This window comes from Hemicordylus capensis, chromosome 7 (assembly GCF_027244095.1).
Source record: "Hemicordylus capensis ecotype Gifberg chromosome 7, rHemCap1.1.pri, whole genome shotgun sequence".
Classification (NCBI taxonomy): Eukaryota; Metazoa; Chordata; class Lepidosauria; order Squamata; family Cordylidae; genus Hemicordylus; species Hemicordylus capensis.
Genome location: NC_069663.1, coordinates 22,049,030 through 22,190,752, shown reverse-complemented (window position 1 = coordinate 22,190,752; position 141,723 = coordinate 22,049,030). Strand labels below are relative to the sequence as shown.

Genomic DNA, 141,723 nt, shown 5'->3' with positions numbered 1-141,723 from the left:
TGATGGGAGTTGTAGGCCAACATCTGCAGGAGGGCCAGCGCCGAGCAGCCCTGAGGGAGCCTCGCAGATTGCAAGGCGGCCATCTTGCTCCACCACCCCTGCAATTCGAGCACTGCCTTTGTTAGAACGTGTTCGACCGAATTTCCCAAGGCAGTGTGTAACATGCCAGGTTGCACAGAGCTCTTCCTCAGACTGGGAGCTCTCCTCCTCCTCCTCCTTTTTTTTAGAGGGGCAAAATTGATGTATTTATACAGAGGCGAGGTGTTAGCTTTCCCTAGAGAATCTTCCAGCCCTTTGATGGAATGAAGACAATCCTTACAGGTGCTAATTAGGTGAGAAGCTTTGCTAGGTAAGGTGTCAGCCACTTGGGTCACAGCAAGGCATGCTGGGATGCAACCTATAAATATCTCCATCGCAGTCCAGCGCCAGAGTTGAAATGTGCTTGATGCAGTGTGGTCTAATAGTTAGATTAGGACTGGGAGGCCCACATTCAAATCTCTACCCAAGCGCCGGAGCTTCCTGGGTGACTTTGGGCCAGTCACTTTGCCTAGCCTACCTCGCAGGGTTGTTGTGACGAGAAAGGGGGCAAAGAGCCATGAATGCCACTCTGAGCTTAGGATCATAGGAAGCTGCCTTTTACTGAGTCAGACCATTGGCCCATCAAGCTCAGTGTTGTCAACACTGACTGGCAGCGGCTCTCCAAGGGTTCCAGGCAGGAGTCTTTCCCAGCCCTACCGGGAGATGCTGCCAGGGATTGAACCTGGGGCTGTCTTCATGGAAGCAGATGCTCTATCACTGAGCTACGGGCCCATCCCCTAAGGCAGGCCTGCTCAACTTCGGCCCCCCGAGCTGCTTTTTGGACTACAGCTCCCATCATCCCCATCCACAGTGGCCAATAGCTAGGGATTATAGGAGCTGTAGGCCAACATCTGCAGGAGGGCCAAAGCTGAGCAGGCCTGCCTTAAGGGGAATATCTTACAGCAGACAGCGCTCACAGGTAGTCACCCACCCAAATGCAAACCCAGGAAGCCCCTGCTTAGCAAAGGAGACCATTTGGGCTCGCTACCCCAAGACCAGCTCTCCGCCTCCTCCTCCTCGGCTCGGGCAGAGTCCTTAAGCCAGACCTGCTCAATTTAGGCCCCCCCCCCAGCTGTTTCTGAACTACAACTCCCATCATCCCCAGCCACATGGGGGAGTAGCCAGGGATTATGGGAATTGTAGGCCTACATCTGCCGGAGGGCTGAAGTTGAGCGGCCCTGCCTTAGACCCTTTGAGTGTCTGGAGCCGGGGGTGAAGCGAGTTTGGGTCTGTTGTGACTGTGTGTTCCCCTGCGGCCGGCTTACCCGCCCCGGTAGCTGAGCGGTGGTGCTGAGCTCAACTGGGTGGGCCCCGTCTGCCTTTGGGCGTCACAGCTAATGCCGAGGACTTGGGCGTCACTCTGGGAGCTGGTTTTCCATTCCCTCAGCTCGCTCTCGCTCTCGCTCTCTCATCCTCACACCCCTCGCTTCGCCAGACCGGCCTGTCCCAGCCCCACCGACAACACCAGCTGCTGGAAATGTTCAGCTCCAGCTCCCGGCAATCTTCCTCACAGCACCCCCCTTGGCCCCACACCCTCTATAGGGCCTGGAGTGTCTCCAGGAAGCTGCAGCCATCTCTAGGCGATTGAAGATTGTCGTGGCTTGATTTTCTGGAGAATCCTGGGGAAACAGTAGAGGGGGGAAAACCCTCCAGGAATAGCTTCAGGCAGAGTTGGCAGCCTTGGGACATAGGAAGCTGCCTTGTACTGAGTCCGGCCTTTGGTCCGTCTAGCTCAATATTGCCTACCCAGACTGGCAGCGGCTTCTCCAAGGCTGCAGGCAGGAGTCTCTCTCAGCCCTATCTGGAGATGCTGCCAGGGAGGGAACTTCTGAACCTTCTGAATCCAGGGAGGCACTTGGAACCTTCTGCATGTACACACACATGCAAGTGCTCTTCCTAGAGCGGCCCCATCTCCCAGGCCTGCTCAACTTCGGCCCTCCTGCAGACGTTGGCCTACAACTCCCATAGTCCCTGGCTATTGGCCACTGTGGCTGGGGGTGATGGGAGTTGTAGTCCAAGCACAATACCACCTTAAATGGTGCAGTGGGGAAGTGCTTGACTAACAAGCAGAAGGTTGCCAGTTCGAATCCCCGCTGGTACTGTATCGGGCAGCAGTGATATAGGAAGATGCTGAAAGGCATCATATCATACTGCGCAGGAGGAGGCAATGGTAAACCCCTCCTGTATTCTACCAAAGAAAACCACAGGGCTCTGTGGGCTCCAGGAGTCAAAATCGACTTGACGGCACACTTTACCTTTATCTTTAGTCCAAACACAGCTGGGTGGGGGCAAAGTTGAGCAGGCCTGCCTTAAGGGGAATATCTTGCAGTGCTCACACATGTAGTCTCCCATTCAAATGCAAACCAGGGCAGACCCTGCTTAACAAAGGGGACGGCCCTTCAGCAGCCCTGTGTGGCAGGGGGTTGTCAAAACCTGGGTGCCCAGATATTGTTGGACTACAGTCAGTCCGTCAGGTTATGTCGGCCAAAGGACTACAATTCCCATCATCCCCAGCCACACCTGCCAACAAATACACACAGAACTTTGCAGCACCCTTTCTGTTCGATTGGTAGGTGGCGATTTAAAAAAAAAACATCACCCCCATGTTCTTTCTGAAAAACGAGTTGGGCTGGCTTCTCTTTTTCCTTTGCCATGCAATCCCCAATATCTGCAAAAGAGCCCACCCGATGCTCCTGGAATCCGAAAAGTCATGCTCGGAAGTCCAGCCTTCCTCTTTCTGCGTGCCTTCAATGAATGACTCAGCCCCTCGCCCTGGCCCTAGATCACAGCCGCGATACGCTGCTGAGGGGGCAGGCCTGCTCTCAGTTCCTCCAGCGGCTTCTCCCCGCTCCACAGATTCATCCGTCAAGTCAGGGCTGCTCATTTCCCGCACATAACCGGCCTCCCCACATCCAAGGCCTGACTCAGCGTCTAACCACCAGACCCCCTTCCAACCAGATGTTTTATAGCAACCTTCCCGAGACCAGGGTGGGCCTAGGAGAGACGGTAGCGTCATTGGCCCGGGTGTCTACGTCTAGTTCGTCTAGAAGACCAAGGGATTGAGCAAGACGCCCGGCTCAGAAAATATCGCCCCCCTCCCCAGGCCAAGGGTGAATAATTCCCACCTCGTAAGTGTCTGGTAATGGTGGGGCGATGGAACGGGGATGTGGCAGGCTTAAGATACAGAGCCAAAGACTCAAGCCGCTCTTGCTTACAGGGCCTGGCACGGATCCGGCATGCGTTCAACAAACTTCTGGCAACACCCTGCTTTCATTAGATGACCTTCCAAATATGTATGTATCAACGCCAACTATGGACAGAGGAAACTGACATATACTGAGTCAGACCCTTGGTCCAGCTAGCTTGGTACTGCAGCGGGTCTCCAAGCTTTTGATTAATTGATTAAGTGCCGTCATAAGAACAGCCCTGCTGGATCAGGCCCAAGGCCCATCTAGTCCAGCATCCTGTTTCGCAGAGTGGCCCACCAGATGCTGCTGGAAGCCTACAGGCAGGAGTTGAGGGCATGCCCTCTCTCCTGCTGTTGCTCCCCTGCAACTGGGACTCAGAGGCATCCTGCCTTTGAGGCTGGAGGTGGCCCACAGCCCTCCGACTAGTAGCCGTTGATAGACCTCTACTCCGTAAAGTGATCCAAACCCCTCTTGAAGCCATCCAGGTTGTTGGCTGTCACCACATCTTGTGGCAGCGAATTCCACAAGTGGATAATGCGTTGTGTGAAAAAGTACCTCCGTTTGCTGGTCCTACATTTCCTGGCAACCAATGTCATGGGATGACCCCTGTTTCTAGTGTGATGTGAGAGGGAGAGGAATTTCTCTCTCTCTCCACTTTCTCCACACCAGGCATGATTTTATAGACCTCTATCATGTCTTCACTACAGCCCTGCAAAGCAGGCTAATGTTTTTCATTTCCCTGTCGGGAAGGTGGCTGAGGCTACAAGACAGTGGCTGTCTTGCCTCCAGTTAACCAGGCTCACAGCTCATCTTTTCACAGTCGCTCTCCGACAAACACTGGGAAAGTTACAACTTTTAGGCAAGCGGTTGTGAAGGGTCTGTGGGCTGAGCCTCATGGCCATTTTTTTCCTGCTCTGAAAATAAACTTTTTTTTTTTAGGGGGGATGAGGCCTATGCATTTTGCAACCTTTTCCTCTCCCCTGGTGCCCAGGAGCTGTTAGCTCAGAGGAGAGGCTACACAGAGGATTGCTGTGCAGATTATGTGACATATTACATTTGATAAGCAGCATACAAATACTGTTATTAGTTGCTTGCTGCTTTGGTGTTTTTTTTAAAAAATGGTTTTTATTCTTTCAATTTTTTTTTAATGTAAACTGCTTTGGGTGCCTTTGTCAAGGCAGAAAGGTAGTATAAAATGCAATAGATAGATAGATAGATAGATAGATAGATAGATAGATAGATAGATAGATAGATAGATTTATGGAGTTTTATTGCATTTTAATTTTTGTAAACCACCCTGGGATAGGTTTTATGAAAGGCAGTATGGAAACGGAACGAGAAATAAATAAAAAACATGATATGCAACCAGACAGAAAATGCGCAGTTCAGAAAAGAAGAAGGAAAGTGCAGTTCTAAAAGCATTTGTGCAATTCAAAAATTCAAGTCATGCAAAAAGTGTATTACGTTAGATGATGTAAAAGGTGGCTGATATAACAGTGAGTCAAGTGAGTCATCCAGGCTCCTCCAGAGGCCAACCCTGATCAAATGTACCCATTTCCTTTCCCCCTGAGGGACATAGGAAGCTGCTTTCTACTGAGTCAGAACCTCGGTCCATCTAGCTCAGTATTGTCTACAGCAGGGCTGCTCAACTTCGGCCCTCCTGCAGATGTTCCCCTACAACTCCCATAATCCCTGGCTATTGGCCACTGTGGCTGGGGATTATGGGAGTTGTAGTCCAAAAAGAACTGCGGGGGGGGGGGGGAGTTGAGCAGGCCTGGTCTACACAAACTGGCAGCGGCTTCTCCAAGGTTGCAGACAGGAATCTCTCCCAGCCCTATCTTGGAGATGCTGCCAGGGAGGGAACTTGGGACCTTCTGCTCTTCCCAGAGTGGTCCCGTCCCTGGCGGGGAATATTTTACATTGTAGAGTAAATGTGTAGACCAGGAGCTACACCACCAGGAGCTGCGTTGGTGGCAAATGGAGCCCGGTGGTCAGCCGAGGTTCATGGGGGTTCCTCCTGCAGCTCACAATCACTCACCCCAAGAGGGAAGACGCTGAGGGGGAGAGCTGGTCTGGTGGGAGCAAGCATGACTTGTCCCCTTAGCTAAGCAGGGTCTGCCCTGGTTGCATCTGAATGGGAGACTCTATGAATGGGGATGGGGCAGCTCTAGGAAGAGCAGAAGGTCCCAAGTCCTCTCCCTGGCTTCTCCAAGATAGGGCTGAGCAGGGGTGTAACTATAATAGGGCAAGGGGAGACAGTCATCTGGGGGCCCCCAGAGGCAAGTCACATGACTGACTCCCCCAGCCACGCACCCGGCCGGGCTTCCTTCAGTTGTATTCATCCTCCGAAATTGATGTGAGTGTTAAGACCTGGAGCTCCCAGAACAGCAGGTCTTTCTCTAGTACCATTCAATGACTTGCATCGTCCACAATGGATCCCTGCCTGCAATCTTGGAGAAGCCGCTGCCAGTCTGTGAAGACAATACTGTGCTAGCTAAACCAATGGTCTGACTCAGTATATGGCAGCTTCCTATGTTCCTGTGCAGGGATCACATGCCTATTCACACAGGAACATAGGAAGCGGCCTTATACTCAAGGTAATGTGTGCCATCGGGTCAGCTGGAATTCCTGAGGACCGGTGTGTGCAGATTTTGTCCAAGATGGCTGCTGTTGTCTCACTGCATTTCAACACTTGGAACAGGCCATCGCTTATTCAGCTCTTCCTTTGACAGAAGCTGAACTTTCACTCTTCCAAGGAGTTACTCTCTCTCTTTGGCTCCCTTTCCTCATGTTCCCCTGGGGCCCAGAATCATCGCAGTGGCTTCTGCTAGGAGGCTGGGTGTGAGTGAGTCAATGAAGCATCTGAAATGGTTTCAGGCAGGGAGAGGCATTTATTTATTACTCATTTTTTAATTCATCATATTTATATACCGCCTGGCATGTGTATCTCTAGGCAGTGGACACAACTTAAAACAACAACTCGACAACAGAGTAAAAACAAGCCAAAGCAGTTCACAGAATAAAACAGTTCAAGCCGTTTCAGGGGATGAAAACAAACGGTTTACAATTAATTTCACTTAAAAGCCTGAGAGGACAGGTGTGTCTTGAGGGTCTTCCTAAAAGCAAATGGAGCTGGAGGGGCTCTTATTTTGACAAGGAGCTAGAACAAAACTCCGGGGCAGCCACAGAGAAGACCCTGTCCCGAGTCGCCACGAAACGAGCCGGTGGCAACCGTAGTGGCACTCTGTTTAGTACCCTGGACCCAAGCTCTTGTGGGCTTTATAGGTAATAAGCATCTGGCACCATCTTGGTTTCCTCATCACATCCCAGAAGAACTGGTGACTGGCCCCTCCATGTGGCCCCACATCTCATAGGCCTCCCCCTGGTGATGTATCTTAGCACCTTTCTTGTGCCTCCAAGCCACACCCTTTGGGGTAAAAGGCATGGGATTATTCCCTAAAGCAGGGTTCTCGAATTCGGGTCCTCAGATGTGGTTGGACTACAGCCGCCATCATGTCTGCAATCACAATCACCAGAGGGGGACGATGGGAGTGGGAGTCCAATGTCTGGAGGCCCATGTTTGAGACCCCCTGCCTTAGGGACAAAATATGCACCGAGGGCATCAGAAATGGGTCCCTCTTGGACACCCACCCCTAAGCAATTCTTGCAGGTGTGGTTCTCGCTTTTGGGGATAGAGTAGTAGAACATCAGTAGTAGAACATCAGCTTTGCATGCAGAAGTCTCCAGTTTCAATCCCTGGCTGCATCTCCAGTTAGGGCTGGGAAAGACTCTTGCAAGAAAACTTGGAGAAGAGGTTGCTGCCAGTCAGTGTAGACAGCACTGAGCTAGTTGGACCAATGGCCAGACTCAGCAGACGGCAGCATCCTATTTTCTCTGTCCACACAAGAGCAAACAGGCAAAAGTGAAGAGATATCTTTGCACTGGCATGGCATTGCAGTAGACCAGTATAACACAAGAACATGGTCATTTTTAAAAAGGAGAAACCTCATGCAACTTAAATGGATTAATATCCGCAATTGCTGAAACAGACCTGTGGAGTTCAACTGAGGTAATCAAATTCCATCTCACCCCCCAAATAGAGATGAGACACTCATGTTTCTAGGCAGTCACAAACCTAGAGAAACATTTGTTTAGAGCCAACCACCATGGTGTAGTGGTTAGAGTGCTGGACTAGGAGTGGGGAGACCCGAGTTCCAATCCCCATTCAGCCCTGAGACTGGCTGGGTGACTCTGGGTCAGTCACTTCTCTCTCCGCCTAACCTACTTCACAGGGTTGTTGTGAGGAGAAACCTAAGTATGTAGTACACCGCTCTGGGCTCCTTGGAGGAAGAGCGGGATATAAAATGTGTAAAAACAAAACAAAACTCAGAGCAGTATGACACAAAAATGAAAGTAAAAGTAAAAATTGCCTGCTGGTCAATTTCACCTCAGCTACCAAGCCAGTGTACTGCCTTAAGTGGCACAGCGGTGAAATGTTTGACTAACAAGAAGAAGGTTGCTGGTTCAAATCCCTGCTGCTACTATATTGGGCAGCAGCAATATAGGAAGATGCTGAAAGGCATATTCTCATATTGCGCGGGAGGTGGCAATGGTAACCCCCTCCTGTATTCTACCAGAAGAAAACCACTATGCTCCGTGGGTGTCAGGAGTCGAAATCAACTTGAGGGCACACTTTACCAAGCCGGCTAACAAAAGCAACAGGTTTGGTGTTTTAAATGTATCCCTTGCTCTAGGCATGGACTCATCCTGAAATATATATATATATTTTAAATTAGTCACATCCTGAAATAATTTTCTCTCATGCAGTTTTTCCCTTTAATGACTTGGCTGCAATCGTATGCGCACTTTCCTGGGTGTAAGCCCCATTGTACTTAGTGGGACTTTCTTCCAAGTAGACATGCCCCTGAATATATCAGTTGCAGGGAAGGAATAGCAGGAGTGGGCACGCTCTCCTCTCTTGCCTGTGGGCGTCTCAGCGGCATCTGGAGGGCTAGTGTGAGATGAGAAACAGGATGCTAGACAAGATGGGCCTCGGGCCTGATCCAGCAAGCCTCGTCTCATTTTCTTATGCATCTATGCTCCTGTTTAGAGTACATTTTCCTCCTTTTCAAAAAATTGTCCTGATGTTTCCGTGTCTCTTGCAGATGCTCCAGTCATTGGTTAAAATGGGAAACCACAACAAAATGTTTCTAACTGGGTTTCTTGTCAGAACATAAACACAGGTGAAGCCATTATACCACCATCCAGATTTCCACCAAGTAGCCTCAAGGGTTTCTCCAGAGACACACTTTAAAGTGTTGAGTCTTGACTTTGGGCCATTTAAATCTCCACGCAATCTTCCCGATCTCCTGATCTCTCAGGGAAGGGAAGGAACGAAGTTGGGAAATGCCTGCTTTGACGTGGCTACAGGGACCATTTTTCGCCATTTCAGGCAGGAAGAAAAAACGACGCTTTTAGAAGTAACGATTCAAAGAAATAAATTTGTGGATACCTACAAGGAGAGTGCTGTGCAAGAAACGGAGCAGGGGTGGGTGGGGAAGTTTACCAATCTCGGCACAACGGCAGGAAAAGGAAATCTGGTAATTTGGGGATAACAGGAAAAGGAGTTGCCAGTAACTGGTGAAACCTAGTAATTAATGGGATAATCATCTAATTCCAAGCTTACCAGATGAGGGTAGGTATGGCAGTTAAGGGTTGTGCTGGCATGGTCCCATGAGAGCCAGCCCCCCTGTAAGTCACCAGCAGTGGTCCCTCTATATTTTTCTCATCTCTTTGCGGAATGAGTTTTGTTCTGGGCGGCAGTATCGAGGCACTGTGTGCGCACCTGCATTCAGAGTGGGGCCTTCCTGATTCAACCTGAGCGGGACCTAAAATTAACTGAGCGGACATCAGAAAACTTGGGAGTGCGCGCACATGCGCATGCCTTAGAGAGAACAGTGGTCACTACCCACATGGGCAGCCACACCTCCACAACTTACATTATGGCCATCCACATTTTTTTCCTCTTCCCACAATACTTTGCCTTTCATACTCATGAAGGGGTGGGGGGAAGTACTCATCAAAATCTTCTGATTCTCCATAACTCGGGAGGAGAGCTGGTCTTGCGGTGGCAAGCATGACTTGTCCCCTTTGTTAAGGAGGGTCTGCCCTGGTTTGCTTTTGAATGGGAGACTACATGTATGAACACTAAGATATTCCCCTTAGGGGATGGGGCTGCTCTGGGAAGAGCATCTAGGTTCTAAGTTCCCTCCCTGACATCTCCAGATAGGGCTGAGAGAGATTCCTGCCTGCAAACGTGGAGAAGCCACTGCCAGTCTGTGTAGACAATACTGATCTAGATGGATCAATGGTCTGACTCAGTATATAGCAGCTCCCTATGTTCTTATGGCCAGTCACGACAGAAACATTAGCAAGGGCCTCTATGTCATCTGAAAGCCCAGCGGCATTGTCTGCAGGAAACAGCAAAGATGGAATATATATCATTGCCTGGAAATACCCTCTTCTCAGTTCTCCTCACCTGAAATAGGAGTGTAATACCACTAGCAGCTATTGAACTACAACTCCCATCATCCCCGTTGGCTGAGGATGATGGGAGTTGTAGTCCAACAGCAGCTGGGGGGCTGAAGTTAAGCAGCCCTGCCTTACAGAACCGTTAGCATTCTAACCAGATAATGCATGTCCAGCAATTTGTTTCGAACGCACAAATGCCAACAGTATTGCTGTCGTTGGATACCAAAATTCTCTCCCGCGCCCTCCAGAAATGGTCAAGACAAATAGCAGGTAGTAAAAAATACATTTTATTTAATACCATTTCTATAAAATCTCATTATTCAAATCTTTTGTAAAAAAAAAAAATTAAATAGCCCTTTTTCATTATTAAAATACAGCAAATAAATAACTTCAGCTCCTTTCATCCTCCTGCAGCAAGGGACTCCCATGGCCCCAAGGGTCAATACTGTGACAAAGGCAGAGAGGTGGCCGGGGTTGAATTCTGAGCCTCTCTTTTCTCTGCCACATGGTCAAATGTCCTTTCCAGGTGAAAAGCAAGGCAGAATGTTCCAGCTTCTGTCACAAGATTGTAAACTCTGGTTTTGCACCCCTCCCCTCCACTAAAGTGCCAAAAATGTTTTAGGCACTGTACATACATTTTTTTAAAAAAAGACACAGGCCCTACCGGCAGGCTTACAGATCTAACAGCGTGATACAAAAGAAAAGAACGGGATGGTGAGTGAACAAGGAAGCAATTTAAATTTTCAAGTACTCCCAAGGATTCCTTTAAGACCTTCAAATTTATTGCATAAAAAAACAGATGGTAAAACCTGTAAAAACGTTGTTAGAAATGTTGGTAAAAGCATAATAAAAACAGACGTTTCGGTGTCAAACGCCATCCTCAGCGATGTTCCTACTTCTTCGGTGGATCACCTGCTTATAATGTTCACAGTTTTAATTACACACACAGTAATTAAAACTGTGAACCATATAAGCAGGTGATCCACTGAAGAAGTAGGAACATCACTGAGGCTGGCGTTTGACGCCGAAACGTCTGTTTTTATTATGCTTTTACCAACGTTTCTAAGAACGGTTTTACAAGTTTTATCATCTGTGTTTTTACACAGAACATTTGAAGGTCTTAAAGAAATACTTGGGAGTTCTTTTAAATATGCGTATTGCATCACCGGCTTACCAATTTATACAAATTTTCAAGTATCCAACATACAAGATACAACTACTTTGTTCAGCCAAAAAATAAAAAATCGTTAAACATGTGCAAGTTTTGTAGGTGCCGAGGTCTGATCTCCAATTCTAGAACAGCGAGGGTCTTCCTCACCCCCACCCGTGAGATGTAGCTGGCTCTAAAACTTGAATAGTACAGCAACCACAAGAAAAAGCCACTGGGTCCAGCTGTGTTCAGCAGCTCCCTCTCTTGACTTGGAGCTGCAGGAGCATTTCAGTGCAATGAGATCAGTTCTTGGGCAGCACGGCCCTCCGTGGCTGTGTCCCAGCTGCCCCACCCCAGAGGTGGCTGCATTTCAAGATGAGAAGGCAGACGTGCTGGTGTTTGGAGAAAACCCAATGCTAATAAATAAGCTGAGGTCAGAAATGGTACCCCAGGGCTGGAAAGTTACCAGCAGGAGAGGGAAAGAAAAGGCAGCAGACCCGAATGGGGAGGGCTACCAAATAGCCCCTTCTGGAGGGCTCATCTCAAACCCGGAGTTGGTTTCCGGAAAGCTAGCAGTGGGTCTTATTGGACAACACAAGGATCCTCCCTGAGAATGAGACACCTCGGGGCTTTTGTGCTACCATCCAGCTCTACCCTGGGTCAGAGTCTCAACTTCCACTCTGTCGATGGACCACTTTGTGCGATACGACACACTCTCGAGTAGGAACTCTCAGTTCTCTTTCACGAGCAAGCCCTCCAAGGCTGCTCTCTGCTCCTCAGACTCCTGGGTCCCGATCCCCAGCCCTCACTGGTCCGACTGCCGACATCCGGTTGGGTCCAGGTCTCAGGATTCCCCACCTCAGCTCACACCTGGACGCTGTAGAAATCGACTCTTTTCCGGCAGCACCTCCGGACCCACACCCAATAAAGCACGATCATGGACGTCCAGTAGCCCACATAGATGGCTGAGCCAGTGAGTAGATACCAGATCTCCATTTGTTTGTTATCAGCCATCCAGTCAGCTTGGGCCTCTTGGCAGATGGTATAGATCAGGCCTCCCAAGAGAAGCAGGCCCCAGACGGAGACAGGTAACAGGGGCATGTAGTTCCCCACCATCTTCTTCCGGCCCGACGTCCCCCAGCTGCTCTTGTTCATGGTTATGATGGCAAAATACTTGGCTGGCAGCAGGCCGCCCATGTAGAGGACGGCGTAGAGGGACATGAAGATCATGATGGGGTTCCCCCGCAGCCAGCAGGCATACAGGGCCTTCACACAGGCCACCAGCTGGACACAAAGCAGCACCCACAGCACGTCCCACAGATTCCCCCCGTAGAAGAGCCGCAGGACGGTGGCCGTGACGAAGAAGGGGAAGATGCCGGAGACCACCGACTCGTAGGTCATCCACAGGTGGTGGCGGTGCCACCAGAGGGCGTTGTAGAGCCACTCGCGGAAGTAGGATTTGGTCCAACGGGTTTGCTGGGCCAGCCATCGCAGGAACAAGGAGGGGGTCTCCGAGTAGCAGCGCGAGCGGGCTGTGTACCTGGGACAGGGAGGAGACAGTCTAAGAATACCGGATCTGCTTAGCCTTCCAGGATGGTTGGAGAGGGAGGAGAGGTGGTCTTGCGGTAAAGGTCAAGGGTGCCGCTGAGTCGGTGTCAACTCTTGGTGACCACAGAGCCCTGTGGCGATGTGGTCTTTGGTAGAATGCAAGGAGGGGTTTTATTTATTGATTTGATTTATATACCGCCCCTCCAAAAATGGCTCGGTTTACCGTTGCCATCTCCTGATAGCAAGCTTGAAATGTCCCCTTTGCTAAGCAGGGTCTGCCCTGGTTTGCATTTGAAAGGGAGTCTATATGTGAGCACTGTGAGATAGTCCCCTCAGGAGAGGGAGCTGCTCTGGGAAGAGCATCTAGGTTACAAGTTCCCTCTCCGGCTTCTCCAAGATAGGGCTGAGAGAGACTCCTGCCTGCAACCTTGGAGAAGCCGATGCCAGTCTGTGAAGACACTACTGAGCTAGATAGACCAGTGGTCTGACTCAGTATATGGCAGCTTCCTATGCTCCCCTTAGGGGATGGGGCCGCTCTAGGAAGGGCATTTGCATGCAGAAGGTTCCAGGTTCCCTCCCTGGCATCTCCAAAATGGTCTATCTAGCTCAGTATTGTCTACCCAGACTGGCAGCGGCTTCTCCAAGGCTGCAGCCAGGAGTCTCTCTCAGCCCTATCTTGGAGTCGCCAGGGTGGGAACTTGGAACCTCAGATACTCTTTTCAGAGCAGCCCCATCAGGAGGAATATCTGATAGTAATCACACATGTAGTTTCCCATAAATATGCAAACAGCGTGGACCCTGCTTAGCAAAGGGGACAAGTCATGGTTGCTACCACTAGGGGTGTGCATGGAACCGGCTGGTCTGGTTCAAGTCCGAACTGGACCCGAACCGGACCGGTACGAACCGCACCGGTTTGGTACGGCAGCCCCTCAAACCCCGCCCCCCGGTTCGGTCCAAAGACTCATTCTCCCCTCATTCTGCTCTGCGACCCTTCCAGAGCACCCAGGCACCCAAAACGTCCTTACTTGGTGGCATAGCCAATGCTCAGCATCCGATTGGTGAGGTGCCGGTCGTCCCCAAAAGTACAGTGGGTGCCCAGAAACTTCTGATTATACCAGGACTCCAGGAACTGCTGCAGGAGGTCATTCCGATACAAGCCTGCAGGGGGCAGCAATGAGACGGTGTCAGAGGAAAAATTCCATGCTTTGGGAAAACATCACAACCCTAGGATCACTCTCGTTAGGTCCAGGCAGGGTTGAACAGCTTCTGTGCTTCACACCTCGGGGGCACAACAGCATTTCTGCCCCTCAACGCTGCCTCCTGCACAGGGCTCCTGTGTGGCTACGACTCAAGCATCTCACTCCAGAGATGGCTGCATTGGTTTTAGGTTAGAAGGGCAGAAACACACTACCAATATTGATATGCCACTTCTCAGGAAAGTTGCCAAAGTGGTTCCCATAGAAAAATACATCATAAGTGAAGAAGATGGTTAACAACCTCTGCTAACTGGGCAAAGAGGCACCTTTTTAACATGGTGATTCTCTTGTATTTAGCAGGGGGAGAGCAACTGGCCCTATCCACCCCCAGCACAATACCACCAGTGACTGTTGCTGGTGTCTATCTTGTGTTTCTTTTTAGATTGTGAGCCCTTTGGGGACAGGGAACCATCCTGTTGATTTATGTATTATTTCGCTATGTAAACTGCTTTGGAAACTTTTGTTGAAAAGTGGTTTATAAATATTTGTTGTTGTAGATGGTTCCCTGTCCCCAAAAGGCTCACAATCATTTTTTCTTTTTTAAAAAGTGCCTAATGATCCAATGCGAGAACTTTTTGTAGGGCCGGGAGATGACGTGATGCAGGAGAAAAGAAAGAAGGAAACCACTAGGCAACGGCTGCACAACTTCGACCCGTCGGCTGCTGTTGAACTACTATTTATTTATGACATTTCTATCCCAAGACTTTGGGCGGTGTACATCAACCAACTAACCAACCCACCATTTACAACAATCAGCTTAAAACCATATTAAAACAAATGTAAAAGCACTTTTAAAACATGTATTTAAGAACCATTTAAAAACCTTGGAAGGCCAGGCCAAACAAATAAGTTTTCAGGGGTCTCTTAAAGGCCAACAGCGAGCCCAAACTATGAATTTCTGCCAGGAGTGCATTGCACAGCCCAGGAGCAGCTGCAGAGAAGGCCCAGTTCTGAGTCGCCACCAGACATACCGGTGGTAACCAGAGACGGATCTCTCCAGATGGCCTCAATGTGCAATGGGGAACATACAGAAGGTGGCGCTCTCTAAGGTTAACCTGGATATAAGCCATTCAGGACTCTAAAAAGGTAATGAACCAGAACTTTGTATTTTGACCAGAAACGTATCAGCAGCCAGTCAAACACCCATCATCACTGACTATTGGCCGCTGTGGTTGGGATGATGGGAGTTGTAGTCCAACAACAGCTGAGAGCCTAAAGCTAAGCAGCTCCACACTAGACCTTGTATCTCCTTGACCAAACACTTCAGCTATATTGGCTTCGTCTAGAATCAATGCTGAAGGCCCTCTGCTTTTATCAGTTCGACCCAACGGTTCTTTTTGCCCGTTGCACTTCAGACACCAGCAATTCCAGCTAAAACCCCGCAAGCTTAGCCACTGATCTCGGGGAGTCCTGAGCTGCAGGATGCTACAGAAGATCTGGTTTCAGTGGTGCAACATAAAGAAGGCCCCCAATTCAATCCCTGCCATCTCCAGGGAGAGTTGGAAATAACCCAGGGCAGCCAGTCCTTAGCAGTGTTCTCTATAACGGGGATTCCCAGAGGGTGGTGAATACAACTCCCATCATCCACTGCTGCAGTTCCATTTGGCAGGGGATGATGGGATTTGTAGTCAACAGCATCTGGGAATCCCAGTTACAAGGAACACTGGTCTTTAGCTAGATGAACCGAGGGTCTGACTCAGCGGACGGCAGCTTCAACGTTCAAATGGACCAGCTCTATAACGGGGCGTTAGCTACTCCACAGCCCCAGAACTTTCAATCGAACGATTAAAATGTCGCCCCCCTATTTGGAGTAAGGAGATGATTTAGGTCTGAGTTACCCAGGGGGCCGCTGATGCAGGAGACGCAGTCGAAGTAGGACTGGCAAGCCCGTTCGATGTTGAAGGCCATCCAGTAGCGGAGGCTGCTCATGAAGCTGATGTAGGAGTCGGAAAGGTTCAGGATCCTCACGTCCCCCCCGACAGCCCCGTAACGCTCGTTCGACTCCAGCACTTTCACCAGCTCCACCGTCGCCTGTGGCTCCAGCTTGGTGTCCGAGTCACAAACCTGGGAAAGGAGAAGAAATTTAGATTTTAGACACCCCAAGGACATCTAAGCCACCTAATGGCCCAGCGGGGAAATGACCTGACTAGCAAGCCAGAGAGGTTGCTGGTTCGAATCCCCGCTGGTCTGTTTCCCAGGCTATGGGAACATAGGAAACTCGATGGTCTATCTAGCTCAGTATTGTCTTCACAGACTGGCAGTGGCTTCTCCAAGGTTGCAGGCAGGAGTCTCTCTCAGCCCTATCTTGGAGATGCTGCCAAGGAGGGAACTTGAAACCTTCTGCTCTTCCCAGAGTGGCTCCATCCCTTGAGGGGAATATCTTGCAGTGCTCACACATCAAGGCTCCCATTCATATGCAACCAGGGCAGACCCTGCTTAGCTAAGGGGACAAGTCATGCTTGCTACCACCAGACCAGCTCTCCTCTCTATAGGGAAACACTTATATTGGGCAGCAGCGATATAGGCTTGGATCCTGAGTCTTTATTAGAAACTGACCTAGTGAATGCCAAAAAATTAGTACGTCAACGTCTAAATGATATGGAGCTCCAGAACAAGTTGGCTTGTCTGCCGGCATTTTACAATCAGTTTAAGGCCAGGGTGAGTTTCTTTCCGGCTTCATATTCGTCCACCATAAGTGTCAGAAAGTTCCGCTGGGATTTTCCAAGAGCACATTTTAATGCCTTCCCTTCAGCTATATTAACGGGGAGATTTCAACATCTACCCCTGGAGTTTCGCTTGTGCCCTTGTGGCTCAGGTGAACTTGAATCAATTGCTCATGTTTTATTACACTGTAGATTCTATAGTAATATTAGAGAGCGTTTGATTCTGCGGCTTCTTTCTAGGTTTCAAAGTCAATCGGATGAGTTGCTGGTGACGCTTTTACTCGAAGAGAATGCACTCCGCGTCTCTCATGTTGTAGCACAATTTTGTTTCCTTGCAATTAGAATTCGTAGTTCATTGATTGGTGTGTTAAAGTTAATGAATGAGTTAATGTTGAATGCTGAAATAAGGTTAATTGTTTGTGCTGTTGTTTTGGCCATCGGCCGCAAATAAATAAATAAATAAATAAATATCCGTTATACAGTGCTGGACTGAATAGGCACCATCCCGAAAGGCTGGTCCTTAATCAGGTGTTGGAGATGGAGTTCCAGTGTATCGACCTTTTGCACCAACTATCCTAATGACCACTAGGGGCACACTGGGAGTAGAGATAGTGCGAAAGGGTCTCCCTAGCTGTTCTACCTGTCTCTGCTCGATGACCCCTGATATGACTCCTCAGGTATTTCCTGTGAGTCCGAATCCCTTCCTTACCTTGTAGAGAGCAGATGGAAACATCTCTCCCTCTCCCTCCCTCCCTATTCATTATATAGTTCTTTAGATTAAGGATTAGATCTTTCCTATCCAAAGGTGTACTTCACTAATAAATCTGCTTAGTGTTTTGATTCTACAAGAATCTCCATGCGTCCTCTCTAAACAGCTGCCACAACTAAACTCTGCATTCTGCTCTGTAACTGGAGCAGCTAGCTTCTTTAGTGCTCTGCGAATTAACTGGGGGATAAAAAAAAAAATCACAACCCACAACCCCTAGGACATACCCAAGAACCCATTGCAATGAGACACCCTTTCCCTGAAGGCAGAACATCTGAAAACCATCATGCCTTTAAAAATACCGAGAGAGATGCAAGAAGTGGACAGATTGATCAGTAGAGAGTTGGAAAGGGTTAGGCGGAGAAAAAGAAGGGAAGCCAACAGCAGCTGGTGGAAAGAGAGCTGGAAGAGACCTGGGCAAGGTCTAGTGACTAGCATGTTGTAAAGTCCAACCAACGGATAAGAGTTAGTTACCTGGACGTAATCCACCGAGTTCCCCAGGGCCTTGAAAGCTGTATACATGACTTCTCGCTTCCCACCCCATTTCTGCATGATGCAGACGCATCTCTTAGTTCGTATCAGCTCTTCCACGGCCAACTGTCCGGGGTCCTCCATGTCGATTTCACTGTAGCCAAACGGCTCGTCCCCAGCCTGATAGCCGCTATCCCCCTCGTCCACGTCAAACTGAGGCTGGTGGTGGTAGTTGTTCTCCCAGACAAAGGTGCCCACGTCCTCCCCAGCAAAGACCTCCTGGAACATCTCCATCATGTAGCGGTCCTCGGGGCTGTTGCCATCGATCACCATGATAATCCGGAGCTTCTCCAGGGGATACAAGGTCGCCTTGACCGACTGAAGGCACTCCCGCAAGTAGGCCGGGTCCTCCTGGTATGCGGAGATGGTGAGGGCCACCGTCTTGGTGTAGCTGCAAGTCAACGAGTCCCTCCTCATCCTCTTGTGCTCCAGGAAGGCAAAGAAACTCTGGATGACGAGATGGCCAGTGAGGAAGGCTCCATAGAGGCCGAAAGCCATGATGTGATACCGGTCAGCGGCCAACTGCACCCCTGTGATGTAGGCCCAAGCCAGGACCGACAGTATGAGCACGGCAAAGCCAATGGTGAGGACCCGGCGTCCGGTCGAGACGAAGGCCTTGGGGGCTTTGGCAACATCCATCCCTGGAAGGAAAGACCAAGGAGCTTGGGTTATTTAGGAAGAGAGGAAGCTCAGCTGCCTTATACCGAGTCAGACCCTTGGTCCATCTAGCTCAGTATTGTCTACCTAAACTGGCAGCGGCTTCTCCAAGGTTGCAGGTTGGAGTCTCTCTCAGCCCTATCTTGGAGAATACCAGGGAGGGAACCTTCTGCATGCAAGCAGGAAGATGCTCTTCCCAGAGTGGCTTCATCCCTTAAGGGGAATCTCTTACAGTGCTCACAGATGTAGTCTCCCATTCAAATGCAAATCAGGGTGGACCCTGCTTAGAAAGGAGACCATGCTTGTTCCCACAAGACCAGCTCTCCTGGTCTTAAATAACAACAAATATTTATACACCGCTTTTCAACAACAACAACAAAAAGTTTCCAAAGCAATTTACATAGAGAAACAATAAATAAAAGATAGATATCTTTATTTCGGTCATTGACCAGCAATAATAAACAGAGAACAACTGCAAACAATAATCAATATGGCGAATTCTTTGCAAAGTTTACAAACTACGTAACAGAACTTGGCCACATTCCAAGAAACTGAGTCTTTAAAAGTTGACAGCAAATAATCTAAATAAAACTCATCAGTGTGGCCAGGAAATTCCATTAAAAAAGAAGAAATAAAATTCATTCGAATATCCTTGTAAAATGTACAATAGAGTAATACATGTGCAGTTGTTTCTATACCTCCCGAACCACAAAGACATAAGTGGGCCAAATATGGTAATTTCTTAAACTTCCCCTCTAAAACTGCAGTGGGAATTGCATTTAGCCGAGCCAGATCATAGCTCTTCTGATAGAGAAATAATAAATAAAAATAAGATGTAATCAATAAGAATAAATAAATTTCTAATGGTATGAATTTAATCAATAGGGTTATATGCATGGATTTTGCACTTGCTACCGAAATGCAGAAGAGTGCAGAATATGGTTCTGGGCACAGAATTGATTTGACAACCAGCCACAATTTTCTAGCTCATAAATTAGGTCTTCACTAGCAGCCTTTGTACTTAGGGGGTGAAGATAGGCCTGAAAGCACAGCAGCCCTGCTTGCTGAAGTTCCAAACAGAAGATAAGGGCCACGCTAGACAATATGCAGGCCTCAATTATGCAATAGGCATCTCGTCTAGCTTAGTCCAAGGATCTCTAGCGCTGCAGAGCCAAGGATTCAGTGCTTCCACCAACCAGCAAAGCTAGGGGAGATCAGGCAAAGCAAAAGAAGTGAATTCAGTTTTTCTCAAGTTGCACGATTTATACGGGCCACATAATGCAGCTCTGCTGGGTGAGAAATTTGAATGCATCTCCTGCTGTTGGAGTGCTTTGAAAATCGTTCTGTATTGAAAAGAAAAGCAGAACCTTCAACAACAACCAAACTGAAACCACTCTTAAAGTAAGTTGCATCATCATAGAACGAGAGAGAGTTAAACTATTAAGCACTGGGTACAGCTCAACACCCACCTAATGGTGCAGCAGGGAAGTAACTTGCCTAGGGAGCAAGAGGTTGCCAGTTTGAATCCCTGCTGGTCTGTTTCTCAGACTATTGGAAACTCTTCCAATAGTTCTGCAGCAAAACGTGCAGTCGCTATTCTGCTCAAAAATGATTTTCACGCCAATTAACATAATATGCAAATTAGGCACCCAGATCTGGAAAGCCAGAATATGGCAACCTTAATTAGGGATGTGTATCGAGTGGGATTTGTGTTCCGCTCCGAGCTCGGAACACAAATGCCTGGAATGTTCGGTCATGCCGGTTCTTCCGACGGAACAAGCATAGAACATTCAGAGTGTTCCGAACAAACGTCATTTTGGGGATGTGTTTCCCCCTTGCTGACTGGTTTCGCCACTGGTTTCCGATTGGCTTGTGACCTCCTTGCTTCTTGGTTGACTTGTTATCAGACAAATCAACTTGATTTGTACAACAAGCCAACCAAGAAGCAAGGAGATTGCAAACTACTCCGACTCAGAACGGGGGTCACCTAGATAAATATTCCAGAGCTCAGCCTCGCTTCAGAGTAAAGTCCAGCAAAGGTAGCATGCTACACAACTCTTCAATCCACCCTCAGGGAGAGGGCGATGGAGACCAGGCCCCTCTCGGTCCCACAATCAAAATATTTGTACTTCTCTCTGGACACCTCCAAACCAACCTCCTGGCAGAGACTCAAAGCAAAGCTGTTAAATATATTAACAGGGCCAAGAAAGAGGCGTTGTCAAACATTACAGCAATTGGCACCAATTGGTCATTGAATCAATAAATGACAGAAGTGCTCTCGGTGTGGTACATATCCCGCACCCCTTACCATCCCAGTTTCAACCACTGGAAAGGGAGCTCTGACTAATGCCCTGCTTGCTTCTTGAAGCAGAATCAGGGTCTCTTCCCTCCTCTTTTCGCCATTAAGTCCTCAGTCAAACTGATGAAGTTCAGATAAGCGGGGAGGGCACTTTTCGGCAAGAAAATGGCACGGCAGGAGAGGGTCCCAATATGGACTGTCTGCCCTGTGGCAGATTTGGCTTCAGATGTTGTAGCACTTTCCTGCATTAAGCAAGGGGCTGGATGAGATGATCTCCAAGGTCCCTTCCAACTTTAAAATTCTATTTAAAAATAAATAAATGAGTGAGGAATCTCAAGATGCGATCGGCCTTTGGGAGAACCTCCCCTCCCCAAGTTTATGCACTCTATTGCAAAATGGTTGAAAAGCAGTATTTAGGGCAGCACACTGGAAGTGGAGTCCTGAGCACTGGCTCAGAACCAACACATGCTCACACTCAGAACTGGCTTGGAACCACACTCAGAACTGGCTTGGAACCACACTCAGAACTGGCTTGGAACCAACACAGGCAGCCTAAATGTACCCAGCCAGTCATATGTACTCGTCCTTGGACACATCAGAAGGAGAAAGAGTTGCCGAGGTACATTGCAGGAAGATTACAGTGCGGAAGAACTTCACGCCAATCACTTTTGGAATGGTGTTGCTGGTTCACCGCACTGGGCAAGAGCACAAGCTGTGAGCCAAGAAGTTCCATTCTTGACTCTGCCACAAGCTCAGCAGGTGGTCTTGGCAAGGCTACTCTGCTAAGTGAGCAAAGAGACACCTTTTAAAGTGGTGATTCTCTTCTATTTAGCAGGGGGAGAGCAACTGGCCCTGTTCATTCCAAGCACAGCATGCCTCTAGTGACTGCTGCTGGTATCTGCCTTAAGATTCTTTTTAGATTGTGAGCCCTTTGGGGACAGGGGGACTTATTTTTCTGTGTAAACCGCTTTGAGAACTTTGGTTGAAGAGCAGTAGATAAAATATTCGTAATAGTAGTAATCATTGTCATTGTTATCGTCATCATTGTCGTCTTTCAGCCTCCCATCTGCAATGCAGGGTTAATAATATGGCCTACCTTTCAGGGCTGTTGTAAGACTTGCTGAGGCTGGAGAGAGACCATAGATTTCCTGCCAGAGGACTAAAGATCATCTGAAAGCAGCAGTCACTGCTCTGGTGTGTGCACTTGTCCGGCTTTTGCCACTGATAAACAGGTTGGGCGGGTTTCTGTATCATTTTAGAAACCTGCAACACCTGTTTGACCAGAAATAGCAAAGGGACCAAAGAAATGCGTGCACACGATGAGAGGTGCAGTCTCTCTCCATCCACCATTTTGAACACTCTAAAGCACTATAGAACTGATAACGTATATATTCACCTAATACCCCTGAATTAAAAGGCAGTTTTAAAATATTAACAAACAATCATTTGCTGGGCCCTGTGGAACAATCAGGCTCACAGGGATGCTAGCCTGCTGCACAGATCAAAACCGACCAACCTTCAGGATCACTGTAGTTCCTTGCCTTGGGTCCTCACATGCTGTTAGACTACAACTCCTATCATCCAGTGTGGCTTGGGATGCTGGGAGCTGTAGTCCATACGCATCTGGAGGCTACAACTCCCATTATCCATTTGCAACAGGGAAAAGTGGGCAGCTGGTGACTACAATTCCCATAGTCCAGTGCCTCCGGGAATTGTGGGAGTTACAGTTCCCCATCACCCATCCCACCCAGAAGAGTGGGAGTCACAGCCCAACTACATCTTCTGTCATCCAGTGCACATAGGAAGCTGCCATATACTGAGTCAGACCACTGATCCATCTTGCTCAGTACTGTCTACACAGACTGGCAGCAGCTTCTCCAAGGTTACAGGCAGGAATCTCTCTCAGCCCTATCTTGGAGATGCTGCCAGAGAGGGAACTTGGAACCTTCTGCTCTTCCCAGAGCGGCTCCATCCCATAAGCCCCTTCTCCCCTAATCTCTTCCAGTGCTCACACTTCTAGTCTCCCTTTCATATGCAACCAGGGCTGACCCTGCTTAGCTAAGGGGACAAGTCATGCTTGCTCCCGCAAGACCAGATCTCCTCCCAATTCCTGCACCCAGGAATTGTGGGAGTTGCAGTCCAGCAACACCATGAGAGGACACCTCCCATCATCCACTGCAACTGGGGATGATGGGGGAGTTGCAACCCAATAACTTTGGGTGACTACAACTCCCATCGTCCACTGCAGCAGGGGTTGATGGGCACTGTATTCCAACAGCATCTAGAGACCCAAGGCTGAGGATCCCTGCTGTGGAAGGTCGCCAGATGGCCTAGGGGTGCCAACTTCGTTCCCCGGCAACAACTCCTACCACCATCCAGTGCACATAAGAAGCTTCCATATACCGAGTCAGACCACTGGTGCATCTAACTCAGTATTGTATGCACAGACTGGCAGCGGCTTCTCCAAGGGTTGCAGGAAGGAGTCTGTCTTTCAGCCCAATCTTGGAGGTGCCGCCAGGGAGGGAACTTGGAACCTAGATACTCTTCCCTGAGCGGCTCCAGGGCGCAGAGAGGCTGCAAGCGGAGAACAACTCAGATCTGTGCCAGCCTAAACAGGCTTCTAAACCGACCGTGCCTGCCTGCCGCCTCCTCCTCGCATTAACCACTAGACCCTCCTTCCCCTCTAAGCCAGCACTCAAGAACCGTCGCATTCTGAGTCCTGCGAACGATCCCTCCAAGGAGTGGAGCTTTGTGCGCTCCCCCCCGCATACACACGCGCGCTCTTTTACTCCGGATCCCGCAAGAGCACCCCAACGCTCAGCCCCCGCCCCCGCCCCCGGCACCAGCAACCCCCTCCGTCCCCGCTGTAACCCTTAGGCCACACTGCCCTCTTCCCAGGGAAGGCAAGAAGCGCGCTGGCCGGCGGCGATGATGCCCTGACGGCACCTCCAGGTCCTAAAACCCGAGTCCGCCTTTCCTCACCTGCGGCACTGGGGCTGGCCGAGGATGCGCGTCTGGTTGCGGAGGAGCTCAGCCGCTCGCGAAGCCGGCGGCCAACTTTTGAGTATTGGATTGCGGGCTGGGGAAGCTTTTGACTATCAAGGAGGGGGCGGAGGAAGGGCTGGGGGGTGGACCCCTCCTGCGTCAGGCAGGGCGGCACCCTCGGAAGACTCATGATCAGTCACCCCTCGGCAATGCCCTCCAAAGGCACTAGGGCTAACCCCACACTTCCCCCTTTGCTCGCTCAACCCATCGCATTTTCTTCCCTATTGCCTCCACGGCGTGGACCTCCACACACTCCAGTCTAAAGGCTCCCTTGCAGCCGGCTTCCCGGGGAAGGAAAAAGAAAAAGAAAAAGAGGACTCCCGAGCACGTGCAGAGCGCACTCCGCCCTGGACACGCGGAAGGCAACTGCAGCCAGCCCGCCTGTAGGAGACGAGACAACGCTTCCCAGGATGTCTCCTACAAGCGATCTCGCCCCCTTTTCCTCCTCACACGCCTTCATGTAACTCGCCCAGAACGTCTGAAAGGGCATCTGGGGTTAGGGGCCAGGTTGGAAGATTAAAGGAGTGGGCTTCCAGAGAGGCTTAACCCCTTGGCCCCTTGCTGCTTATCGTATGTCTCCGAATGCAAGCCTATTCTGAATTTAAGACGAGCCTGATCTCCTACATCAAAGAACCTAGTCTTGGATTCGGTCTACAGTCTAAACAAAATGAGGCGAGGTCGTGGTCCCTCAACCAACCCCCGCCCCCCAATCCTTCAGTTCACACGAACGATCTATTCGGGATCACCCTTTGAAAGGGACCAGCAACCAGCTCCCTTTTACAAGTCTCGGAAGTAAGTCCGACTCCCACCGAGTTCACGGGGCTGATTTCCCCCAAGTACTAGCATGCATGCACATAGGTCTGCAGTTTGGCATACATTATTATGGGATTCCCCCCCCCGCCGCCGCTTTTGGCAGAAAAAGCCCGAAAAGTGCCCCCCTAGGAAAATGACTCTCGTGTTGGGCGGGGAATCATGCAGATGTGATGTTGCAATCAGGACTGCTCTGCCGAGCTTTAGAAGAAAGAGGGTCGGGGAAAGTCCAGACCATGGGATAAGGGATTATTCGAGTGATTGTGGGAGAGGAGGAAAATTTGGCATATTTGGGCTATGGAGTAAGGCAGGCGGGGGGGGGGGGAATCAGCTGCAGATGTGGGTCTGGAATTGGGGGGGGCAAAAGCTCTTCAAAGGGGGAGTCTGAAGCAGGGTGGGGGCACCCTCCCCCTCCCCCCTACGGGAGAAAAACAATTCCCTACATACAGGAGTATGCTTGTCTCCTGCTTAGATTTCCTTATTTCCACTTTTTAAAAATACAGATTTCCAGATTCATCCAGGAGGAGGAGAAAATGCCCCATTTGGAATTACTACGGCAACATTTAGCCCTGCCTTGAACCCCTGGAGGTGGCTGGACTACAATACCCATCATCCCCGACCCCAGCCCCAATGGCCCCCAATTTAGAGCACAATCCTGCCCACATTTAGCAGCAACTCCAACAGGGCTTACTCCCTTGCAAATGTGACTCACATCCCAAGATTATGCATGTTTACTCAGAGGCAAGTTCCACTGTCTTCCATGGGGCTTACTTACTCTCTGGTATGTGTGCATAGGATTGCCTCCTTTGTTGGTTAGACCAGGGGATCCTTCCCAACCTGTGAGCGTCCAGATGTGGCTGAACTACATTCCCATCACCCCAAGCTACAATTTTTTTGTGGCAGGGGACGATGGGAATTGTAGTTCATCAAATTCTGGAGAACCACAGGGTGGGAATGCCTGCTTTAAATAATGATGCTCACCCCTATTGCAGTGGGCACTGTAATTTATTTTATTTATTTTTTATATTTTATATCCCGCTCTCCCTCCAAGGAGCCCAGAGCAGTGTACTAGATACTTGAGTTTCTCCTCACAACAACCCTGTGAAGTAGGTTAGGCTGAGAGAGAAGTGACTGGCCCAGAGTCCCCCAGCAAGTCTCATGGCTGAATGGGGATTTGAACTCGGGGCTCCCCGGTCCTAGTCCAGCACTCTAACCACTACACCACGCTGTAGGAGAAGAAGAGGCATCCCTGCCTGTCCAAGAGAAAAGTGAAAGGCTATTCTATAGTACTTACCAGCCCAGCAGCTTTTTAAGATCAGTTAAAACTCAGTCCGACATGGTGTATTTATAATTGTGTAATAGCCCAATTAAAAATGCCATCAAAACTCAAGATTAACAGCCTGCTTCCTCATTAACGACCACACAAAATGTCCTAACATTCCAACCCTTCTAATCTCTGGCTCCTGAAATGATCTGGTTCAAATCTGAATGGATGGTGTCCAAAGGAAGTGAATCCTGATTAAATCTCATTCAGATTTATGGGACCTAAATTAGTCACAACTATAACATGCCTCTACTGATTCAGGAGCATTTAGTCAGGATTCACTTTCTTGGAGGACAACCCTATTATGTTTCCTAAAGGAAGTCTTCATGAATAACATCAGCATGATCAACTTCACTTATGCCTACAGACATAAGGAAAGTGTCTGGATCAGACAAAGGATTTTAAGTCACTATTTTGCATTGGCTAGACAGATCCTTTTGGGAAGTCCACAAGTGGGGAGTGAAAGCAAGAACCCTCTGCCATTGTTGCCACCCAGTGGTAAACTGCCTTGGAACATGGAGGTTCCATAGAGCTAAAATCTATATAGCTATTTTGAAAAGAGCTAAAAATGTTATGATCCTTATTAATACATCACAGGAGCAACTCTGGATGAGAGGGAGGTACTGACAGACTTGGAGTAACCTTCAGATACACTGGTTTCACAGAAATGTGAAGAAAAAATCCTAAGGGGACCAACCCCCCATGTAACTCAATGGAGTGGATTGTCCGTGGACTCAGAGGGCACTTAACAGACAACCAGATGGGCAAATGGACAACCAAATAGAACTTTGTGGCAAGAAGTGGCAGGCGGGAAAGGAGGACTTGAGCAAAAAGAGCAGGAAATTTCTCAGCTTGAAGAATACTCCCTCAAGACACTCACAGCTTCTTCTACGTCTGAGGGAGGAAAAGGTCTAAAACTTTCACCATGCTCTAGACGCTACGGAGCTAGATGGATGGTCAGTCTGCACTGACTGGCAGCAGCTTTCTGAGGTTTCAGGCAGGGGTTAATTTTCCCAGCTCTCCCTGAAGATGCCAGAGAGTAAAGCTGGGACCTTGTGTGTGCAGATATGAAGAAGCTCTTCCCCTGAACTACGGCCCCATCCTCCAAGGAGAGTATCCTACCACACTCCCTTCCAAATGCAAACCAAGGTGGACCCTGCTTAGCAAAGGGGACACCTTCATGCTCACTACCAAAAAACCAGCTCTTCTCTCCAGGACTTCAGGCAGGGATTTTTCTCAGCCCTACCTGGAGATGCCTGGGACAGACGGACCCCAAGGCCTGCAGCGTGCTAAGCAGATGCCTCTGCCACAGAATACCCATGGTACAGTCATCTGTACCAGACAGCAAGAAGAATGTTATGACTGGTGTCTGTATGGACTCAAAATCAGTTTTACATTGGACATTCAGACGCCGGGATTTTTATTTTTTTAAAAGTGGATTTAGGCTGCTAGATCATAACTCTAATGCAATACAGTAGCGCTTACTTCTGAGTAAGTGGCATGCGATTCCACTAAAAGTATCATATGCAAAAGTGTCCTTGGACCCCCCCCCTCCGCCCCCCATCAGCTTCTACATAAAAGCAAACAGGGTAATCCTACATCCCCAAACCCAGAAGAAGAAGAAAAACCACCTCTCAATGACCCAGGAACTGAGAGTTTCTATTTTGGTGACATTTAATTCCTATGCATCTCTAGCTAAATGCTCTTTCATTTTCCTTTTTCAGATATCTGGTCCCACTCTGGTTTAGATCATCCGCCCCGGACTGACACGTGGAATCTCGATCCAGATGCTGGGGGATTACTCATTTCAGAAGCCTGCAACATCTCTTCTCAAGCCACAACCCCTTCAGCAAAGGGCAAATTCCCCCCTCGGCCAGGACCCAATTTTCAGCTTCCAGTTCAAAGGGCTTTACCCTGAAATGGGTGGGTCTCATCCTTGCAAAGCGATTACAAAAGGCCAGAGACCAGGCATGGCTAGGAACTTAACTGCCCACGCTTTCCTTCTTATCTCCACTGCTGTCCTGAGTCTTTCCTCCCCATAAAACACTTTCTTTCAAGCTCAGGATTACCACATTTTGGGTTTTTGTGTTTTTTTAAAGTCTTTTAAGGAATATGCCATTACGAAAAATAGACCTTGAGACTAGGCCGGCTGTTCAGAAGTGCCCAGCTGGTGATAACGGTATTTGGCCAAGTCGAAATCATCACCATTATGTCAATGCTGCTCAATAAAAAACATGACGTACTGGTCATCTTCCCCATCTTTTTCTTCCAGCAGCTCCTCTTAAAGGCTGCATCTTCTTGCTTTATTTCAAGGATCTGAGCAAAGTAAAGTTGTGCCGTCGAGTCGGTGTCGACTCCTGGCGCCCACAGAGCCCTGTGGTTTGTCTTTGGTAGAATACAGGAGGGGTTGACCATTGCCATCTCCCGCGCCGTATGAGATGATGCTTTTCAGCATTTTCCTAGATCGTTGCTGCCCGATGTAGGTGTTTCCCAGAGTCTGGGAAACATACATGTAAACCACTTTCCCAGAGTCTGGGAAACATACCAGCGGGGATTCGAACTGCCAACCTCTGGCTTGCTAGTCAAGTCATTTCCCCTTTGGGGATAGGGAGCCATCTTATTTATTTATTATTATTTCTCCATGTAAACCACTTTGGAAACTTTTGTTGAAAAGTGGTATATAAATATTTGTTGTTGTTATGGAAACTTTCCCAAATAGGGGTTCTGTTCAACATGGACGCCTGATAGTCTGCCCCACAGCCCAGAGCAGACCCATTCAACGTTGGCATCTAGGAACATAGGACGCTGCCATATACTGAGTCAGACCATAGGTCCATCTAGCTTAGTATTGTCTTCACAGACTGGCAGCGGCTTCTCCAAGGTTGCAGGCAGGAGTCTCTCTCAGCCCTATCTTGGAGATGCTGCCAGGGAGGGAACTTGGAACCTAGATGCTCTTCCCAGAGCGGCTCCATCCGCTGAGGGGAATCTCTTGCAGTGCTCACACTTCTAGTCTCCCATTCATGTGCAACCAGGGCAGACCCTGCTTAGCTAAGGGGACAAGCCATGCTTGCTTCCACAAGACCTGCTCTCCTCCCGATAATATGTTTCCAAACTCGGGCCAGATGGCATGAGGATAACCAAGAACCAAAACCAAACAGGCAAGCAGAAAAGAGTTCCTTCTGTCCACGGTAAAGTCCCTCTGCCCTTGTAGGAAAAGAGCAGAAGCAGGATCAATGATCACTCACCCACAATGGGTCTCCATTTGCCAGGGACTGTGAGGCGTGGGGGTTGGATAGGATTTGGCACACCCGAGCCATTTCTGCCCCCCAAGCAATTGTCAGTGGCGCTGCTCTGCTTTGGATGCAGGCCAGGACTCCTTTCCTTATCTTTCCTGCTGTCAATCCAGTGACTGGGAAAGACGAGGGGGAGGAGGAGAGCCCGGGGTGCAGAGAATTCCTGCCACTGTGTGTGTGTGGCCACAGGATCAAGCAGGCACGTTTCTTTCCCTCCACCCAGCCTGCCTGTTGACTGTGTATGGGTGGGCTGGTCGAGGGTCAGCCTTTTTGGAGAGCTGGTCTTGTGGTAGCAAAGCATGACTAGTCCCCTTTGCTATGCAAGGTCCACCCTGGTTTGCATTTGAATGGGAGACTAGAAGTGTGAGCGCTGTAGGATATTCCCCTCAGGGGATGGAGCCGCTCTGGGAAGAGCAGAAGGTTCCCAGTTCCTTCCCTGGCAGCATCTCCAAGATAGGGCTGAGAGAGACTCCTGCCTGCAACCTTGAAGAAGCCGTTGCCAGTCTGTGTAGAAAATACTGAGCTAGATAGACCGATGGTCTGACTCAGTATATGGCAGCTTCCTATGTTCCTGTTGTTGGGCAGCAGCCAGAGGGCCAGGGTCACTAGAGGGACCCCCAATTGAGGCCCTAGACCAGGAGTTCCCAACCTTTGGCATGGCAGATGTGGCTGAACTACAACTCCCATCACCCACAGCCACAATAAATCATAACTGAGGATGATTCATTCATTCATTCATTCAATTTCTATACTGCCCTTCCAAAAATGGCTCAGGGTGGTTTACACAGAGGAATAACAAACCAGTAAGATGGAACCCTGTCCCCAAAGGGCTCACCATCTAAAAAGAAACACAAGATAGACGGTGCTGGCCACAAACCCTCGCATATGGTCACAGGGTTCTGGGCAATGCCAGAACCCAGAAGGGTCAGCTCAGTTCCTGGCTGAGTGTCTTGAAGGTTCAAGCCCTGAACCTGATGGGCTGATGGCCATCACTTCCTATGGGTTCTGAGCAAAACCAGAGGCTTCCGGGTACAGATTCTAATCCAAACAGCTGCCAACGCAGAGGAAAGGAAAGATTGTGCCATCGACTCAGTGTCGACTCCTGGCAACCACAGAGCTCTGTGATTTTCTTTTGGTAGAATACAGGAGTGGTTGACCATTGCCTCCTCCCATGCTGTATGAGATGAAGCCTTTCAGCACCTTCCTATATTGCTGCTGCCCAATATAGGGGTTTCTGGGAAACACACCGGCGGGGATTCGAACCAACAACCTCCTGCTCTCTAGGCAGGTTGCTTCTCCGCTGCGCCATGAGGTGCAATGCAGAGACAGGCTCCTAAATCTCCCTCTCAGTCTCTCTTCATTCTTACCCCTCCATCACTTTTGGAGACTTCTGTCTCCAAATCACCGCCAGAGATGCCCCTAGGTAATTTTGGATCCTGGACCTAAAATCCTTTGGAGCTGCCCCACCCCGCAAGTTAAGCATTATCTCCCCGCCCCCCCCACACACACCCCGTGACACATGCAGTATTTTTAACACAGGGGTTCTTGAGGGAACAAAGAGCAACTAGCAAGAATGTAAGTGGGGCGGAGCCACCACTGAGTGGACAGGTTCGAAGAACCTGGGCCACCGCCCCCAGGGGCCACACCTGGCACCCCAGACATGCCCCCTGCCTCTGATGTCAGATGTGGAGGGTGCGATTGAGCTTCCCAACGGGGCCGCGCGATTGAGCTTCCCAATGGGGCCGCGCGGCCCCGTTTGGGAGTTTAGCCACGCCCCTGCATCTGACATCAGACATGGGGGGCGTGGCTAACCACTCCCTGTCTCTGACATCAGATGCAGGGGGAGGGGGGCTGTGGCGGCGGCAGAACCCGCACCACTGCTGGCCTCCCTCCGCGGTGGAAAGAAAGAATATAAAACAGGTATATTCACGTAAATATGCGGGAGCAGAAACATCTCAACACGCAACTTAACATATCCCCACCCCACATATTTCTTTCCTCGCTTGTGCTGGACTAGGAGTGGGGAGACCCGAGTTCCAATCTCCACTCAGCCATGAGACTTGCTGGGTGACTCTGGGCCAGTCACTTCTCTCTCAGCCTAACCTACTTCACAGGGTTGTTGTGAAAGAGAAACTTCAGTATGTAGTACACCGCTCTGGGCTCCTTGGAGGAAGAGTGGGATGTAAATGTAATAATAATAATAATAATAATAATAATAATAATAATAATAATAATAAATCAGTTCTCATGCCCGACTGGGCAATCGGCATGGCGACCACACACCCTCAGGTCAGACTAAAGAGGATTTGGCGGGGGGAGGGGTGTCCCAGGGTGTGTGGAGGCCCTGGACCTCAGCCCAGAAGTCCAGGGGTAAGAGCACCTCTGATCACAGCCACCTCTCCAGCCTGCAGGGTCTCTTCCCTCTACCCAAAGCCACAGCTTCACCCCACCTGTGGCTGTGCGCTCCCGCCCGCCCTTTGCAAACACTGCTCCGGGGCTCCCTTCTCTGTGCCAAGTTGAACTCGGATGTCCCTCCGTCATTTCTTCATCTCCCAGTGCCATGGAATGAGTGACAGCTATGTGTTTGGGGCTGGAAGCGGGCACACCCAGTTCCGCGCATCGGTGGCTCACCTCTCCAGGCAAATGCCATCGTGTTCCCATGACCAAGGTATGCGGGCTGCACCGAGCTAACCCCCTCCCCACCCATGCTCAGCTCTTGAGTATCTGCCACCCAGCCCAAATTCTGCGGCAGAGACCTCTCCATCTGGAATGCCAAGGGAATACCCCTCACTGCCCGTTCAAACACGGGAACAGATGGCCCTGCCTCTCTCAGATGAAACCTCCTGGTGAGGACTCCTCTGTTCTTGCTGTACTCACTGCAAAAGCGCGTTCGTCAGAGGCAGGGCGTGTTCGTTAAGTGACCACCATATATATTTAATAAACCCTCAAGAATGCTTAATGCACTGGAGATTTGCCGCTCCGTCCTCGGCATGTTGACTGAAGTATGCGTGCCGAGAACGGTAGCCCCCAGTATCTTTCTTTCTCATCTTTCTTCCACCCCGAGATAAGTAAACATGGTTAAAAGCTTAAACACATGATATGGCGGTGCCTTCTATTGAATTGCTCCAAAGAGTGACTACTCTGACCGGCAGCAGCAATCTAGGGAAGGAAGCTTTTCCAATCCTTCCTGGAGATGCCAGAGATGGAAGCAAAGAGGGTAATCTACCACTACCACGGTTTGAACTATGGTCCAAATTTAGAACACATGAAGCTGGCGTTTACTGAGCCAGTCGAGTGCCATCTACTCTGACTGGCAGCAGCTTCCCGGGTTTCAACCAGGGGCCTTTCCCAACCCTACTTGCAAGTGTCAGGGATGGAACCAGGGCAGGCGGGCTTCTGCAGGCAAAGCACATGGGATGGGGCCATTAACAGGCAGCGCTGCGAAATATCTGCCTGTATCCCTGGAGAGACGCTGCCAGTCAAAGCAGACAATTCTGACTTAGATGGACCAATGGTCTGACTCCGTATAAAGCAGCTATCTGTGTCTGCTGCTACTGAAGTATGACTTTATCCCCAGTGGGACTTGGGAGTACAGTACGTCCTGTTGGAACACAGAACATAGGAAGCTGCATTACACCTCTGTTCCTTCTTGATCAGTATTGTCTACACTGACTGGCAGCGGCTCTCCAAGGTTTCAGGCGGGAGTCTTTCTCAGCCCTATTTGAAGATGCTGCCAGGGATTGAACCCGGGACCTTCTGCATGCAAGGCAGATGCTCTGCCACTAAGCTACACAGTGTCCTCTCCACAAAGGCAAATTAGGATGGTATTTACCAGAGACAGGTTCCAGAAAAGTAGGGGCTGTCCTTAGCAAAGAAAGGTAATTGGAGCATGTACAGAAGGCTTTTTGACAAACGATGCTGCAGTCGGTTTGGGTGCCGAAATCCCATTTCTGTAAAGCAGACACAAAGAACTACAGGGACGCCATGTACATTCCATTTCCAAAATACCTTTCTGTTCTGAATGGTACTCCGTCGGCATTCATGAAGTGCTTGGCCTGAGGCCATGGCACTGTCAAAGCGACCTAGACGCTTTCCAGATTACCTGCTACAACTGCGGTAAAATGCTTCACGGGGACAGGATCGAATTGAAAATGATCCCCAGAAACTACGATGGGAAAATACAGCTACTTTTTTTGCAATGGACCTACAATGTTAGAGCACTAAAGCGCAGCGATACAACCCGAAAGAAGGCATCTGAAATGTGAACGGCACCCTGCCGTCAGTGCAGGGACTTTGGAGTCACCACACAGGAAGTGCAGAAGAACATTTAGCAGATACGTTGTGACACTGTGGTAGGGGTTAATCTGGAAAGCACCCTACAGACCAAGTTCGTGAGAGTGCTGGTGCTGCCTGAAAACATGAGTGGACAGCTGGTCTTGCGGAAGCAAGAACGAATGGTCCCCTTTGCTAAGCAGGGTCCACCCTGGTTTGCATTTGGATGGGAGACTACATGTGAGTACTGTAAAATATTCCTCTTAGGGCAGGCCTGCTCAACTCTAGCCCTCCAGCTGTTTTTGGATTAGAACTCCCATAATCCCCAGCCACAGTAGCCGATAGCCAGGGATTCTGGGAATTGTAGGCCAACATCTGCAGGAGGGCCAAAGTTAAGCAGCCCTATCCCTGAAGGCAGCCGTTCCCAACCTGGATTCCTCCAGATGTTGCTGAGCTACAACCCCCATCACTCCCAGCCGCAACAAATCGTAGCTGGGAAGGATGGGAGTTGTAGTTCAGCAACATCTGGAGGAACTCAGGTTGGTAACCATTGCCTTAGGGCAGGGATTCTCAACGTGTGGGTCCCCAGATGTAATTGGACTTCAACTCCCATAATTCCCAGCCAAAGGTCACTGGAGCTGGGAATTATGGGAGTTGAAGTCCAATTACATCTGGGGACCCACACGTTGAGAAACCCTGCCTTAGGGGATGAGGCCACACTGGGAAGAGCACCTGTATGCTTGCGTGCAGAAGGTTCCAGGTTCTCTCCCTGGCAGCATCTCCAAGATAGGGCCGAGAGAGACTCCTGCCTGCAACCTTGGAGAAGGCGCTGCCAGTCTGTATAGACCAGGCCTGCTCAACGTCGGCCCTCCTGCAGATGTTGGCCTACAACTCCCACAGTTCCTGGCTATTGGCTGCTGCGGCTGGGAATTATGGGAGTTGAAGTCCAAAAACAGAACACGGGGGGGGGGGCAAAGTTGAGCAGGCCTAGTGTAGACAATACTGAGCTAGATGGACCAATGGTCCAACTCAGTATAAGGCAGCTTCCTGTATTCTCTGTCAGAGGCCACAAATGCACAATATTTGGATGAGAGCATCAGCAGAAGCAACGCATGCTCCCCCAGGGTGGTAAAAATATAACAACATGAAATATAATTGGATTTTGTTGCCTTTTACTGTCTTGGAATCTGCCACCTGAGGCAGACCACTTCACTCTGCCCGATAATCGAGCCGCCCCATCAGAAATGGCTCATTGAAAAGATCAGCAGTAACAGGCAAGTATCTACTACACTCACACACTCACTATACAGACTCACTCTCACTAGTGCAACATTTCTAAAATGCATCTATTTAGATCCTGCTTGCTTCTATGGTAACACATGAGGGGGGTTTCTGGGCAGTCGGCTGTCCAAGCACTGACCAGGCCTAAATCTGCTTAGCAAGTTGTATCATGTGTCTCTAGACCACACTCTGGGACTTCCTTGGAATGCCCCCTATGAACTGTAGTTCCCAGCAGCAGTCATGACAGAGAGCTATTCAAAAATTCAAAACAAAGCAAGAAGAAAAAAACACTCAGGGCCAAGAGAGGACTTAGAGCTCAGTGAGGGACAAGCACCACATTCAATAAAGGAAAATAAAGGAAGGAATTTGATTCAGACAGAGAAGGCTACGTGGTTGGGTAGTTTAGATGTGCAGTTCAAAACAATTGACAAGAATTTCATTGAGGGAAAGGCTTTGGATACTAAAGAGTTACTGGTATGGACCCGCAACAAAATTTTGCAGTGTGTCTCTGGTGTGCATGTGTGTGGTGAACATTTTAGGCATGTTTCTTCCTCATAAGCAGAAGGGCTTGCAATCCTCTTGAGGGAGTATTCTTCAAGCTGAGAAATTCCCCACTCTTTTTCTGCACGCCCTCCTTCACTCACCAAGTTCCATTAGCTCCGCCCTCCTGTTTGTCTGTTAACTGCCTTCTGAGTCCACAAACATTCCACTCCATTGAGTTATATTGGCATCCTTTGGGTGGTTTTTTTTTAAAAAAGACATTGCATGCTGGTTACCCCGAGTTTGCTGCCACTTCCCTCTCAGCTTCAGGTGCTCCTGTTATGCATCCATAAGGATAATAACATTTCCAGTACTTTCAGAAACAGAAGATCCCAGATGCATCTTCAAAGTGGCTGGGTTAATCTGAATGCCAACCGCACCTGTACAGAACCCCAGGCTACATTCAGAACCAAAGATCATCATCTGTGGTGGGCGGGGATTATGCTCAATTCATAATACACCTGAGCATTACAAGATGGACAGATACTCTTGAATGCTACATCTTTCATCTCACCTTGACGGAGAAGTGCCCACCGTAGACTACACTGCTTCCCAGAATGCCCTCTGCTTCCAGTGCCAAAGACCTCCCTTACATTTCTTCTTAACCTGGTCTAACCCTCTTCCCCAACAAGGGAAACTCACCTTTCATTGCTGTATATTCTGCCCATCTATCCATGTTCAGCTGGGATCTGCCTCTTTTCACCACCATTCCTGGCCACCTCCCTTTCCTCCATTCAGCCATTGGAGCTGCACTTCCCCACCCTTACCCCACCCCTGGGGACCCTCTCCCAAATACCACTGGGCTGGCTCTTTGTCATCCTATCCCAGAGATGGGTTTGAATCACACAATTTCCTCCTGCCTCAGACAAGCTCTCCCAGACCTCAAGCAGCCACCAACAATGCAATGCCAGACCAATTATTTTTCAGCACTTCTAAACAAGGAAGCACCACAGCTTCTCTGAAGAGCTTCGTGTCTTCCGAAAGCCATATAAGTCCTCACTCAGCATCCACACACACACTCCTCCCTTATTCTCCTTGCGAATCACTCCCTCTGAGTCCATCCCAAGCACAACATCCTGTTTGAATTTGTGGTCCCTTCGCTGTGGGTTCCCTTTTCGATGGGTGGGAATTATGTCTCGGTGCCAGCCCATGGAAAATGTCATCTTGTTCATGCACAAACCCAAACAAATGTACCAATACTCCGCTCGGGAGATCTCTGGGCTAAATAATCTCTCCTTGCAGGTGCATGGATCTTAGCTTTGACCACAGAGGGGGAAGAATCTACTTACAGGATCCACTTTGGTTTTTAAGTAGAACCGCCCCCCCAGGTCCATCAACCAGAGCCAGGTACAAAATACTGGCCCAGGGAGGTAGACATCCTCTTGGAATTAAGGCCCAGGTGCCTCTACACACGTGCTCAATCCAGGAATTTGTTAGCAGTACCAGAACTGAGCTCACAATCCTTTCCTACCTGAATCCACTCCGGGTTTTCTCCCAAGCTTTCTTCATTTCAGCTACTTGATTGAGAGAGGAAAACAAAACAGCTTGGGGTGGTTGCTCATCTTAAACAAATGGGAGTCAAACATCTTTGCTCAACAATTGCAGACTGCTTTGAGATCTGCCAGTAGATTATCACCAACCTTTTGCTAGCCTCATCCCATCATACTCTCTATGTATTGGGCACTCTCTCTGCCTTTTGCTCCTTAGATGGTCAGTTCCCATCCTGCTTCTGGCAGAGTTCCTGTCCCTCTTAACAAGCAGAAATTCACCTGGTGAAGCTTTCCCCATTCCTGCTGCTGCAACAATGGGTGGAGCGCTTCACCTGATAAATTTCCTCCAAGTCTGCTGTTCTTAAAGGCAACAGGAGCCCTTCAAGAAATCTAGTAGGACACCCTGCGTCTAACGGGAAGGAAATCAACAGGCCTAGCCAACTTCCAGAGCTCTCTCTGCAGCAGTTAGACTGAGGGTGTGTGTGGGAAATGCGGTAACATGTCATGGCATGTACCTATTCAGACCAGGTGAGTCAACACAGGAGCCACACTTGCCGTATGTGTGGTTTTTCTCAACCTGAATTGCTGTGGCTTTGAGCATTTCCGTTAACAGACGTCTAATCCCCTAGCATTCTCAGGATCACATTGCACAACTCCCCTGCCTTTTCCCTGAGGTAGTTTCTACGAAATTGTAACAGATCATTTCTGCTCTAGGAGAGTCTCCTAAGGTTGGGACTCTCAAACTCTCAAACCTAACCATATGCCTATCTTCCTCCATGTACACCACTCTGGGCTCTTGGAAGAGTGGGAAATAAGTTCTTTAAAATAAAATAAAATTAAAAAAAAACCCTCTAGGAATTGACATCAATTTCCAAGGAACTTTGAAATCAACCTTGGAGTGCTTTAAACAGCTTGGGATTGTGGGGGGAAATGGGGGAGAGTGGAGAAGCTCTGGGGATAGCTTGAGTCAGAGCTGGTAACACAAAGCTCTTCTGAGCTAAATAGTCTGACTCAGGGTAAGACTAGGATTATCAGCTCCGACTGAAGCGATCCCTGGAGATTTCCCCCTTTCATACCTTTCCCCCAACATCATACCATTAACATCTCCAGAATTGTTTTCAAGAGTCATCTGGGAGTTATTTGCACATGGCTTCATGCTGTGGGGTAAACGCTGAGCGAAGCCACTTCGAATTGCACTCGCAGCATGCAGGGAAGCAAGCCCTCCCCTCTGCTCTCGGGTTTTGGTGCCAGTTCACATGGCATGCCTCTGTGTTTTCCTTCTTGCCAATGGGGAAGGAGTGGAGAGAGAGAGAGAGAGCGATTACTAAAGAGCTATATCTGCATTTCTAAAGAGAGTATCCTTCTTATCATGCTAATGATTCTACATCAGTATCTTTCACTATTTGCTCTGGGCGTTTTCTGAACAAGTCGCTTAAAACCAGTGTTTTAAAAACCCGGAAATACATCGAGATAAGCTAGAATTGGCAGGGCAAAGCCCGATTTGTGTGTGGAGTGGGTCCACAGATCTCAAAGGGACTTTGGGGTAAGTTTGGCTGGTGTGTGAATGCACATACTCTCTTCTGAAGGAGATTCGGGGTAGAAGCCCTGTTTGCAAAGACCCCTAGAAATTAAATCCGATTCCCGGAGACTCCAAGCCAGTGCCGGAGATGGTCTTCCATGGAGCTATATTCCGCTCACTTGTGGATGTTGCACAGTGAGTTTGGCTAAGTCTGCGGCGCAAAATCGGTTGCACCATTTCCTTGGTTTGCATTTGGATGGAAGTATCTACATGTGACCACTTTGCCGGGGGATGGGGTCATAGCTTCGTGGAAGAGCATCTGCTGGCCAGCAGATGCCAGACTTCTGTGCAGAAGTCCAGGGCCTCCACACCCCCTGGGGTCCCCCAAATCCTCTTTAGTCTGTCCCGGGTGGTATGATTTCCACGCCGCTGGTAATATCTTCACGCTATTAAGAGTGTCTCCTGCCGACTTCTGCATATGGAATCTCAATTTAAAGCATCAGAGCACCATAGGTTCTCAGACTTGGGTTGTTGGACTACAGCCTCCATCATCCCCAGCCCCAGTGGTTGAGGTCCACTGGGATGGGGGATGATGGGTGTTATAGTCCAAGTCCAACAACATCTGCGGACCCAAGTTTGAGGTCCCCTGCACTGTGTTATTCCCACCCCCTGGTCATTTATTTAATTTTATTTATATTTTATGTATGTATGTATGTATGTATCACATGTATATGCCACTCTTCCTCCAAGGAGCCCAGAGTGGTGTGCATAGGCTCCTTGGAGGAAGAGCAGCAGGTGGCTAGGTTTATCCTCACAACAACCCTGTGAGGCAGGTTAGGCCAATTGTGGCTGTGGTCTGTGCTGGGCGACCGGGCGTGACCTCTGCTTTACAGGCGGAGTGGGGAGAGAAATATGTGGGATGGGGATAAGTTGCCTGTTGAAATGTTTCTGCTAATGCAATTTTGCATAAATATACCTGTTTTATATTCTCAGCTTCTTGTGAGTTCAGTCGCTGTTTGTGCCCTCAAGATATGATATTATATCTTGTGCCCTTAACATATGAACTGGTCTTGTGGTAGCTAGCATGACTTGTCCCCTTAGCTAAGCAGGGTCCACCCTGGTTGCATATGAATGGGAGACCAGAAGTGTGAGCACTGAAAGAGATTCCCCTCAGGGGATGGAGCCACTCTGGGAAGAGAAGAAGGTTCCAAGTTCCCCCCCTGGCAGCATCTCCAAGATAGGGCTGAGAAAGACTCCTGCCTGCAAGCTTGGAGAAGCCGCTGCCAGTCTGTGTGGACAATACTGAGCTAGATAGACCAATGGTCTGACTCAGTATATGGCAGGTTCTATGTTCCTAAGAACCAACATGCTAAAAATACTGTGTGTGTGTTTGTGTGTGTAGGGGGATGATGCTTAATTTGCAGCAAGTGGCGGCGTGTGTGTGTGTGTGTGTGTGTCCAAAGGCCTTTAGGTCCAGGCTGGCTCCAAAATTACCAAGGTGCACCTCTACAACTGGCATGCAGAAGGTCCCAGATCCACTTCCTGGCATCTCCAGGTTGGACTTAGAAAGACTCCAGATTGAAACCTCGGAGAAGCTGCTGCCAGTCTGTGCAGACAATACTGAGCTGGGCGGACCGATAGTCTGATTCAGTAGGCAGCAGCTTCCTATGTTCCTACCAGGTCTGGAAAGTGTCAGTATTTTTGGAAAATGTTGATGTGTTTGTTTGTTTATATTCATTCATTTATTCATTCATTGGCAATTATATTGACGAGGATTATAAAATCCCTTCTGTGACGTATAGCAGCTTTTGGGAAGGGGATTTGGATTGGAACTGTGGAATGACAAGGTGGGATGAGAGTTGGAGCCCCCATCCCCAGGACCAGGCTACAGCCTGATCAAAATTAGGGGTCCCCCGTGGCTGCTTTTGGAAGAAAAGGAGAGATGTTAGCAGTTCTGAATCACACAGCGTTCTACGTCACCGCTCTGGTTTGCTGTGCCACGTTTTGTTTATGTTTGCTGTGGTTTCTGGGTGTCAGCTGCTGATTGGGAAATGTCCCAATGACAGGGTGATGAATGGGTTGCAACTGCCGAAATGTTCAGAGAGAGGCTAGGGGGGCTGGTTTGTCCGAATTCTTTCATGTATTTTCTATTCACCTGGCGGATAAATATAGAACGGAGGCCAGATGGACAAGACACCAGTCCTTGATCGGAACTGGGGTTGGCCTTCTGGAGGTGTGGCAGATGTGGCTTCTGGGCCACCTTGTAAGGGCTCCAAAATACTTACTGTCTTTGCTAAAGGCCATCGAGGGCTGGTGTCGGAGGTCTGCATCATTGGACAATGGCTGAAGCTGCGGGCTGGGGCGTCCCTTCCATGAGGCAAGGTGAAGCAGTCACCTCTGGCAGTGGATGATTGGGGTACCAGCGAGGTAGCGAGAAGCCACTCTGCCCCCCTGCTTTTAAAAAGGAGGATGGACACAAAGGGACCCACACATTTGGTACCTTGACTCAGGTGCTTAGAGGCCTTTAGTGGCCCCTGGGTGCAGGGTCCTCTGAAGGGCCGCTGTGGAGCCCTGAGACCACTGCTGTGCCCATACCCTGTGTGATGTGGTTGCTGCACGACTCTCTTGGGACCCACGTTGGTAGGGAAAGGCACATACAGGACAGGTTGCCGGGAGCCTTAAGAAACCTGGAGCTGGCTCTGGGCCTGTCCATTGCCATTTTTTTAAAAAAATCTTTATTCCAGGGGTTCCCAACATTGGGTCCCCAGATGTTGTTGGACTACAACTCCCCTTGTCCCCAGTCATAAGAACGTAAGAACAACCCTGCTGGATCAGGCCCAAGGCCCATCTAGTCCAGGATCCTGTTTCACACAGTGGCCCACCAGATGCCATTGGAAACCTACAGCAGGAGTTGAGGGCATGCCCTCTCTCCTGATGTTACTCCCCTGCAACTTGTACTCAGAGGCAACCTTCATTTGAGGCTGGAGGTGGCCTATAGCCCTCTGACTATTAGCCGTTGATAGACCTCTCCTCCATGAAGTTAACCAAACCCCTCTTAAAGCCATCCAGGTTGTTGGCTGTAAGAGGGGCTTGGATAACTTCATGGAGGAGTGGTCTATCAACAGCTACTAGTCGGAGGGCTATAGGCCACCTCCAGCCTCAAATGAAGGTTGCCTCTGAGTACAAGTTGCAGGGGAGTAACAGCAAGAGAGAGGGCATGCCCTCAACTCCTGCTGTAGGCTTCCAATGGCATCTGGTGGGCCACTGTGTGAAACAGGATGCTGAACTAGATGGGCCTTGGGCCCGATCCAGCAGGGCTGTTCTTATGTTCTTATGACTGGGGATGAGGGGAGTTGGCCCTGAGAGTCGTTGGCCTTGGGAGTTGTAGTCCATTTATACCAGGGTTTCCCCCCAATCTTGGGTCCCCAATTCTCATCCTCCTCTGCCACAATGGTGAAAGGGTGATTGGAGTTTTAGTCCGCCAACATCTGGGAACCCCTCCTTTATTCCACTGCATGAAAGACAGGCATTACTCCAGGGGTTCCCAACATTGGGTCACCAGATCTTGGTGGACCACAACTCCCAAGGTCAGTTCAGTCCCAAGGTCATTTGAACTGGGGATGTGGGCGTTGTAGGCCACCAACATCTGGGGACCCAACATTGGGAACCCCTGCTTTATTCTAGTAAATGCAAGGTAGGCTTTCCAGACACTGCGAACTATCTTCTTTATCACCCTCTTTTTATTGCTCTGATTTACTCAAACCTGCGGTTATTGGATATCGTTCGGCTTGGACGAGACATGTCGTCATTGTGAGTCCTGCTTCTCAGTTGTGCAATGTGCCTCTCATTTGGTGGTGTAACTCTCTCATTGACAGGAAAGCTAAGCTTTGACAACTCGGCTGGCCTTCATCCCAGACTGCCTTGGCATGTTTTTTTTCTGATTTAATTTGCTTTATTGATTTGTATCTTCTACCATACTCTTCATTCGGAGTTCAGTGTGGTGTCTATGTCCTCCCCACCTTTTAATATATCCATTTGCGGGAGAGCAATGGAAGCCAATGGAAGCAATGTACTTGCTTCTGTGCCTCTCTGCTTCCTGTGAACAGTGAATAATTACAGTATGTCTCCCAGTGCTCTGAGAGCAAGGAAAGATTGCCCCATAAAGCAAGGGTTAGGCAATTATGGCCCTAGTGGCCCACCTATTGCCCAGTAATAGCTCCCAGTCCCAAGGATGCCTGCCTTCTTGTGCACTTGGACCACCGAATTTTAGAGCTGGAAGCAGATGTTGTTGCCTACAACTCCCAGAATCCCCAGCTGCAACGGCTTTTGCTTCGGGAGTCTGGGAGTTGTAGTCAACAACATCTGGGAATCCCTGTTAGAGGGAACACTGGTGGGACGGTGGAATCTTCTAGTTCTACGACGGGAGGAGAGCTGGTCTTGTGGTAGCAAGCATGAATGGCCCACTCTGCTGAGTAGGGTCTGCCCTGGTTTGCATTGGAATGGGAGACTTCATGTATTTATTTATTTATATATCCCATGAGACTCATACATGAGGACTGTAAGATATTTCTCTTAGGGGATGGGGAGGGCATTCTGGGAAAAGCATCTGTATGCTTGTATGCAGAAGGTTCCAAGTTCCTTTCTGGGCATCTCCAGGATAGGACTGAGAGAGACTCTTGCCTGCAGCCTTGGAGAAGCCGCTGCCAGTCTGTGTAGACAATGCTGAACTAGCTGTAGTGTCCATGTGCATGCATTAACGTCCATGTGCACCTAAAGTGTCCATGTGCATGCACTGACATGGGTGTGTGCAAGAGGCAAGAGGCATTTGCTCTCTCACTCTGAGATGCGGCTTCTAGAGCCCTTAGTTCTTCAAAATCTAAACTTTCGTATGGTGTCCATCAGGACTCCATATTGTCTCCGATGTTGTTTACCCTCTACATAAAACCACTGGGAGAGATCATCAGGAGATTTGATGCAGGGTGCTATCAATATGCTGATGACATCCAAATCTATTTCTCCATGTCAACATCATCAGTAGAAAGCATAACCTCCCTAAATGCCTGCCTAGGGGCCTGGAGGCGGTAATGGGCTGGATGAGGGATAACAAACTGAGAGTGAATCCAGATAAGATGGAGGTCCTTATCGTGCGAGGTCAGAAGAACTCAGGAGACAATTTTGATCTGCCAGTTCTGGATGGGGTCACACTTCCCTGGAAGGAACAGCTACACAGTCTGGGGATGCTTCTGGATCCAAATCTCTCCCTGGTGTCCCAGGTTGAGGTGGTGGCCAGAGGTGCTTTTTATCAGCTTTGGCTGATATGCTGGCTATGTCCATTTCTTGAGATGAACCACTTCAGAACGGTGGTACATATGCTGGTAACCTCCAGGCTGGATTACTGCAATGTGCTCTATGTGGGGCTGCCTTTGTATGTAGTCTGGAAACTGAAACTGCAGTTGGCCGAGAATGCGGCAGCCAGGTTGGTCTCTGGGTCATCTAGGAGAGACCATATTACTCCTGTGTTGAAAGAACTACACAGGCTTCCGATACGTTTCCGCCAAAATGCAAGGTTCTGGTTATTACCTACAAAGCCCTAAACAGCTTAGGCCCTGGGTATTTAAGAGAACGTCTTCTTCACCATGAGCCTTACTGCCTGTTAAGATCATCTGGAGAGGTTCACCTGTGGCTGCCACCAGCAGATCTGGGGGCTATTCGGGAATGGGCCTTCTCTGTTGCTGCCCCTGGCCTTTCAAATGTGCTTCCTGTAGAAATAAGAACCTCCCCATCTCTGGCAACTTTTTAAAAGGCACTGAAGACACATTTATTCACCCAGGCTTTTAATTAGATTTATAGTATTAATTTTTTTAATGTTGGGTTTTAAATGATTTTAAGGTTAATGATTTTAATGTTTTTTTTGATTGATTGACTGATTGATTAAGTGCCGTCAAATCGGTGTCGACTCTTAGCGACCACATAGATAGATTCTCTCCAGGGTGATCTGTCTTCAGCTTGGCTTTTAAGGTCTCTCAGTGGTGCGTTCATTGCTGTCGTCATTGAGTCCATCCACCTTGCTGCTGGCTGTTCTCTTCTTCTCTTTCCTTCAACTTTTCCCAGCATTATGGACTTCTCAAGGGAGCTGGGTCTTCACATAATGTGTCCGAAGTATGATAGTTTGAGCCTGATTGATTTTAATGTTTACATGATTGTAATTGTAAACCATCCAGAGATGCAAGTTTTGGGTGGTACAGAAATACATTAAATAAATAAATAAATAAATAATATCAAGAGTATGTTATAGGTATTGCATTTTTAAATAATATATTTTCATCATATACATATACATATACATATACATATACATATACATATACATATACATATACATACATACTTAGCCCCCTTGTCCGACTTCAGGGCGGGTGACATCTATGCTGGAAGAGCTGGATCATATAACCCCTCGCCCTGGTGACCACTGTGAAGCAAATGCAGACCCACACAGCAGACCCTCTTCCTCCAGCCCCCTTTCCTCCATCTCCTCAACAAGAGGTCCAGTCGCATAGCCCTACTAAGGGGGCCTCAAGCCAGAAGAAGCACCAACCACATTGCAGGGTCTGTGCACTGCTTCACCTTTGTACCCTGATCCTCCCCTTGAGAATAACAGTGTGTTGAGCACTCCCGGCAGTTTACCTGAGCCACTGGACTCCCCTGCTGTCCTCCAAGGACTGGAACCAGGACAGATGGCTTCTGTGATGGAAGTGCTGGACCACCTGAGAGCAGTGTTCCCTCTAACAGGGATTCCCAGATGTTGTGGACTACAACTCCCATAATCCCCAAGCAAAAGCCACTGTGGCTGGGAATTCTGGGAATTGTAGTCCACAACATCTGGGGATCCCTGTTAGAAGGAACACTGGTCAGAAGTGTGGGTGCTTGAAGGTGCCCCCTCTCTCCATCTTAGCAAGAGCCCCAGTCCCCCAAAATGTCCGTTGGAGATCTCCTGATATATATTTGAGTTTGTCAGTGTTTTGTTTTGGTAGATGTGAACCCAGTCATGGGTCTTTTTCTGGCTCTGGGAAATTGTAGTTGAACATCTGGGGGCTCAAATGCCATCATCCTTGGCCACATTGGCCACAATGACAGGGGTTGGTGGGTAATCCAACCATGTTTGAGGAGCCAGGGACCTATTTTTGAGGCGCTCAGATTAACGATGGAGACAATAGCTTCAAACATGTGAAGAGTGCATATTTCTCACTACTAAGACCGTGGGCCCAATTAAAAGCATGCAAAAAGAAAAGTACTATTGAAGAGCATCTAGTCACATTTCAAGCACTAATTCAAGAAATCTAAAGATGAGTAGACATTCGCTACTAGCAAAGGTTAGGGTGCAGGGCTTTCATGCCTGAATTCTAGACAGGCTGAATTCTGGCATGTCTCTTTTGAGGAAGGAGGCACATAATTTCCAGAGTGTGGCTGAACAGCTGCCCTGCTTGTGAACTTCCCCTGGTGTCTGACTGGGCACTGCTGAAAGTCAGAATTGATGAGCTAGATGGTCTGAATCAGCCTGGCGTTAAGATTTGGCTGATACACAGTACCCTTGGCGATTGTGTGGCATTCACTGTTTCCACAAGAGTAACTGTATATATTTAGATTGCATTGCGCCTGTGAGGATGAACCTCTGTCACGTGATGCGTGGAAAGTTTGGTTGCTTAGGGAACGAAACAGCTTGCAGTCCACCTTCTGTGAGGGAAGGGAAAGTTGTCTGTTTGGGTGGGGTCAAATATATAGATAGAGGATGGCTCTGAGCTTAGAATAGCTCCCAGGATGTAGGGAAACCAAAGGGCAGAAGGGAGCCAGGGACTGAGTGAAGGTGCTGAGATGGGACTGAGAAAGAGAACCCTGGAGGAAAGGTGGGTCAGTGGGGAATGATGTTTAAGGGAGGGGAAACAGAGGAATGGCAAGAAGGGACTAATTGGAGAGGATAGCTGGTCTGGAGGGGAGAGCTGGTCTTGTGGTAGCAAGCATGACTTGTCCCCTTAGCTAAGCAGGGTCTGCCCTGGTTGCATATGAATGGGAGACTAGAAGTGTGAGCACTGTAAGATATTCCCCTTAGGGGATGGAGCTGCTCTGGGAAGAGCAGAAGGCTTCAAGTTCCCTCCCTGGCAGCATCTCCAAGATAAGGCCGAGAGAGATTCCTGCCTGCAACCTTGGAGAAGCTGGTGCCCGTCTGGATAGACAATACTGAGCTAGATGGACCTATGGTCTGACTCCATATATGGCAGCTTCCTATGTTCCTATGACTGCAGCTTTGCAGGGTTTGATAAAGTGGAATGGGTTCAGAAGTGGAGGACAAATATACGACAAATACAAATAGATGATGGATATTTATATACCGCTTTTCAACAGAAGTTTCCAAAACGGTCTACATAGAAATAAATAAATAAATAAATGGCTCCCTTTTCCCAAAGGGCTCACAATATAAGAAAAGAAACTTAAGCTAGACTCCAGCAACAGCCACTGGAGGGATGCTGTGCGGGGGATGGATAGGGCCAGTTGCTCTCCCCCTGCTCAGTAAAAAGAATCGCCACTTTTAAAAGGTGCCTTTTTGCTCAGTTAGCACGGGAAGGGGTCTGAAAGCCAAGTCCTATGAGGATCAGATGAAAGTGCCATGAAAGCTTAGTCTGGAGAAGGAGATGAAGTGCTGTTACACCAGAGGAGGAATGGACTTGTTCTCTGTTGCTTCTGAGAGCAGGGCTAGAACCAGGTTTGAATAACAAGGAAGCCAATTCAAGTTTGTCATCAGGAGGGACTTTCCAACTGGAAGAGCCTTTTGGCAGTGGAGCAGTCTGTCTTGTGCAGGCGTGGATTCTTCTTTACTGGAAGTTTTGAAACAGAAGCTGGGTGGCCAAACATCAGGGATGTTGTAGCAGTTCCTTGCACTGAGCAAGGACCAGAACACCTCCAGGTGTCCCCTCGAGCAGGGATTCCCAGAAGTTGTTGACTACAACTCCCAGAATCCTCCACTGCAATGGCGATTGCTTGGAGATTCTGGGAGTTGTAGTCAACAACATCTGGGAATCCCTGTTAGAGGGAACACTGGTACTTTCCAGTCCAAACCTTCAACGAATAGGAGGAGCTAAGCCACCTAATGGCACAGTGGAGAAATGACTTGATTAGCAAGCTAGAGGTTGCCGGTTTGAATCCCCGCTGGTGTGTTTCCCAGACTATGGGGAGAAACACCTATATTGGGCAGCAGTGATATAGGAAGATGCTGAAAGGCATCATATCACACTGCGCGGGAGATGGCAATGGTCAACCTCTCCTGTATTCTACCAAAGACAACCACAGGGCTTGGTGGTAGCCAGGAGTCCAGGGGCAGAGCCATCATTGGGCGAATGGGTTCAAAGAACCTGGGCTGCTGCCAATCAGGGGGCAACACAGTGGGGCTGATCTCCCTCCCCAATGGAGCTGTGAGGCCCTGTTTGGGAGGGAGATCGACCTGTGCTGCGTTGGCAGCGTGGCCGGAATGGCTCTCCCTACCTTAAAGGAAGGAGATCACGCCCCTGCATCTGATGTCAGCCATGGGGGCGTGACTAGCCGGGCCCCTGAGATTGACGTCAAATGTGGGGACAGGGCACAGGCGGCGGCCGAACACGGCCAGCCAGCAGCATCGCCCTGTGGCTGCCGGAGTCGCCACCAACTCGACAGCACACTTAACCTTTACATGCTCTGCAGGGAGGAAGAGAAGAGTGCCAGAGAGGCTGTTCAAGAGACAAGATTGCTAAAGGAAGGGGAGCACAAATGGCCCATGGCTTGAGCAGATGTTGGCGCTGAGGAGGTCCTGGGCAGCAGAGCTGAAGAATGGAGGAACCAGGGAAAACATAAGTGGGTGGAAACGGCCCGTGTGACTTAGAAGGGACTGCACATGTTTGGCAGGAGGGAAGTGGGGGCATAGGGTTACTAGATCCAGGGTCAGGGCTTTTTGGGGAAATCCTGCCAGTTGAGGCTTCTGCTGACACTGGTTGGACCCAGACACCCAAACTGGGAACTACAAGGGCCAGGAAGTGGGACAAAGGAGCTAAATTTCACATCGTGAGTTGAACTAACCCAGCCACCAGCTCTTTTAAGAACATAAGAACAGCCCGGCTGGATTAGGTCCAAGGCCCATCTAGTCCAGCATCCTGTTTCACACAGTGGCCCACCAGATGCCACTGGGATCCTACAGTTTGGGTTGCCATGTCCTGCCCTGGAATTTAAGGTTGCCCCCGGATTTTGGCTCCACCACCCGGCTGCTAAATTCCACCCGGGTTTACCCGGATTTCAAATGTGCTGCCTGGATTGCCCAGATTTTACTCTGGATCTGATCACATTGGAGGTCAAAGGAGGAGGGGAAACTATACAAATCTGTCAAATACACAAACCAAATGCAAGTTAGTTGCCACATAATTCATAATATGCAAATTAGGCCACCCCCAATTTGGGGAGCTTGCATATGGCAACCCTACCCACTGGCAGGAGTTGAGGGCACCCCTCTCTTCTGCTGTTACTCCCCTGCAACTGGTACTCTTTGGCTAGACCGCAGGGGCGTAGCTAGGGGAGAGGGGCCCCATGTTCTCCCCTCTCTACGGGGGGGGGGGCCCTCAGAGTGAGGGAGATAATGAAGAAAATAGGGAGGGGTGGGGCGGAGGGGTGGCCCTTAGGATCTGGGGGCCGCATGTGCTTTGAACCCATCTGCTCAAATATATAGCTACCTTCACAACAACAGCAACACACTCTCTCTCTCTCTCTCTCTCTCTCTCTCTCTCTCTCTCTCACACACACACACACACACACACACACACACACACACACACACCTATATCTATATAACATTTTTCAAAATGTTTCCAGAGCGGTTTACATAGAGAAATAACAAATAAATAAAGAAGATGGATCCCTGTCCCCAAAGGGCTCACAATCTTGAAAGTAACACAAGAGAGACACCAGCAAAAGTCACTGGAGGTCCTGTGCTGGGGGTGGAGAGGGCCAGTTACTCTCCCCTGCTAAATAAAGAGAATCACCATGTGAAAAAGGCGCCTCTTTGCCCAGTTATCAAGGGCAGGGCTGCAGGCATCTAGGCTGCTTCTGTTTCCACAGCAGTGGCAATCTTCTGTTTTGCAATTGCTCCCATTGACAGATTACCTGTGTAAACAGGGAATGAGTTCATGTCCCACCTTTCAGGTGCTTGAGCTGGATGTCTTCTATCCCATGAGTCACGAAGGTGATGTGAAGGACACACACTGCATTAAGAGGTGCTCTAAGCAGCAGTCTGTCTTTAGAGCAGGGATTCTCAATGCTGGGTTCCCAGATGTTATTGGACTTCAACTCCCATAATCCCCAGCCCCAGTGGCCTTTGGCTAGGAATTATGGGAACTGAAGTCCAATAACATCTGGAGACCCAACTTTGAGAATCTCTGCTTTAGAGGGACAGGAAGGGCATCACTGTAGGATCCCGTGCCTGTCTAAACCTCCCCCCAGGATGTTGCTGCCAGATCTTCCAGTGGTAATGGGATTAGGCAAGGGGCGAATTGCATTCTGAAAACTGTGGGAAGTCACTCAAGAGGCAGCTTTGCAGGGAGGAAACTATTTATTTACTTTTAATTGAACTTTATATTTATATCCCACTCTTCCTCCAAAGAGCCCAGGCTCAATACGTGGTTATTTTTATCCTCACAACAACCCTGTGAAGCAGGTTAATCTGAGAGATACATGACTGGCCCAGAGTCACCCAGTGAGCTTTAGGGCTGAATGGGGATTTCTTCCCAGTCCTAGTCCAACACTCTAACCACTAGGCAATGCTGGCTCTATAACAATGTAATAAATAATAATAATACTATTGGAGGTTGGAGGGCTAAAGGCCACCTCCAGCCTCAAAGGCAGGATGCCTCCGAGTACCAGTTGCAGGGGAGTAACAGCAGGAGAGAGGGCATGCCCTCAACTCCTGCCTGTGGCTTCCAGCGGCATCTGGTGGGCCACTGTGCGAAACGGGATGCTGGACTAGATGGGCCTCCTTGGGCCTGATCCAGCAGGGCATGTTCTTATGTTCTAATAATATAATATAATACATATTATTATTGCATCTACTGTCAGAAGGAGAGCTGGTCTAGGAGGAGGAGAGCTGGTCTTGTGGTAGCAAGGATGAATGCTCCCCATTGCTAAGCAGGGTCGACCCTGGTTCGCATTTGAATGGAAGGCAACATGTGTGAGCACTGTAAGAGATTCCGCTTAGGGGATGGGTTCAGTCTAGGAAGAGCATCTGGGTCTCTTGATTCCACAATTCCCCATCTGGCATCCTCAAGATAGGGTTGAGAGAGACTCCTGCCTGCAGCCTTGGTAAAGCTGCTGCCAGTCTGGGTAGACAATACTGAGCTAGATGGACCAAGGGTCTGGCTCGGTATATGGCAGCTTCCTATGTTCCTATATTCCATAGTCATTGCATGTATTATTAATTATATGCATGTTAATAATGAATATTAAATTTCCCATTGTTCTGCCAAGATCACTTGATTCTTTCCATCACACGGTACTGCAGGGGTAGGCAACCTTAGCTTTCCAGTTGTTATTGAAATACAGTTCCCATCACCTTCAGCTACAATTTATTGTGGCTGGGAATGATGGGAGTTAGGAACATAGGAAGCTGCCATATACTGAGTCAGACCCTTGGTCCATCTAGCTCAGTATTATCTGCACAGGCTGGCAGTGGCTTCTCCAAGATTACAGGCAGGAGTCTCTCTCAGTCCTGTCTGTATATGCCAGGGAGGGAACTTGGAACCTTCTGCATGCAGGCATGAAGATGTTCTTCCCAGAGCGGCTCCAGCTCCTGGGGTGCATATCCAACAATGCTCGCACATGCCTCTCATTCAAATGCAAACCAGGGTGGACCCTGCTTAGTTACAGGACCATTCATGATTGCTTCACAAGGCCAGTTCTCCTCCCTGCTATTGTATCTGAGGCAAAAATACTGAAAAGGCAGGTAGAATACCTGATGCTCAGCATTTCTGGCCGCAGGTGCACCTAGGTAATTTTGGAGCCTGGACCTAGAGGCCCACTCCCCTGCAAATTAAGCATCATCATGCTCGGCCAGACTAAAGAGGATTTGAAAGGATATTTAGAGGCCGTGACGTGTCTATACCGACAAAGATTAGAATAGTTCAGACCATGGTTTTTCCTGTGACACTCTATGGATGCGAAAGCTGGACTTTGAAGATGCAAGATAGAAAAAGCATTGATGCTTTTGAACTTTGGTGCTGGAGAACCAAGGATACCATGGACAGCCAGGGGAAAAAAACAACAAATGGATCCTAGAACAAATCAATCCAGAATTTTCACTTGAGGCACAAATGACCAGGCTGAAACTATCAGACTTTGGACACATTATGTGAAGACCCAGCTCCCTTGATAAGTCCATAATGCTGGGGAAAGTTGAAGGAAAGAGAAGAAGAGGATGACCAGCAGCAAGGTGGATGGACTCGATTATGACAGCAATGAATGTACCAGTGAGAGACCTTCAAGGCCAAGTTGAAGACAGACCATCCTGGAGAGAATCCATCCATGTGGTCGCTAAGAGTCAACACTGACTTGACGGCACTTAATCAATCAATCAATCAATCAATCGGCTGTGGAGGCTCTGGACTTCAGCCCCGAAGTCCAGGGATAAGAGCGCCTCTGGCTGCAGTGGGATTTCTTTTGGAGTTGGACCTCATAATTCCTGGATGTTGCAAGGGAAACCCGAATTAACCTTTGAGCTGCTTGCTGCACAGTTTGGGGACTTGAAAGCAGGAGGGGAGCAGCCAGGAGGAGGATCCTGGTTTGCTTATCTCAGTCTAGGAGCAGCGGTGCCGAGAAATCGCAAAGGAACGAGGAAAACATGATATCCTAGCCCCAGGAAAGTGAATCAAGGGCCTCCGTCCCTGGCACAGGGCCCACTCACTCCCCCTTAACCCTACATCTGCCGCCCTGATACGTGCTCAGCCCAGGAGGCAGGTGTTTCCTGGCAAGGGATGGAATGCGGGCGCACCTCTGCACTTCACGGGCAGCACAAGGAGACCAGAGCGGAAAGGAACCCACCAGAAAGGAGACCAGAGCAGACAGCCTTCCCTATGGCCAGTTTTACAAGTCGCAGGAAGCTGCCTTCTACTGAGTCAGACCCTTGGCCCATCGAGCTCTGTATTGTCAACCCAGACTGGCAGCAGCTTCTCCAGGGTTGCAGATAGGAATCTCTCCCAGCCCTATCTTGGAGATGCTGCCAGGGAGGGAACGAGGATCCAGAGCAACCCCATCCCCGGAGGGGAAGATCTGATAGTGCTCACACATGCTGTCTCCCATTCCAATGCAAGCCAGGGCAGACCCTGCTTAGCAAAGGGGAGAATCCATGCTTGCTACCCCCAGACCAGCTCTCCCGGTCTTGTGGAATTCTCCTGGAATTCATGCTCGCTCTCAAGAGCAGTCGGGCCGGACACTGCGTCTGAAGGACTGCCCAGTCGTTGGGCAATGTTGGAAATACGAGGATTGAGTGGCACCATGATTCAGCAGCACAGGGCCGAGGGGCACAGGGGTGAGATCAGAGCTGGTTTCCTGGCAGTCCTTCTGCTCACTGACCCGCCCTGGCCTTCAACAGATCACTCCTATCTAAGGGGCTTTGGAGTTGTTTGCTGTCCCCGGATCTGTCCTCTGTTTTAGGAGGTCAGGGGAATTATGCGAAACAATAGCGGCACAGTTTTCTTGGAAGGATTCCTGGGGGTTTTGGAGTTTCGGTTCCATAGAACCCAAAAAGTTCAAGGATGCATTCAAATTCATCTTCCAGGGTGGCCGGCTGCTGTGTTTAAGGATGCTAGTTTCCTCTCCACATGTGCTGCTGCAAGTTTTTAGCTTGCAGTTCTGCCCCTCTCACAGTATTGGGTCCCCGTAATAAAGTTGGCATGAAATAACAACCTACTTGTCTCTATTTCTAAAGGAGCAGGAAGGTTTTCATACCTGGATTTTAGTTTACATCTCCTACAGACTGGAGGTGTGCACATATCGTCCAAATTTACCCCAAAGTCCTCCCCCAGCATAACTCAATGGGGCGGAATGTTTGTGGACCTGGAGGGCAGTTAACAGACAACCAGGTAGGTGGAGCTAGTGGTACTCAGTGGCAAGAAGTGGGGGAAGGAGGCGTTGAATAAAAAGGATGGGAAGATTCTCAGCATCAAGAATATTTGCTCAAGATAGTCACAACCCCTTCTGCTTCTGAAAGGGAAATGTGTCTAAAACTTTCACCATGCTGAGGCTTAGGTAACTCATGCCCACCAGGAATATACTGCAACGTTTACTTGCAGGTCCATGCTTGTGCTAGTTTATTAACTGTATTTGTAAGCCTCTTTCTGATATCTGTCCACAAGGGGGTGCACAAGATAAAAATTTACAAAAATATAGAGTTAATCCAGCAGTGTTAAAACGAACACGAATAAAAAGGCACCAAATAAAAGCAACAGTGGAATAGACACAACTACTTCCCAAATGCCTGGTGCGATGAGTATGCTTTTGTCAATTTCCAGAAAGAAAGAAAAAATGCTGGGAAGACACATGGACTTGGCACAGAAGCACATTGCACTGCCTGGGGCTTCGACTAAAAAGGCCCCGCATTTGAAAGATAACCATTCTAATTTATGAGAAGGTGGAACCTAGAGCAGGGCCTCGGTGGCAGAACCTAAACCACAGGGGGATCTTGCATTGTTTTTACCATGTTGTTAACCACCCTGGGGTCTTAGGATGTAGGGTGGAATAGAAATAAATAATAAAATAAATGGGTCAAGTCAAATAGCTCTGGGGGGTCTAATTTGGCCCAAGTCCTGCGAATGGCTCATGCCCATGCAAAACCCCTTTAATTTTTCTTTAGCATGGAAATGCATCCTGACCATCTGCGTTGGGACCAGAAAATGTTAGGAGCGCCGAGTATCAGTGCCATTTTGTGACTCCACAAGGTGGTAGGAAAGCCAATAGAACGGCACACACTATCAAACTATCGTGGGGTTCCTTAGGGACACCAAGCATCCTTGAAGACCATTTATAAGTAAGCCAAAGGCCAAGGTGACACAAAACTTCAGGAAGCGTTTAAAACAAACCTGGAGAGGACTTTGAGTTTTATTTATACATCAGTGGCTTTCACACAGTGTTCCGAGGAGTCCTGGAATCCCACAACTGGCAAATATGTGGCTCTGCTAATAAAATATTCTGGTACATGGTTGGATTATAGAGGCAGGGCCAGAGGCAGAGACTGGAGTGACAGAGACAGTGTGGTATAGTGGTTAGAGTGCTGGACTAGGACTTTGTAAGTTATAGCTAGCACTTTGTATTTGGTCCGGAAACCTATTGGCAGCCAGTGTAGCTCCATCAGTAAAGGAACATGGTCTCTCCGAGGTTTCCCTCTCCCGCTTTCGCTTGGATGGATCTATTGGGGCCCTGGCTCCATGTTATATGTGAATTAGGCCCATGTGTGCAGTAGGGCAGGGAGGTGCAAGGTAATCTTCCCTGCATATTTCAGCTGGCCTAGTTACTGACCTGGGTGGGAGTGTGCAGTGGGCTCCCACATGATCTGCCCTACTCTGTGCAACACGGAATAGGGCTGATCGCTCTGAGGCTGGGATTTGTTATCCTGGACTCCGAGTATCCCACAGTGCACCAGGCACGGTGCCCTGGTGGATTCCCCAAAGGAAAGGCACTCTAGGCTCTGATCTCTGTGGTAGTGTGAGCTTCAAGTAGCCTGTGATGACACTCGATCCCGGCTCATTTGCACCCTTAACCTCGGCTAAGAGCTGGATTTTGGCTCTGGCTTTAATGCTGTGGCACTGCCAGGATCTGTGTAGATCCTGGCAGTTCTTACAGGCAGCCAGGCCTGGGCTGGCTGCTCATGAGAACTGCCTCAGTGTCTATGGAAGAATCCCCAACAAGATGTTGATGCGCTGCAACTCCCGTCATGGACCTTTGCCATTGTGGCTGGGGATGATGGGAGTTGTAGTCCGAAACCTGAGGATCCAAGCCGTGTCCCCTCTCACAGGGATTTCCTGCAATGGCTTTTGCTGGGGGATTCTGGGAGTTGTAGTCAATCACATCTGGGAATCCCTGTTAGAGGGAGCCCTGGACCCATGTCTGAGAAAGCTCAGCCTTATGCCCCACAACCACTCCACAATATGCTGGGCTTCAGCTTTTCATCAGAACCTGAGGCATTCCTCAGTATATGTGGAAATCGATTGATTGATTAATTAATTAACCAGTCAATCCCTCAATTCAGACTTGGGACCCCGAAGTATCAGGAGAGCCGTTTTGTGTTAGCAGGGAAGCTACTACGAGGCAGAGCTTGGAAAACTCTGGCTTCACAGAATATCTCAGGCCTGCCCTGGCCTCCTGTTGTCATGGAAACCTGGTGGGCATCTACTGCAGAAGGCCCTCCAGTCCCCCCCCCCCACCCCGCCCACCCCAAGGCTGGGATCCTGCTTCTTTTGAAGCACTCAGGAATTCTGACTCTCCGATGCTCCCTCCTGCCCTGCCCTGGGGCTATGCATAGAGGTTAGAAAGGTTGTGTGCTGGTAAGGTCAGAGTGCCATCTAATGGCCATTCGAGGCAATGCAGTTCGTCTTCTCCCCTCCCCAACTGTCGCGGAAAGGACATGCAAGTACAAGTTAGTGCTCTCCCTGCACTAACCCTAACAGTGCTTCACACCAGTTGTGTGAAGCACCTCATTGTGTGGAAGCAAGGGAGGGGGGGAAACCTGGGTAGAAGTGATTGTGTGGACGCAAAGTAAGATGAAAACTCAGGTAGGAGCAAGGCAGGAGGAAAAGCTACACAGGATTTTCTCTTCCCTTGCTTCCAGACCATCACTTCTACCCAGCTTTTCCTCTAACCTTGCTTCCGCACAACTGAAAATTGGGAGTTCCCAAACCCGGGCAGAACAGTTCCCAAACCCGGGCAGAACACCGTTTTTGATTGTGTGCATGACCTCATTTATTCACCCATTTATGCATTTTAAAACTAGACTTGTGATTCTAAATGGTTCACCGTTTCAATTTCTGCTTTGTTTTATCTTGCTGTAAGCTGCCCAGAGAAGGAAGTTTGGGGTGGTGTACAAATATAATAAAATCCTCATCCTCATCCTGGCATCTCAAAGGGTGGGAAGGGAAGACCCCGCCCCCTCTGAAACCCGGAAGAGCAACACTACAATAGATGAACTGATTCAGTCAACATACTCCCACACGACAATTTATTGCCTCTTCATTGCCAACGGGCACAGGAATTTCCACAGGCTGTGTTGCTGGTTATCCACTCCCTCCCAGATGTTGTGCTCTCAGTTAGACTGCCAATCCTAATCCACAAGAAACTCAATCCTACTTTGCGCTGATGTGACCGCAGAAGTTAAAACACACACACACACACACACACACACACACAAACCACCGGGAAGGAGCTCTGGTGAGAGACCCCTTGCTGGAAGGGGTCAGGGAGGAGGCTGGTGGGATTCAGGGCTCTGAGCAATGCCTTGTGGGAGCTTGTGTGCATCTCTGCTGAGTAGAAACAATTGCTCTCCCCTTTTTCGATGTAAGCAAGCCATGACTTTGAAAGGAGTCCAGTTAGCAGGGAATTGTGAGTGTGTGTGTGTGTGTGTGTAGGAAGGAAAAGCTTGAGACGCCATAGCATCACTGTGCAGGGTGATCCCGGATGGGACTGTGGAGTTCCTTGATGTTCAGCCGCAACGGGTTTAGGGGTCAACCACATCCCCTCCAGCTGCAACGGCTGCTGCGATTCAGATTCAGCCCAGGCCGGGTGGGAGGAAATGTGTCACCCGGCCCTGAAACACGCCTCTCTGAGATTTCAGAGATGGAAACAGAGGCATGCTTCTCTTAGCAAGGACCGCATTCCGTTCTGCCCCCTCATAAGGGCAGCCTGGTGGATCAGGCCCAAGGACTACCTAGTCCAGCATCGTCTTTCACACAGGGGCCCACCAGATGCCTCTGGGGGGCCCGCAGGCAAGAGGTGAGGGCATACCTCATCGCCTGCAACTGGTATCGAGAGACATCTTGCCTCTGAGGCTGGAGGTGCCCTCTGTGTTGTATGCTGCCTTCATTGATTCGGCAAGATGCATGTCCTTAGTAAAAGATTAGAGCCTGCTCCCCTCCCATGAAGAGCCTAAGACATTAAGCAAAAGAATATAAATGCAATAATATACATTCCAACTCCCTCCCCACCAAAACCCCCCCCACCAAAACTGAAAAGAAGCAGCAGTTTTTATAAAAATTTAACCAGAGGAGCCTTAATTAATAACAATAAGCTTATTATTGTTATTATAAGGAGCTTAATAATAATAATAATAATAATAATAATAATAATAATAATAATAATAAATAAATAAAGCATTCAGACTGCAGCACTAAAATAGCCCTGTCCCCCCGCCATTCATTGTAAAAGCCAAGATGGTGATTTGTTCTTTTCATAAAGGTGTAGTACAAGCATTTCCAGCCTTGGGTCCCCAGCTGCTGTTGGACTACAACTCCCATCATCCTTTGGCCGTTGAGGCAGGGGATGTTGGGAGTTGTAGTCCAACTGCAGCTGGGGAGTGAAGCCTGCGAACACCTGAAACAGATAGAAGAAGGAGAGCTGGTCTTGTGGTATGGTAGCAACCATGACTAGCCCCCTGTGCTAAGCAGGGTCTGCCTTGGTTTGCATTTGGATGGTTGACGACATGTGAGTGCTGGAAGGTATTCCTCTGGGGAGATGCGGCCACCGCTCAGTGGAAGAGCCTCTTCATGCTTGCGTGTTGAAGATCCCAGTTTCCATCTCCAGTTAGAGCTGGGAAAGATTCCTGCCTGTAACCTTGGAGAGCTGCAGTGCTGCTGCCAGTCAGTGTGCAGACAGTGCTGAGCTAGACGGACCAATGTTCTGACTCAGTCTAGGGCAGCTTCCTATCTTCCTACGCAAGTCTGCCCTAGAGGCATAGTAGTTGCAAAACCTGGCCAGATGTGGCGTATACATATTTGTAGTAGAAGTAACTGCAATACAAACCATCAGACCTAAATAATTGCCAGATGGTGTGCGTTGCAAGACACGGCAGTGTGCCATGGGCCATTAAATTAAATTATTAAGGGCTCTTCCTCCTTCTCTGACCCCCAAAATACCCATTCACAGAAAAGGCTGCCTGCTGAGTCTGTGATTCTCTGTCCTGAGCGTGGCCTCCTTCCCATCAGCCTCCACTGGGAGGGGAGCGTTAAGCTGTATCTCTGTCAGAGGATCACTCCTGCTGTAGTCTCCCATCCAAATGCAAACCAAAGCAGGCCCTGCTTAGCAAAGGGGACCATTCATGCTTGCTACCGCCAGACAGGTCTCCTCTCTGGCCCTGCAAACAGTGAAGAAGCAGCTTCCTGGAAAATGTGGGGAAAAGACGAAGAAGTGTTTCTCTGCTCTATTTCCTTTGGAACCGGCACAGCCTTTCCCAAGCTGTTTTGGGTTTAAGAAAGAAAACACACACACACACACACACACACACACAGAGGAAAGCATCACACAAATCTGCAAAACACATAGTTTGGACCTCAGAAGAGACACACCCAGTAGAGTTACTCAGGAAGCCGCAGAACGGAGTAGCTTCCACCGATGGCAAGGTGCTTGTTGTACACAGTAGAAAATCTACACTGTTTCAGGCGTAAGAACAGATTCCATTTTAATTTTAAGGACAGGGCTTCAGTTTTAACTTGGGGCAGGGGGAGCCTACCGCAGTGTGTGTGGTGTAGTGTAGGGAGGGTCCGAGTGGATGATGACATTAAACCGGTCATGAATTGTTGGGATTGAACTAACCATTAGAGTCCTGGACTAGGAGCGGGGAGACCCGAGTTCAAATCCCCATTCGGCCATGAAACTAGCTGGGTGACTCTGGGCCAGTCACTTCTCTCTCAGCCTAACCTACTTCACAGGGTTGTTGTGAGGAGAAACTTAAGTATGTAGTACACCGCTCTGGGCTCCTTGGAGGAAGAGCAGGATAGAAAATGTAAAATGAATACATAAAATAAACAATCATATTCACGTGAATAGAAGATGACCTTGAATTTAAGACAACCCCCTTTAATAAAATAGAGGTTAAATATATGTTATACTGTACCTGTATTTATCCAAAAGGAACAGCACTCTGAATTTAAGATGACCTCCCAATTTATTGGTGCAGCAGGGAAGCAACTTGCCTAGGGAGCAAGAAGCTGTCAGTTCCAATCCCTGCCGGTATGTCCCCCAGACTATGGGATACACCTATATTGGGCAGTAGCAATATAGGAAGGTGCTGAAAGGCATAATCTCATACTGCGTGGGAGATGGCAATGGTCAACCCCTCCTGTATTCTACCAAAGACCACCACAGGGCTCTGTGGTCGCCAGGAGTCAAAGCCAACTCGATGGCACAATCTTTCCTTTCCTTTTCCCCATTTCTAACATCAAAGAACTCGGAAAATCCTAGTCTTGGATTCAGGTAAATACAGTAGGATGTGGACCAGAATTGTTCCTTCTATGTCCAAATGCAGGGGTCCCCAGAAGTGGTTGGACTATGACTCCCATCATCCCCAGCCACCATGGCAGGGGATGATGGGAGCTGTAGTCCTACAACACGTGGGGACTCACGTTGGAGGACCGCATCAGAAACGAGAGGTTTGCAAAAAGCCAATGCCCTAAAACGTACGGCCATCAGAGACGGATTTGTGAGGAAGAGGATGTGGTGGTCCTTTAGAGGTTTTGGGAGTGTTGGTAGCAAAGTGGGAATGGCTGGGCTTGCTTCCCTTCCCTTCCCTCTGCCTTCTCAGCACAAAACTCTCTAATTATGGCCTGTGCCAGTAATAATGGCACGGAGACAGTGGTTCTTACCGCATGGGGGAAAAAAACAACTTTTGTGGAGCGGGAGAGCCAAGAAGAAGCAGGTACTTGGGAAGAGGGGCGCTCTAGGGCTCTGGCTGGCAACTAGGTTTATGGGATGGCCACGTTGAGGAGGGGATGGTGGGAGATGCGACCCACTCCAGCCCAAATGGCAGGTCCCATGGCCAGGCCACATTGGGGGCTCCCTCTGCACACGTCTCTGAGCTTGCAAATGGGAGGGCAGCCGTGCTCCTCGGGGGGGGGGATAGAATTTGGGGTTCTAGTTGTGGGGCTCTTTCCTTTGTTAATGGGGTTTTCCCCAGAGAATAAATCTCAAGGGGAGGGGGGTGCAGAGACAAAAATCTGGGAGGGGGGAAGGAAAAGAAACCTTTGGTATTATTTTTAAATACATGAACGTATTATTTTTCCATGCTGCCCCAATTCTGACAGGGCTGCTCTCACGGTTATTATCAGGATAGGAGAAGCCTCTTAACCTGGAGGTGGGAACTGGTTCATCTGTCAAGCAGGAAAGGAAAAAGAGGTTTTTTTGGGGGGGGGGGGGGGATGACGCAGCACCAGAAAACCAGGGGGGAAAGGAGGGAAGGAAACCTCAGAAGTGCTGAATCAGTAGACAATATCTTTATTCTGTAAGGCCTGATGCGTTTCGAACTTGTTCTCTTCTTCAGAGGCAGCTGTGAAAGCATATACAGTCACATGCATGAATAATCGTGACTAAAGCGGGCATAGCGACCAAAACCACAAAACCTCCCTATACAAAGGGTTAAATCATCCATGCATCATCCTATTGCTTGTCAAAAAATGCGGACAAACTTTTCTTATACAAATAAACCATTAGTAAATTTCAAACCATACGCTACTAACGCTAAAAGATATTTCCAGCTTAAATCAGTAGTATACAACACGGGCACAACAGACTTTAAAAAAACACCATCAAATGGCACACCAGCCTTTCTAGAATAAAAAAGATGAAAAGGGGACGCTAAAATTAATTACCAGTTGGAAATCTTTTACTTATATACATTCTGATTCTCTTTACTGAAAATTATATGGCCAGCATAGCCATTATTATTATTATATTTATTTATTTATTTACATTTATATCCCGCTATCCCGCTCTTCCTCCAAGGAGCCCAGAGCGGTGTACTACATACTTGGGTTTCTCCTCACAACAACCCTGTGAAGTAGGTTAGGCTGAGAGAGAAGTGACTGGCCCAGAGTCACCCAGCAAGTCTCATGGCTGAAGGGGGATTGGAACTCGGGTCTCCCCGGTCCTATTCTAGCACTCTAACCACTACACCACGCTGGCTCTCTACTACTACTACTACTACTACTACAGGGGTGTAGTGAGGGAAGAGGGAGCCTGTGTTCGCCCTTCTCCCCGGTGTCCCCTTGGAGTGAGGGTGATCATGAAAAAAAATAGGGCGGGGTGAAGCTGGGGGGCTCTCAGGAGCTGGGGGGCTGGGTTCTTTGAACCCATCCGCTCAATTATAGCTACGCTCCTGTTCATACTGCTTCTCCCCAACCTCATTCGCAAACATATTTGATGTTCTGGGTTAGAAAAATATTGATCTGGAAAGGGTGGGCAGCATTACCCATCTCCCCCCCACCCCGATTCCCTTGTGAAAATTCATCTGTCTGGGCCTAGGAATGTCAGTCCAGTGGCCAATGGCTCATTGTTTATCTCGGAGCTTTGTCTGGAAATAATATCCCCCGTTTCAGCAAATGGTTGAAATGTTGATTTTGGTCTGGTTTTGTATTTATTTTCTTAATGATTTATTTTCCCCACTTTAAAAAAACCAACAACCCCTGATTCTGACATTTAAGCTTGGCATCCTCCTCTTCATTCCCGGGGGAGCTGGTATTGCTCTGCTTGTGGACTGAGGTCACAAGTCCTCCCAGCTTGTGGTTTCTCTGATTGCTTTGTTTTGTGACTTGAGGTTGGGCAAGGAACCCAAGAGTCCTGGCAGACGGCCCCTGCTGTACCCACTAGGAAGCGCTCTCTTGGAGCTGGGAACAGGCGCTTGAGAATGACATGAGTGTTCGGGCTGGTGTTCTGAGCTTTCCCAGACAGCAGGGTTTATTGTGAGGTTTCACTGCAAGTTCAAAGTTGCCCCTCTAAACCCAAGTAAAAAGTGGATTTTTTTTTTACCCTGGATATAAACTCTAATGCACACTGAAAATTCCAAATTGTCTGTAGAGTGCACCTCAACAGCTCGCAGGGACTTCGGGGTAAATCTGGCCGATATATTTTATATTTTATTTTTATTTTTTACATTTTATATCCCGCTCTTCCTCCAAGGAGCCCAGAGCGGTGTACTACATACTTAAGTTTCTCTTTCACAACAACCCTGTGAAGTAGGTTAGGCTGAGAGAGAAGTGACTGGCCCAGAGTCACCCAGAAAGTCTCATGGCTGAATGGGGATTTGAACTCGGGTCTCCCCGCTCCTAGTCCAGCACTCTAACCACTACACCACGAATGTGCACCCTCCATTCCGGAGGAGATGCGAACTAAAAGCTGGGTATGAAAAACTTCTCTGCTTTAAAAGATGTTTGTGTCTGTTTTAAAGTGTGTTTGTTTGAAGCCGGGGCACATACAAAGTCACAGCAATAGCTTCTGTGATTACGAAAATATAAAGTGATTTCCTCCTGCTAACTGAGCAAAAGGGCACCTTTGAAAGTGGTGCTCCTCTTATATTTAGAAGGGGAGAGCAACTGACCCTGTCCAACCCCAGCACAACATCCCTCCAGTGGTAGTTACTGGTGTCTACCTTATTCAGTTATCCCATCTCAACCACGGCTTTACCAACCACGGTTTTGAGTAATTGTGACAAGTTTTGCCAACCGTGGCCTGAGTATCCATGTTTGGTGAAAGTATTTTTTAGTGATTTTGGAGGGGTTCCAGCAATTGTGTGGGGTTCAAAGGTTCGATCTGCTCATCCCTCTTGGTGACCCTTGCTGGCCTTGCCAAAGCAAAATGTCCCTTGTCCCTTGCCAACGTAAAATGCCCTTGAGTGATTTTTGAGGGGTTCAAAAATATCCAGAAATTCAATCTGCTCATTCATCTTGGTGCCTTTTGGCAACATTACAGGATTTTTTGGGGTGATTTTTAGCTTTAAAAAAAAAAAACCCCTTTATTTTTAGGTCTTTTTGCGGTCCCCTAACCCCCTGTTTAATGCCTCGCCAACTGCGAACTTGCCAACGGCGAGGTTTTGCCAGAACGGAACAGAATGGTTGCTGAGGGATGACTGTCTTTCATTTTAGATCGTGAGCCCGTTTGAGACAGGGAAGCATCTTTTAAATTCATTTATTCTCCTATATAAACTCTTCCCATCACTTTTGGTTGAAAAGTGGTATACATGTATTTGTTGGAGTAGTCACCATAGGAGCCATTCACATGACCTACTGGGCGGGTGGGCAGGGGAAAGGCTTCGCAAACATTGCCTCCTCCGTGAGATGAAAATTGCAAAGCCCCAGCAGGGTTCGGTCCAGGGATCGGACCGAACTAGGGAAGGGGGTTGGTTTGACCCCGAACAGTTCAATCGAACCTGTTCGCACATCCCTAATCTCCAGCACAGCATCCCTCCAGTGGCTGCTGGTGGTGTCTACCTTATGTTTCTTCCTAGATTGTGAGCCCTTTAGGGACAGGGATCCATCTCTTTCTTTCTTTCTTTCTTTCTTTCTTTCTTTCTTTCTTTCTTATATATTTTCTATGTCATTTTTATTATATGTTTTTTGTAAACCGCCTTGGGATTGTTTTTAATGAAAGGCGGTATATAAATTTAACAATACATACATACATTCATACAGTACATACATACATACATACATACACCCCTTTGAGAGCTTTTTTGGGAAAATGGTATATAAATATTCATAGTAGTAGTAGTAGTTGTTGTCGTCATCGTCTTTCTAATTCTTTCACCCACGTATGTTGTGAATCATGGTGCAAATCTTGTGGCTAGACCATTAATTTTATTATCCCGCTGTTATCCCATCAGGCAGCCTTTGCGCCAGAAACCGACAGTGACCCCTACTCGCCTCCTCTTCTGGGTTCAATTAGCTGGTCTGGGAGGCCAATCTTGGCTTTCCAATGCCAGAGTGTCATCTGTTTGAGGTGGACTGCGGATAAGGTCAGAGAGAGCAGCGCTGTCATTTTTCGGGGCCAGGGGTGAAGGGGTTAAGTCTGCCCCGAGCCGGGCCCCGGTGCCAGATCTCTGTAGGCAGCCAAAGAAAACCGTATTGTGCAATGGTCTGTGGGCAAGGGATGCTCCCGTTAGCCACATGTCCGGAGACTCCAAGAATGCACACACCCAACCTGTGAGTCTCTCTCTTCTCGGCTACAGCCGCCCATCATGATCTGGAAAGCTCGGAGCGAGGACAGAGTTTCCTGAGCAGCCTGGGAGCCGGGGGTGCAGGGACTTAGGAGACGAGGAAAGGAGCAGACAAGATCCAGGGAGAGAGGGGTGGAAAGGTAAGACAAAGCTGCCTCTTAACTGTGCATCTTTGGTGGGGCGGTTGGTAGGATGCGAGACCTGTTTGAAATGTTTAAAAACCAGGGTACTTAGGTACCTAGATGGTGTTGGACTACAACTCCCATCATCCCCAGCCACAATGGCCTTTGTGGTTGTGGATGATAGGAGTTGTAGTCTGACACCATCTGGGGACCCAACTGTGAGCAGTGCGGTTATTGACGATCATTGCCTTTTTATCTTGTCATAAGAACATAAGAGCAGCCCTGCTGGATCAGGCCCAAGGCCCATCTAGTCCAGCATCCTGTTTCACACAGTGGCCCACCAGATGCCGCTGGAAGCCACAGGCAGGAGTTGAGGGCATGCCCTCTCTCCTGCTGTTACTCCCCTGCAACTGGTACTCAGAGGCATCCTGCCTTTGAGGCCAGAGGTGGCTTATAGTCCTCCGTCCTTCTATCTAGGATCTCAGAGCAACGCCCCCCCACTTTTACATTCACAACAACCCTGTGAGGTAGGCTAGGCTGAGAGCTTTCTGACTGAGGCTTTGAATCAGGTTTCCCTGGTCTTAGGTTGACATGCGAACCACGAAACTAGATGGCTGCCGCTTAGAACTCACGAGCTCCGTCCACGATCAGTAAAAAGGCAATGATGGCAGCAATTTGCCTGTAATTTTTGAGAAGGCAGAATAAACACAGGGTTCTTTGTAGACCTCTAATACGCAGCTGCTGCCATTTCTTTCCAAGTACCCACTTTGAAAATGGAAACTTCTGTGTAGGAAAGAAGAGGCTATAATGGCCACTGGGCATAAGTGACCTGTTTTCTAGCTCTGTTATGTGATCAGATCTCTGTTATGGGATTTTAAAATGAAAGGCAGTATAAAAAAATCTAATAAAAACAAAATAGAATCATTAAAAAGAATAATGCATCTAAATTTCCATGATTATATTCTGTAACAATAAGCCCCTGGTGTGCCCTCCAGATTTGTTGTTCACATTTATATCCTGCATTTCCTCCACGGAGCCCAAAGCAGTGTGCATGGTTACATTTGTCTGCACAACAGCCCTGTGAGGTAGGTTAGGCCGACAGATAAGTGACTGGCCCCGAGTCACCCAGTGAGTTCCATGGCTGAACGGGGATTTGAACTCAGGTCTCCCCAGTCCTTGTTCAAAGTTCTAACCACTGCACCATGCTGGAATTAGTTCTTAAAGGTAAAGTGTGCCGTCAAGTTGACTTTGACTCCTGGCGCCCACAGAGCGCTGTGGTTGTCTTTGGTAGAATACAGGAGGGGTTGACCATTGCCATCTCCCGCACAGTAGGGGATGATGCTTTTCAGCATATTCTGATATTGCTGCTGCCCGATATAGGTGCTTCCCATAGTCTGGGAAACATACCAGCGGGGATTCAAACCGTTAACCTTCTGCTTGTTAGTCAAACATTTCTTATTTATCCCAGAGCTGAGAAGAACCTGAAGTGAACCTGTTGACATGTCTGCAGACCAAAATAATGTGTGAGTCACCCCAAATCACACACACGCACACACACATTTGCACATGCACACACACACACACGCACACAATTTCTGTGGGGTATCTGAGCTGAAGGTTTGTAACAGAAGGTTTTCACTTGTTTAAAAAAGCTTGGGAATCTCTGCTTTGAAGTGCTATAGAAGTACTGTTTTCTCTGGAGTGATTTGTTCAATCTATTTTTTTTTTAATGGAAAATCTGGACGACATCTTTGCCAACTGTTTCATCTTGGCATTTTCCATCTTGCCTTCTTGTCTGTTTTTAGTTCTGCTTTGCGGTGATTTCCCAAATCTTAAAAATGCAGTTTCAGCACCATTGTGCCCATTGGGGCCTGGCAAAGTGCTAAGGGACGTCCTTCTCCTCGGCCTTTAGTTCACCATTTCCTCCTCGCCCCTTTCCTTTAAAGCGGCCTCTACTTTTTGGCTGCTTGGCTGCTCCCGGCTCACCTCTGAATCATTCCTGAACCAGCCCTTTAATTAGCCATTTCCTATTTGGAGGAGAGATTTTTAAATGATGATTAGAGCAATATTATCATGGCGATTAAAAAAGGTAACGAAATGAGATACTGTTCTGGATTCAGAGAGGAAACCAATAATTAAAACTGGCCAGAAGAGGAGACAACTGACAAAGGTTGGGTATTATATGGATTTTGCCTGTGGGGATGGACATTCCAGGATTAGAATGAGGGTTGTATCTATTTCCAAAAGAGCTGGAAATGTTATGATCCTTATGAATGCACCACTGGAGTACATGCAGGAAAGAGGTAGGTACCAGCAGACTCGCAGACCTCATGGGAGGCGCTTCCCAGCAATCGTGTGCAGCACCTCGCTATTTCAATTGTTTGATTTTTAATCGTTTTAACTATTTACATTTTATTATTATTATCTACATTTATATCCCGCTCTTCCTCCAAGGAGCCCAGAGTGCTGTGCATGGTTGCGTTTACCCTCACGACAACCCTGTTGAGGTAGGTGAGGCTGAGAGAGAAGTGACTGGCCCAGAGTCACCCAGCAAGTCTCATGGCTGAATGGGGATTTGAACTCAGGTCTCCCCAGTCCTAGTCCAGCACTTTCACCACTACACCACGCTGGCTCTTTTAAAATGGTTTTTTTTTTAAAAAAAGGTTGTAATGTTTTAAGCTTTTTATTTGTTGTTTGTATTGTTTTGTTGACAAATATGTCAACTTCAATCAATCAATCAGTCATTCAATCAATCCGGTCCTCTGGAGCTCCCAGCTCTGTGGTGCAGCACAGATCATCTGGGACAGCACAGATCATCTGAGAGCACGGTCCACTCTTCCAGTACTCTTCTTCATACATTTCATGGGAGAGAATATGGCAAAAGAGCATATCCAAGACGGATAATTTAAAACCTCTTTCAAAGCACTTTGGTTCCAAGAACTTGGAGTCCTAGAAAGGGCGTGAACAAGAAATCCTCAGCAAGTTCACAAAAATATCACTTCCAGCGGTCTTTGCAATGGAAGCAAAATGGGCTCCAGTGTTCTAGTACCACACCCAGCCTTCTCTGCACTGGAGACACAGACAGATGCAAGGCAGATGTGCAGCACTTCTGCAGAGTGGGGACATGCCATGCTAAAGGTACTGGGTGTTGCTTTACTCCCATCTAGTGGCTGAATGTTGTATAGCGATGAGTGGCTCCTGTATTATTCTGTTTCTTCTTCGAGGCTCCATTGAAACTAGAGGACACAAGCAAATGGCTGTGCTGGCAAGATATCTAATCTATAGCAAAGGAAGTTTGGAATTTTGTTAACTGCACCTCAAACGTCTGTTCTCCACATGAGAGCATAGCTTCTCTTTGGGGAACTACAACAATTCCTTTATAACAATGCCACTGAGGAAAGCCCACTTGGCTATAGTAGAAAAGGAAGGATATTCCTTATATAGATGATTTGCAATTGTTGCCAACGCCCCATAAGACACCGAATTCATATTTCCATCTGATTCAAGGACAATGTATGTGTACTCCTGTAAAATGCAAGATTGTGCTTGGAACTTGCACAAAAGCTGTGAATATCCTGCACTTCATTGCCATATGGAAGTGGTGCTGATTCTGTGAAAGATACCATTCTAACTTTCCCAGTTTTGTTATCTCGTTTCTGTTTCAGGTTCTGATGCATTAAACGTCTGAGGAGCTGCATATGGGCCATTTCACACTTTCTCTTTGGAGCAATATTTCCCTTCTTTCCACAAGTCACATTTTTAAAAAAATGTCCATTCTTTCCAACAGGTCATCCTTCAAAATGGCTGCCAACACCACCTCTCAAGAAAACCTTGATGGAGGCCATGAGGACTACCTAGCCTTTGATGACTATGCAGATCTCCACAACTCAATGCACATCCTCTCCATGGTGGTCTACAGCATTGCCTTTGCGCTGGGGGTAGTGGGCAACGGCCTGGTCATCTTTGTCACTGGCTTCCGCATGAAAAGGACGGTCAACACCATTTGGTTCCTCAACTTGGCTGCCGCTGATTTCGTCTTCACTTTCTTCTTGCCACTGAACGTGGCCTACATCGCCCTAGGCTTCCATTGGCCCTTTGGGAAGGCCCTGTGCAAGCTCAGCACCACAGTCGCCTCCATCAACATGTATGCCAGTGTCTTCCTGCTCACCGTCATCAGCATGGACCGTTGCGTCTCGGTGGCATGTCCAGTCTGGGGCCAGAACTACCGCTCTCCCCGGCTGGCTTCTCTGGTGGCGCTGGGCATCTGGGTTGCTGCCCTGGTGCTCAGCTCCCCAGCCCTCGCATTCCGGGACACCAGAAACTTCGAAGAAAATGTCACTCGCTGCTATAACAATTACGCCTTGTCTGATGACTTCCAGTCAGAGGAAGTGGCTCAGCTGGAAGCTTATCGCCACCAGACCATGGTGCTGACCCGTTTTGTGGTTGGGTTCCTGGTACCCTTTACCATCATCCTCTTCTGTTATGGCATTATCACCGCCAGGCTGAGGGGGAACCGGCTGACCCATTCCAGAAGGCCCTTCAAGATCATGGTGGCGGTGGTCTTGGCCTTCTTTGTCTGCTGGTTCCCTTATCATGTCTTCTCCTTCCTAGAGATGTCAGTCACCACGGTCTCCCCCTGGCTGGAGACAGTTCTAGTCATGGGGATACCTTTGGCGACAGGCCTGGCCTATCTCAACAGCTGCCTGAACCCCTTCTTGTATGTCTTTGTGGGGCAGGACTTCAGGGAGAAGCTGCGGATGTCTGTGCTTGCAGCTTTTGAGAATGCTTTCAGTGAGACTTCTGCCCAGGCTTTTTCCAAGAGCAAATCCAGTGCAGAGATGGAGTGCCATCTCGTCTAGAGTGGGGTGGGCATGAGGTTGCTCAGAAGGGGTTGCCAGAAATTTGGGCTTGCTTGCTTCTCCCTCCCTTCCCGTCCAGCCAGTACTCCAGATCTGATTGGCTGGCTGAGTGGGGTCCTGGCCGCGCCATTTTAAATCTCCCTGCCTTCGAGTGTTTAGGGTTGCTCCCCCCGCAATAGTTATTTCTCTTCAGTTTCTTCTCCTATAAAGGAGCCTCTACTTGCTGCCCCTCTGTCCTGTGACAGAAGTCACCAGAAATCCAGGAGTTTTAAAGTTCAAATCCCTTATTCTGTCGATGGCTCCACTGCTGCCATTTTGTGACTGACTCTGCCTGGAAATTCTCTACGCCTCCATTTTGTGACTGACTCTGCCTGGAAATTCTCTACGCCTCCATTTTGTGACTGACTCCACCTGGAAATTCTCTACGCCTCCATTTTGCGACTGACTCCACCTTCCCAAGCTGCTGTTTCATGCTGGTAGCTCTCAAGGCGCTGACCCAAACAAAAGGAAAAAAGAAAAGGAGATATAAAATAAAGAGTAGTTCCTAGAAATCCTACATCTTCCCCTGTCACTCTAGAGGGCTCCAGTCCAGACTCAGTTTCTCAGGAAAAGTAGAATAGGACAGTTGGCTTTTCCTTGGGAAGAGGAGTTGGTTCTAGAATCTTCTAAATAGCCTGCATTTCAGTGTGTGTGTTTGTGTGTGTGTGTAAGGTCACCTCTGTGGGTTGCAGCTGTATTCTGAGGCAACTTCTGCTTTCAGTGCAATGCAGGAAACCTACTGTATCTTAGGTTCTAAGGGAAGGCCAATTAGCCCAACTGAGGATCAGCCCAATTGCTGATCTGTCCTTGCTTCTGCCAGATAGTTCTCAAACAATGGTGAGGTCTATGACTCTGACCACTTCTCTGCAATAAACCTTTGAGTCATGATCTAATTCCTGCGCCAAAGGGGGAAATAGTGCTGTGTACATGTGATGCTGTCATTCTTTAAGTCCAACCTGTAGAGCTGATTGTGACAGAAATGATATATTTCGGTCTTCTCTGCTGTTTCTCGCATGATGCAAGAACTACTTACAGTAAATGCCACATTCAATCTGCAGTGCCCATGGAAAATAAATTGTTGACAATACAGCAGCAAGACTCTGGTTGGTATTATTGCTGGTGTTATTGCATAGTTGAAACTATGGTGATGCCCTTCCCCATTCCCCAAGCAGCAAGAAGTTCTAGGGTTTAGCAATACAAAGTTTGATTTTCTTTGGACAGAGCCCTGGAGACTAGGTTGCCTCTAAAATGGTCACTTTATGAAATGGCGATAAATACAGTACTGTATAAAGATAGACCAACCAATAATCCTGGGTCACTGGAGAGAGATACACACACACACACACACACACACACACACACACACACACACGATTATTGGGAGAGAGAGAGAGAGAGAGAGAGAGAGAGAGAGAGAGAAAGAAGCCCTGTGGTTGTCTTGGGTAGAATACAGGAGGGGTTGACCATGGCCATCTCCCGCACAGTATGAGATGATGCCTTTCAGCATCTTCCTATATCGCTGCTGCCTGATATAGGTGTTTCCCATAGTCTGGGAAACACAACAGTGGGGATTCGAACCGGCAACCTCTGGCTTGCTAGTCAAGTCATTTCCCCACTGTGCCATTAAGTGGCTAGAACCATGTTCTTGTTGGAATAGCTTTTATCGCAGTTTCTGTAAACTTTAGAAAAGTCCCTTAGAATGAGTCGTTGATTAACCAAGTATACCTGATCCCATCAACAGCCAACAACCCTTTAGGTCAACATCACATGACCCTTTGGGAGGGCAGGAAGGTGGGCAGGGAGGAAGGCTGCATAACCTTCCCTTCCCCGCAGACGACGACAAGAACCACAAATATTTATATGTCGCTTTTCAATCCAAGTTTCCAAAGTGGTTTACATAGGGAAATAAATAAATAAATAAATAAGATGGCTCCCTGTCCGCAAAGGGTTCAAAATCTAAAAAGAAACATAAGACCGACACCAGCATTATTCATGGGAGGGATGCTGTGCTGGGGGTGGATAGGGCCAGTTACTCTCCCCCTGCTAAATAAAGAGAACCACCATGTTAAAAAGGTGCCTCTTTGCCCAGTTAGCAGGGGTTTGCCCCGTTAGCGTGGTTACCAGGATGTTGCTGGGCATGCAGATCACATGCCCAGATGTTGTGCTGCTGACCCTGGCAGAGCGGAGGTGTGGGGGCCACAATGCACCACACCAGGAAACAGGAGGTTTCAAAGAAGAACAGGGTTTTTTTGTGCTCCATCTACCAAGGTAGCCGCTACAGCACTTGTCCAAGGAGAAAGTAAGTACTTCCCTTTATTTCTTTTAAAAGAGAGGTTTAATTGGTTACCTAGTTCCAGGTAACCTAGGTTCAGTACCAGTTCCAGGTAACCTAGGTTCAGTTCCACGCAGTACCTAGGTTCAGCTAAGACCTAGTTTTCAGATCAACATGCCCTTCATAACCCAAAACAACCACCAAGAACCAGTTACAAAGGCAGAAAGCCAGTCAAGGAATGGTTGCTTCTCGATGCCTTCCACCACAGAGTGTTGGAAGACTGCTTGCTTTGGGGGCAGAAGTGTGGGGCCTGCCCAGTGCAATGAGCTCCTGGGTCTTGGAGATCAAGTTTGTTTGCTTGAAGCCACGGTCGCTGACCTGGAGAACCTCAGACTTGAAGGTATGTGGATGACCTTCAGGGATGTGATAGAAGAGTCCCATACTCTGCTGCCACCAAGGATGAGAGTGTTGAAGAAGGAGGACGTCATTCTGAGGAAGAGGTTCCGGGATCATTGCCAATCCTGGCATGATGAACCCATGTCCACTCACAGAGAATATTCCTCGGGGGGTTCAGGGGCTCCTAGCAGTGGGTGTGCAATATTGGGTCAGAATCACAGGAAATGGCGTGATACGGGCCATTTTGGAGGAGGTTGGAGAAATTCCCAATCCAAACTAGAGAAGCCTATTTCAGTTTGGGCTTCTTCGCAGAGGTGCACCTAGGTAGTTTTGGAGCCTGGACCTAAAGGCCTTTGGAGACATCCTCCCCCCACCGCCACCCGCTGCAAGTTAAGCAACACCCCCTACACACACACACACACACACAGTATTTTAAACACATGCATTCTTGAGGGCACAAACAGCAACTGAACTCACAAGAACGCAGGAATGTAAAACTGGTATATGTGTGCAAATATGCATTAGCAGAAACATTTCAACACACGACTGAACATCATCCCATCCCACATATTTCTCCCCCTGCCCCATCTCTAAAGCAGAGGTCACGCTTGGCACAGGTCACAGTCACGTTTGGCCACCTGCTGTGGTGACCACACCACCTGGGACAGACTGAAGAAGATTTGGGGGCCCCCAGGGTGTGTGGAGGCCCTGGGCTTCTGCCCAGAGGTCCAGGAATAAGAACACCTCTGCTTCTCCGACCTTGTTTGGGAGAAATCTGAGCTTTCCAACACTCCAAATAGCAGTGGGAGTCTGCTCTCTCCCCCCGCCCCAGGTTCATGGCTGGCAAAACCCTCCATCTTCTGCCAGCCCGTGCATTTGTATCCTTTAAAAAATGGTTTTAGCTCATTTTTTAAACTCACATTTAAAGAGGCCGGTTTCCAGGTTTCCCTCTGAAATTCCCAGATGTTACATCACTTCCCCTGTGATTCTCTGCTGTTACATTACTTTTCTTCCAGAAATATTTGCTGAAAAAACCTGACCCTGACGCTGACATTCTGAAATGTCCAAAGGATCCTGAACTGACATATATCGGATCGGATCGGCTCAGACCTGATCCCAACAGTTGCAAACGTGCACAGGCCTAGTGGGTGATTTGACCATTAAGAACACAGAGAGATGAGTTTGTGATGGGGGTACAGCCGATCACAAACTCGTCTCCCTGGTGCCAAGGTTGTGGATGCCATGCATCATCCCGATAGGCTGTCAGGCAGTGCTGGGGAGGAGTCAGTGGTCAGGGTGCACATCAGCAACACTGATGTTGGGAAATGTAGGTGGGAGGTCCTGGAAACCAAAGTGGGGTCACTAGGTAGGATTTTGAAGTCCTGGGCCTCCAAAGAAGGTAGCATTCTCAGAAATGCTACCTGTTTCACATGCAATACCAGCTAGGCAGGTGGAGCAGAGGGGACTCAATGCGTGGATTAGCTGGTGGTGCCAGGAGGTGGGGTTTAGCTTTGTTGGGCACTGGGGTCAAGTCAAGCCTGTACAGAAAAGACAGGCTTCCCTTGAAATGAGATGGAACCAGACTGCTGGCACTTAAAATCAAAATGGCCACAGAGCAGCTTTTAAACTGGCCCATTAGAGAAAACTGACAGGAGCTGGGCAGCATACCATTTGGGAAATGCCACCCCATAGGGATGAGGGTGTTGATGCTGCAGATCATCCAAAGTGGAGAGCATACAATTGGGGAATGAGCAGACAGGAGGTTATGAGAGCTGCTCAAAGGGGCTTCTGGACTGAAAGCCTGTCGGGACAGCATGTTTTTAAAAAGGCGGGGTTGCTTGTCTGCTACCCGGAGAGGAAAGCTGATTGCTCAACAGGTCTGGAGCTATAAAAGAGGATGTAGAAGCTCATCAGATGTTTTTTGCTTGTCTTGAAACTAGTGAAGGCATAGGATCACTCCTGGCCGGGGGGGAAACAGGTGTGTGGGATAGGGTAGGGGGAGTGGCCCTCCCTTAACTCTGGAACACTTTGCAAAATCCATTTGGTTGGAGTAACGCCCCTTTCCCCTTGTTCATATTCAAAAGGATTCTGCCTTCACAGGCAGAAGACAGCAGGACGGCAGGTTTTCTCTTCACCCTGAAAGGTAAGTACTGCCCAGATTGGGAGGCTGTTGCTACACGACAAATATTTATGATGCATATTTGTATTTTGTCGCTTCCAAGGCATGGTGGAGTGTGTCTTCCTGCCGTGAATTAATACTGAGGAAGTAGCAATAAATGTGGTAATGGGGAAAAGTGTGTGTGTGTGTGTGTGTGTGTGTGTGTGTGTGTGTGTGAGAGAGAGAGAGAGCGAGCGAGCGAGCGAGAGAGCGCTAGTAAAAGTCTTGACTATAAGAACAAATTGTTCAACTTTTAAAGCTCTTCCAAAACAAAACTCTTGTCCCATTAATTAGAGACAAGCCCTTCCCCACAGACTTGCAATCTAATAAATAAGGAAGCCAAGGAATGGAAATGGAACAGAAGTGAAAGCCAATGAAAATACACCTGTCTTGATATGCTGTATAACCCTCACTGGCTATCATGGGGTATTTCTGTACCCCTAGAGGCTCAAAACGTTAATTGTTGGTGCTCAGTGCTAAAACTTTGCTCATTTAGGACATTGTCAGTGACACCCCAGTTAACAAAACCCTGAAATGCAGGGTAGGTAGTAAGTGCACGCCTATACCTGTGTTCAACATAACCTGTGAATAACTGTGTATGATGACAGATCTCTACCTGTGTATGCTGTACACAGATTGCATGAATGTTGAACAGAATGTGTGAATGGGGCTATAGTGTTGCCAATTTGAGATACACATTTTTGGAAGCATTTTCCCTCACCTCTGTAGACTCAGCTTTGCTCTGTAGAATGCAGGAAGAAACTGCAGCTCATGAAGCCAAAGGACATTTATTCTATGTTTTACAATTTAAATTATTGTCAACTAGAAATGTGCATGAAGCAAATTTTTTGATTTGCTTCAAATTCAAATTGAATTCTGAAAATTCATTTCAAATTCAAATCACACTCAAATTTGGTCTGAAAATTTGATTCAAATTTAAATTGAATTTGACCATATTTTGCCACCTTTTAAAAAACCAAGCAGGATACCTAAATGATTTTTAAAAGGTGCCAAATGACTCTCGAATTGAATTTGAATCAAATTTCAAAAATTCATTTTGAATTCAAACCAAATTGCCGTTTTAAGGGGCGATTCAATTTGAATTTGAATCACTCAAATCATCCAGATTCGATTTGAATCAATTTGAATTCGAATTGATTTGCACATCCCTATTGTTAACATTTGAAACCACTTGTTGACCCTGCTCGCAGTATGGTAATTCCAGTTATTTCTTGAGGTCTTCAGAATGCGCTGAAGAATTTCACTCATAATGGATCTCTTGTTGCAATGAGGCTTTTCTGGCCATTTCTGAGCAGAGCATTGCATTTTAGACTGAGGGAACTTGGCAGTGGTGTGAGGCTTGAGTGTCAGTATTTTTTTTTAAAGTACAACCGGACTCAAAATGTGCAATTTGAAACCAAGAAAAAGTGCAATTCTAAAAGAACATTTGTGCATTTGAGTCATGCAAAATTCAAGTCATGCAAAAATTGTCTGATGTTAGATTATGTAAAAAAGGATTGGGAACAATGAGAAAAATAAAGTAAGTAGGTTACTCTAGCACCCAGACCCTTGTTCTACCAATGTTTTTTCTTCAACCACTTCCCTCTTTTTAGAATTTTGCAGCCCCTTTGCTTTTTCTTGGTTCTCATTTTACCCACTCCAGATGCAACATAATTAACTGACATGGGAAAAAAAAATGCTTTGTCTGTGTTACGCCCAGAGAAAACGGCTCTGGTTTTCTCAACAGGACACTCTGACAAAATTGCTTTGGTTGCCAAGTCGTACAAAACCTCTAACCAACTTGGGCAAATAAGTCCATAAGAGGAAAAACAACTTCTCTTCATGTCAAGCCTTAAGCGTTACGTAGCTAAGTGTTACGTAGCATAAGCAAAGCCATTTTATATTTAAGCAGCCATTTTGAGAGAGGATAGGCAGGGACAAACACCTGCTGCATTTTGTTAGGCCATGAAAGACACATAGCTGCAGCAGAAAAAAGGAGGGTAAATGTTACTGTGCACTGAAGACGGAAGGTGTGTGGAGGCTTTCTTAATCTCACTGGGGAAAGTTTCTTAATCTCACCAGTATTTTTGGGCTCCTTGTGGTGAGAGTAACATTCAGGCAACACATTCCTGGGTTGGCTAATAAGAGTTTTCATGTCCCTCTCATCTCCTGCCACAGTGACAGGACCTGAAGAACATCTGGGCATGTGATCTGCATGCGCAGCAACATCTTGATAATCGTGCTAACTGGGCAAAGAGGCACCTTTTAAACATAGTGATTCTCTTTATTTAGCAGGGGGAGAGCAACTGGCCCTATCCGTCCCCGGCACAGCATCCCTCCGGTGACTGTTGCTGGTGTCGATCTGATGTTTCTTTTTAGATTGTGAGCCCTTTGGGGATGGGGAGCCATCTTATTTATTTATTTATTTATTTATTTATTTATTTATTTATTTATTTATTTATTATTTTCCCTATGTAAACCGCTTTGGAAACTTTGGCTGGAAAGCGGTATATAAATTGTTGACGTTGAATAATTAACTGCCAAAAATTTTCCATGGGAAAGAGTTGGTCTCAGAGAATGACCAAAGAGTTGGGGCCCAGGGGTGGGGCCCAATATATAGCGGTGCCCGAGATGAGCCATCCAACATTGCCTTGCCCCACAATTCTGGGGTGGGCTGGGGGTTGAGCCCCCCCTCAGAGCTGACTCTTGCAAAATTTGAAAGTGGGATGAGGGACAGGGAGGAGGGAAGGTTGCCAGCCACTGCCTCCTCCTCTCCTTATGTTTCTTGCAAGGAACATAAAGGGATATAAATCTGTATCATGTGCTAGGTTACTGTTGTACAGTATAAGGCCTGGGACCAGTGTCCTGTGTGAAGCTTCAGAGAAATCGGAATATTCCGCACAGTCCCTTTGGCACCATGCAGAGGAGAACAGAAAAACATAAGGTGACCACCCCCAGCATATCGCCAGCATGGAGGGGGTCTCCTTTAAGAGAAACTGAGCCCTCGTGAGCCTCTTGTGGCTTCTTGGAAGGTGTGCATGGCATGCTGGGAAGTACAGCCCTCCCCAGGGCTTTCCTCCAAGAGTTCTTCGGGGTGGACTCCATCTCTCTTAAAGACCCCTGACACCACTGAGAGGAAAAACCCATGGATATCAGCACAGCAGGAAATGGCTCTCACACCGAAGCTTTTCTGCCACAGTGGCGCCCACCTGAGAAACCGTGAAGGCCACTGTGCTAGGTGGTGCATGTTTTCAGGATCTGCTGTGCTCTTTGGTTGATGCACTTGTTGGTTAATCTCGAAATAGAAAGAAGGGGCTCTCAAACTTGAGTCCCCGGATGTTGGAGGACTCCAACTCCCATAATCCCCAGCCACAATGACCCGAGGATTATGGGAGTTGAAATCCAGGGATCCCAGTTTGAGAGTTCCTGATGTAAGGAATTCGCTATTGCTTGTTGTAATGGTGACGGTGACACAGTTAGATGGTTTTAGATTGGCTTTTCCACTTGAGGTGTGCACGAACCAGTTGGGAGGCCCTTTCCCGGACCTCCAGACCAGTCTGGCAGTTTGGCCGGTCTGGTGGTGGCGGGTTTGTCTTTAAGCAGGTGGGAGGGTGCTCTTACCCCACATTTCTCCCACTGGCGCTGTGCCAAAAATTGCTGGCACGGGGTGGCAGCATACCCTCTTGCTGCCCCAGTCAGCGCCAGACTGGAAGTGGCTTCTGTGCATGCGCGTGCCACTGATGGTCTGACATTGGCTGGGGTGGCAGCCAACCAGCAAGTTTTGGCACAGTGCTGGCAGGGGAAATGCGGCCAGGGGTGGTGGTGTAAGAGCACCCTCCCTTCTCCTTAAAGGTAAACCCCCGCCCCCCCGCCGCCGAACCGGCCGTCTGCCAATTTGTGCACATCCCTATTTTCCACCAGTGGTTATTAGTGATGATGGCTAAAGACAGACCTCCATATTGAGATGCAGAATATCTCTGAAATCCAGTTGCTGTGGGCAAACGAGAGGGAAAGTACGATCCCTGCCTGTGAGTCTCCAGAGGCCGAGGAAGAAGAAGGCTCTGCAGGAAATATAGGATGAAGATTGGTCTGATCCAAGATGGCACTTCTTATGTTTGTGTTGCTTTATTTCAGCCAGGAAAAGACAGAGGACCAGAGTGAAGGAGAATCATCCCACAAAGGAACGGAGGACTCAGTTGTACCAACCACTCTTAACCGTGCTCAAGCCTTTTCCTTTTTTTGGGGTCTCCACTTACTGTCTGTAACAAGCAAATGGATGACCAGGAGCAGCGGATGTATTACTTGTACGTAACAGTGCCGAGGAGGCTTCATATTGTCTCCATGGTGATCTACAGCCTTGCCTTTGTCTTGGGGGTCGTTGGGAATGGGCTGGTCATCTTCATCACTGGCTTCCGTATGAAGAGGACGGTCAACACTGTCTGGTTCCTCCACTTGGCCATTGCTGACTTTGCCTTCACCCTCTTCCTGCCCCTGAGTGTTGCCTACGCAGCCCTGGGCTTCCACTGGCCATTTGGCCGGGCCATGTGCAAGATCAACAGCGCCTTAGCCTTCCTCAACCTCTACGCCAGCGTTTACCTCCTCATGGTCATCAGCATAGACCGTTGTATTTCCGTGAGGTGCCCAGTGTGGGCTCACAATCACCGGACACCCCGGCTGGCTTCTTTTGTGGTCTTAGGTGTTTGGATCCTGGCTTTGGTGCTGTCTTGTCCTAATCTCTATTTCAGGGACACTGCAACAAATCCAAATAATGAGACGAACTGCTTTAACAATTATGGAGAAACCGGCAAGGAAGTAAAACACCGTGCCATGATTATCAGCCGGTTCATCTTTGGATTTGTCGTCCCCTTCAGTATCATTGTTTTTTGCTATGGGGCAATTGTCTTGAAGCTCCGAAGGAACGAGCTGACCCAATCCAACAAGCCCTTCAAGGTCATCACAGCAGTGATTGTGGCCTTTTTTGCCTGTTGGTTACCCCATCACATTTTTTCTTTCATTGAGCTACAAATGAATAAGCAACCTAAACTATATTTGGTGGTCCTTATTGGAGTTCCCCTGGCATCCAGCTTGGCTTTTGTCAACAGCTGTCTCAACCCCATCCTGTATGTCTTCATGGGCCATGATTTCAAGGAGAGGCTCAGACGTTCGCTCTTTTCTGCATTTGAGCATGCCTTCACCGAGGATAGCAGTCCGAGCACAACACTCACCAAGTCAAAAAATTCAGGTGATATGGAATCCCAGGGCTTATGAATGCCATTGATGTCTCTGCTTCCAAAGCTCCCGACCTACAGAGCAAGATCTTTGAGTATATTCATTCAGAATTTGCTCCTCTGCCTTCATCGCCTCCCTCCCACATTTTTGCATATTGGTTTCTTGCTTTCAGGCTCAGTTCTCTCAAACATGTTGGAAGAGGCATAAAAATAGTGAGTAAGTCAGATGCCCTGCTCTAGGAAGGGAGGTCTTTCTGTATAGCTGAAGCTGATATGCACCAGATGCACTTGGACATTTCTTCTTAAAAAAACAAAACCAGAGAAAAATTACAATTTCACTTCTGAATTATCTTAACACATTCACTAAAGCCCGATTCAGACATTATGCTTTAGTGTACGAGTGTACTGACGTATTGTACACTCGTACATGTGTTTGTGTGAATGACTGTACCTGGGTTCATGTTAAAAGTGAACCTGGATACAGGCCCTTCAAATGCCTGTTACAGATAGGAAGTGTACTTCTGCACCTGCATTCAACATAACGTGATGACTGTACCTGTGTACAGATCTGTACCTGTGTACACTGTATACTCTTTGTACGAGTGTTGAACATAATGTGTGAACAGGCCTTAAGTGATTTCAAGAAGAGAAAATGAATGGAAATATGGAATAAAGGCATTTCACACCAACTTCCTCCTTTCAGGAGAGCCTTAAAGACCCATCTTTTTAGCCTGGCTTTTAATGATTTCTAATTTTTAATTTTAGTCTGGTTAATTTTTATTGTAATTGTTTTAATATGTAAATTGATGATGATGATGATGATGATGATAAAATTAATAATAAATAATAGAAATCAATAGTGGTGCCAGTAGATGTGGGTGCTCTTGGTGCAGTACCCAAAGAACCTGAACACCATCTCGACACCTTGGGCATCAATAAAATTACAACACATCAACAACAGAAGGCCACACTATTCGGGACAGCATGAATACTACGACAATATCTTTAATTCTTCTTTAGTTATCCTAGACCCTTGGAAAGGGCCTGATAATTAAAGTACTATATCCAGTCAATAACATCTGGGACTGTGTATAATAATAATAATAATAATATAATTAAACAACTTTATTTGTTAGCTGCCCTATAACAAATTGTCCTCTGGGTAGCTTACAACACAACATTAAAACATGAGATAAAAACACACATTAAATCATAACAGATCAAAAAAGTGAGGGGAGGGAGAAAATACAAAAAATGAAAAGTTTCTGTGTAAGAAGACAACAACAACAACAACAATGTGTTTTTCCTCCCTCCCCATCTCCAACCAGCCAGAAAAGATGGCATCAACATTATTTCACTGCACAGTAAAAGTTGATCTTCAAATTTAATTGCATTATTATTATTATTTTGTTCTGTGAACCGCCCTGAGCTATTTTAGGAAGGGCAGTATAGAAATCAATCAATCAATCAATCAAACAAACAAACAAACAAACACTTCTTCTTTATAATGGAATTTGCACTGTAATTGTTTCAAAACAAAACAAGTGGCCATTGCTCCTGAAAACTTGAGACTTCTCTTCAAGTCTAATTCCACAATTTTTTTCTAAATTTTTATTTTAAACATTATTCTTGCATGATTTTTAATTATGTCCGTGATCAGCCTTTGACCTTTATTTTTTTTTAATGAAGAAAAGGTGGGATAGACATTTTCTCAAATAAATAATATATGGAAGTATTGAAAAATGAGTTATATTGCTCTTTCTAAAGGATGCAAGACACTGGCTGACTTCCTGATTGCAGAAGATGAAAAGGCTTTTGATCGAATAGAGTGGGGATTTCTAATTGCAGTTCTGCATGCAATTGATATACGAATTTTTCTTTATTGCATTGATCTAAATGCTTTATAGTATTTTGATCCAGTAGTATCTATAAGTATCCACTCGCTATGACAGACACAGCAGTGGCTGAGAGTCAACTATCATGTCATTTGTTAGAGGAATAAGGAAAGACTCCACTTTACTTTGCCTATTAGAGAGGTCACACCAGAATATACAGGGTAGGAGTGTGCATGGACTGTTTGCTGCATTTCAGTCCAGATTTGGACCGAACCGTGGGTTTGAGAGCTGGTTTGGTTGAACTGAATGGCTAGGCCAGTCCGTTCAATGAACCAGCTCAAACCAGTTCAAAGTGGTTCGTGATCGGACAGTTCACCGTGAATTGGTTCACGATCAAACTGGATCTGCACATCCCTAATATAGGGTATCAACCGTAAGGAGACATTGAGGAAATTATTAATATACATGCTATAGCATTACAAGAGAGAAAGCAAATTGCATCTAGGCCATATCTGCAGAACTGTCAGCCAATTATGCAGAGAGAAAAAAATCCATCCATTTTAAATACTACTTTAAAGGAGTATTTTAAAAGGATGAGCTTTTTATGGATTACCAGCAGATGGCGCTAAGAAATTGTGCAGTCCCTACCCTGGAACACCTCTCCTTGCAATTTGTCTACATGTTCCAATGAATTGCTTTCTGGAAATGCTCAAGGTTGCCAGCAGCCTCCTCTTCTCTCCTTCTGCTTCTTGCACGCTTTGCAAAGGGTGGGAGGAGAGTTGGTCCTTGCAAAACATGCAGGGGTCTGATGGGTCCTGGACAGCTTCTGCAATGGTAGTGGCAGAAGGCATTTTGCTGCCCTTCTGGTACCTAAAAAATCTGCTGCCTGAGATGACCACTCACCTCATCTCCTGGAAGGAGAGCCCCTGTGTACCCAAGGGCCAAAGACAGCTGGAGCTGTGTACAGTTGGCAGGTTCAGAGAAGAAAATAGGCAGCAGTATCACAACAGTTGTCAGCTAGTGCTAATCAGATGAAGGGTTGAATAGTGGTCACAAAATGTACTGGTGGGGCTGACAGAAAAGATTGAAATAATGTGATTACATAGAGTATATACTGTATGTAAGTACATACTGAAAAAAATGCAATGTACGCATTTTTGCCTGCTAATCCTACACTATGTCATAGGAGCATAGGAAGCTGCCTTATACTGAGTCAGACCCTTGGTCCATCTAGCTCAGTATTGCCTACACTGACTGGCAGCAGCTTTCCCAAAGTTACAGGAAGGAGTCTCTCCCAGCCCTTTCCAGGAGATGCCAGGGAGGGAACTTGGAACCTTCTGCATGCAAGCAGACAGGTGCTCTTCCCAGAGCAGCCCCATCCCCTGAGGGAAATATCTCACAGTGCTCACACATGTCTCCCATTCAAATGCAAACCAGAGTGGACTCTGCTTAGCAAAGGGGATAATTCATGCTTGCTACCACAAGTCCAGCTCTCCTCCCTGTCATGATGTAGCATCACTTGGAAGGGATTCTGGGAAACCCTAGGCACCTAGGGGAAAGAAAGGCAAGTCAGGGCCCCCCCCCCCACCTCAAACCTGAGCTGGAAGTTCTCACTTCTCACCAGAAGTGGGTGTGGATTTGGAGGTGGTTATGAATGCTCATTTGTGTGCTCTGTGTGATTTGGTATGTGAATGAGTGTGCATAGATAAGAAAGTGGATGGGAAATGAATGTAGAAAAAAACAACCATTACAGACAAAAAATTCATCTGCAAGCATTTAGAATCTGCACTTTTATTTATCTCTCTCACACACCATAAATACCAAGGAGCATCCGTCTGGGACCCATCGCTTTCTATCCAATCAGACATCCCCGAAACTGCCCCAGCACCCCATTGGTAGGAATATGGCATATAGGCGACATGTACGTGACTCTGTTTAACTAAAACGGACCACTGACCTTAGAGTTCCAAGTCTCCCATCTCCTCTAATAAAGTATGTAAAAGACAGAGATATTCATCAAGAAGCATAATGTGCCATGTTTGCAAAATCTGGCTTTTTTGAGGTGTGTGTGAGTGGGGGGAGAATCTGAGTTTGGGGGTGGGGGGTACAGAACACGGCCTATCCCTTTTGCAACATGAAAGCAAGGAAACCACGGCCAGCCAGAGGGCTCCATGACATCCCTGCCTACACAGGCCATGACATCACAGCAGTAAAGCCAATCACAGCAGAAGCTGAATACTACCACCCACAGCCTAGGGCCTGTGTATGTCCTAGTTAAGGCAGATGTATAGCACAATTTGCTCCAGAACAAAACAACAATATTATCTATCTATCTATCTATCTATCTATCTATCTATCTATCTATCTATCTATCTATCTATCTATCTATCTATTACATTTATAAACTGCCCCATCCAGAGGCTTTGGGCAGTATACAACAACTTTTAAAAGACATAAAAACACACAATCAAAACATAATGCTAAAAACAATATAAAAACAATTCAAAAACAATTAAAACCATTTAAAACCAATTAAAATACTTTTTAAAAATGACAACACTTCACAAGCCTTGAAAGGCCAGGCCAAACAAATAAGTTTTTAGGGCTCTCTTAAAGGCCGACAGCGAGCCTAAACTGCGGATATCTGCCGGGAGTGCAGGAGAAGCTACAGAAAAGGCCCGGTTCCGAGTCGCCACCAGACGTACCGGTGGTAACTGGAGACAGACCTCTCCAGATGACCTCAACGAGCGATGGGGATCATACCGAAGAAGACGCTCTCTAAGGTATTATGCAGCATTAAGCAGCATTTCCATATCATTTCAAAACCATTCCTTTGAAATGGGATGGGATTGCATGATTCGAATGGATGGCTGTTTGTGGGGATGGGCTCACCTTTTAAGTAGGTGGAGTTCAGCAGAGCTACATTTTCCATACATGATACAGGATTGCAGGGCAGACACCTGTGACCTGGCACAGAATTTGCCATCTGAAGGATCTCTCTTGCCTTTTTGGCTTTTAAAAAAGCAAGTTTCTAGCCCTTATGGTGAAATGGGTGGGACAGCATATGCTCTGGTCCAAGGACTGTACATCATGGCTCCCAGGTTGCTTGGCCATGCACCCTCCACATCCACAGGCATGGCCGTATTTCCATGGGCGGAATGTTGGTGGGTATGTCCTCAGTGAAACCATTAGAACATAAGAAGAGCTTTGCCAGGTCAGGCCAAAGCCGATCTACCATAGTATAGTTGCAGGCATGCCCCATGATAGCCCCCTTGGCCATGCCCACCGTGACAGCCAAAGCAGCTGAGAAATATCGGCGCTCCATCCCTGTGCATTCTCCCCCCACGACACCCCCTGCCTATCTACTCCAGCATCCTGTTTTGCACGGTGGCCCCACAGATGCCTCTGGGAAGCTTGCAGGCAAGAAGGGAGGCCCCCTCTCCTGCTGTTACTCCCCTGCAACTGGTATTCCAAGGCATCCAGCTTCTGAATCTGGAGATAGTCTATAGCCATCAAGACTAGCAGCCCTTGATGAACTTGTCCTCCATAAACTTGTCAAATTCTGCTCTAAAGTCAGCTAAGATAAATTCACAAGCCACAAGTCCCTGCATCCACCCAAATCTAGCCTAATTCATGGCCTGTCGCAAAAGGAAAGGGGGCCAGGACCTCCCTGGGCAATGGCAATTCAAGCACTGCCTTCTCTCTCCACCCTCCTATCAACCATAGAATAATGTATGTGAAAGGCAGAGATATCCACCAAGAAGCATAATGTGCTCTTTTTGCAAAATCTGGCTTTGTTGTTGTTGTTGCTGCAGAATCTGGATTGGGTTGGTGGTGGTGGTAGGGGATAGTGGTGTGCAAACAGGCTCAATGTCGAACCGAACCACTCCCTGTTTGGGGTCAAACCGTTCGACCCTGAATGGCCATGCAGGGGCTACGCAGAGGCCCATTACGCAGGCGTGGCGGCCTCCAAAATGGCTGCCGCGCCAGAGGGGGAAGGCCCAAATGGGTCAAAGAGCCAGCTGAACGGCCGGTTAGGGTAGCAAGGAGGCTGGCGGGGGTAAGAGGAACCACTGTGGAGTCCCCCGTCAGCCAGAGGAAGTCCAAGCGATATATATATATATATATATATATATATTTTAAAAAACATCCACGAACCCCCTGTACCGAACCAAACTGGGGAGGCAGGGGTTGCCGGACTGACCTGGCCCGGTATGTTTTGGGTCCGGTTTGGACTCGAACTGAACTGGGCCAGCCGGTTCCGTGCACACCCCTAGTAGGGGACCCAGAACAGACAGAGGCTTGAGTGTGGGAAAAGACTAATCAAAGCATGCCAGATTCCATTCCGGATGTGGTGCTGGAGGTTCTGTGGCTGGGAAAAGTGCTCACAGCCCATCTCTCGTCAAAATTTCCTTTGAGACCTGACAAGAAGGATTGCCAATTTGTCTTTCTGTAGCGTGTCCCAAGGAAGGCATACAACAGAGGGTTGAGGCAGCTGTTCAGACAGACCAAGCCTTTCGATAGTTCCGTACCTGTCATGAGAACTTCTTCCATTTCAGGACTGTCACTTTTCAGCACGTCGAGAATGGCAAAGAGATGGAAAGGGAACCAGCAGCAGAAGAAGGCCAGGACTACTGCCACGATGACCTTGAAGGATCTGCTGAATCGACCAAAAATCTTGCCCTTTAGCTTGATGATGATGGAACCATAGCAGACGAGGATGGTGACGAAGGGGATGAGGAAACCAACCACAAATTCAGTCATCACCATGGTAGGATGCCAGTCTGTTAGGTCACTGATGTCCTCGGAAATGAAGTTGTAGCGGCACTGAACAAGGTCACCTGGTAAGTATTCCATGACACGGAAAGAAAAGTACGGGGAGCTGAGAACGAATGCTGCTGCCCAGTTGAATGCAGCCATGACGGACGCCACCTGGGGTGTGCGGTGGTTCAAGGCCCAGACTGGATGCACCACAGAAATGCAGCGGTCGACACTGATGGTGGTCAAGAAGAAGACACTGGCAAACATGTTGAGGAAGGACACCACGCTGTCAAGTTTGCACAACATCCTCCCCAGAACCCAGCGATCTAAGGCCGTGTAAGCGATCTCAGAGGAGAGGCAAATGGTAAAGAGGAAGTCGGCCACAGCCAAGTTGAGATACCATATGGTGGTGACTGTCTTCTTCATGCCAAAGCCAGTGAGACAGATGACCAGTCCATTGCCTGTGATGCCCAGCAGCAACATGATGCTGTAGATGGCCAGGGAGACAATTTTTGTCACCTGTGAGTCTTGAGTAGGCTTCAGCAACCTCCAGCTTTCATTCCAGCCTATGTAGTCTTCTTCATAATATGACAGATGCTCCGTGTGATCTGTGTATGGGAAGGTAGTGAAAGGATCCATTCCTCCTCAGAATCACTCACTCTCTCGTTCTGTGGGGTTGGCCTACAAAACAAAATGGCCACACAAACTTCTTATTTTATAACAGAGATGAAATGAAGGAAGGTCCAGGTTTGTTTCTTTTTTAATTTCAAATTTTTCATAGAGAGATCTGAATGTCCTAATACAGGTTTTCAACCTGGAAAGTGGAACTTGAAGTTTGAGAAGTCCCAAGCCGAATGTGGCTGCAGTTGGGAACCATGTTCACATGTTCTGCTAACCATGCTCACACATACAGTATCACCTGCTAACTGGGCAAAGAGGCACCTTTTAAAAGGTAAGCTGTGTAAACAGCTTTGGAAACGTTTGTTGAGAAGTGGTATATAAATATTTGTAGTAGTGGTAGTAGTAGCACAACAACCATTTGTATGGATTGGCCTGGAGTTTCCAGGAATTGGCATCAACCACCAGCTGATTATTAAAAGTAACTCTGTATATTAGACATTAAGGCTAATGTGGAGCCCTAATGTCTCTCTATGGAGAGGAGAGCTGGTCTTGTGGTAGCAAGCATGACTTGTCCCCTTAGCTAAGCAGGGTCTGCCCTGGTTGCATTTGAATGGGAGACTAGAAGTATGAGCACTGTAAGAGAGTCCCCTCAGGAGGTGGAGCCGTTCTGGGAAGAGCAGAAGGTTCCAAGTTCCCTCCCTGGCTTCTCCAAGGTAGGGCTGAGAGAGATTCCTGCCTGCAACCTTGGAGAAGCCACTGCCAGTCTGTGAAGACAATACTGAGCTAGATAGACCAATGGTCTGACTCTGTATATGGCAGTTTCCTATGTTCCTATGTAATGTGGTGGTTCAGTCAGCTAAAACATTGAAACAACAACTGGTGAGAACAAGGTTATATGACAGGAGATGTGACAAGACAGATTGTCCAGTATGTTAAAAGTGGGAGGGCAATTGTAGATTGAAAGGGGTAGTGTATAGAATAACTTGTAAAGAGTGTGGGGAGTTTTATACTGGAGAAACAGGAAGAGAGTTAATCACCAGATTTAAAGAACACTTGGCAGATACAAAGTATGTGAAGAGAGAGAGAGAGGCCATGGTCAGTACAGATGACCAAATATCACGAGGGAATAACAATGCCTATTAAAGTGGATGTATTGGAGGTGACAGGCCACCTTAAGTGACGCAGCGGGGAAATGCTTGACTAACAAGCAGAAGGTTGCCGGTTCAAATCCCCTCTGGTAGCATGGGAAACACCTATAGCGGGCAGCAGCAATATAGGAAGATGCCGAAAGGCATCATCTCATACTGAGGAGGCAATGGTCAACCCCTCCTGTATTCTACCAAAGACAACCACAGGGCTCTGTGGGTGCCAGGAGTCGACATTGACTCGATGGCCCACTTTACTTATTGGAGGTGGAGCGTTGTTCGTACGAAGAATGATTAGAGAGGCTATAGAGAGAGAGAAACTCAAATCCAGTGCAAATGGCAGGGAAGAATTAAAGGAGACCGTGAAGTATATTGGCTGTTAAGGATTATGTAATGTAGGAATACAGACACACCGCTGTATGACATTGGTTCCCTTTATCTCTTGTCTTCTACACACACACACACGCACACGTTTACCTTATTTGTTTGATTGAAATTACTGCCAGTGTGTGTGTAATTAAAGCTGTGAACATTATAGGCAAGTGATCCACAGAAGGTGGAGGAACAATCCCGCGGCTGGCGTTTGATGCCGAAACATTTGTTTGTTTTTAACATGTGTTTTAACGACATTGTTTGCAGTGTTTTTGCAAGGTATGGTCTGTTTTTACTCAATAAATTTGAAGGCCTTAAAGGAGTTCTTGGGAATCACCTTAAATACGTGTATTGCATCTCCAGCTTATCAATTTGTACGATTTTAATATTGGGGAAAAAAAAATATTGGGCAAGATGTGGAGGGAGGGAAAACCTCCAAGATTAGCTTCAGCCATCACTGGAAACTCTAGTGATGCTGGAGCAGATCTTGGAGCAAAGAGAAGGAAAGAGGGGGGGATGCACAGATATTCAGGCCAGGGGGTTTCATCTTCCCTAAGCATTTGAGGGCTCCCCCTAGCCAGACTTGATAAACTCTATTTCCTCCCTTGCAAAGTGTCTACCCTCTCTCCCAAATGAGAAGCTGCTCCTCAAGTTTACAGTCTGTCTGCACTTCTAGCAGGGATAGGAATAGCAAATTGGTCTCTCTTGCAGTCGTTAACCACATTCACCTGTACAAGGGAGGTGCCGTTTTCATTCATTCATTCATTCATTCATTCATTCATTCGATTTCTATACTGCCCTTCCAAAAATGGCTCAGGGTGGTTTACACAGAAATAAATAAATAAATAAGATGGATCTTTTGAAATGTTGCAAACTTTAGAACATGCTGGTTTGTGTGTAGAAAGATGCGGTATTTTTGCAATTCTCAGAAATCTAGTGACAAAATCATAGTTGAGACTATAGAAGGGTTAGGAATAGCCAGGAGTGTTTCCAGACAGCAGGCTTTACCATCGGTTTACTGCCAGGCTTTACTGCGAGTTTGAATTTGCCCCCCCCCAATCAACACAAAATGTGGACCCCCCCCTCGATATAAATTGGGCTATACTCTAACACACAGTGAAAACCCCAAATCATATCTGGAGGGCTCCCTGATATTTCATAAGGACTTCAGAGTAAATCTGGCCAATATGTGAATGCATACCCTCCATTCCGGAGGAGAAGTGAGCTAAAAGCCCCATCTGCAAATGCTCCAGGGGATTTTTCTTGGAGCTGTTACATAGGAACATAGGAGGCTGTCTTATACCAAGTCAGACCATTGGTCCATCTAGCTTAGGATTGTCCACACTGACTGGTGAAGGCTTCTCCAGGGTTGCAGACAGAAGTCTCTCTCTCAGCCCTATCTTGGAGGGAACGTGGACCAGGGAAGGAACTTAGGACCTCAGATGCTCATCCCAGAGCAGCCCCATCTCCTAAGGGGAATATCTTATGGTGCTCACACATGTAGTCTCCAATTCAAATGCAAACCAGGGCAGGCCCTGCTTAGCATAGGGGACGATTCATGCTTGCTACCACAAGAACAGCTCTCCTGAAATGACTGGGTCTTGTGAAAAATATTGGGGAAAACACTGGAAAAATAACTCCAGAAATAGCTTCAGTTATGGTTGGCAGCCTTGGTTATGTATCCATCTGGGATCCATAAGGACCTCACATTGGTCTTTGCTTCATTCCCTGACCCCTTCTGCTAGAGATCCTCTACCTAGCAAAATACTCACCCAGTTGTAAGTTGTCCCCTCCAGCTGGCTGCAGTCCTCATCAGTTCTTTTCTTTTGGGCCCAAGCTTGGCAGTTCTACTGTCTCTTGGTCTAGTTCCTTCCTGCCTCGATATCACTCTCATTGCTGGTTATCTCTTGCTGCTTTCTGACAAACGTGTCACTACAATCGGGGCCATCACTTCTGGGAGGCTGCGGCGATATCTGCAGAGTGGGCTGAAGTATGCATCCAGTTCTCCAGACAAATGACCCCCTGGGGGTGACTGGGACACATTATTTGGAGAAAATGACTAGATGAGTCTGAACCAGCTTTGACATACTAGGATCAAGTACATTTTAGGCATCATGCGTGTGTGTCCACTTTTTACAGGTACCATTGTGTCAGTATAGTTAAGATGAGAAATGCTTTCAACATTCTGCCATTATAAGCCCTGAGCATTCTGTTGCTTATAACGTCAAAGGTATCCACCCAATCCCTTTGCAGGCGGGCACACATCAGCTAGGGGACAAGAGACATCACTCCTCTACATCTGGGTGCAAATCTGTTGCAAGCTGGCTGAGATACCGTAACTTAACTAGTTTTTGAAAGCAATGAGACATACTTAAACATACTAGCAAACTAGCTTATACTAGTTTAAATTAGAATTCATCTGAATAGGCCAAAGAGTTTCGGTCAGAGTAGGCAACCCTAGGCGCAAGGGTCTAACAGTTTAAGGCAGTTTCATACGTTTATTTGCTAAGCAGAGATGGCAGCACGGGAGGCTGAAGAATTGCGCCCCTCTTCTGTGTACTCATTTTGCTGTAAATAACCCGTTATAAATCCAGTAGTCTAAGAACCTTTGATTTAAGATGCTTCACATTTTCACTCCTGCTCTATAAAGAATAGAAATTGCAAGTTAAGGTGCCCCTCTTAACTTCCACACCATATACCTCCCTTCTACCAACTGAGCCGTTTTTGGAAGGGCGGTATATAAACCAAATAAATAAGTAAATCAAATAAACAAACAGATACCTTTAACAGATGCATGTACTGGTGAAAAGCCCTTTCCATCAGTTCCAGGAAAAGATGCGCCTGTTGGATAGCTGTCTGTCACATCTATCAAACAGATCTCCCACTGTCTTAAGGACTAGTCACTTGCTTCCCCCCCAAAACCGCCACTTCTCAGCGTGCTGAACTTTGATCAATGTTGGTGTTTGCACAAAGCACAGACATCACATTTCCGCGTCTGCTGTCCAGATAGGCTTCTTCACATGTCAAATCTGCTACAGATAAGCCATATTATCTAATCTAGAATTTGCCACCAGTCTGAGAGCACGAGACAGCTGATATGACAACAGTCGTTTTCCGATTACCCAGGTCTCGATTACCCAGAGAATACAGTTTGTCCTCTTTTGCTTCCGGGGTCCATCTTTCTGCAGGTGGGTGGGTGGAAATGCTATGAGTATTGCACACATCATTTGCATTCAGCTTCCAAATGGGCTAAAAACTGCAGGAGATTATTGCGAATGTTAGCATAATGGTCTCTGTGACTGAGAGCACTGGGGTGGTAGAGTTCTCAGGAAATGCTGCAGGCAGAAGATGCAGTCTGCTCCATGTATCTTTCAAGCAGGCTAGTGGTGGGGATGAGCTTTATAGGGTGAGCCCATCCCTGTCCAGCAGTGATAGTGAGTTGTCAAGAGCTAAGCTGCAGCTGACATTACAAACCTGTCCACCCTTTGATCTGCAGGAGGAGTGTGTTGCTGCTTTATTACTGGCACAGTCGTGCCGGTATAGTTAAGATGAGGAGTGTCTTCAATCTTCCACCATGATCAGCCCTGAACATGTTCGAAACACTGCTGGATTCTGAAAGTGATGGACTAAAATGAGAAGATCTTGGCGCCCTGAGTCAGCAGGGGTCGGTCTATAACACGGCAGTGTAGTGTACCGCTCTCAGTGGGAATTCCTTGATGTGCAAAAATGGATCATATTTTGAAGGAGAGATCGGGCTAAGCGAGCCTGGACTGATTTCTCCTGGTCGCGCGGCTCCAGGCAGCAAACTACCAAAAGTATCTCTCCCCTTAGGTTAGCAGAGTGAGCTCTCCTGGCCCCAGGGGGTCTCTCTAGGTTGCCCCGTGCTCTGCGAGAACAGCCCTGCTTGAGCAAGCCCAAAGCCTATCTAGTCCAGCCTCCTGTTTCACACAGTGGCCCACCAGATGCCTCTGGGGAGCCCACAGGCCAGAGGTGAGGGCATGCCCTTTCTCCTGCTGTTGCTCCCCTGCAACTGGTATTGAGAGGCCTCCTGCCTCTGAGGCTGGAGGTGACCACTAGCCACCAGACTAGTAGCTGTTGATAGACCTCTCCTCCATGAGGTAGTGCTTGATTAAATACCACTGATCATTGGTGTCCACAGGACTTTTCCCAGGTGAGGGGAGCCGCAGATTAAATTATTCCCTCTCAGTGGTGAGGTGGTGTGCTGGCCATTTAACTTTGGTCCGATAGGTGTCTCAGAACTCTGACAGAGTTCTTCCAGGAGGGGAGGGATTTTAGTTATTGAATGCTGGGGTCCCTTCTGTGGTGGCGAAACTCCATCCGATAATGCCTGGCAGAGGGCGTATTGGGTCTGACCCATCTGTGCAGTTGAACCGAGACAACTGCACAGCCATATTATCTGCTATGTGTGTGCATGCAGAGGTGCACCTAGGTAATTTTGGAGCCTGGCTCTAAAGGCCTTTTGGGCCCTCACACTGCCCCTACCACCGCCACCACCAGAGAAGCTGCAATGTGCTACTTTTTACACCAGAACATACTCAGGGAAAGCTGGAAATGCTCAGCATTTGGAGCCCCCTCAGGCTTGTTGGGGGACCGGACCTTTGCCCGGAAGTCCGGTCCAAAGAGCACCATAGTGTGCGTGCACACAGCGAGGCAGTATCATCAAACCCATCTCCTAAGAACAAAGGAAATAAAATGGGGCAGTGTGGAATTCCAAACCATCCCCTAAGGCCATATACCCAAGTGACACTTAAATCAGTTTTTGCATTTGCTGTGTCTGTAATTCAGATTTAAATGTTAACCGACATTTGCCTAGAAGGCATATTTGGTTTGAAGTGGGCACTCTTCTGCTTGCAATCCTGATCCCACATTAACCGTATACCCAAGTGAGGTATTCTGGGCGAAAGGTGCTCTTGCTGGAATCACTTGTACAAATATTCTAAGCAGCTGCTGTGTCTTGGAACCACCTGTAGACAGTTACAGGACAGGTGGCTTCTTTTAAAGTTTCCACAGGGCCGCCTCTGTCACAGGGGAGAAGTTTTCTGTCTTCCTTGAGTTGTCAGGGACAATCTTGGCGCCGGGAGAGTTGATAATGAGGGAGCGTGGCACTGACTAGAGATGAGATCAGAGAATTGGGGCCAGTTTGGCAAAGGGAAGAGGATAACATATGGCATGGAAAATAGGAAGAATTAGCAAAGTAATGAAGTTTTGCATTATGCATTACTAACTTTGAATAGACTGTTGTTATCATAGCAGTCCCAAACAATAACGTATGCTCCATTGACTCGGCTTCTGGGCATGAAAAGTTTTGCAAGCTTTTGGGTTGCACATACTTTTGTGAGAGGTGGTGTGTTTTGAGCCACAGAATTCTGAAGATTGCACAAGGTTGATGCACAGGGCTTCTGCCCCAAATCTCCTTCAGAAGAGAGTGTGTGCGTTCACACACCAGCCAAACTTACTTCGAAGTCCCTTCAAGATTTTTGGACCCACTCCACACACAAACCGGGCTTTGTGATGCGAATCCTAGCTTATCTCGGTGTATGTCCTGGTTTTTACAATGCTGGTTTTAAGCTGATAACGCCAGAGTTAATGGGAGAGGCACCGACGAAGAACCGGCAGCAGCCCGTGATTGTCTGGCCAGGCGATCTGCCTACCCAGAGGCATGGACCTGCTCGTCTGCAGGGGAGGTAAGCTGTTCGAGGCTTGCTTCTCTCCCGTCATCGGAGCCCTTTCTCTGCTCGTGAGAAACGGCTCAGACTGTGGCTGACATCCAAAGTAAGTTCCATTTCCCATTTCCTAATCCAATACGTTGTTGACCATCCCAGTCGTTTAAAGGCAATCAAAATGCCTTACCTGTTGTCTTCTAGGGGCCAGAGAATGCACTGCTATTCTTGGAGGCTGCAGCCCCATATCATCAAACCCCAGGTTCTGACAGGAAGTGGCTAGAGGCAAACTCCTCCAAAAAGGGCCTGCTCAGAGCTGTAAGGGCTGCATCTGCAAAACCTCACCGGCCAAGTTTCGAATGTGTGACTTGGACTTTGCAGAAACTCTCAAGCATTTGCTCACAACTTGAGACCACTGGCTGCAAAGCCCTCACATAGAGTACTGGAGCCATTCCAGGGTCTAAAATATGACCTCTGACCTCATGGGCTAGAGCTAAAATGAAACGGTGGGCGTGAAGGCCAATGCTGGCAGATGTCACGCTGCAAGAATCTGAGGGATAGCTTCCCTCTTCTAAGAACATCTACGACCCCATCCAAGTTCAGTGTATTCGCCAGAAACCACAGGGCATCTGTAAAATCAGTTTAATAGGTTTCAAATGCAACAACAATACGTCAAGTACAGAATTAGTAACATCATAAAAAATAATACAATCATACACAATATTAGCCATCTCAAATGCGGGTGGGGTACAAACGTTTTAAAATAAATCATTAGAGCAGTTCCCATTCCAAGTGAAGCTTTTAAAAGCTCCATTGATTTCATCTGGAGCACTAATTGTTCAAATTAGGTTTAATGTGGGTTGCTGAAATTAGCATGATTGTGTGAACCCAAACCAAAGTGGTTTGTGGCTGAGATGAATCTGAGATTACTGCCTTGATGTGAGTTCACACAGACATGCTAATGTCGGTAATCCACATTGGACCTAGATAAGATCAATTGTGTGAACCATGACCAGGAGTTCCAGTTCTATGCCAAGGGAGCTCTCACTTATGGGGAGGTGAGGTGAAAATGGCATGGCCTCATCTTAAAAGCAAGGAAACCTACATGACCCACAATTCATAGGAGTCCATGCAGGGGTTTAGGGTGATGAGGAAGGCAAGTTGAGGATGAGAGTCTTGCTTCCGTTTCAAGGGGAAGTGCTCTGTGCCTTCAACAGCTGCAAAACAGGCAGCAAATTCAATGGAGGAAGCATTCCTCCATTGCTGTGTCTTCATACTGGGATGAGCTTTCTCTGTTGGAGTTCTGCCCGTTGTGCAGGTTGTCAAAAAGGGATGGGGAGTGTGCCATCGACCTCCCTTACACACAGGCATTCTGAAGTGTTTCCAGTTTGAATCCCATCTCTGAAGTTAGGCTGTAGGTTCCGGGTACTCCGAGGAGTTCATTGTCCCAAAGCCTGGTGTCTTCTTGATTGAACCTGTAGATGCCGCGGCGGTTCCAACAGACACGTCTCACTTTCACCCAGTAGAAGCTAAGCAGGATTCCCCAGTGGGTCAGGCAGGCAGATAATCCATAGGTCATGATCTCCACATTCCGCCAGCCTCCCACGGCCTCTTTATAGAGGGTGAAGCTCAGCCCTCCCAACAGGGCCCCCCACCAGGCAAGCAGAGGCAGGAGGGGCAAATAATTGTTGCGAAGGTGGCGTCGGCCTGAGGTGCCCCAGCCTCCTGCCCAAGGCAGGGTGACCAAGGCAAAGATCTTGGTGGGCAGCAGTGCAGCCATGTAGAGAGCAGAGTAGAGGGAGGCCAGGAGCATGATGGGATTGCGGCGGAGGAGGGTGGCGTACAGGGCCTTGACCAGCCCGCCCAGCTGAATGCAGATCAGCACCCACAGAGTGCCCCAAAGGCTACTGCTGTACAGGATTCGCAGTGTGGTCCCAGCCACCAGGAATGGGAAGAGCCCTGACACGATGGCCTCGTAGGCCAGCCAGGGGGAGTGACGGGGCCACCACAAGACCATGAAGAGCCACTCCCGGAAGTAGGAACGAGACCAGCGTGTCTGTTGGGCGAGCCAGCGCAGGAAGAGGGACGGCGTCTCGGAGTGGCAGATGGAACGCGGGGCATACCTGGGCAGGACAAAAAAACGGAAACTTTAAAAAGAGGATGAGCAGATACTTCTAGTTGGCCTGGGAGGAGGGAAAACCACACGACGAGGAAAAGGACTACCCAGTTCTAGACCCCACCCCCGAGGTCTATGCCTCCCAGAATAGTTCTAGACCCCCTAGAATAGTTCTAGACCTCACAGTTCTAGACCCTCCAGAGGCACTACCCAGTTCTAGACCTCCCAGAGGTATCTGTTCGAGATCACCACGTGCAAAAGACAAAAAGGTCATTCACACAATGGCTGGGGCTGGGGTTGGGCTAGGCTGGGGGAAAGATCGGACCCTACTTACCTTCCCCCACATAATCTGGGGCCTGAACAGGGCTCTGCTGCTTGGATGCCTGCATGAGCAGCGGGGCAGCTAGTGGCATGCCACACGAGCGGCGGGGGGAAGAAGCCCAGCCACTAGATATCCCACAATGCACCACACAAGCAGTGTGATATCTCCCAGCTGCCCAGCCAGTCTTCCCTCACCGGCTCTATGGTAAGCATGGCTGCTGGCAGCTTGAAAGGAGCTGCTGGCACCCAAGTGCTCACAATATCTGGGCATGAAGTAGGAGACCCATGCCCATCTTCCTACCCCTGTTTATGGAATCAGGGCATTTTTGAGATGTCAGGGACTACCTCCTCCTCCTCCACCTCATTATTCATTATCATTATCATCATTATCATTATGCATTTTTGATTTGTCAGGGAACTCCTCCCCCTCCTCCCCTCTCCTCATTATTATTAATTATCATCATCATCATCATGACCATCATCATTATCATAATTAATTAATATACTGCCGGGCTCCAAAGGCTCTAAAACCTTGGAGGTCTTCGAGCCCAGCTCCCTGCTCTTGCCCTTACTTGGTGGCATAGCCAAGGCTCAGGATGCGGTTGGTGAGATGCCGGTCGTCCCCAAAGGTGCATTTGGTTCCCAGGAAGCTCTGATGGTACCAAAGCTCCAGGAGCTGCTGCAAAAGGTCATTACGGTACATGCCTGGGGAGATGGAGCGAAGGGATAAGACCATACCGGAGCCAGCTCGGTTAACAGAGAGCGATCAAAACATCCTTCAATGGAAACGAATCTGTCCAGGCCATCCAGCAACATTAATGCTTACTCTCTCATTGGCTCCCACTGGATCACCCTCCCAGACGAGTGGCGGCTCCCCGCTCCCTGGAGTGAGTGTGCTGTGCCTTATTGGGATCCCCACCTCTCCACACACACACCCCCGCCTGAGTGTGGCAGCCTCCTCAACAAGCAGCTGCAGCTGACACACAATCAATAAAAGGAGGTTAAGGGAGTGCTCGCTCCCGTAATCTCATTGAAGAGGGAGGCCACTTAAGTGGGTTTGCCACCATGTAGCCACTGGGATTGGGCCCGATCCCAGTGGTTTGCACAAGCGTGCAAAACCAGGCTGGGCTCCCTTAGCCCGATTCTGCATGCTCGTGTGAATAGCCTCCATGGGTCCATCGAGTTCAGTATGGCCTACAACGAGAGATCATCCACCTAATTGACATCACTTGGCTGTCATGCACACAGGACAGGGCCTTCTCTGTGGCTGCCCCCAGACTTTGGAATGTGCTCCCAGGGGCTATTTGCTTCTCTGTCTCCATCACAGTTTCTAGATAGCGTGCAAAATCTTGGCTTTTTAACCCAGGCTTTTATATGATGGTCTGCTGCTGCTGCTGCTTTGTGTGTTGTATGGTTATTTTGTGCTTTTATTTTGAATCTTTTTCATCAGATCTATGTTTTAATATTCTAGCTTAATATTTTAATTGTGTGATATCTGCAGTCTTGTTTTAATTTTTCAGTGTGAACCGCCTTGAGATTGTTTTAATGAAAGGCGGTCTACAAATTTAACACTAGATAGATAGATAGATAGATAGATAGATAGATAGATAGATAGATAGATAATAAACCCTGTCTTCTACCTGGGTTTGGGAGCTGTCGGTGCTCCCAATTTTCGGTTGTGTGGAAGCAAGGTCGGAGGAAAAGCTACCCAGGTTTCCCCACTACCTTGCCCCCACACTATCATGTTTACCCAGGTTTTCCTCCTACCTTGCTTCCACACAACCGAAAACTGGGAGCATACACAGCTCCCAAACCCAGGTGGAATTGTGTGTTTTTGATTGTGTGAATTATCTGACAACAGCTGTCCAAGGTTTCAGGCAAGAGTCTTACCAAGCCCTACCTGAAGATGCTGCCCGGGATTGAACCTGGGGCCTTCTGCATGCCAAGCAGGTGCTCTACCATTGAGGCTACAGTCCTATCTGCTTAAATCAAAGGTTTTGGATCCAGCCTACCATCCTCTGCACACTTGCTTGGGAGTAAGCTTTCCTGAACTCAGATGGAGCTTATTTCCAAACCAACATGCATAGGATGGTGCCGCACAGATCACACAGCCCTGAGTCAACAAGGATGGTTGACCATCTGAAAGAACCTCCAGTAGGCCTGATCATTGATAGACCACCCAGAACTAAGAACAGCCCAAAATCTTACCTAGGGGCCCACTGATGCAGGAGACGCAGTCGAAGTAGGACTGGCAAGCCCGTTCGATGTTGAAGGCCATCCAGTAGCGGAGGCTGCTCATGAAGCTGATGTAGGAGTCGGAAAGGTTCAGGATCCGCACATCCCCTCCGGCAGCCCCGTAGCGCTCGTTTGACTCTAGTACCTTCACCAGCTCCACAGTCGCCATTGGGTCTAGCCTGGTGTCTGAGTCACATACCTGGATGGAAAAGCAAGTGGTGGGTTGACCACTGATGGCCGTTGCAAGATATGATGAAGTTCTGCTTTTCCTTCTCTTCTGGGTCCGATTCAAAATGCTGGTTCTCACCTACAAAACGCTTATGGGCTTAGCACCTCTTTATCTCCGGGATCGTCTCTCTCGGCCGGTTGTATCCCGTCTGGTGAGGTCTTCTCAGTTGGCCCTCCTTAGTGACCCGGGCCCTGGTGTAGTGCGTGGTGCCTGGGCCCATAGTACGGCCTTCTCTGTGGCCGCCCCTCTTCTTTGGAACACTCTCCTCCTGCCCGGATTCATTCAGCCCCCTCAGTTGCTTTTAAAGCCCTTCTTCAGACCTACCTGTTTCACCAGGTTTTTGCCCTTTAATTCTTAAAAAAAAAATTTGTTATGGGTATTTTTGTTGTTCACTGCCTAGAGTCTTTGGAGGAGGCAGTATACAAGAAATTATGAATGAATGAATGAATGAATGAATGGATAAATAAACAAAAGAGCTTCTCACCCATCCCATTTCTTAAAGCACAGTTCCTTCCACCTCTGTGCACCAATAAGGGAGTGGGGATAGCAATGATTCCAGAGAGAAACATTCCTGTCTTAATTCATCCCCAAAGAAGGGAGATTTCATAGGAACATAGGAAGCTGCCATATACTGAGTCAGACCATTGGTCCATCCAGCTCAGTATTGTCTACGCAGACTGGCAGCGGCTTTTCCAAGGCTGCAGGCAAGAATCTCTCTCAGCCCTATCTTGGAGATGCCAGGGAGGGAACTTGGGACCTTCTGCTCTCCCCGGAGTGGCTCCATCGCTTGAGGAGAATATCTTGCTGTGCTTACATATCAAGCCTCCCATCCATATGCAACCAGGGCAGACCCTGCTTAGTAAAGGGGACAAGTCATGCTTGCAACCACAAGACCTGCTCCCCTCCCTTAACTTGTATTTAACCTCTCTTTTAAGGCATCATGTTAAATTCAGAGCTGCCTTCTATTTGGGTAAATATGGTATTGCCGTTTGAAATGCATGTTAAGATGAGGACTGACAATTCCTACCTGGATATAATCCACGGAGTCCCCCAGGGCTCTGAAGGCTGTGTACATCACTTCTCGCTTTCCACCCCATTTCTGCATAATACAGACACATCTTCGGGTCCGGATCAGTGCTTCCACATCCTGTTGCCTGGAGTCCCACGGTTTCCCGTTCTCGCCTGTTGTGGGCTGGCTGTGGTAGTTGTTCTCCCAGACATAGGTACCCATGTCTTCCCTATGGAAGACCTCTTGGAACATCTCCATCATGTAATGATCCTCAGGACTGTTGCCGTCGACAACCATCACCACGGAGAGGAGGTGCTTTGGATAGATGACATCCCGGGCTGATTCGAGGCACTGGCGCAGGTAGAAAGGGTCTTCCTGATAGGCCGAAATGGTGAGGGCCACTGTTTTGGTGAAGTTGCAGGGCGGGGCGGTTTTCCGGTGCTTGCGGAGCTCCAGGTATGCAAAACAGCCCTGAGCAAGGAAGTGGAGGCTTAAGAAGGCTCCGTAGAGGCCCAAAGAAACCAAGCCAAATGGATCCTGTACCAGTTGGAGACCTAAGCCATAGGAGGCCAAAATGGTGGTGAAGAGGAAAGAAGAGAAGAAGTAGGTGAGGAAGTAGTGGGGGATGGAGGGTGGAGGCCGGTTAGGCACCGGAAACGGCATGACTAGAGAGGGAAGTTGCAAGAAGAGGAGAAGGAAGAAGAAAACAACGTTGAAATATTCTTCCCTGTCACTCTCACCTAGAACCAAAAGAGAGAGAGAGAGAGAGTGTGTGTGTAGGGAATCCCTGGCACATTTTCTTGACTCATGTTTCTTGCCAAACAGTTAAATAGGCAGGTTCACACATAATGCAGAACTCACTTTAAGTGGCACAGCGGGGAAACGCTTGACTAACAAGCAGAAGGTTGCTGGTTCGAATCCCCGCTGGTAATATATCGGGCAGCAGCGACATAGGAAGATACTGAAAGGCATCATTTCATACTGCGTGGGAGGAGGCAATGATAAAACCCTTCCTGTATTCTACCAAAGACAACCACAGGGCTCTGTTGGCGCCAGGAGTCGAAATCGACTTGACGGCACACTTTAACTTACCTTACTTGCAAAGTCAGTAACGGACTTATCGACGAATGTCGGAACCTACGTCAAGACAGAAACCCATGGTTCACCCAGGGCCTCAAACTTATATGGGTTACCAAGATTTGAAATTGGCTGGACAAAGTAGGTATGGCTAGAGGTGTGAAGGCCAAGCCAAAAAAATAAATAAAAATGTTGGGGTGGTGGGGGAGGAAACATCACCCCCCACCTCCTGAAAAAACCCCTGTTTTGTTCTGGTGAAAAACAGTACATTTGCAGCTTCTCTGGCAGTATGGTGCGGGGCCCAAAAGGCCTTTAGGTCCAGGTTCCAAAATTACCTAGGTGCGCCTCTGCATGTTATGTCTGAACCCACACTCTCCATGAATCTCTGGATCGTTCCAAATGAGCCTAACCCTTTTGACATTAGGACCAATGGCTGTGAGACACTGCAAGGCAGTCTGGGATCCAGCACCTCACTGGGAGACCCGGCCAAAGGGTGTATCTCTGGCTTAACTTGGTGACTTCCAAGAAACCGAGATACGTGAATGGCTGCAGTGCCACCCTAGCTTCCCTCCATAGGCTGGGGGAACTTTAGGTCCTGCGTTCCATGTGAACCTGGCCAACGTAACAGGTAACCACAAAAAATGTTGACTACAACGATCAATATAGTATTATTAAAATATTTATATACTGTTTATCAGCAACAGCAGTAGTCGTCAAAGAGGTTTACATAGAAGACAGGTTCTCTGTCCCCTAAGCCCACAATATAGACATCACCACTTAAGAGAGGGATATATCGGGCGGTGTAAAAATATGATGGATGGATTGATAAATAAATAAATAAAAAGAAAAACAACCCAGACACCAACAACCCCTGGAGGCATGCTGTGTGGTTGCTCTCCCCTTGAGAGTGTAGTGGTTAGAGTGCTGGACTAGGAGCGGGGAGACCCGAGTTCAAATCCCCGTTCAGCCATGAGACTTGCTGGGTGACTCTGGGACAGTCACTTCTCTCTCCGCCTGACCTACTTCACAGGGTTGTTGTGAGGAGAAACTGAAGTATGTACACCGCTCTGGGCTCCTTGGAGGAAAGAGCGGGATATAAATGTGAATGTAAATAAAAATCCTTGAAAGTGTCGGTAGATTGAACTGCTGTCACAAGTGCAGAAGCCAAGACCGGCTGTCATCCTTTGCACTGAAGCCCCAATGTACACACCTGCTTACAAGTCCATCTCTCCCTGTCCCCCACCCACACCAAATCCACACCCTCCCTATCCATTTTTCAAGCCCCAGAAGGCCAATACCTACTTTAGTCTAGAAACGGAATCTCTCTGAAGCCGTTCCAACAGCTGGTTTTTTTTTGAAAAGCCACATGGAATTCCCAGTTGCCATTGGTTGCCCTTTTTGATGACATCATCGCTGCCTGTAGGACATGATTCTAAAGATGCTGAGAGATGCCTCTCTTCACTGAGAGGGCTTTAGGAGATCGGAGTCTTGGGGCATCAGTCGTTTTCTGCAGATGATTCTATGTGGAAGTCATCAATTTGGAAGTAATCTATGTGGAAGCCATCAATCGTTCACACAACCCATGAGGCTGGGGGTGTGTGGCTTGGGGGAAGGCAGGAGATTATTTGCCTCTCTCCACATGGCCGGAGGCTGCCATCAGTGCTGCAGCTTGTGCACCCACACAACTGGTGCGTGAGCGATCCCGGAGCAGTGAGGAGGAGCGGGGAAACCAGGCTGCCAGGTCCTCCAGTATCCCACAATGAACCATGGAGTAAACCAGGTCCTCCAGTATCCCACAATGCACCATGAGAGGTGCACGGGGCATTGGGAGAGCCCCATGCTACCTGGCCGCTCCTTCCTCCCAGATCTATGGAAGCTGGGGCTAAAGGTAACCCAAACTCCCACACTACCTGGCCGTGGAGTAAAAGGTGTGCCCACCCCCTCCCATCCCACTTCCAGCGTGGGTTTGAAAGTTAGTGAATGAATCCATTTGACTAAGCATGCACCCCAATTTCTTCACCCCATCTCTAATACTGGGAGGGCTGATATTTCTCTAGCATTTACTAAGAGCAATCCTGCCAGTAACTGACGGATATATAATTAATTATTGATCTTCTATTAATATCATTGGTTTTTTTAATATAACAAAAGAGTACAACTGACGGATCCAACAATGTCCAGAAACTGTGAAATGAATGTATGGTGTTCCCCCATCTTCAGAGCATAGCATAGTGGTTAGAGTGTTGGATTAGAACCGGGAATATCTGAGTTTGAATCCCCATTTGACCATGAAACTCACTGGGTGACTCTGGGCCAGTCATGTCTGCCTCAGGCTAACCTACCTCACAGGGTTGTTGTGAGGATAAACATAACCATGTAGCTCTGAGCTTCTCGGAGGTAAAGCGGGATATAAATGTTAAAAAGTAAAATAAATGAATATAAATAAATAAACAAACAAACTCCCAAGTTCGATTCTGCGCATCTCCAGGTAGGGTTTGGAAAGACCCACCTGAAACCCTGTCCCAGGTAAGAGTTTTCTTAGGGGGAAAGGATTAAAACAATTGGAATTGATCAGCGAAAAAATGTTTAAATGTACAATACAAGGGGGGGAAAAGACTTAGGTTTAAATGATGCACCCTCCCTAGATTAAGGAAATTTCATTTCTTCTGCCCTATAACCTGGGAAAGCAGAATTGTGGGCAGCAGATGATTTTTTTTTTGCCTCTAGGTGGCAGTATAAACCCAAGGTTGATAATGGCCACTCATGATTGAAGTTGTATAAGAGCAATGAAAATAGTTGAGTGAGCTTGCTGTCGCTGGCACTTTCAGAAGGAAGTGTTATGATTACCCTGACATTTACCAGGAGCTGGAGGATTAAAGGCTGGAGCAGAAGGGAGGGTGGTGTGCATGTGTTGCATGCAGTGTGTGCAGAATCAGATTGAATTATGGACAGAAGAACACAGAGAATGGACTACAGGGGACAAGAGATTAAAATTAGAGCTGTGCACGGAATTTGCTCAAATCGATTCAAATTTGAATCAAAGTTGAATCGATCCGAGCAAATTTTGTGCACATCCTTAATTTAAAGTAAGAGAATCTCCATTAGGAGCAGCTATCCTACCCTGGAGATGGGATGGGAAATGATTTTTTTTTTTTAAAAATGTCTTGCAAGAGCTACAGTGATACGAATACGATGAGTATTTATATACCGCTTTTCAACCAAAGTTCCCAAAGCAGTTTACATACAGAAATTAATTAATAAATTAAATGGCTGCCTGTCCCCAAAGGGCTCACAGTCTAAGAAACATAAGAAAGACACCAAGAACAGCCACTGGAGGGACGCTGTGCTGGGGCTGGATAGGGCCAGTTGCTCTCCTCCTCCTAAATAAAGAGAATCACCACTTTTAAAAGGTGCTTCTTTGCTTAGTTAGCAGGGGTTTAAATCCAGTGATGGATTTAAACCAGTGCGATCCCATTTATAATCCTCATTCATCCCCCAAACTCATCTTAGGCCAGTCATCATATTTCAATTTGACAACCACAACAACCTGTTTTATTTCTCTTGTCAAAACACCAGGGTTCAGCCCCAGATCCTCTTACTCTTGCTAATTCTGATTGGTTAAGGGCCATAGATCAGGAGTAGAATGTCTGCTTTGCACGAAGAAGGTCCCAGATTCAATCCAAAGCATCTCCAGATAGGAATGACTTTTTAGGAATTAGTTTTATTCAAATCAACCATTCTACATAGCACTCATAACCACCGACAATTTGTAGTCAGAGCGTGAAAGACAACAAAATAATTACAAGAATTACAACAGTTATACATTGCATACTAAGAAAAATGCATAAACATACAGTAAAGATACATCAAAAAGGCTACATCAATTCCAGATGGGGGCATTTCATATATCTGTTTGAGGATGGGGTCGTTGCTCAGTTTGGTTGCCAGATTTCCAGGAAATTTAGGACCAACAAAAGGAAGTACTTTTTCACACAGCACATAATTAATCTGTGGAATTATCTGCCATGGGATGTAGGAAAGGAAAGGAAAGGAAAGGAAAGGAAAGGAAAGGAAAGGTTGTGCCGTCGAGTTGGTTTTGACTCCTGGCAATCACAGAGTCATGTGGTTTTCTTGGTAGAATACAGGAGAGGTTGACCATTGCTTCCTCCCATGCAGTATGAGATGATGCCTTTCATCAGCTTCCTCTCGCTGCTGCCCGATAAAGGTGTTTCCCATACTCTGGGAAACACATCAGCAGGGATTCGAACTGACAGCCTCTTGCTCCCTAGGTAAGTTGCTTCCCCGCTAGTGATGGCCATTAGTTTAGATGGCTTTAAAAGGGACTTAGAATAATTCATGGAGGATATCTAAACAAAGGAAGCTACCTTCTACTGAGTCTGACCATTGGTCTGCCTTGTTCAGTATTGTCTGACTGGTAGACACTCTCCAGGGTTTCAGGCTGGAGTACTTCCCAGTCCTCTCTGGAGATTTCAGGGCTTGAACCTGGGACCTTTGGCATGCAAAGCAGATGCTCTATCACTGAGCTACAGTGCATTCCAGTGCTGGTTTAGGAGAGGAGAGCTGGTTAGGAGAGGAGAGCTGGTCTGGTGGTAGCAAGCAGGACTTGTCCCCTTAGCTAAGCAGGGTCCGCCCTGGTTGCATATGAAAGGGAGACGAGAAGTGTGAGCTCTGTAAGATATTCCCCTCAGGGGATGGAGCCGCTCTGGGAAGAGCATCTAGGTTCCAAGTTCCCTCCCTGGCAGCATCTCCAAGATAGGGCTGAGAGAGACTCCTGCCTGCAACCTTGGAGAAGCCACTGCTAGTCAGTGTGGACAATACAGAGCTAGATAGACCAATGGTCTGACTCAGTAAATGGCAGCTGCCTATGTTCCTATTCTCCCAAAACTCAGGCACACAGGAAACTCCCTTTTACTGAGTCAGACCATTGGTCCATCTAACCCAGCATTGTCTACACTGATTGGTAGCAGTTCCCAGAGCTTCAAGTGGGAGTCTTTCTCAGGGATTGAACTTTGGACCTTCTCTATCATGGATTTATGGCCTCATTCCAGGTGTATTAAGAACATAAGAACAGCCCTGCTGGATCAGGCCCAAGGAAGCCCATCTAGTCCAGCATCCTGTTTGGCACAGTGGCCTACCAGATGCTGCTGGAAGCCTATAGGCAGGAGTTGAGGGCATGCCCTCTCTCCTGCTGTTACTCCCCCCGCAACTGGTAGAGATAAAATGAAACCAGACTTCTATATGCTGAGCAGAAGGACAGAGAAAGAGGAGGACAACAGAGCTTGACAGAGAATATAATATATGTGTTGATTAGGAAAAGGCTGTCTAGCCTGTGTATTATTATTTATGTAAGCCCGAGACGGTCCTGAGAGAATAAGAGAGTGACCTTTAGAGAACGGAGCTCTGAAATACAAACCGCTCCCAGTGCAGATGGCTGAGATAGAGAGAAACGAGATGCCCAAGAGACAGTATCCCATAATACCAACCTGTGAAATTTCCCACTGTCTGCTCTCAGGTCAAGCATGCCAGTTGATCCAGTTGGCGGGTGGGGGGCATGGAAGGCTGGGCAAGGAGGCTTCAGCAAATTCAGGATGCCCACTCATGAGATGAATTGGGTGGGTCTCAGCATGCTTCATCATGATGGCAAAAGATGTCCTCCTTCCTCTGGACCAGGGGTCTCAAACTCCAGCAGATACTGGCCTACAACTCTCATCGTCCTTGGCTACTGGCCATTGTGGCTGGGGATAATAGGAGTTGTAGTCTAACTACATCTACAGTTTGAGATCCCCGATCTACACTGATCTCATGGGCAACCACCCTTATGCAAAAAAGAACGGTCCCTGGGAGTCCCGCTCGGAAACTTCAACCCTGCCTTCTCAGTGGTGAGTCACTGATGAGGGAAGAGGACTCCGCACATACTCGGAAGCATTTCCCCCTTCAAATTCTTCTTCAAGAGGATCGACAGAGAACAGTCCTGGCTCATGGAGTGGGAGATGGGAGAGTCCATAGCTCAGCAAGAGAGGACACTGGCTGAACTTAAATCTTCTCAGGAGGAATACAGGAAACTGCCTTCTAGTGAGTCAGACCATTGGTCCAACTAGCTCAGGAATGTCTATGTAGACTGGCATCAGTTCTCCAAGGACTCAGGCAGAAGTCTCTCCCAGCACGATCTTGAAGATGCTGCCAGGAAGAGAACTTGGAACCTCTGACAGTAAGTGTGCAGGTGCTCTTCCCAGAGTGGTCCAATCCCTTAAGGGGGATTTTTTACAGTGCTCACATGTAGTCTCCCATTCAAATGCAAACCGGCATGGACCCCACTTAACAGAGGGGACAATTCCTACCACAAGTCCAGCTCTCCAGCTTATGTAAGCATTCCTATTAAAAAAAATAGCATTACACCGTTTTAAAATCTGGTGCCTAATGAATCAGGGCCCTCTTTAGTGGAAATTGTTTTTCATCAACACATTTAAATAGACCCATTAAACATTGCAGCTGGAATCTTAAGCATCAGCTCCTGAAACGGAATACATTAACACCTTTCCCTCTTAAGCCTCCTAAATCAATTAGCAGACATGACTGAGAAAGCTAGGGGTGGAGGGCTGCTGGAATAAGCCAAGACACAATTGAACTTTGCTTGCAAAAATTCAATTTCCCCCCAAATGCATTTCAGCTCCAGACAAAAGGCCAGAGGCTACTTGTGATAAATCAACTTCGCTCTCCTCGGAATGGCAGAAGTTGTACAAGCTGAGGAGTTGGCTTCCTGTCTTGGTAATAGATTGTAAGGCCTGTCGTGAGGCAAGCCACAACTTAGCATGATGTTGCAACTTGGTGGTATAATCTAGGAAACGCGAAACCTCCCAGTTAGAGAGACCGGCCCCCGATACGAGAGAGGCTTGTTCTCACGATGATTGCTGGGGGGGAAGGAGGAGGAGCCTCCTTCTCTAATTCGGGAGCCACCCATGGTCCTGATTGCCCATTGTGAGCATTCTACGATCAGGGTAGGAGGAGGGGGAGATGCTTGTCTGTGAGCTAGGTAGAGAGGCAGAGGTTGTAGGGAGGCCTTCATTTGATCGACCTATCTATCTGAAATATTGGTCCTTGGCCCCTCCAGTACACTATTGCTCGGGGAGGCTCATGGCATTAATAAAATTAATACAATGTAAAATAAAAGACTAATAAAATTAAACAAGTTAAGTTAAAAGACCAGGCGAAAATGACATTTAAAATTACTTAAAAAAAAAAAAGTTTCAAATTAGAAGTAATTTAAAAAGCTGCTTGCTTGTGTTCCTCTTTTTGTCCAGAAGGAGAGTAGAAACAAAAAAGAACAAGGAAAAGTAGTACCTTCCTCTGCCTACCTGCTTGATCTTTCCCCTCTGGGCAGGTGGTGGAAATTGGGCGTGGAAGCAGAGGAGGAGCAAGGAGTCCGTGGTGGGGACAAGAAAGGGGTCCCACTAAGGCAGGGGGAGGCAACCTTGGCTCTCCAGCTGTTGTTGAACTACAACTCCCATAATCCCTAGCCACAATTTATTGTGCCTGGGGATTATGGGAGTTGTAGTTGAACGACAGCTCAAGGTTGCATACCCCTGCACTAAGGGTTTCTTCCATGGTGTCAGGCATCCAGACGGCCAATTCTCTTGTCATAGTGGTGGCAGCTTCCATATTTTATTTATTTATCTATCTATTTATTTAAAATATTCATACTCAACTCCTCCAGTACACTACTGCTACGGACGGCTTACAACAATAAAATCGATACCATGTAAAATAAAAGTAATAAAATTAACCGAATTAAGTAAACAAGTTAAAAGTCAGGCTAAAAAGACAATCCCAATTCAGTTTTGAATTTGAAGTTATTCAAAATTGAGAATTATAAAAACGAAAAACTAGAGAACCTACCAGATGAAACCAAAGATGAAGCATTAAAAAGCCTCTTTAAAAAGATGTGTTTTTAGTTTGTTGGTTTTTAAACCACTGAGGGAGGGACATGGCAAAGCTCTTCAGGGAGGGTGTTTCCAAAGCCGAGGGGCCACAACCAAAAAGGCCCTGTTGCTAGTCCCCGCAAACTTGATCTCTGTTAGTGTCGGGACCATGAGCAGGGCCTAAGATGATGAGCGGAGAGCCCTGGCAGGTTCATATGGGCAAATGCAGTCCAACAGATACCCTGGCCCCCAAGTCGTGTAGAGCTTTAAAGGTCAAGACCAGCACCTTGAATCTATCCTGGAAGTGGACTAGAAGTCTGGACAGCCGCCAGGAGCTTCACTTGCTAGGCCTTGCCTGTGAGTGTAGGACATGGAAGCCCAACCTTCAACACATTCTTAGGACTTCCGGCTAAGGCTCCGAGATGCTTCTGGCCCAGTAGAGCTTTCGTCGTCTTCAGTCAGTGCCTTGCGGAAGATCCCCAGGAAGGATGCCTGTTGGCGGCGGCGGCGGCCTCTGCTTCGGATGCATCCCACAGTGCCATAGATTACAGGGTTGATGCAGCAATAGAGGTAGGCCAGAGCATTGGACAGCTTGAGACCAACACCCCATTTACCCTTATCAGCCATGAGCGTGCTGATGAGCACAAAGACGTGGTGGGGAAGCCAACAGGCAAAGAAGAGCACCACAATAGTGGCCACCAGCGTGAAGGTTTTGTGGGAGCCTTCCCAGCGCAGCTTGCGAATCTTACAGGTCAGAACCAAGTAGGCCGAGGCAATGATGACGAAGGGTATGAGGAATCCTGCCAAGAACCTGCTCAGCCTTATGGGCAGCTCTGTGGAGATCTTGAGGTCTTTCCGATAGACGCAATAGGCTGCACCATCTTTGATGTCAACATGGCGGAGCACCAGGTAGGGCACGCTGAGGGCAAAAGCTAGGAGCCACGCCCCGGTGCACATCCAGGCCTGAAAGCGAAGACTCCGGTGGTTCCGGGCCCAAACGGGCCGTGCTACCAACAGGCAGCGGTAGACACTGATGAGAGTAAGGATGAAGACACTGGTGAAGACGGTGAGGTAGCGGGCAAAGGAATGGAGCTTGCACAAGACCATGCCAAAGGGCCAGCGGCCATACTGGATCTCCTGCACGAGGGCAGGGATGCGGCCAGCGGAGAAGAGGAGGTCCGCCACAGCCATGTTGAGGTAGCAGATTGAGGTGAAGGTGTTGCGCTTCTTCCGCCGGGCTATGGCCCATATCACCAGCCCGTTGCCGGAAACACCCAGAATGAGGATGATCACGTTGGTTACCATGGCGATGTGACGCATTGCTTCTTCCACAGGAGTGGGGTCACGGCGAGCATATGAGGCGTTCATCGTCTCTACCAAGAGAAACCCAGTCAAATTAAGTACTTGATACCTTTGGACTTCCTTTTCCTAAGATGTATGCAAAAGAGGGGTAGTACCCAAAGAAAAATGTGATACGAGAACAAGAAACAATGAGTACCAGTATTAAAAAATTTAAATGCAATGTAGTATGAGGTAGGAAAGGAAAGGTTGTGCCATCGAGTCGGATTCAACTCCTGGCGACCATAGAGCCATGTGATTTTCTTGGCAGAATACAGGAAGGGTTTACCATTGACATCTCCCGCAGAGCATAAGATTATGCCTTTCAGCATCTTCCTATATTGTTGCTGCCCGATGTAGGAGTTCCCATATTTTGAGAAACCCACCAGTAGGGATTCGGACCAACAGCCTCCTGCTCTCTAGGCGGGTTGCTTCCCCGCTGCACCATTAGGTGGCCAGTATGTGCCCCCGATCCCTGCCCCTACCGGCTCCATGACAGAGCCGGGAATCGTGTGGGCGGCTGATCTGGCCGCTTAGGGATGGCTCCCTGCTCGTCTGTGGGGAGAGTGGGCATAGCATGTCTGCTTGTCTGTGGGGAGAGTGGTCTCCCCACAGACACCCTGCAGGCTCTACACACTGAGGTCATTCACACAATCGAAAACTGTGTTCTACCTGGGTTTGGGAGCTGTGTGTACTCCCAATTTCTGATTGTGTGGAAGCAAGGTTAGAGGAAAACCTGGGTAGAAGTGATTGTGTGGAAGCAAAGTAGGAAAATTATGCTGATCCCTACAAATGACCAAAATATCACCCCAGTTAGTTGTAAGGAGTCATCACATAGGTGCCACTCAGGAATGTAGAAGCCATAATACCATCAGAACTATTTATATCTTGCCAAAGCTATAAGAATCCTTTCCAAACCTCTGATTCCCTGCGACCTCTCCCCAGGCTTTCAGTTCCAAACTTGTATGCTCTTTGTTCCCCTTAGCTCCTCCCTCATTCAATGTCTGGAGTGCCTTCTGTCCTTGAAGTGTGGTTGAGAAACCATCCAGCAGTTGTGAGCTAAGAAGAGACCACAAGTTCCCTTTTGCGGCCGAGATGGCTGGTTTCTCATATTCAGCAAGGAGAGAGTGGAAAGCTCTAAAATCCACCCTTGAGTCAAAGTAGGTTATGCTTAGGGAGATAAAAAGGCTCACCACATCCCTTTGGGGAAGCAGATTGTACATGAGAAACTACAAATTGTCTTCCTAAAAATCCCTTTCTCCCCTTTCCATTCTTCTTGGCCTGCTGAACCACCATTTTGTGTCTGGCTCCCCCTTCAAGCACTGTTTGCTGGATCTTGGAGTCCCAGTAAAAACAAAGTAGATCCCACAGATCTAAATTCTGCCCATCCCTCTATAAGCAGAGGCAGACTTGGGCCACACTATCTGATTTCTTACAGTCCCATCTCTAACCCTATAGATCTCATTCCCTTCTGAAATCTGGAGACAGCTCTCAATCTTCTTTATACTTCTGATTACATTCCTCACCCAAGCTTGAAGGAGAATCAAGGAAAGCTGATTTAGGAATGTAGGGACATTGGAAGCTGCTGTAGACTGAGTTAGACCATTGGTCCATCTAGCTCAATATTGTCTACCCAGACTGGAAGCAGCTTCTCCAAGGTCGAAGGCAGGAGTTTCTCTCAGCCTTGTCTTGGAGATGCTGCCAAGGATTGAACCTGTGACCATCTGCATGCAAAACAGATGCTCTGCCACTGAGGTATGACCCCTTCCCACTACATCCTTCACAGAATTAGGAGTGACATTTCAAAAAAGTGCTACTTAGAATCTGGGTTCCTTCCAAGGGGCACATCTGAGAAATCTAAGGCCAGCCCAATCAGTCCCTATAAACCAAATGAAGTTTCTCAGGGGTGGTGGTTTCGGCACATCTCTAAGGTCTTTGCCGAAATTTCGCACAAAACAACATCCAGCGAATTTCAGGGTTCTCCTGCAAGAAGAAACATCTGGGAATTTCTGAGGACTGTCAAACAAGTGTCAGAAGAAGTGAAATGTCCCCGGGGGGGGGCGGGGGTCTGCATACCCTTTTAACAACCCTGCTTACCGTGTGGAGATTCCAAATATCCTTCTGTACAATACAGTCCTGCAGCCAGCTGGTGCCAGGCTGCAGATACCTTGAACAGCGGTCTCTGTGATAAGTTCCGGAAATGACTGTGAGGAGGACCAAAGGGAACTGATTGCAAAGATTTCTGAAGTTCGTCACAGTCCTGCCCACACATTGCAAAACCAGAGTGCTGGAACAAATACTGTGGGGAAACAGCGAGTTCAGTCTCTCATAAGGTTCTTGGTGTAGTGCTGTGAGCAGAGCAAAAGCCATTATCCTGCACTGATTTCCAACTTTTGGAAGAGGAGCCCATGTACAGGCGAATGCAAAGTTCTGCTCCGAATCAGTCTCAGGGAATTGAAACCCCTTTGGAATGACTGTACAGTCATCCCTGGCCAACCACGAGTGTTCCGTTCTGGTAAAACCTCATCATTGGCAAGTTCGCAGTTGGCGAGCAATTGAAATCAGTGGGAAACAGGGGGTTAGGGGACATGCAGTTGCAAAAAGACCAAAAAAATCAAAGAAAAGAAAAATACAAAACAATATGCCAAAAATCAGCCGGAACCCCTTAAAATCAACAAGAATAAGCAAGAGGAGTGAGCAAAGAGAACCTCTGGAAAATTTTGAAACACGCCCCCTTCCCCTAACCGTTCAAAGATGCTTCTGAACCTTTAAAAAACCCCATTCAAAATCACTTTAAATTGTGAAGAGTTGGCAAGAGGAATGAGTGGATTGAACACCTGAAACACCCCCACCCCCCCATCACTAAAAAATCTTGCCAAACCATGGATACTTGGATCACGGTTGGGGAGACTGGTCACAATTTCCTGATTGTCAATATGCAAAACCGCCATTGGGAAAACCGCCATTGGCGAGGAATGACTGCACGTCATGAAATAGAGGCTATGCAATAGCAGCCAAACCCAGGTTTGGGCAGTCCTGGCCTCCAGAGATCCATGCTGCACAGAGCTGCAGAGATCATGGCTGTACCCGAGAGGAAACCTCTGCTCATCTATGGCAAAGGTGGGCCCATCCCTGTTTTCCCCTTGCCCACCCTCTCGGTCGCTATTTTTGGCCACGTGCATGACCTTAATGTGTTCTTCTGAGCCCACAGCAAGATGGCACATGTCTGAATTACACTCTGACTCTGGTTCAGGCTTCTAGACTGCCCGGGCTACATGATGCCACCACTTCCACTTGCCCACCTGGCCTCTCTGTTTCTGCGGCAACCAGGGTTACAGCTCTGCTGTTGCAGACTTTCCTGGATGTTGTCACTATGGCAGGATAGGAGGAGAGCTGGTCTTGTGGTAGCAAGCATGAATTGTCCCCTTTGCTAAGCATGGTTCACCATGGTTTGCATTCGGATGGGAGACTCCATGTGTGAGCACTTAAGGGATGGGTCTGCTCTGGGAAGAGCATCTGCATGCTTCCATGAAGAAGGTTCCAAGTTCCCTCCTTGTCATCTCCAAGATAGGGCTGGGAGAGACTCTTGCCTGCAACCTTGGAGAAGCCACTGCCAGTTTGTGAAGACAATACTGAGCTGGATGGACCAATGACCTGACTCAGTAGAAGGCAGCTTCCTATGTTCCCAAGTTAGTGGCACTGGGGAAGAGAATTATGTGGTGTAGCCCCCAGAATTAGGAAATGAGGACATCCATCAAAAGACATTGTTCATTGCATTTCACTGATGGTTTTTTTTTTAAATTATTGTTAACATTTTTGGTTGACTTTGTCATATATCTAGCACAATCAGTCAAACACATCGAATGAGGAGGCGGGATTAAAATGGTGTGAAGCAGTGTTGCATGAGAGGGCTTAGGTGCTGGGCCCTGCTAATGCTGGATGGTGATTGGAAGGCATAGATGTCTTCTGGAAGTAGTCAGTGGAATGGAAAATCAGGAACTGGAAAGTCAAGGAATTGACTGTGGAGTCCTCGCTGGCCATCTAAACTTGCTGTACACCGATGGATTTCCATGTCACAGAACCTGAAGAGAAAATGGAGACATCATTGGTGGAAATCCGCAAAAATGGAATACATTCAAACTCTTCTCACTGTCTTCTTTCCCCATTTTGGGGTACTATGTGTAGGGAATGGATACCTGCTGTATGGTCACAGACTCGAGGCCTTTAGGAATGGCATGTCAGGCAGAAATAGTCAGCCCCAGCTTTTAACATCCCTGCATCTCCCTGCCAGAAAAAGCTTCCGCTTCTATTTTTTCCTAGCTGCTGTTAAGAAGCAAGGGCAAGGGGGAAATGCTGGCAGCTGTGGCTGGCAATATCACAGCCGAAAAGACTGAAAGGTATTGCCACGAGTATTCAGGATTCTGTCAGAAATACAAGCCATGCAATTACACATGAGGGCTATTCACACACGTGTGCAAAACCGGGCTAAGGGAACCCAGCCCGGTTTTGCACGCTTGTGTGAACCATCAGGACCGTGCCCGATCCTGGTGGCTGCCCAGCGGCAAACCCAGCTAAGCAGCCTCCAGCTAAAATGAATATAATATAATATAATATAATATAATATAATATAATATAATATAATATAATATAAATATTAGGTAAATAAATATTTGTTTGTCCATTGTTTGCTTGCAGCCACGGCTTGCATACTCAATGGGGGGCAGTTGTTATTGTTGTTGTTGTTGTTGTTGTTGTTGTTATTTCGATTTCTATACCGCCCTTCCAAAATTGGCTCAGGACAGTTTACACAGAGAGATAATAAATAAATAAGATGGCTCCCTGTCCCCAAAGGGCTCACAATCTAAAAGAAACACAAGATAGACACCAGCAACAGACACTGGAGGGATGCTGTGCTGGGGGTGGATAGGTAATGCACTCACATGGTGCATTATTTGGACTCCTGGGTATGGTGCAATGTGTGGTGGTGTGTCCCGGCAACCCGACCCCCAGAGCTGCTGGGTGAGCTGCAGGTGAGCCACCTTACGTCTGGATGGACAATCCATCCGCCCAGAGAAGAACAGGAGATGGTCCGTGGGGAAGGTAGGCTGAACCCACCTTCCCTGCACACCACCCCAGAGCTCTTCTCACCGATTGTAGGAAGAGCTCCATGCCCTGTTAAGGAACAGCTCACCAGGAGACGATAGAGAGGAGGAACTGAGGCATGTACACATTGAGAAGAGAACATAGCTAGGGCTTGAAAATCAAGAGAAGGGAGCTAAGTCAAGAGACTAAATCAAGAGAAGGGAGAGAGACTAAGAGACCGGGCGAGAGACCGACCGACTGAGAGGCCGACCGAGACCAAGAGGCCGAGAGAGACCGACCGAGACGAAGAGACTAAAAGACTAAATCAAGAGAAGGGAGCAAAGTGAAATTGACCTAGCCTCACTGAGACCATTGCTATCTCCCTTCCATTGCCATCGACCTTGCTACATTTCCCATCCTTGGTGGTCACTTTGCCAAGTCCATGTAAGTGTAGATCTGCCATGGTCACAGGAACATAGGAAGCTGCCATATACTGAGTCAAACCCTTGGTCCATCTAGCTCAGTATTGTCTACACAGACTGGCAGCGGCTTCTCCAAGGTTGCAGGCTGGAGTCTCTCTCAGCCTTACATTTGAGATGGTGCCAGGGAGGGAACTTGGAACCTTCTGCAACCAAGCATGCAGATGTTCTTCCCAGAGTAGCCCCATCCCCAGAAGGGAATATCTTACAGTGAACACACCTGCCGTCTCCCATTCAAATGCAAACTAGGTTGGACCCTACTTAGCAAAGAGGACAGTTCAAGCTTGCTACCACAAGACCAGCTCTCCTCCCAACATGGGCAATCACAGACATGGTCCTGACATTGGACATTTTTGTCCATGAACGCTCAGATCTGGTCCGCTGTGGAATTCACCATTTTGGCGAATGGCTTTGGATCTTTCCATCCCCCACTCCCTCAAATCGCCTCCCCACACGCCCCTCCACAGCCTTTACAGCCAAGCCAACCCCAGGTGTAATTTCGAGTGTAAGTTCCATGGGGCAGGGACTTAATGCTAATGCTAAAATGAAATATTAGCAGCCGGCAATGGTTAATGCAGCTCATGTTACTCATTCAAGGCCTCACCTCTCCATGGGAGGGAATAACGCTGTGACTGGAAGTGATGGGCGCCCGGGAAGAAGATGCGTTCGGTCTTGGTCTCCTTCGGCGAATGGCACCTGGAAGGTGGTGGAAAGCGATGGGAAGTCAATCCACTCCTAATGCTTGAGCCCACCCTCCCTCTGACCTTTATTTTTATTTTATTTTAAGAAATATTTATTTATTTATTTATTTTCATCATCATCAATTTTATTACAGCCATTGGCCAGCAGAAATAGAAATAACAAACATATCCAATACAACAATACTAAAACACAATAAACCAAAATACAGTCATTCAAAAAAAAAAAAAAGTTTAAAAAGCATAAACAGCTCCCACAGTTAAGCACTTAATTGAGACCTTAACCTAATGGCAATATTAAAAAAAATTTGCTACAATTTTTGTAATATCAGAGCTTACATCCGCAAGATAGTAATATGTATAAAAACGCTCGCACCTCCCAGGAAATTTGAGTAGCAAAGGGGAAATAAGTTCTTCTCTAGCATCCCGATACAAAGAACAGTATAGCAGAACATGGGTGACATTTATTTATTTATATTTTTACACTTTATATCCCGCGCTTCCTCCAAGGAGCCCAGAGCGGTATACTACATACTGAAGTTTCTCCTCACAACAACCCTGTGAAGTAGGTTAGGCTGAGAAAGAAGTGACTGGCCCAGAGTCACCCAGCAAGTCTCATGGCTGAATGGGGATTTGAACTCGGGTCTCCCCGCTCCTAGTCCAGCACTCTAACCACTACACCACGCTGGCTCTTACAAAGAGCATCTTCTAAATACATTGAGCAAAATGTGTACAGCTGCAGTATTGTGTACTCTGAAATATATAGATGTTTACATGTCTTGAAGACAAATAAGCAGGGGCATAATAAGGCTGGCGGGGGGAGGACCCTGGGACTTGAAGTGAAGGCAGGCCTTTCTGCTTTCCTCTCCATCTGGCCCCCATGTCTGTACCATCAACTTTGTTTTCTGCTGAGGGTTAACCATGCACGGGCCATGCTGGAGAGACTCCTGAGCCCGGGGATCGCCGTGCGCCATGGCAATACACAAGCAAAAAGATGAGGTTAACGGAGCGCTTGCTCCGATCTATTCTCACGATCACCCAAGAGCGGGAGCCTAGCCCCAAAGTGGGCTAGGCTCCCGCTTTGGGGCAATCGTGAGAATAGCCTCAATAAAAAGGCTTACTGTTGTGCAATGCCATGTGTGCAAATCTCACATTTCCACAGTTTGCATAACTTAGGTAAACTTGCACAAATCCATTGTTACTTAGCTGACATACTCATGTGAAGAGACATCATCACCTTTCTTTCTTTCTTTCTTTCTTTCTTTCTTTCTTTCTTTCTTTCTTTCTTTATTTATTTATTTATTTATTTATTTATTTTTGTCGGTTGGTTATTTGTTTGCTTGGGTGCAGTTAGTGTTATAATCCTGGTAGTTATTCGGGACTATATCTGCAATGTAGTTAGGCAGGTGTCTTCTTGGTGTCTGATTGACCCCACTTGTTTTCACGCAGAATGAAATTAAGAGCAAATTCAAAGGCAAAACCTCTAGGAATTTTGAACACAGCCACACAGGAAGCTGCCTTATGCTGAGTCAGACCATTGGTCCATCGAGTTCTGTACTGTCTTCACTGACTGGCAGCAGCTTCTCCAAGGTTTCAGGCTCAGGAGTCTTTCCCAGCCCAGCCTAGAGATGCCAGGGATTGACCCTGGGATCTTCTGCATGGAAAGCAGATGCTTTACCTCTGGTAAAAAGTACAGTGTGCCGTCGAGTCGGTGTCGACGCCTGGCGACCACAGAGGCCTGTGGTTTTCTTTGGTAGAATACAGGAGGGGTGGACCATTGCCATCTCCTGTGCCATATGAGATGATGCCTTTCAACGAGGCTCTTCTCATGATTAGTATTTGAGCGGGTTACCCACTGTGGGGAAACCAGGCTCGCTTGAGAGCTCGGTGGTTCCCACGATCCGTCGGAAGCAGGGTAAGCTCCCTTAGTCCGCTTTCCACTGGTCGTGAGAATACCCTCTTTGTGTTTTTGCAAGTCTTTCATTATAATGAACCAAAATATGTGTGTGCATGTGTTTGTGCGTGTGTGTGTTTATCCTATAATTCAGGGGGGAAATAGAAGAGAACCCTAGAGTTCTGGGTTTCAGTATGCTACTCACGGTAGGTGAAAGATAACAGCATCCCGACGATTACCAGCAGAACCAAGGTTCCAATCACAATCCCAGAAATGACCCCATAAAACCACTTGGATCGGACACCTGAAAGCAGATTAAAGAGTTTGATATCTCACCAGACTCACCAGGAGTCTCCATTCCATAGAACTGATCGCCTCACAAGTCCCCTTTGGCTCCTTATGCAGCTCAGAGGGTCATCCAGCTGTTGTTGAACTGCAATTCCCATCCTCCCTTGCCACAATAATACGCCACCTGAAGCCCCTTCTCTATACAAGACCCTTCAATGCTCGATTATTGCTTTTAAGATACGTTTGGGAATGTGAGTAAATAGAAAGCATTCTGGCAGTTCACACAACCACCAATGGGGTAGGACAAGCACTGTACCCAACCCTGGGAGCTGTGCACCTCTTTGTGTTGCGACTGTGTATGAGCTACATCCTACATCATTGTGTCATGCACACAAGAAAAAATGGAGGGTATTCTCACGATCACTGGTTAAGGGAGCTTAGCCCACTTTCCAGTTACCATGAGAACCAGTGGGCTCGCAGGCCTGGTGGTTGGTGGTTGGAGGCCTGGTGGTTGGAGCCTGGTGGTTGCCTGGTGGCTAGACCACCAAAGTAGCCCTCCTCTTAGCCCAGGTTAGCGAAACAAGTGCTCCACTAACCCAGGCTTCCTGATCGTGTATTGCCGTGGCACGGCTCCATGCCACAGCAACACATGAGGAAACCCCCGGCTCGGGGGTCTCTCCAGCATGCCCTGTGCACTTGAGCGGGGCATCATGGAATTTGTGGGGGCTGTACGGCCCCCGATCCCTGCAGCCCCCGCTGGATCCGTGACGGAGCCGGCAGTCATGTGAGCGGCCGATCCGGCTGCCCAGGGTCACAGCCTTGATTGTCTGCAGGGAGAGCGGGCTAAGCCCACTCTCCCTGCAGAACCCCCTCCGGCGGGACTCAGTGATCGTGAGACTCACCTCCCAGTTGGGGGTCTCGTGTGTTGCCATGGCGCGGGAGCCATACCGTGGCAATACACGATTAAAAAACTGGGGTCAGTGGAGTGCTCGCTCCGCTAACTCCATTTAAGGGGAGGGGTATTCAAGTGGGTTACCTGCTCTGGAGGAACTGGGCTCACCTGTGAGCCTGGTGGTTCTCATGCTTGGCCGAAATTGGGCTAGGCTCCCTTAGCTCGATTTTGGCTGATCGTGAGAATTGCCTCAATCACATCTACCCAGGATTTTCCCCTATCTTGCTGCCACACAGTCACTTCTACCCAAGTTCCCCCCCACCTTGCTTCCACACAATGAGGCTATTCCCACGAGCAGCAAAAATCGGGCTAGGAGAGCCTAGCCCAATTTTTGCTGCTCGTGTAAACCACCAGGCCTGCAGAAGAGCCCAGTGGCTTACAAGTGGCTAGCCCGCTTAAGCAGCCCGCCCCTTAGCCCGGGTTAGCGAAATGAGCACTCCACTAACCCGAGTTAAGGGATCGTGAGTTGCTGTCGTACGGCTCTGCGCCGCAGCAACTCACAAGGAGACCGCCGACCAGGAGGCTTAAAAGCAGCATCCCGGCTCGGGGCTCTCTCCAGCATGCCCAGAGCGCTCGCTAACCCACTCTCCCCGCTAACCCTCCCCACTAATAATGAGAAGAGCCTCGATGAGGCTATTCACACGATGCGAGAAAATCAGGCTAGCAGAGGCATCGTGAGAACCACCGGGTTCGCAGGCAAACCTGGTGGTTCTTAAGCGGGTCACCTGCTTAAGTAGCCCAGTGCTTAAACCGGGTTTGCGGAGCGAGCGCTCTGCAAACCCGGTTTTTGCAATCGTGAGTGACAACTCATGAGTAGACTGCTGACTAGGAGGCTCAAAAGCAGCATCCTGGCTCTGGGGTCTGTCCATCGCTCAGGGCATGCTGGAGCTTCTGGGGGATGCTTAGCCCCGAACATCTGTGATAGAGCCAGCAGATGTGTGGGCAGCCGCTGCGGCTGCCCAGAGCAGACTGACTGCTTGTCTGTGGGGAGAGCAGGCTAAGCCCGCTCTCCCCGCAAACCCACTCCAGACGGCTCCCACGGATCATGGGAACCGCCTCAGTTTTTGCTTGTGTGAATGACCTCCTAAGGTAGGAAGAGGGGTTCACACATGATCACAAAAAGGAGGGCACATATAGCTCCCAAAGTTAGCTAGGATGCTTGCTCTACCCAAAGAACAATCATTTGAGCCAGTCTGTTAAACATCTGAGCCAGATTTACTTTGGGAATGTATCAAAGCCCTAAGCGTATTTTTGCTCCAAGCAAATAAAGGGAAGAATAGTGGGTTGCCCAAATGTAGAGGCAGGGGTCTAACTTAACTTCATTGTGATGTTTCAGTGCTGGGAAGCATGCACAGACATTCAGGAGTGGCTCTGCGGATTGCGGGGGACTCTCACCTTTTAGACTTTTGATGGGTGTGAGTTGCACAGAATAATTCCCAAAAGGATTGCTTCCGAAGCAGATAATTATGTGGCTTTGGTTTATGTAATTCGTCCAATTGAGGAAGCTGGTGACCTCATTCCCCTCAGTCCTGGAAGTGATCTGTTGGCCTACAATGGTGCTGGTCTCATTGATGATCTCCTCATCCACCTTCCACTGGATCTGGGGTGGGGGCCAGGAGTGCAAAGAGCAGGTACAGAGGAGAGCAATGTCCTTACGCTGACATGTGGAATTGGTTTGTTGGTGGCTGAGCCTGGGGCCATCTGGAAAGGACCCAAAGGAGAGGGTGGAGGATTCAGGAATACAAATCCTGCATGCTGCCCACAACAGAGCACTAGAGGACATTATGCAGGAAGAAGTAAAGACATGAGAAAAGAGGATCTTTCTTGCATAGAACCACTGCTTTGTGGTCTTTTAGTAGTCAAGCAACAAAAACAGCAAAGCGTCCCACGGAAACTTAAAGAGGGGAGTCTCACGATTAATGAGACTTGCCAGAGGAGGTTCTGCGGGGAGAGTGGGCTTGTTTCAGCCTCCCAGCAGGGGTCTCCTTGTGTGTTGCCTGCAACCAAGGGGAGCTGGTCCAAGTTTGGACTGAACTGACTCTGGAATGGTGGCAGTAGTGGATCCTCTAAACCTTGGACCAGGTCTGGAGCTCCCAGCAGCACATCAAATCAAACCATTGAACCGAACCGGGGACTGGACTCCAATCGGCTTGAGGACCAGTGTGGTCTGGTTCAAATTCAGTTTGAATTCAAACCACGCCACCGGAAACGGTTCCATGCAGACCCCGACCTCAAGGCAATGAGCCGTCTCTGGACATTTGGGTGATCCAAAGGTAAAAGACTGGTGGTGAGGGAAGCTGATATTCCGGAGGAGAGAAATGGAGGTGGATCACCAGGCAAGGAAAGGCAATAGAGAGGGAAGAGAGCTACTCACAGGCAAAGCTAAGACGGAGGGGTTTCAGTCTGGTTCGATTTGCAGCTGAAGGGAACACAACCTTGCAGTGAATGACTTTGCCCTGGTCAGCGAGGATGGGCGTGAAGGTGATGTTCGATCCATAATCCCAGCTCCATTGGCTGCGCTGGTAGTTCCATGGGGACTGGATGTAACGGTCTGGCACAGAAAGCCAGGAGATTTGGGGTGGGGGCCCACGGCAGATGGCGGGTGCGTTGCAGCTTATAGTGAGTGGCTTTGCCCAAACCACATTAGAGGGATGAATCAAGTCAAACACCAGAGGCTGATCTGAACAAGTGAGAGGCCCCAGGAAGGGTGGGGTGGAGAAAAAGATTAATAAGGAACAAAAATAGAATATCTGAGAGCTATATTAAAGAGGGGCCCCAATGCCATCTGGCTCCTCTCACAGGATGCTGCCTGATACCCAGTCAAACCACGGGTCCATCTAGCTCAGTATTATCTACCATGATTGGCAATGGCTCTCCAGAGCTTAAGCCAGGGTCTTTTCCTACTGGAAGATCCCAAAGGTTGAACCTGAATAGGGGAGGAGAGCTGGCCTTGTGGTAGCCCAACCCAAGTTCCTCCAGATTTCTGCCCAGCCATTCAGGAATTATCAATATGTTTGGGTTTCCCATTGATCCCTATAGGGAAATGATAGACATCTGAGTGCAGTTTCCCCAGGGTATTATGGCCCGTGGGTATTATACACATTTGCTCATGGTACACATTTGTACACATTTGTAGATCTGCCTCTGTGTCATGGAATTTTTGGGGAGAGAGGGAGAGGGTTCGGCACAGATTACAGCGGACATAGAATGAGTGATCTCTACCTCGGCAGCACAAAAAAGAGGCCAAACAGTCCAGGAAAAGGAAAGAAAGGAGTAGAAGTTAACTTACTTGCAACATAAAAAAAAGGATATGGATAATGGCGTTCATGAGTACCGGTATAGCTGAACCGGAACTTCGTTCCTTTATCGATTCTTAAGTAGTACCACCCCCCATCCCCTGGTTGGGTTTTAAGGACGCTGAAGGAGCAGTCGCCTTGATCTGGATCCCCCGTTAAAAGGAAACGGCCTGAAGTCCTCTGCGCTTTGTCATTGGTGGCCACAAGGTGACCTCTGACCCAGTAGTTGGGTTTCAAATAGTATTTCTTGTTTGAAATCTGTAACCAGTAAATATATAGTGGCGCTGGGCTGGTCTTGTACCACTCTGGAATAGTGAAGTTGCAGGGAACGTGAACACAGAAGTCTTGCGCCACCATGACAGAATTCGTCACTGTTAGTGAATATTCTATGTCCTGGCTTAGTGTACCTAGCAGAGGAAACAAAAAGGGAAGACTCACGGAAGCCGTGTTTTTTTCCATGAGTGCAAAAGCATAAGGGGGTGTTTGTCCATCCCCCTCCAAATTAGGCTGCTCAAATGAAGCAAGCTTGGGGAGAAACCAGGAGCGGGTTTTTGTATGAGCTCACATTCCTGTGCTGAAAACAAATTCCTGGGCTGAGCATCAAGAATACCAGTTGCAGGGGAGCAACAGCAGGAGAGAGGGTGTGCCCTCAGCAACTGTCTGTGGGCTTCCCAGAGGTATCTGGTGGGCCACTGTGGGAAACAGGATGCTGGTCTAGATGGGCCTTGGGCCTGATCCAGCAGGGCTGTTATTCTGTTCTTACCAAGGTCTCCTTATCACACACCCCATGGGTGTTACTCATCCCCAACCATGAGCATCCCTTTACTTCAGAATTTTCTAATGGAAAGGAAGATGGAAGGGGAAATAAGAATGAAAAATCATCCTACCCAGCCTGGGCTTGACCGATGATTACGTTCCCCACCTCTGACCTTGCTTTTTACATGCCCATGCATGCAAAATGGGAGCCTGTCCAGTTCCCGAAACTGGCTAGGACCACTTCTCTCCTACCCAGGTTATGGTCTTGTAAACTGCCCTGCCATCTCACCTTTACAGACCAGGGTAAGGATTAGGGTCGTCGCAAAGGCCAAACTTCCTAAATTCCAGGGTGGATTCTCAAGCCGGCAATGCACCCCGCTCAGCATCCTGTTTGATCTGTGAACTTCCTGTTTGAACTGTGATGTTCCTGTGCAAGGAGCTCTGTAAAGGAGTGATGAAATTGTTACCAGGAGCTTTCCCAGACAGCAGGCTTTATAGCAGGTTTTCTGCAAGGCTTTATGGCAAGTTCAAAGTTGCAAAAAACAAACAAACAAAAACCGATGCAAAAAGTAGATTTTTTAACCCTGGATATGAATCGGGCCACACTGTAACGTGTGATAAAAAACCCAAATTGTGTATGAAGCATTCTCTGATAGCTCGCAGGGACTGTGGAGTAAATTTGGCCAATATGTGAGCGCCCACCTCCATTCCGGAGATGATGTGAACTAAAAGCCAGGTGTGAAAAACTTCCAGGGACAAGGAAAGAGACCATGACTACAGGCCACCAAAGATTTTCAGATGGCACTGAGGAGGCATCACAGATCCTCAGGATACAACCATGCTAGTGGCCTTAAGAACAATATTTGACATTTTATGCTTAACAGGATATAATCACCACAGACACGTAAGATGTATTCAACACTTTTGCCTAGTGATTTTTCTCCTTCTTCAAAAAAATGTGCTCTTGTGGACCACTTTCTGGAGGTCCAGTGGATGTTAAAAAAAGTGGCCAATATGATTGAAGAACTAAACAAAACACACATAACACATTAATAATAACAAACTGTAAATCTAGAAAATATTAACGACTGAAAAGTCTCTTCTTTTATACTCTCCCTTCTTTTGTCTGGGCTGACACTCACCTCTCTGCCTCTCATTCTAAACAGGTTCCAACTGTCTTGGAATGTTCTTCCCCATCAAATGCCATCATTCTGGAATTGTAGTTTTTAGAACATGAGTTCCTAATATCTCCTGGGCCATGGGATATGAGGCACTGGGTCCCTTGCTAATTAGGGCAGCATCCCTTGTATTGACGGCAAGCACAGTTCCATCAACGTCTGCTTCCTGGCAGTTACGCACTGCAAGTGTGAACTGCCAGTCCATGTCCCCATGTGCCATGTGACTCTGTCAGTCTTGGGTTCACCAACCACACTTCCCTCTGGTAATCCAACATCATCACTCAGCTTCAATTAGAAACGTAGGATGCTGCCTTCTACTGAGTCAGACCCTTGGTCTATTTACCTCAGTATTGTCTACACCAGGCCTGCTCAACTTTGGCCCTCAGCTGTTTTGAGACTACCACTCCCGCAATCCCCAGCCACAGTGGCCAACAGTCAGGAATTATGGGAGTTGTAGGCCATCTGCAGGGGGGTAAAGTTGAGCAGCCCTGGTCTACACTGACTGAGAGGGGCTCTCCAAGGTTTTAGGCAGGAGTCTTTCCCAATCCGACCAGGAGAATGAAAATGAGACCTTCTGCATGTAAAACAGATGCTCTACCACTGAGCGATGGCCCTATTCCCTGGAAGATGGGGATTATCTGACAGCAGACAGCTCTCACGTGTATTCTCTCATCCAAATGCAAACCAGGGCAGACCCTGTGTAGCAAAGGGGACCATTCATGTTTACTCCTGCAAGACCACTTCTCCTCTGTGAGGTTGTGGGGATACGTTACCACCTTCAGTCTGGTTGCAAGAAAAGTCTTGTTGTCAGTCTATCTTCCTTCTAGCACAGTGAACCTGCTAGCTCAGATGCCTCCTGACCTGGTGGAAGATTCCATGGCAGTTGGAGCTTCAGCCACTTAGGGCATGGGAGATTCCAACAGAGACCATCGAGGCCCATCTCACTGCTTAGCCCCTGGAGCTGAATATTCTCCCAGCAGCCTTCTCTTCCGACCCTTTCCTTCCAGGGTCCCTTGTCAACTTATACTGGTCCCAGTGAGAAGGATTGGGGCCAGGGGAATCCAAGCAAAGCCAACACCATCTTGAGACCCAATGCTTCTTTGCAGGCTGATCAGCTGCTCCCTTTCCTGCATCTGTTTTGCGCTGCTTCTGGTTGTCCAGTCGTCTCCCGAATGGTTGAGGCATCATCTGCCCACACGTCTCAAACTCGGTGGCCTATGGACCATCTGCGCAGAGGGTGGCTGTAGTTATCTGACCGTCAGAGAAAGTACAGCATGCATGGGAGAGGGCAGTGGGGTGAGGCCAGGGATACCGTGACTGTAGATGTGTCCCCAAAAGAGAATTGAAACTGAATTTATTTTTAACCCCAATAAGAGGAGGTGTGAGGGGAAAAACACTCCTTATCCAAAGAGGAGATCATCAGAGGGTAATGCAGGCAGAGGAGCTTTATTAAAAAAAGGGGGTAGGGGTGGGGAGATGTTTGGTTGCATGGGGAATGTCCGTGGACCCACCCTCTGTTAAAGGGAAGAGGCTCCAGAGCTAGAAACAGCAGTGTTGAAGGGATGGGCCCATTGCTCAGTGACAGAACATCGGCTTTGCATGTAGAAGTTCTAAGTTTCAGTCCCTGGCAGCATCTCCAAGTAGGGCTGGGAAAGATCCCTGCCTAAAACCTTAGAGAGCTGCTGCCAGTCAGCATTGACCAGGCCTGCTCAACCTTGGTCCTCCTGCAGATGTTGGCCTGCAACTCCCATAATCTCTGGCTATTGGCCACTGGGGCTGGGGATTATGGGGATTATGGAAGCCAGTGTGGTGTAGTGGTTAGAGTGTCGGACTAGGACTGGGGAGACCTGAGTTCAAATCCCCATTCAGCCATGAAACTCACTGGGTGACTCTGGGCCAGTCACTTCTCTCTCAGCCTAACCTACCTCAAAAACATAACCATGTACACCTCTCTGGGCTCCTTGAGCAGGATATACATGTAATAAATAAATAATAGTCCAAAACAACTGCGGGGAGCCCTAAATTGAGCGGGCCTGGTGTAGACAATACTGAGCTAGATAGACCAATGGTCCGACTCAGTAAAAGGCAGTTTCCTATGCTCCTGAGTGCTGTGTTTTGGATGGGTGAAGAACAGACCAGGGAATCTTCTTCTCTTATTTTCACATTCTCTTATTCCTTTTAGCAAAAGTGGATGTCGTCCGAAGCTTCATGATACTTGCTCACTATGCCTGTACGATATCCATACTAAGCGCAACCGAATGGAAATTCTTTGTTAAGTGCATGCATGACATTTTCATGGATGCTCCAATTACTGCCATCTGCAGCTTCATCTCAGGTAGCGTTGTAAGGTGATACTTTGCAGCAGATCCAGAATGCAGCTGCTTCTGGGGTGCAGCAGGAAAAATGAAACCACACAGGAAGTCCTCTAAATCTTTTCCCATCAAAGAGAAAGATTAGGGGGGAAGAAACAGGAAGTGCCCAGAACCAGGAAGTTACGCCATCGGTAGAACTGGGGATTGGTTATAGCAAACCAGAGCATGTTCAAGCCATAGACCATGCTAAAACCAAAGAGTGGCTGGGCCTTGGGTAGTGATACCTATGAGCAAGGGTCCAAAGGCCAGGAGCAGGAGGGCCAAAAATGCAGCTGCAGATAGGTAATAACCAGTACTTTGTATTCCATTCGAGCCAGCGTGGTGTAGTGGTTAGAGTGCCGAACTAGGACCGGGGAGACCCGAGTTCAAATCCCCATTCAGCCATAATACTAGCTGGGTGACTCTGGGCCAGTCACTTCTCTCTCAGCCTAACCTACTTCACAGGGTTATTGTGAAAGAGAAACTCAAGTATGTAGTACACTGCTCTGGGCTCCTTGGAGGAAGAGCGGGATATAAATGTAAAAAATAAATGTAAAATAAAATAAATAAATAAATTCGGAAACATATCGGCAGCCAGTTGAGGAGAGCTGGTCTTGTGGTAGCAAGCATGACTTGTCCCCTTAGCTAAGCGGGGTCTGCCCTGGTTGCATTTGAATGGGAGACTAGAAGTGCTGAGCACTGCAAGATATTCCCCTTCTTAGGGGATGGAGCCACTCTGGGAAGAGCAGAAGGTTCCAAATTCCCTCCCTGGCTGCATCTCCAAGACAGGGCCGAGAGAGATTCCTGCCTACAACCTTGGAGAAGCCTCTGCCAGTCTGTGAAGACAATACTGAGCTAGATGGACCAATGGTCTGACTCAGTATATATGAGCTTCCGATGTTCCTATGGAGATAATAGGGAGGGGTGGATCTGGGGGGCCCTCATGAGCTGGGGGTTGGGACTTGAGTTCTTTGAACCCATCCGCTCAATTATAGTTACACTCCTGCCTTCTAACCTGTTTAGGGTCATGAGGACAAGCCCAGTATAGATCCTCTGGCATAACCGTTCAGCACTGCACTGGTGCTTCCATGCGGGTAGGATGCCACCTCACTTCAAAAATCCTGAGAATGGACACTATTTCTGGGCTTTACAATGGCATCATCGGGATAGACCATAACCTTCTCCACTGTGCCTTGCAGGAGTTTCAATGCTGATTTCTTTGGTGGTGTATCACGTCTCAGTCCCGGAGACACTTAAGCCTGCAACTAGATGGACTTGGAACCTCAGCTGCGTAATCTGTACCCTGTTCTTTGTGACAGGTAAATGGAGGGATATGATGAATTCACTCCTTAGTTATGATGGGTTCACACATAATGCAGAATCTGCTTGCAAAGTTGGTAACTGACTGGTCTGTAGCTGTCTGAACCCATATCAAGGCAGGAACCTGAGGTTTACTTTGGGCTTCAAATCAAGACTTGAAGCTGACTTGCCAAACCAAGTGCTCCCACTGAGGTGTGCATCGGGTCTGAATCCAATTTCTTCATAAACCTCTGTTTCATTCCAGGAGAGCCCGCTCCCTTTGCCATTGTGTCCGGTGGCTGTGAGGCAATGCAAGGCAGGAATGTGCATGGACTGATTCCAGGGGTTCGGTTCAAGTTTGAGCCAAATTCGAATCGGACTGCCGGACCATGAGCCGGTTCCGAACTGAGTTCAGTCCAAGTATTGAACTAGGCTGAAGTGGTCTGGAACCAGTTTGGCAGTTCAAGGGGGGGCATGCCTTTAAAGTGGAATCGGGTGAGGATTCCCTTTAACATGTAAGGGGAAAGGACCCAGCCTACCTTTAAAAAATCCTAATGGGGCAGGTGAGAGGGCACTAGGAATGTGCACAGAATTGGCTCCGTGCACTCCAGGGAGGGCGGGGAGTTTACTTTAAGGGGCAGGTAGGGTGCCTCACCCACCCTGCCACTTTCCCCCTGCCGGCGCTCTCCCAAAAAGTGTGGGCGCAGGGCTGCAGCGTTCCTCCTTGCAGCCCTGTTCAGCGTCACCATGCAAATGGAAGACGCCCGAGCGCACGGCACGCACAGGCAAGTAAGTCGACCATTTGTATGGCAGTGCTGAACAGGGCTGCAAGGAGGAATGCTGCAGCCCCATGCTTCTTGAGAAACGGCGGGGCAGGGGCTTACAGGAAGGCAGCGCCTTCCCTGTCATTTAAAGCAATCCTCGGAAACGGTTCGAATGCCAGTCGATGCAACCGGTTCGGAGCTCCAGAAAAGGAGCACTGAACCAGTTCCATGCACATCCCTAGAGGGCACCTGTAGTCTGAGGGTGATGACGGTCTGGCTCTCCTCTCCAGACTAGGCCGGGTGCTTCAGCATGGGTTCGAATAGAACTGGTTCTGCACGCCCCTACACCCAGGGCCTCACTGGGAGGCCTGACCTGGGGATGTACCTTTGGTTCAACTTGGCTGCTTCCAGCAAACAGAGATATGTGATTATCTGCAGAGCCAGCTTCAGGCTTCCTCCATATCCCGGACTGGGAGAATCTCAGGTTCTGTGTTATTTGTGAACCTGCCTAGTATCTGAAGGGAAATCTGCTCCCTCAGATTTAGGGTTGCCAAGTTTTGTGGCTTGACCTACAGTTACAGCATCTCAAGGGGAGAGAGAGCGGCAGTTAAAAAGGGTTCAAAATAGATTTAACTTGCCCCTCCCAAGTCCTCGAGCTGGAACGCCAAATCCTTTTTGCCTACAGGTGGCAAAGTTTCATCCACCCCTGGTTATCGAGTGCTTGGTGGCTGGTAGTTGAGTTTGGCTCAGGAACCGCAGCTATACAAAACCTTGTAGGGTCAAAATAAGAATATACTGTTGAACAAAAAGAGCCCCCCTAAAAACAGTTGTCTATTACTATTTATCTGTAAAGTTGTGCCGTCGAGTTGGTGTCGACTCCTGGCGCACACAGAGCCCTGTGGTTGTCTTTGGTAGAATACAGGAGGGGTTTACCATTGCCTCCTCCCGTGCAGTATGAGATTACGCCTTTCAGCATCTTCCTAGATTGCTGCTACCCGATATAGGTGTTTCCCATGGTATGGATTCGAACCAGCAACCTCTTGCTCCCTAGGCAAGTTACTTCCCTGCTGCGCCATTAGGTGTATCTATATTAATTTAAATCAGAATGTAAATGTATTAACAACCAGGATCTACAATATTCTCACTTTGTAAAAGATAGGCACCTTATGGTCATAAAAGGAACCTGAATAAAACCAGTATCAACCCAAATGGAATATATATTTAAAAAGACAATGAACAAAATAAACTCTCCATGGTAAAAATAAAAGCCATCACAAATATATGTAGACGGATCTGTAAAAATATGTACTGAAACATCCCAAAGGGGATGCTCCAACAGGAATCCTAAGCTTCAAGGCAGTAAACCGTCTCTATCTGAAGTATGGAACAAATTGTTCTGCAAGTAGCTTGTACTCTTGTGGTACAGTTGAAGTACTGAGTCCGTCTTCCTCAGTGGCACTAGCTGTGATGAATCACGCTCCTTGTATTCCCATATGGTTGTCTGAAAAATTGGCATGTAATCTACTCCGCAAGAGCTCTGTTGCTGTGAATATCCCCTCGCAAGCCCAGCACCGTCTAATCTACATTTTACATCATTTTATCTCCCAGGTCTATTCAACTTGGTCGTCCACAAGCCATCGCTCTGGGGAATGACGAAGCTCAGCTCCCAGGTGGCTCCAGTATAATCAACCAAATGGGAAGGAGCAGAGAAGGAAAGAGAGTCTACATTGTATATACCTCCCTATTTTGTAGTGGGCACCGGGAACTTGCAACCTGTTTTGACCACAGACATTCTAAGTGGCACAGTTGCCCAGGGCAGGGGAATTGACAACCTGTGCCAGTTTCCTTTGGAAATCAGGCCATCAAGGGACTCATTTGAAGTGGACACCCGTCCATTGACTAACTGACCTCAGCATTGCTTTGGTGTAATTGAATATCTTGTTTCCTGCTGTATGAAGACATATGGGACCAGTTCTGACATCACGTAAACCCACAATTGTCCCCAGTTTCAACCGCAAACCTCAGGAACATGCACTCTCTCCTCCTTTGGCTATGTTACCCTCCAAGGAATTAGCCTCCTGATCTACGTTCGAAACAAACAAACCACAATCCGTTGTGATGTCTGAGCTGACCAATCTGGGCTTCTTTTAACCGATCCTGTCCCCAAATAAATAGAGATACGAATAGTTTTCATGTTGCTCAATGAGAGCTAATTCTCCATTGTTTCCAGTGAGAACGTTTGTCTGGTTTTCCTGGGAAATTAATGAATTTTTCCGAGGGGTTGGATTTTTGGGTTGTCTGGGCAGGCCTGGAAAATCCCAATGACTTTTGGATCTCCTCTGGTTCTATCCCCACTGGGGATGTTCTCATTAAGGACTGCCTCACCACTTGCCTTTGGAACTGGCACAGAGGCCAGTAGGGCAAGGTGCAGGTACAGAAGAGACCATTATAAGCCTCAAAATTATACTGCTTATAAATATCACAACTGCTTAATAACTTGAAACTTGAAAGGCGTGACCTACCTGATGGCGTCTACATGCTTGCGACCGGATCCAGAACGACATCTCAAAATCCCCCATCCACTTCTCCACCATATCCTCAGCTTAGCTATTCATTTTAGAAGGACCAAAGCATCTTGTCTAACTGTTTAATATTTACAAAACAGAAGCCAAATGAAATATAGAGAGAAAACACATGACCAATGGTAGGAGGGCATTTAAAAAGAATCTATATCAAACAAAAATGTCAAGAACAACAAGGGAGATGAATGCAGAAATTCCTATGGAGACGTAGAAAGCAATACCAAAAGTATACTGGATATCTACCACATTCTAGAACACTTATTGGCCACATTCGCACCTAACGCAGAACTGCGGGTCCAATGGACCAATGGTTTTGATCCCCGCCCACACTCTTCTGTCCGAATTCAGATGTAACAGAGAACACTCTCTCTGCAGTCAGTGAGACTGCAGAGAGGAGCGGGAACTGGCTGTGCGGACTCCCTTCTTGCATGAAGTACAGCCCATACAGCCAATCATGGCCAAAGAGGGGGAGGAGCTTCCTCCCTCAACTCCACTTGAAGGGAACACAGCCTCTGATTCCAAATTCAGATGCAAGGCAGGCTGAGTTGAACCTTGAGTTGGGGCAGTGAAACTCACTACAACCTGAGGGTTCAAACTTGAGTTCCAGAGAGAAAACTTTGGGCCGCATGTGTTGCGAGACTGGAGTCATACACATTCAGACATAACGGTGTGCCAACCTCTGGCCCCTTAAACTCCAGTTCTGAATTACATGCAAATGCGGCCATTGTGTTTTAGAGTCCTCAATTTTTTTCTAATTAGGAGCAGCACCCAGGATAAAGTTCAATGACCCACATCTAGACTAATGAAACACATGTGAAGCAAAGGAAGCATACATGCCGTAAGAGCACTCGGAAGGGGTGTAGAGGTTGATTTTTGCCAGTCTCCCCTTCCTGCTGAAGTGCTCTGCGCCTTTGGAAAATATGTTCCTGAGGGTTGCAGCTGTGAACACAGAAACAAGGGTAATCATACCCTTACTAACTGCCCCTGCTAACCTGGCAAAGAGGCACTTTTTAGCATGGTGATCCTCTTTATTTAGCAGGAGGAGAGTAACTGGCCCTATTCACCCCCCAGCACAGTAACTCCAGTGACTGTTGCTGGTGTCTATCTTATGTTTCTTTTAGATTGTGAGCCCTTTGGGGACAGGGATCCATCTTATTTATTAGTTATCTCTCTGTGTAAACTGCCCTGAGCCATTTTTGGAAGAGCGGTATAGAAATTGAATTAATAATAATAATAATAATAATAATAATAATAATAGTAATGGGCCACAGAAATCACCATCATATTGATATTCTGCGACAATATCTATAATAACAGCAACAAAATTGATAACAAAATTCAGCCATCCCAGGTCCTTGGGAAGGACTTGATGTCTGGATAAAACAAACCAGTCAGTAACACCTGTCTGACTGTGTAAACAAGAAATAATAATAATAACCATGCTGAAGTGGCATAAAAGAGCACAACCTTATGGGTATATATGACTCTTACGGCCCCTCTCTGTTTTGATTTGCTTTCACTTCGTGGGCTAACACAAGCTATAGGTGATGCCCTCTGTAGATATCAGGGGCTTATATTGGTGCAATTGGTGATTGACTGGTCAATAGTGCTGTTGAGTTCCCAGCTGTGATGCCTCTGAGATGCCTTTCTTTCTTGGAATGTTGTAGTAGATCACGCTGGTGTCATCATCCATCTGGTGCTTGCTTCCATCAGATGGAGCCTTCCTCTTCTTCAAAAGCCTAGAAGTCAAATTCACCAGAAGAACAGAGCAGTTAGCCAGAGAGTATTGGGAAGGAAGGGCTTAGGACCAGACAGGAGGAATGCTGGGTAAACTTCAGGTAGCAATAACAATAAGTGCAGAAAATTCAGGAAGAGCAACCCACCTAAACAGGCAAAGGCCTAGCAAGACGATACTGGCAGTGATAAAAGGTCCAGCGATGGCAGTAACAAGGAACTTGAAATTGTCTTCTGCTAAGAAGAAACAAGATAACCAGTAAGAACTGGAGCCCTCTTAGAGCCCCATGCCTTCTCTATACTCCAGCCTCCATAATAACTTGTGTGTACAAAATTCTGAGCCCTTTCTCACGATCAAAGAAAGGACTCAAAAGGGGTGAAGGAAGGAAGCCTTGAAATGCTTACTTCCCCCACAGACGAACCTCTCTCCCTTGCTGAGCAAGCAGATTGCTTGCCCAGATGATTCCTGGCTTCTGCCAGCAGCAGGGAGTTTCTGGGGCTGCCAGGTCCCTTGAACTTCCATAATGCACCGCCCAAGAGCACAGGGCATTATGGGGAGCCTCCCGATACCAGTCAGGAAGCTACTCATGTGTAGGTGCCGCACAGAGCAGCATGGCATGGGCACATGATCCGTTAGCCTGGGATTCAGGTGTGCTTGTCTCCTAAACCCTGGCTAACAGCTGGGGCACTCAACAGGGTTTGCCGCTGCACTATCGCTGGGTACCACACAGCTCTCAGGAGTTCACCTGCCCACAAAACTGGTTTGGGCTTTCCCAGCCTGGTTTTGCCAGCGCATGTGAATAGCCCCAGTATCTCATTAGTTGCTCTTTCCTTGCTAACTGAGCAAAGAGGCACCTTTTAAAAGTGGTGATTTTCTTAAGAACATAAGAATTACCCTGCTGGATCAGGCACAAGGCCCATCTAGTCCAGCATCCTGTTTCACACAGTGGTCCACCAGATGCCACTGGGAAGCCCACAGGCAAGAGGTATGTGCATGCCCTCTCTCTTGCTGTTGCTTTCCTGCAACTGGTATTGAGAGGCATCGTGCCTCTGAGGCTGGAGGTGGCCCACAGCCACCAGACTAGTAGCCATTGATAGACATAGGTAGCCATTAATAGACATCTTTATTGAGCAGGGGGAGAGTAACCAGCCCTACCCTATCCCAGCATAGCATCCCTGATTTTTAAAACATAGAGATCAATGGAAAATAAGAAAAAAAATGTAAGTTGGAAAGACTGGCCATGGAGCTCTGAAACCAGCTCCATTACTCCATTACTCCATTACTCCATTACTCCAGTGTTAACCAGCTGTGTTACCATTTGTAACACAGGATAGTGGGACTTTGTGTATTAAATATGAAGCATATGGGTCAATTGATTGAATTTTAATGATTTTTTTTTAAGATGAGGGAAGCTTCAATTTTTTTTTATTTCCATTGTACAAGCCTGCCACCTGGAGGCCGATTGCAGTACTGGGCCTGCACAGAAGCTCACATATAATGGACATGTTCTGATCCTAAGGCAGAAGGTTATTTAAGAAGGTTCCTCCAGGATCAGTACTCCAGCCTTATTTGTCAGGATCATACCATGGGAATTGGAATATAGGAAGCGTTAGGGTGTGTTTATAATATAGATCCACATAATCTTTCCCCATAGACAAGCTGTAATAAATAGCTAAGAGTAAGAGAAGTGTAAGGAGATGGGTAGACAGGCTAGTAATTGGATCCAGACAGAGCCCATTGGCTGCTGCCTAACTGGACCAGCACAGGAAATCAAATTAAAGCACAAGTCTGAGGGAGGGGTGTCTCTCACCTTTTGTTAGGGTCCTGAGTAGGAACTTCAGGGTGTAGTTCCCAAAAGGATTGGTCCCAAGGCAGATGATGCTGTGGTCCCCATCCAGGCTCCATGTCCAGCTCAGGAAACTGGTGACCTCATTCCTTTGGACCCAGGAAGTGACCTTTGGGGCTCTTCTGGTGATATTCCCCCCCGTACTGGTCTCATTAAGGATCTCCCCATCCACTTGCCATTGGATCTGGGGCAGAGGCCAGGAATGCAAGGTGCAGATACAGAAGAGTTCGGTGCCCTCATGCCAGCATGCAGCATTCGTTTCGGTGCTACTGGGCCTGGGGCCATCTGGAAGGGAGCAGAAAGTCCGAGGGTGAACGATTCGGTTGAGGAATCCAAACCTGACGTGCAATATCACAACAGAGCACTAGAGGGTAGTGTAGTTAGTAGCTGAGCTGAAACAGTTGTCATTTGACAAACCCACACCATTTCATTTGACAGGGCCATACAATTATTGATTGATTGATTGATTGATTGACTGATTGATTGAATGATTGATTGATCTGATTTGATTTATATACCGCTCTTCCAAAATGGCTCAGGGCGGTTTTCTGCTGGTCATTAAAAAACAACAACAACACCTTTTCTTTATTTCAGAGGTACACCTAGGTCATTTTGGAGCCTGGACCCAAAGGGCCTTTGGAGACACCCCCCCCCGCTTGGAGCCCCCCCAACACACACACACACACACACACACACACACACACACACTGACACACACAGTATTTTTTAACACGTGGGTTCACAAACAGCAACTGAACTCACATGAATGTAAGAATATAAAACAGGTATATTTATGCAAATATGCATTAGCAGAAACATTTCAACACACGAGTTAATGTATTATTATTATTTTTTGTTGACATAATCAGACAAGTGTTATTGAGGCCCAGTGGGGAAATGCTTGACTAACAAGCAGAAGTTTGCTGGTTCAAATCCCCAGTGGTATGTTTCCCAGAATATGGGAAACACCTATATCGGGCAGCAGTGATATAGGAAGATGCCGAAAGGCATCATCTCACACTGCACGGGAGGAGGCAATGGTCAAACCCTCCTGTATTCTACCAAAGAAAACCACAGGGCTCTGTGGGCGCCAGGAGTCGAAATTGACTTGATGGCACACTTTACCTTTATGGGCTGTGGAGGCTCTGGACTTTGGCCCTGAAGTCCAGAGGTAAAAGCGCCTCTGCTTTATTTCAAATAATATGCAATACAACTAAAATTAATATATAATCAATTGTTTTTAAAGGGCTGGGGAACCACACAAAGATATAGAAAGCCCCTTCCTCCTGATATTCATATTTAAAAGAGAATGAGGCTATTCTCATGCGCACTGGGAACCGGGCGAAGGGACCAGGACCATAGCTGCCAGCAGCAAGCCTGCTTAATCTCCCCCCCCCCGTTTGTCTGATCGTGTGCTGCCATGGCGCGGCTCCACACCGTGGCGACTCACAAGGAGACCCCTGACCGGGAGGCGACAATAAGCCTCTTGGCGCTGAGGGCTCCCCAGAATGCCCCGCACACTTGTGCGGGGCATTCTGGGACTTCTGGGGCCTGGAGGACCCCGATCCCTGCCACCCCTACTGACTCCATGATGGAGCCGGTAATCGTGTGGGTGGCCACTCCGCCCGCCCAGGTCGAGCTGCCTGCTCATGTGCGGGGAGACCAGGTCAAGCCTTCTCTCTCCCCGCAAACCTTCTGCAAGCTCTCCACCCTGCTCGTGTGGAGAGCTTCCATGTTTCTGTATTTCAGCTGAAGGACCCCACACAAGGGTCTCCAAAGTGTACGCCCCCCACAGCTCTTACACTGCACGTGCAAAGAAAGGGTCTTCCTGGCCGAGCCGTGTGGATTCTCCGCCTGGCACTGATACTCCCCGGCGTCCTCTGCCCTAACTCTGGGCAGCAGAAAGGTGTGCTCTTTGCCCTGCTTGGGGCTATTGAGGGTCTTGTTCCCCTTTGTCCAGGTTAGGGTGGGATCGGGTCTTCCCTGAGCCTGACAGAGCAGGCTGACGGTGACACCTTCCGGGGCCTCCACAGTATCCAGGTCTCCCTCGGCTTTGTCTGAACACAAGAAGTCTGTAAGAGAAATGGAAATGTGCTCAAGAAAGTGCCTTGGGATTCCCCTTCCATGCCAACAGGAGGTGAAATGCATAACTCTGCCAATGTTACTTTATTATGCCTACTTTCTCCCTCCCCAGAGCCACAGAAATAATAGCTCTTAAGAGGGAAGGAGGTGGGCAGGACAAATTCCACCACCAGCAGTGTTTCCCTTCTGAAGCCAGAGCAGACGCCTCATGAATGCTTCTTTATAGAGAACCGGGTAGCTGGCAGTGGATATGCTAGCTGACTAGGGCTGAGCTGGAATGATCCTCTCAACGGTATGCCCCCATCTGCATGGTATACAATTTTTCTGCAACTTGGGCATTTTTCAGGAGGGCAGCAAACATAGTGATGACACATCTCAGCAGCTCAAAGCTGCTATTTCCCTGCCAGAATCCCCAGTGAGGCAGGAAGAATTTCCCTCAGTCTGATTGGCTGCAGGGCAATCCTGTCCAACCATCTCATCATGCAGTATTATTCCAAACCAGAGTGAGACTATCATACAGGACAGATGCTTTGAAATGAGCTGGGAAACCACATCATTCAAAGAATGAGATCTGGGGCTTCTGCAAAAACATCCAGTGCTTCATCTCTTACCAGGTTGTCCATGGATTCTTACGTGCAATGTGATTTTCATGACCTGAGGTGGACCTGAAGAAGACAGAGAATGGAGATTTGAAAAATTCAGTGGTAAAGGGGAAGAGGGAGAGAGAGAGAGAGAGAGAGAGAGGACAATTTCTGGCCCACTTTTACTAGTTTGGCCCATCTTCTAATGAGGGGTTGAATGTCACATGTAATCTGGCCTTTAGACACATTCAGCATACACATTATGTTGGAAGTGATGGACCCTGAGCTGCCTCATTCCTCAATTACAGAGGGGGACTGATTAGTGAGTCAGAGGGCTAGAGGGGTCAAGACATTGCTCATTCCTCCTCTCTACTGCTCTGACACTATCCCTTTGATATGTAGATTGCTACTCTCAGGGACTTCCTTCCTCCTGCCTGCCTCCCTTCCTTACTTCCTCTTCTCCCTAACACACGCTTGCCTCTCTCTGTACCATGTGTACACAGAGATGCAGACAGCATCTGTCTGCATCCAGCTAGCTAGCTAGATTAGAGATACTATCTCTCCACTTTCCTATCTAGAATGGAGTTCTCCAATAAAGACTCCTTATATTGATTAGAAACCATGAACTGGCTCCAAGTTTCTTTTGGCTCTTAGCAGACACGCATGCCTCGGCAGACTCCACTGTTTTGCCTCTGTGCACTCTGCTGTAATAGAAGGGTATATCTTACCAGAGAGAATTCCCAACACATTAGAGGCATGCAAACTCTTCTCACATCACAAAAGATCTATAGCGACTTGGAGAACAGGAGGCATTCATCTCTAGTACTTCCTGTTTCCCCCCACAATATCCAAACCTGCTGACAGAAGTCCAGCTTCTCCCACCCCAACAAGAAATAAATGAGTAAATAAAGTAGGAAATGGCTTACATGTCACAATAACTTGAGGTGTGGGATAGATTTGGCCACCTACAGTGACATAACTGAACATTAAGTTTCCTTTCTCTACCCTAAAGTAGTACTTCTCCTGGTCCTCTGGCTGGGCATCACGAATGCTGAGGGAGCAGTTGCCTTGCTCGAGATCTCCTGTGAGCTGGAAACGGTTCCCAGCAGATACGTGAATGGTCTGTCTGTGGTCATTGGTGGCTACAAGAAGACCTGGCCAGTTTTGGTTAGACGAGGACAAAAAGTGGCTGGTCTGTTCCTTGTTCTTAAACCAGTAGCCATGCAGATGTGCAGAATTGTTCCAGTCTTTTCTGTTATAAGTGAACTGGCAGGGAATGTCAATGAAGAGGCCTTGATTCACGGAGACACTGGCAGGCGCACTCAGCGTATAACCAGGCACTTGGCTCAGCATACCTGTCCAAAGAAAGAAGAAGAAAACTGTTAAATGGGAACTGGGCCAAAATAAGCCCAGTTTTGCCATTTATTTATTTATTATTTATTTGTTCGAATTCTAGACTGCCCTTACTGAATAGCTCAGGGCAGTTCACAAATAACACAAAACCGTTATAATAGCTTGCTTGGAGGAAGTCCCAGGTTTAACCCTTTGCAATGCCTGGGCCAATGTGAACCTACTCAGGTTCAGTTGTAAGGACATGTAGAGATACCTCAATGGTGTAGTTTGCGATGTCATCCACCCTGATTAAAGATGGCGGATGTATGAACATTTGAGGTGCAAGAGGTGGGCCACTGTGTGAAACAGGATGTTGGATTAGATGGGCCTTGGGCCTTATACAGAAGGGTTGTTCTTATGTTCTTAGGGTTCCACTTTGGCTTCCATAGCTTTTAACATCTACATGAATCCATTTTAAGAGGCTGTCCAGAGCAGTGTTTTTCAACCTTTTTGGATTCAAGGACCGGTAAATCCTTCGTGCGGAGTTTCAAGGACTGCTACATTCTTCGTGCGCAGTTTCCCAGACCAGTAGTTAGTAAAGGGGTTTCAAGTTTATCTATTAGTACTATACTACAGGTGTGCACAACTCAAATGATCTGGTGGGCCAAAACTGACCGTGACTTGGCTAATGGGGGCCAAGGTCAATTTTTAGGGTGCTGATTATTAAAGTAACACTTAATATCAATCAGTTAATTAAATTAAAGCAAAATTAATTAAAATGAATTTAATCAAAATTTAACTTTTGAAGTTCTGGCAGACCAAGATGAAATAAAGTGAGTTAAAATTCTAATAAAATAAATACAATACAATCTGTATAAAATACATAATAAAACACATTGTTCTTCCTTTCCACCTCTGCCAAATCATCACACTTAACATGGAGCACTACAAAGGAAAAAAAATTAGAGGAGCCTTGGGCCTGATCCAGCAGGGCTGTTCTTATGTTCTTGGAGACATCTCTAGCAGGAGTATAGGGAAGCTGCCAGTTGCCCCGGTTCAGCTCACCGCTGCTGGCCCCCCTAGCCACAACCCTTGTGTCTGATGTCAGCGAGCCAGAGCCCCTAAGCACGGCGGCCTGGGTTCTTTGAACCCATTCATGCAATGGTGGTTCTGCCCCTGATCTCTAGGTAGGGCCTGGAGAGACTCCTGCCTGTAATCTTGGAGAGCTGCTGCCAGTCAGTGTAGACAATACTGAGCTAGATGGATCAAGGGTCTGACTTGGTATCAGGCAGCTTCCTATGTTCCCACGACTAGTGTTAACACCAGCACTAGCAGCAGGCTCCTATAATGGCTATTTAGGATTTCAACAATCAAGAGCATGGTACTTCCGTCGAAAACAATTTCTCTTGCTAGAACAATGAAAACAAGGTCATTATATGAAGACAGCAAATTTAAGATATACATTTCCAGAAGCTCTTCCTTTCTGTACATTGCATCTACCTTTGCAGAGAAAGGGGAGGATCAGGATTGTCAGTGTAGCCATAGAGGAGGCTAGATTCTTCTTCTCCCAGAGAGAATCAACAACCTGCCAGGTCTTCTTGTCCTTTGGAATCCTGTTGGAACTGTTGTTTTCCCTCTGGGGCTAGAGATCTGTGGCAAATGGAGAAGCAATGTAAGATACAAACATAGGAACACAGGAAACTGCCATATACTGAGTCAGACCATAGGTCCACCTAGCTCAGTATTGTCTATACAGACTGGCAGCGGCTTCTCCAAGGTTGCAGGCAGGAATCTCTCTCAGCCCTCTCTTGGAGATGCTGCCAGGGAGGGAACTTGCAACCTTCTTCCGAGAGTGGCTCCATCCCCTCAGGGGAATATCTTACAGTGCTAATTAGAAACATTTTCTCCCATCTTCCTATTTATTAAACATGAAGTTCTGGTAAAAAACTAATCTGCCCACTTTCCCTTCGCTATAGTTCCAATTGATGATTGCCATATTCAAATCCATGCATTTTTTGTTGTTAAACACCAATTGCCATCTGCAGGATACAGCAAAACACTAGTCACCAGAGCCTAATCTGTAAGAAGAGGGTGAACTACTCATAGTACGAGGATGGCAAGGAGATAATGATAATAATAATCCGGCAATCTTAACTAGTCCATTTGGGGTGGGGTGAGATCAGGAAATGTAGCAAGTGTTGCAAGGCTAGAATACAACAGAGTCCAAATGCATAAGTGAAAAGTGATTGAGGCCCCCTCCTTGGCTGTTCTTCCTTCTTCATATCACTCATCCCCTT

The 141,723-nt window shown here is 47.8% G+C and overlaps 7 protein-coding genes across 18 annotated transcripts; 2 read left to right on the top strand and 5 right to left on the bottom strand.

Moving 5' to 3' along the window:
- Positions 1–10,910: 10,910 nt before the first annotated feature.
- On the bottom strand, positions 10,911–18,511 carry HAS1 (hyaluronan synthase 1). The gene is made up of 5 exons (XM_053267417.1): positions 18,456–18,511; positions 17,655–18,352; positions 15,590–15,815; positions 13,521–13,653; positions 10,911–12,487 (listed from the first exon to the last, which is right to left on the bottom strand). Exons 2-5 carry the CDS (start codon positions 18,348–18,350, stop codon positions 11,812–11,814), a joined length of 1,731 nt encoding a protein of 576 aa, XP_053123392.1. The 5' UTR covers positions 18,351–18,352; positions 18,456–18,511; the 3' UTR covers positions 10,911–11,811.
- Positions 18,512–37,124: 18,613 nt separating this feature from the next.
- Positions 37,125–70,584, top strand: LOC128332755 (chemerin-like receptor 1). 4 transcript variants are annotated; one of them, XM_053267439.1, is made up of 3 exons: positions 55,724–55,815; positions 64,493–64,620; positions 68,390–70,584. In XM_053267439.1, exon 3 carries the CDS (start codon positions 68,403–68,405, stop codon positions 69,459–69,461), a length of 1,059 nt encoding a protein of 352 aa, XP_053123414.1. In that variant the 5' UTR covers positions 55,724–55,815; positions 64,493–64,620; positions 68,390–68,402; the 3' UTR covers positions 69,462–70,584. The 4 variants fall into 4 exon arrangements, with proteins under 4 accessions (XP_053123410.1, XP_053123414.1, XP_053123412.1 ...); XM_053267437.1 differs by having other exon boundaries at positions 55,760–55,835; XM_053267438.1 differs by lacking the exon at positions 55,724–55,815 and adding an exon at positions 55,824–55,840.
- Positions 70,585–74,125: 3,541 nt separating this feature from the next.
- LOC128332757 (chemerin-like receptor 1) lies at positions 74,126–80,454 on the top strand. Its single transcript, XM_053267441.1, has 2 exons — positions 74,126–74,311; positions 78,461–80,454. Exon 2 carries the CDS (start codon positions 78,599–78,601, stop codon positions 79,592–79,594), a length of 996 nt encoding a protein of 331 aa, XP_053123416.1. The 5' UTR covers positions 74,126–74,311; positions 78,461–78,598; the 3' UTR covers positions 79,595–80,454.
- Positions 80,455–85,712: 5,258 nt separating this feature from the next.
- LOC128332862 (chemerin-like receptor 1) lies at positions 85,713–86,789 on the bottom strand. Its single transcript, XM_053267633.1, has one exon. The coding sequence runs from the start codon at positions 86,787–86,789 to the stop codon at positions 85,713–85,715; it is 1,077 nt and encodes a 358-aa protein (XP_053123608.1).
- A 7,807-nt stretch (positions 86,790–94,596) lies between these two features.
- Positions 94,597–102,301, bottom strand: LOC128332745 (hyaluronan synthase 1-like). 3 transcript variants are annotated; one of them, XM_053267415.1, is made up of 5 exons: positions 102,259–102,301; positions 99,898–100,619; positions 98,615–98,840; positions 96,979–97,111; positions 94,597–96,092 (listed from the first exon to the last, which is right to left on the bottom strand). In XM_053267415.1, exons 2-5 carry the CDS (start codon positions 100,540–100,542, stop codon positions 95,327–95,329), a joined length of 1,770 nt encoding a protein of 589 aa, XP_053123390.1. In that variant the 5' UTR covers positions 100,543–100,619; positions 102,259–102,301; the 3' UTR covers positions 94,597–95,326. The 3 variants fall into 3 exon arrangements, with proteins under 3 accessions (XP_053123390.1, XP_053123389.1, XP_053123391.1); XM_053267414.1 differs by lacking the exon at positions 102,259–102,301 and adding an exon at positions 102,167–102,210; XM_053267416.1 differs by lacking the exon at positions 102,259–102,301 and adding an exon at positions 100,972–101,008.
- Positions 102,302–109,289: 6,988 nt separating this feature from the next.
- LOC128332861 (chemerin-like receptor 1) lies at positions 109,290–110,261 on the bottom strand. The gene has a single exon (XM_053267632.1). The coding sequence runs from the start codon at positions 110,259–110,261 to the stop codon at positions 109,290–109,292; it is 972 nt and encodes a 323-aa protein (XP_053123607.1).
- A 3,734-nt stretch (positions 110,262–113,995) lies between these two features.
- LOC128332749 (sialic acid-binding Ig-like lectin 10) lies at positions 113,996–125,741 on the bottom strand. 7 transcript variants are annotated; one of them, XM_053267422.1, is made up of 8 exons: positions 125,631–125,741; positions 123,966–124,117; positions 122,914–123,327; positions 121,999–122,304; positions 121,020–121,325; positions 118,590–118,688; positions 116,397–116,488; positions 113,996–114,313 (listed from the first exon to the last, which is right to left on the bottom strand). In XM_053267422.1, exons 2-8 carry the CDS (start codon positions 124,060–124,062, stop codon positions 114,305–114,307), a joined length of 1,323 nt encoding a protein of 440 aa, XP_053123397.1. In that variant the 5' UTR covers positions 124,063–124,117; positions 125,631–125,741; the 3' UTR covers positions 113,996–114,304. The 7 variants fall into 7 exon arrangements, with proteins under 7 accessions (XP_053123397.1, XP_053123399.1, XP_053123395.1 ...); XM_053267424.1 differs by having other exon boundaries at positions 125,628–125,732; XM_053267420.1 differs by having other exon boundaries at positions 125,514–125,636.
- Between the last annotated feature and the right edge of the window lie 15,982 nt (positions 125,742–141,723).

Coding starts and splice junctions, on each gene's coding strand:
- HAS1 (XM_053267417.1), bottom strand. CDS start 18,350: ATGGATGTTGCCAAAGCCCCCAAGGCCTTCGTCTCGACCGGACGCCGG. Junction 15,816..17,654: donor ACTCGGTGGATTACGTCCAG/GTAACTAACTCT, acceptor CTCCTTTCCCAG/GTTTGTGACTCGGACACCAA. Junction 12,488..13,520: donor AGCATTGGCTATGCCACCAA/GTAAGGACGTTT, acceptor TCCCTGTCCCAG/GTACACAGCCCGCTCGCGCT.
- LOC128332755 (XM_053267435.1), top strand. CDS start 37,222: ATGTCATGGCATGTACCTATTCAGACCAG. Junction 37,251..68,389: donor CATGTACCTATTCAGACCAG/GTGAGTCAACAC, acceptor TCTTTCCAACAG/GTCATCCTTCAAAATGGCTG.
- LOC128332757 (XM_053267441.1), top strand. CDS start 78,599: ATGGATGACCAGGAGCAGCGGATGTATTACTTGTACGTAACAGTGCCG.
- LOC128332862 (XM_053267633.1), bottom strand. CDS start 86,789: ATGGATCCTTTCACTACCTTCCCATACACAGATCACACGGAGCATCTG.
- LOC128332745 (XM_053267415.1), bottom strand. CDS start 100,542: ATGCCGTTTCCGGTGCCTAACCGGCCTCCACCCTCCATCCCCCACTAC. Junction 97,112..98,614: donor CTGCATCAGTGGGCCCCTAG/GTAAGATTTTGG, acceptor CCATCTCCCCAG/GCATGTACCGTAATGACCTT. Junction 96,093..96,978: donor AGCCTTGGCTATGCCACCAA/GTAAGGGCAAGA, acceptor TGTCCTGCCCAG/GTATGCCCCGCGTTCCATCT.
- LOC128332861 (XM_053267632.1), bottom strand. CDS start 110,261: ATGAACGCCTCATATGCTCGCCGTGACCCCACTCCTGTGGAAGAAGCA.
- LOC128332749 (XM_053267420.1), bottom strand. CDS start 125,575: ATGAATGGTCCCCTTTGCTACACAGGGTCTGCCCTGGTTTGCATTTGG. Junction 124,118..125,513: donor ATTTGGATGAGAGAATACAC/GTGAGAGCTGTC, acceptor ACTCCTTTACAG/AGCTCCTTGCACAGGAACAT. Junction 122,305..122,913: donor TCCTTTTTTTTATGTTGCAA/GTAAGTTAACTT, acceptor TCACTTGTTCAG/ATCAGCCTCTGGTGTTTGAC.